Source organism: Colias eurytheme, chromosome 18, assembly GCF_061535395.1.
Source record: "Colias eurytheme isolate Ceu_HAF_F1 chromosome 18, ilColEury1 Martin Lab GWU primary, whole genome shotgun sequence".
In the NCBI taxonomy this organism is placed as follows: domain Eukaryota; kingdom Metazoa; phylum Arthropoda; class Insecta; order Lepidoptera; family Pieridae; genus Colias; species Colias eurytheme.
Genome location: NC_142997.1, coordinates 5,470,796 through 5,591,247, shown reverse-complemented (window position 1 = coordinate 5,591,247; position 120,452 = coordinate 5,470,796). Strand labels below are relative to the sequence as shown.

The window sequence follows — 120,452 nt, the reverse complement described above, 5'->3', positions numbered from 1 at the left end:
ATAATCTTTTTATTTGGTTCCCATATAATCGTATAACAGATAAACTATTGCCAGATTTTCATAATATTTTTATTTGATTTCCATACAATCGTGATTATACCTTTACTATCGACTGAAAATAAACATTGTCAGTAAATTGTTTTACTTGTCTATTACAGACCGGTTTTAGTGTCAAAGTCGACTCAGTAGGTTAGGTTTGAACTACGACCCCCGCGCTAGAACTGACTCGCTATTGTTTTACTTACCTATTACAGAAAGGTTTAAGTATCAAATTCGACTCAGTAGGTTAGGTTAGGTTTGAACTGTGACCCCCCATGCACGAGCCGAGCGAGCGAAGCGAGCGTGCCGCGGCAGCGGCCGGCGAGTGCCAGAACCGACTCGCTATTGTTTTACTTGCCCATTACAGAACGGTTTAAGTGTCAAATTCGACTTAGTAGGTTAGGTTAGGTTTGAACTGTGACCCCCTACGCACGAGCCGAGCGAGCGAAGCGAGCGTGCCGCGGCAGCGGCCGGCGATGCCAGAACCGACTCGCTATTGTTTTACTTGCCCATTACAGAAAGGTTAAAGTGTTAAAATCTATTCAGAAGGTTAGGTTAGGTTCGTGCTGCGTCTCCCTGGAAGGATTACGTTTTGCTGGATATCGTTTATTTGAATTTCAAAAATCTGGATATTGTTTGTCTGGATATCAATTAACTGTATTTCAAAAATTTGTGTTTTAAAAATCTAGCTTTCGTGCATATGGATTACGGTCATCTGGATTTTGTGCATTTAGATTTCGTATGTCTGGAACTCATTCGTCTGGATTATAAAACGTCGTACAAATAAAGAAATGGGCAAATGAAATTCGGAGTTGCGATTATATGGCAAACAAAACTTCGAAATTTTAAAATTCGGGGTTATGAAAAAATGTCCTAACGTTTTCTGGATTATGATATTCGGAATATTAAAATTCGAGATTAAGATAGGTAACCCTTTGGCGTTTATACAATTTTACATATTAGTGTATCATAGGCATTTTCAAAGTAATTTCATAAAATGAAATCAAAATTGTATATTACTAGTGGTCCGCCCCGGCTTCGGCCGTGGTACATATTTCGCAATAAAAGGTAGCCTATGTCCTTTCTCGGGTATCAAAATATCTCCATACCAAATTTCATGCAAATTGGTTCAGTAGTTTAGGCGTGATTGAGTAACAGACAGACAGACAGAGTTACTTTCGCATTTATAATATTAATAAATAGTATGGACTAGCTGCTCCCAGCGGTTTCACCCGCATGGCTCCGCTCCTGTCGGTCTTAGCGTGATGACATATAGCCTATAGCCTTCATCGATAAATGGGCTATCCAAAACCGAAAGAATTTTTCAAATCGGACCAGTAATTCTTGAGATTAGCGCGTTCAAACAAACAAACTCTTCAGCTTTATTATGATACTTATATGATTGTTGACTGTTGTATTGGGACATAAAGGCTTCCGAAATCTTTCGAATTTATAGAAAAGTTATTTATTTAATTAGATAACGACGATCGTGAATCTGATGATGACTTAAAATTAACAATTAAGCATATTGCTTAAGTAATGGTTTATAGAAAAATACTTTCAGGGAAAAATTAAAATAAAAAACCAATGAGAAATTCTACATCCATTATATTTCAACGTCATCAGTGGTGATAATTAAAACTAATACATTTTGATCAAATTGAAAACATCACGTTCGTTTATACACAAGGGAACCATAACCAAATAATTGAATGAATACTTAATTATTATTTAAGCTTCTCTCATCAATATCTCAAATAGCATTGTAGAAAAAAATACATATTATAATAATTATTATTATATTGTTACGCGCAAAATTCAGGTCTTTGAGATATATGGACTGACGCGAGACTAAATATGGTATAATTAAAAAAAATCAGTCTAAAAGAAGGAACTTGGTCTCTCATTTGATGTCAGATTACAACTTAGAATGATCCGTCTTAACCTTAAAACTAAAAAGGAACATAAATTTAGAACTTAAAATTAAAATAATACAAAAGAAAATACGAATAGTACCGTAGTTGTGAAAAATAGAGGAAAATTATTCACAGTCCATACGAGGCTCACACCCACTTCAATCTCGAGATTCTAAGCACACCTTGACTAGTTCAGTTTGGCAACTCCCACATACAATAAGTAAAATTCTTCAAAATTCGTCAATTCACCGTAAAACTTGGCCACTTGTGACTTTGTGTTTTACACACCCATATCATTATTAAACTCCGCATTAGAAATATGCCTGTCCCACTCAAATAGCTGAGGCAAACTAGCGCAACTCAAGGATTTAACTAAACTTCATTATCCTAATACCAATGACAAACCATCTCTTCCTCTGAAAGAAATACACTAACCATATATACAAATACCTATCTTACAAAATTGATATGATAAAACTTAGATACATTGCCGTATCGAAACGAAGGAACATCAATTGATTCGCACAAATAATTTTCAAGAGTATTGTTTACATGGAAGATTGTTTCCCGCACAAATAAGATCACTTGTCGTCCTCACCGCAACCGAATTCCGATTATACACAGCCCAATGTCGATCACTTATAAAAATACAGTCTTGTTTTCAATATCACATAGGAATTGTAATCTGACGCCAAAGAAAGGGGGCAAGTGATTTGGCAGTGTTACAAAATATTACCAAAATCCTGTCATAAATATATATACGATATCCAAGATCACAATACGGTTAATACTTACGAATTATTCTTATGTTAGTAAAATACGTAAAGCAGTGACATATCATGTACACTACCGGTAACTGAAGGGACAGCGTTCAAATTATTCTTAACACTTAATTAGTCTTATAAAGTACGCGGCTCATTACTTAGGACTTTATCATCGCATTGGCAGCTATCAACAATTTGACACAGAGATAAAAATTTTGCATATCTAATTCTAGGACTATAAATTTGCAATAAGAAAAATTATTATTACAAACCATCAAGAGATTCTTACCGAGATTTTCTTTCAGCCGAGTAGAAACTAATCAAACTGTGCGTAAACGACGCTTAATAGTTAAAAATACTCGCTTATAATTTAATTAAAATGTACGCCTATTCGTATAACGATGTCTCTAAAAGGGGAATCGGTATTTTGCCTAAAACTAATTCTTAAAATATTTTTAAGAATAATATGGGATAGAATGAAAAAATTAATTGAAAACAACGCTTCTATGCTAGCCCATCAAAATGTGATTCGGTAATAAGTTTAAAAAACACACATGTAAAAATGTCAGAAGCATAGGCAGTTTGTTTTCAATTAGTTTTTATAAAGATGTTGGCCCGCGCGTATCGTAGCTGTAGTTTTATTACGTTTTTAAATTTTCAGCCGGCAATATACAAAATCGTCACCGCACAGTACACAATGGAGTTGTAATGATACAAATATAATTAGGGAGTGATGTTATTAGCAGCCTCAGTCTTGTCATTCGTGTGATGTGAGCCAACACTACGACGCACAACGATCCCAATCAATCTCGCTTCTGTAACACACGATTGAGATGTTAGTTATAGTAATAAATTAAAATTTCTATACACATACAATGAATATTATCATTATAAAAATGACAATATAAGTAAGCCTAGTCACATATTTGCATAAATATTTATATAAGTAACATTGCTCTTAAAAATTGTTAGGAAATATACGGATATTTTTATAATAAGGCAATCCTTTTTATAACAATAAATTCTTGAAATTACTTGTTTGTAAACAAAGTACTATAATGAACAACCGAATTTCTGAAAACTATGATCTATTTGCATTATTTGCGTTTTATTTTGGCTTTTATTTTAGAAAAAGTTATATAAATAATATATTAATTATTGTTCTGTCATTTAAATTATTATCAGATCTAAACATCCACTGTCATTCTACTTCTCTTCTCTACAGAAACAAATTTCCTAAATCGACGATTAGGTTTATTTAAGTAAGGGCCGATTTTTCAATGCTTGGATAACTTATTCGTCGAATAATGTATCTACCATTTTAAAAACGTATTCTAATGCTCGTATTAGACAGTTTACGTGACATTTTAATATTATCGTGTAATACTTTATTGGACGGATAAGTTTTATCCAAGCATTAAAAAATCGGCCCTAAAACTTACAAGTATTTTACGCCTCCGTCGCCTGCTCTATGGGGTCTGGGCGCTCCTCCGCCGCGAGGGTTTTCACTTTGATCTCCACATCTTCCACCTTACTGTCTCCTTGTCCCTTCTCCGAATCATTCGCGTCACCGTTGGAACCGTTCACCGCTTTACCATTTTCCGCTGATAATCTAACACTAATTTCAGCTTCTTTATTTTCTACTCCATTCTGATTAACTGCTTCTGGTTTGCCGTTTTTTGCATCCCCGTTCAGTTGTTTTTCTTCAGCCGATTCAGTTTTGTTTTCGACGCTCGTTTCCTTCGATTCCGTTTTCTTGTCCGTATTATTCGTTTCCGATACTTTTTCATTCTCACAGGTGGTAACTTCATTCGTTTTTGTCGTATCTACAGAGTTTTCAGCGCTTTCTTTATTATTTTCTACTTCTAATTGTTTCGTTTCCGATTTGTCCTCCTCTTTAGCTTCGTCTTGCTTTGTTTCCATAGGGCTGTCTAATTTTTCCGCATCAGAATTTGTTTCTTGCGAACTAGTCTCGGTTGTGGCATCACTTATAGGTGTACTTGGCATTTCCTTTAGTTCTGCTTTTGTTTCACACTTACTATTCACATATGGCACAGCTTTGGTTTCCTCGCCATTTGTAGCCTCGGACGGTTTAACATCTTCAGTTGTTTTTGATTCAGTTACCGCTTCTGCATCCAGTAACTTATCAACATCCTTTGAAACTTCATTTTCAACCTCCATCGGATCTTCTGCAATAGTATTTAATAAAGGTTTGACATTAATGTTATCCAGATTAGTTACATCCTGCACTTTGGACAATATTTCATCGCATTCCTTTTCTAATTCGTCTCCAACATTTTGTAGATCTTCCAAATCAGTGGCCATTGCGGGTTCTTCAACAACTGGTTCTAAGTCATCTATTATTTCGGCAACTTCAGACAGGTCTTCCTTATCATTTGTTATTTCCTCTATTTCTGTGATAACAGTAGGCGGAGTTTCTTCGGCAACAGGTCCACTGTCTTTTTTTACTTCAGATTGATCCTTTGGCACATCAGCTGTCTCCATTGGCACTTTTTCCTCTTTTAGATCTTTAGTTTCAACTTTCTCTTTGTCCACCTCATCTACATTTGCCTTTACAGATTCATTATTACCATTAACATTTTCTGTTTCCATTTTATCAGCATCTTTATTTTCTTCAGGTTTATCGGCATTAGCTTCTGTTACGATTGGTTCGATGTCACACACTGGGGCATCAAGATCTTTTGAATCTGTAACTTCTTCGATTGTGGTTTCAATGGTGGGTTCTTCAGTCTTTTTGCTTTTAGCATCTTCAATAGGTGCATCATCTACTTCCATTTTTTCTGCCTCTTTATCAACCTTTTCTTCTTTCGTTTCCGACGTCTCAGGAATGTCAGTTTTAGGTACTTTTGCGGGTTGTTCATCCTGAAAAATATAAAATATCTATATAATCCATACTAATATTATAAATGCGAAAGTAACTCTGTCTGTCTGTCTGTTACTCAATCACGCCTAAACTACTGAACCAATTTGCATGAAATTTGGTATGGTGATATTTTGATACCCGAGAAAGGACATAGGCTACTTTTTATTGCGAAATATGTACCACGGGCGAAGCCGGGGCGGACCGCTAGTATAAAATAAATACTAAAATACTTTATTGGTAAAAATTGAACGCAATAAAAATATGGCAATTTATTTTAGACAAGGAAATCAATTAAAGTAGTTTTTTTATTAATAGTACAATTTTTCAATTAATTATATACACAATTGTCTGGTTTTAGATAAGCGCGAGAAACCGTTAGTATTTTTCTGTGATTTTTTAGAAATTATAAGCTCAGTATTTTCTTGTATTTGCGTTTACACGAATAATACTCGCATGTATACTAATATTATAGCTGAAGAGTTTGTTTCTTTGAACGCGCTAATCTCAGAAACTACAAGTCCGATTTGAAAAATTCTTTCGGACTATCGGCTATATAGTCCAGTCTGTGGGGAAATGTAAAAGCCTCTGCTCTACAAAAGGTGGCGTAGAAAATGTTTTGAAACAATATTGTTTAGGTATGAAAGGTTAATAAAAATCCAAGTTTTCGACCTTGACGGACCCAGGCGCTAGCCGCCATCTTGAATTAAAGGTGCTAAAATTAGGTATATTTTAAATAACTTCTCAATTGTTTACTAAATCACAAAAGTGTCTATGAGGGGTTCAAAGAAGACAAAATTACCTACATTTTTATCATACATGATTATTCTGTAAGTCTTAAAGGTAAAAAGTTACAAGCGACGGAAATAATAATATTTACAGAAATCATATAATTTTAACTTTGTTTAAAAATTGTACAGCTATCATTTTTTAATTCTCTTTGATGGCCCGGGCTGGTTAATGGTGGCTTCTTCATTATCGTCGCTGAAATTTTCTGTTTCATTGTCTTTATTTTTAGTTTCCAACCATGAAATTTCGTCATCATGACCAGAAGAAATCGAAGACGCTGGAGCACGCTTTCTAGTAACTTTTTACGGAGGGGACATGGATAAGGAATCCTTAGAAGATATCCGATATGAACGATTCATAAAGTTATCAATAAAAAGTAAATTGAATCGACGAAATTTCATGGTTGGAAACTAAAAATACAGACAATGAAACAGAAAATTTCAGCGACGATAATGAAGAAGCCACCATTAACCAGCCCGGGCCATCAAAAAAAATAAAAAAAGATTGCTGCACAATTTTTAAACAAAATTAAAATTATATGATTTCTGTAAATATTATTATTTCCGTCGCTTGTAACTTTTTACCTTTAAGACTTACAGAATAATCATGTATGATAAAAATGTAGGTAATTTTGTCTTCTTTGAACCCCTCATAGACACTTTTGTGATTTAGTAAACAATTGAGAAGTTATTTAAAATATACCTAATTTTAGCACCTTTAATTCAAGATGGCGGCTAGCGCCTGGGTCCGTCAAGGTCGAAAACTTGGATTTTGATTAACCTTTCATATCTAAACAATATCGTTTCAAAACATTTTCTACGCCACCTTTTGTAGAGCATAAATACCTACAGACTGGATTAATAGGGCATAGGCTATATTATATCATTACGCTAAGACCAACAGGAGCGGAGCCACTCGGGTGAAACCGCGAAGCACAGCTAGTAATGTATAAAGCACATATGGAAATAAAGGACTTTATAATGGAGTTTAAACACAATTACGGCAACTCGATGTTTCGAACAGTTCACAGTTAACATAGTCACAGGCAGACTGATATCTTGCAGGAATACAAACAATTATTGTTGGAGGACTCTTATTCTCTACATTTGGTATTTCTTGGTTGGTATGGTTTGGTTTTGCTGATATTTTCTAGTCTTTAAGTATGTTTACTTGCCTCGCGCTCGTTTCGTGGAATAAAAGTCTTGGCAATGATTTGTTAATTCATCAAAACTTTGGTGATACTAAAATCTTATCATGAGTTTTAGTCCAAAATTTTTGCTAATAAGAAAGTGTATACTTTTATTTTGAAATTATTTCTTCGAAGAAAATTACCGAAGTAAATCAGAACCCATAATAATTTGATATTTGATAAATGGTTTAAAATCATAATGCAAATATACTATTATTCTCAGGCATTAACAGACCAGGCGGACTTCTAGTTGAGTAGCAATTATCCAATTTACATCTATTCTTTCATCGTTTTATTTTGTTGTAAAGTATGATCAAAACAAAGAAATATCAATAATATTTTGAAAAACAGTTTATTTATACATCATATATGTATTAAATACAAATTTCAACAGCACTGTATTCAATAACAAACAATAACATAAACGCAACAGATAACAATATCTACAACAAAGTATCTACAATATCTACAAGTATTAGACTGTAATATAAGGATAGGTAACAATTTATGAACCACCACCCATAATATACACAAGTGAATAAATATGGACTAAAATCAATATGAAACTATATAAACATTAAAACAAAATCTAGAAGTATTCATTGACCATTTGAAAACATATACTAGTATACTAGTATAGTACTCCAAAATTAATAATGCGCATGCAGATCTTCTAGTCCGGGATACATCGCCCATTTTTGCAAGTGATTACTATCAAGCTAATTTTTCGTGAGTAGCTTTATTTTGATGAGATGCCCAATAATTTCATGTATGAAACTCTCGATTGTGGTAGCTACCAGAGGAAACAAGGATAAAATATTTTGATTTGATGGTTCTCAAATATTAATTACTAACTGAACGTTTTTTTTTTTTGTTCAATCTCAAGATAATTATCTAAATTATTCGAAAAAATATTTGTCCTACAAAATCTATGGTTTGATCAAAGAGTCCCCCTTTCCAATGTGTATCGATAACGAAGTCATCATAAATGATTAGTAACCAGCTGATTTTTTTATTTTCACTTATTTAATACTTATATAATTCAACAGACATATTGTCCTACAAATTGCGTAATAAATATTTGAGAACCGTCAAATCAAAAAAATTTATCCTTGATACCTCTGTAAGCTACCACAATCGAGAGTTTCGTTCATGAAATTATTGGGCATCTCATCAAAATAAAGCTACTCACGAAAAATTAGCTTGATAGTAATCACTTGCAAAAATGGGCGATGTATCCCGGACTATTCGCTAATTGTCGTATTTCCAGAAACACCCGAATCATTGAATCAAAAGAGCCCTAAACAATGCACTTGCATTGAGATTTCAATGATTACATTTCTACGATTTAAATGTAAACCTGTGTTTGAAAACAATTTTAACCTTTTCATCCATCATTACACCAGCTTCACACTTTTATAGTTCGAAGTATAGAATTTTCCAAGTAAATCAATCCAACAAATACATATTCGCAATCGTGTGTCTTATACTCGCTTTTAATTTACATGGAATTATCGAAACATGTTACTTATCTCTTTTTGCACAAAACTCATAATTCTACTAAACTATGCATGAAGAAAATACATTTAACCACTCTATATACATATCGTCTTCGGACGCTCGAGGAATATGACAGTTGCCGAACAGTGACGAATATTTCTATGCGCATTATCAGTTTGGGAGTACTGTATAGATGCTACTAGTAATCAATTGATCATTTAGACACAGCATATACGACAACCATTTTTTTTTTGCCTTGGCGTCTTAATAAATGCAATACGGCAAGAGCCAAATCAACATCAACTTATTTTTCATTAGAAAAAAATCATTAATCAAGTTTATTTAGTATTGCGTCCATATATATTCACAACACACAATCTACAGCATACTAACCTCAATCAACCAATACAATAAATAGATAGTGCATGCAAAGCTGGCTACTGTGTATGATCATCGGGAAGGCACCTGTGGGTCCGTCTTGCGTTTGTTAGAGACGGTAAGTTGAGCGAACGTCTGGATTACTGGGAAGCTGGTGATTGCTTCCTCGGGTAGAGAGGCATTGCCCTCTCGGCTCACGAGGGCCACGTGGAGACCTGCTTCGCGGGCTGCTTCCGCTTCTGTGTACATTATTGGTGAGATTGTTAAACTATATGTCATGATGACTAGATGTTAGACTAGTTTGAGGTTTCTGGATGCCCGCAAGATACTATCACACATAGAGATCTAGAGAGATGCCAATCGTTTGCGCTGAGTACGAAACCGTGTCTCATTACAAATTTACGCACACTACTGCAGTAAACAAAATCAAAACAATACTTCGCGTATTGCGTGTCATCACACAAAATTAATATGAGAGCGACTATTCGTTCGCACACTAGATTGTAAGTGACGTACATATACAGCACCACTACAGCTTGTTCTTTTTTTGGGCATATTGCTGCGACACCGGCCCCGCCCCCTAACCATATCTCCCTTTAGTTTCTGCGATCTGTGCTATCCACACAAGAAACCTGTTTAACACATTCATCTACTTATTTTAGTAGTGCTAATATGAAATATCATTCAAATTGATCTTAAAATTTTAAGTTTAGTAAGTCATTTAATTAAATCGTTCCTGGTGATGCTTAAATAATATGGACATGAATGTTGTGACAAAAGTGAAATTATTCAAATGTAAAGTTTAAATAATTTGGAAAATCCAAAAGTGCACGCCTCATAATTTTTTTTAATAAATATTTATTAATTATTATTTTTGTTTATTTAATAACAATTAAACCACATCGAATCAGACCCTGAAAAATGAAAGGGTTCTATTCCTGAGCATACTCAAGCGTAAGAGAAAAAAAAAGACTCGATTAGTAAAGTATTTCGGTCGCTATCGTGTTAACAAGAAAAAGGATCCGCACATACAGACACACGGACGTCCAAGACAGAACTTTTTTAAACTGTTTTTTAACTAGTTTAAATAACAAAAATGACATCAAAAATATCATGATCGTTAAAAATAGTGTTTTTTCTTAATATGTGTGTGTATGTATTATCTTACAAGTGCAATGTATGATACATAAAGACATTTTAAGTTTGAAAAATCAGATGTTTTGCGCGAAGTGACAGTAGTACCCACCTCAACGCTTCGCTTATGAGGCGTGCAATTAGTAAAGTAAGTATATTTGCAAGACACTGAGTTTAAATAAATGTACAATTCAATTCACGCATGTTATAAATTCATTTTTTTTAAGTAATAGACTATTTCATACCTTTAACAATGTCAGTGAGGAATAAAATATCATCAGCACTGCAACCAATTTTCTCGATGATTGCCTTATAACTTGTAGCTTCCTGTTTAGCACCGACAGCTGTGTCAAAGTGACCATCAATGAATTTCAGCAAGTCACCAGACAGTGATTGTCCAAATAAGAGCTTTTGAGCTTGCACCGAGCCTGAGGAATAAATGTACACCTTCTGGCCATCGACCGAGTGCCACTGGTCGAGCGCTGGCATGACGTCATCGTAGACACTGAAATGGAAAGGAAATCTCATTATTTCCACAAAAAATTGGTTGTTTGTAAAGTAGGATTACGATCGAGATGTTTACGTGATAACGTCATATTGGTGGCAGCGCTCGAGATGAGACGGGAGATCGGTCTGTCTCTCTCTCGTTATACCTGCGATCGCGCTCGTGAGGTTTTGGTGTGACACAAGTTTCTGAACATGTCACCCGACTAAAACGATTTTAAAAACGTTATCACGTTAAAATATAATTTGAAGCGTAATGTGCGATGTTATGCCACTGATATGGTACATGGAAATTATTAGTTATGTTTGGGAAACTACATTGTAAATCTAAAATAAATATTAATTACTCTCTCTCCATTGGCAAGCTTTGTCAAGATAACAAAAAAAACTCAAAGTATTCAAATAGCTCATTGCCTATATTCTTTGGAACTTAGAATTGGTGTTACTGTGCACAGGGAAAAACATAAATTAAAAATACAAAATGTACATACATTAATAGCATATGAGACTTCTTTGTGTACCTTCTGACATTTTTATGTTTATTTATATAATTCAGATTTGTACAATGTGTGCTTCTGTGATTTGTGCACAGCAGCTTTAAGAGGAAAATTGTCGTATTGCGACCACAAATACATCACTTACAAAATTAATATATAAAATGTTTAATACAGTAGATTATGATGTACTCCTGAGTCTATTACGTTCTCTTAACTTATCGCCTCCGGTAATCGACTGGTTCTCCAGTTACTTACATGGGCGGCGTCAGCGTATACGAATAGATGAGGTTGTATCATCATGGTGTGAAGTCGGCGCTGGTGTTCCGCAAGGCGGGGTCCTATCTCCATTATTGTTTTCCATATTCATCAACTCCATTTCGAACAACTTAACATGCGACTACCACATGTATGCCGACGATCTCCAAATCTATACCCAATCAACCCTTGACGATTTACACCAGGCTATCAATTTAACCAACAAGGATTTGCAAAGCATAGTTTCATGGAGTTCGGCTTATGGTTTGCAAGTAAATCCTTTAAAGACTCAAGCTATAATCATTGGCAGTCCTTCTTTAATTGCAAGGGTGAATTGGGTGAATCTCCCTCCTATTGTTGTTGACGGCACGTTGATCCCTTATAGCGAAACTGTTAAGAATCTTGGTGTGTACTTCGACAATACTTTATCTTGGAGGCATCATATCAAGGAGGTTAGCAAGAAAATGTACGCAACTGTGGCGTCTTTGCGTCGTCTACAAAATTTCCTTCCTCTCCCAACCAAAATCCTGTTAGCACAATCCCTCCTTTTGCCCATACTTGACTACGCCGATGTGAGTTATGTCAATCTCTCCGTAGATCAAATAAACAAACTCGAACGTCTACAAAATCTCTGTATACGATTCATATTTGGTCTACGGAAATATGACCATGTATCTGAGTTCCGGTCTAAACTCAAATGGCTACCGATCCGATTTCGCCGGGATGCTCATGTGCTGCATCTTCTCTATCAGGTTATGTTTAACCCAAAGATGCCGAAATACCTAAAAGAAAAATTTGTCTTCAGGGGAAACAATGATGAACCAGTTCGCTCCACTGAAATGTATCGATTACGAATGCCTCAACATCTTACTCGTTTCTACGATACTTCATTCACTGTTCAGGCTATTAAATTGTGGAACGCTTTACCTGAGCCAATAAAAAAGGCACAGTCATTGAATAAGTTTAAAATAATGGTAAGCGATAACTATCACTCTTCTTGTCGTACTTAATAATCTATATATTGTATTATATCTTTGTCGCTTTATATATTTATTATCATGTTTTTATGGCTTTAATTATTCTTTCCTATACTTTTGTGAATATATATATTATATTTATACATATCTTTATATTATATTCTTACATATTATATTTATGCTCTGCCCTATCCCTCTCCTCTAACTAATTTCCTTCCGTACTCCGGTTGTCTGGAAGAAATCGCTATTCAGCGATAAGACCGCCATTTGTTTTAATTTATAATTAGATTAAGTTCATATTTTAGTTATCTAAGAGCAATAAAGGATAAATAAATAAAATAAATAAATGTTTACTCACTGTCCTTTAATATCGCCCTTGTCATACCCTTGCTTCCAGATCAAACCTTGCAATTGTTTGAGCGCGCCAACTTTGCGGTCCGATGACATTTGCCATTTTACGTTGTTCACAAGACCTTCAATTTGGTCTTCCTTGGAGGCATCCTGTAAAAATGATTGATTGTAAAACTTGAAATCGCAGAATTAATTATACTTATTTTAATAGGCTTATAAAAAATTATTTCAATACAACAATAATTTAATCTATACTAATATTATAAAGAGGAAAGGTTTATATGTATGTATGTATGTATGGTTTTCACGCATAAACTACTGGACCGATTTTGATGAAATTTGGCACAGATAATCTTTAGACCCTGAGAAAGAACATAGGCTAACTTTTATTGCGAAATATGTACCACGGGCGAAGCCGGGGCGGACCGCTTGTCTAGCATAAAATCAATCCTTTAACATACTACAAGTTCATTTGTGTGTAAAAAAAATGATTTAGATGCTATTAAATATGAGAACAGCCTTAGAAAAAAAATCTCATTTAATGCAGCATTTTTATAATAAACAGACTTGTATTATTATGTATAATATTGTTTAAGATTAAGAATAACATTTCGTGGGTGTAAAAGCAAAATGGATCAATACCTCTCCAGGGATGGCAACCACGCCTTCCACGCTCTTCTCCTGATCTTCAAGTGCGAGTTTCCGCAGAGCGACGACGGCTTCCTTAACATCCTCAGTCTCCCACTGACTGTCAAGGAACTGCTTCACGTTCTCTTCGGCGTAGGGGAATAATTTGTCCTGGAAAAGAAACAAGTTTTAAAAAATCGATATTCTCAGTCTTTTCGTGATGCATTTTTAGAAATTTCTCTTAGAATGCATGATAGACATGAAGTTGATAACGTATTTAGACACAAAAATTGTTGTTGAAAAGTTTTTTTTTATTAATGTCTTTTTGTCTGTAAGGCAGGTTGTAGGCCACAACGGAGAAGGATAGCGTTTACGCTACCACTCTCTCCTTTTTTACCGGCAACCGGAAAATTCCTACAATAATTTTTGTGGAATAATTCGTTTAATTTTCAGTTTAAATATTAGTTTCATAGCAGGTAAATGTTTTATATATGCGAAATTTTTAAAGAGTAAAAGAAATTCGATCACGAGACGGAATTCGTAGGCCGTACCGCGGTAACGCCTAGCCTCAGCCGTGATCCCGTCTCAGCAACCGAATTTCTTCTACTCTTTCGGTTTCATGTGCCTTATGAGGCACAATATTGTAACTCAATCAAGTCAATGATTACAATATTGTAACGATGGAACGCGGCCTCTATTGAATTTAATTTTTATTTAGTTTTATTAGGAAATATTTTGAAGTGAAACATAACCTTTCCGTCCACTAAATACGAATTTAAGATCATGGCAAACCGATAAATTAGATACGAAATTAAGCGCTGTCATGATGGCCAGACAGCACATTTTATGTCAATTTTGACTTTTCGGTTATGACTTCTATGTCTATTGAAGGATACCCTCATTTTTTTAACAAAGGTGTCCAAAAAAAGACCCAGAATCAACGATATAATATAGGTAATAGGGCGTAGATGCGTAATGGCTGGCGTCCACTAGGCGGATCGGGCCGGGCCGCATCGCAACGCAAAAATACGCCGGCCTATGTTTTGTATGAAACATCGTCCATTAGCGACGGATCGGGCCGGGGCGGGCCGCAACGCATTGGCGGATATCGCTTCGCAGGCGGATTTCTGCCGGCGGTGCGCTGCGGCCCGGCCCGCCCCGACCCGTCTAGTGGACGCAGGCTGGCGGATGTGAGCGGCGAGCGTCTGTTAGATAAAATCCGCCTAGGCGATCCGCCGCGCCCCGTACAGGTGGACGCAGGAGCAAACAGCGCGTCCATTAGAGACGGCCCGTTGCGATGCGGCCCGGCCCGATCCGCCTGTAATGGACGCCTAGCATTATACCGTATACGCGCTCACGAATTGGCACCTTAAATTCGGGCCAAATGGCCCGACTTTAGTCAGTCGTTCCGGAAGCGTCGTTGTATTCGGTTGCGTCTTGTCAACCTCCGTCTCGTGTGCGCAAGCAAAAACAATCAAAAATGCCTACTTGTGTGATGAGATTCTGCACAAACTATTCGACAAATATTTCTAAAACTCAAGGAATCACTTATCACCTGTAAGCTCGTAGCTTAATATGACATAACGTAAACTTATTTATATAATTTTTTTAAACGAATTTCTTACTTATTTTATTTTGCTCCTAGCTTCTATACTATATAACGATTTCAGAGTTGCCCCCTTGGCCTTGGTAACATTATATTATACATACTAAAATACTTCAATGTCAATCCATTGCATTGTGCATTGGTACACATTAATTCATTCCTGTCGATTCTGGGTTTTTTGTTCATATAATTTTGGACATGTCCTTTCTTTGAACATTATTCAAACTTCTACAATTTGTATGTTTCTTACTCCTCTTTCGATGTCCAATCGGCCCTTTGGTTAAATGTAGGTATTATTAATTAATTCCAAAGTTTAACAGAAATTAACACTTATATAATATTGTCTTCGTCTTACCCACAGAACATAATCTTACTTGTATACGTAGTATATTATTATTAATCTGTGGTCTTACCTATCTACTACTCAGTCCATAATATAGGTAGAAGATCATTATCCATCCATACCATCGAAGATCTTAAACATCGCGAATCCGAATAAAAAGAGTTTCGAAAACCATAAGGGCGACTTCAACATTTTTTATCAGTTAGAACTTGAGACATAAGTAATCTTAAGATAAATCGATTTCCGATTCATTCTGTATATAATTCTACAACATAAGAAAAATCTAGTTTCATCATTGTTTTCATCTTGTTAAATCAAGAGATAATAACATTTTCACATATCGTCACTAAAGTGAAACTGCATTTACGATGAGACAACGTTGGGTGAACGAACTGCGTCGAAGGCGCTACCCAAACCGGCTAGGCTGCCTAGCCAGACAATGTAGATCAATGGAATGCTCTGAATATTTAGATTACTTCTCTTGGTAAAAACTAAAAATTAAACACTTGATGACTTGGGTCAGCATTTAATACGAATAAGGGCAGAAGATCGAAAATCTAATCTAAACAATTGAAATTCAAAAATTGTCCATCTCATTTTTGATTAAATTTTTAATTATACATAAGGTACTAACTAGTTACAAAACATAAAAAAGGAAAAAAAGTAGTCTATTTCTGAATTTAAAATTTTACAAACTTTAAAAAAGCCATCGTTCAGAAACTTTTGCGAAATAGATTTAGGATCAGCAAAACGTTCACCAAAATAAATTCACAATGGCTGGCTTGCAGCATTCCTTTGTTGTTGACTTAACTAAAAGAGATAAGTTCAGTTCGGTCACCTACAGATTCAGTCTAAAATAACAAGGGGTTCTTTCACGATTCTATTCGTAATTTTTACGTGAAGTGGAAATATCTTTTTCAAGAATAACAGTAACAACTTCATTTACATATTAGATAATAAAACATAAAATAGCTCCCCTATTCCAGCCACCCCTCTCGCAAATTCGAAGCACTATTCAGCCATTGTACTTAGCTCGTAACGAGAAATTGGTTAAGAACTTTAACGAAAGGCCTTAACTTTAAACAAAGAACATTTTCCCATGAAAAATTTTATAATTTTATTATCACCATAACTTGTGTCTGTTAAATTTAAAAGACGAAACAACTTTAATAATTTGTTAATCTGATGCAAAGCGCGGCAATGCAGTAGGTATACTTGTATGGTCGCGTATGAATTCTAAATACCCGCTTCCACTACCAAGCCCGTCACTGAAAACCGGAACACATTGGATCCACTGTTTAATATTCTATAATCTATACAGGGTGTAATCGTTAAGTGTGCACAGGCGATTTTTCCGTAAGTATTACAGATAACAAAAAACTTTAAACTGATATCGAAAGTACTTAACCTAATGAGTAAAATGGCCGTAATAAATTTTTTAAAATAAATCGAGAAATATCAAAAAAATTATCTTTAAACCCATACATTAAGTATGAAATATGAATATCCCGTATATAGTACGACATAAAAGAGATGAAATTAATTATTTTGGAACTAATTCGTTTTTCATTACCTGGCAACCCTGAATTGGCAATGTAGCTGTCAAGTTGAATAAAAATTTGTTGTTTTTTTCGTGAAGTGGAGAATTATTGAGATAAAATTGTTATTTAGAACAAGAAATTTAAATAAAAAAGGAGACATCATGAAAAAGGTTAAACGTAGCGGTGTCCGTGATGTGGTGTATAAAGTTTTTATTCGGTGTTTGTCCGAATTTCAAGCTGGAAATTTATTGACTGATTTGGAAAACGTTTACAAACGTACAGCAGAATATACCGGTGAGATTCCATTTATTTTTGCTCAGTACTACGTAAAATAGAATATTCCATTAGTAACGAGTGTTTAATGTATGTATGTATGGCGATTATTACGTTTTCGCAAATTAATTTGAGGTTATTTGTATGTAAACAAAAACTAGTTTTTATAGTGCGACCAGCACAATTTGAGTCAAGAAGTTATATCCAATCCAACCAGCCTCAAATAAAGTACCTAGTTTAGATTTTACTACATAGTATAGTGATAACTGTTTTCATACAGCTATCTATTAATCAATCAAACCATAAGAAAAAAAATCATATTTACTGTATCATATTTACAGATACTGAAGATGCCCCGTACCCTCTTGCCAGTACTTCGAAACAGAGTGATGATCAGTCCTTTGAAGGAGTAGAATATTTAGATTTTGATGAATTATATTAATGTACAAAATTTATCTACAAAAAAAATAAAAATATGTGGTTTTCAAATCGCCTTGTTTTTTTCTACCCGACGGACCCAGAAAGAGGGTAATGTGTTTGAGCTGCATGTATGCTTGTTTGTTTGTATGTTTGATTCTATGTGCGCTTCTGCAGTCTAAACACTTGACCGATTTTTATAAAATAACTAATTCCAAATACATTTAAGTAAAATTTGACCTAGGTAGGTCAATTAAAATACTAATGTATTTTTGTCTTAAATTACACTATTGCTACACTGAAACAATTATAACGGTTTAAATCGCGGTATTTATTTTAGATTATATTATATACATTTTTGGATTTTTATTCTATAGTATCAAGATCGCTTGCGTCGCAGTATCAGTGTTGCTATATGAGCGACGGTGGCGCCCTCATTTATTTTCATCTCTTTTGTGTCGCACTGTACATTTAATATGAAAGATTTTAGCTTTCTTTTTCTTTTTTGGTTTTCTGCTTTAATTACTTCGCAAATTTGAAGTGGCATTTTCCACGCTTTTTCCGGACATTTTCACGCATTTTCTGGATATTTTCCGGGGATTTTCCGAGCATTTTCCGGACATTTTCCAGGCTTTTTCCGGACATATCCACGCATTTTCCGGATATTTTCCAGACATTTCCCTGGCATTTTCCGGGATTTTCCAGACATTTTCCGAGAATTTCCCAGGCATTTTCCGGGGATTTTCCGAGCATTTCCCGGGGATTTTCCGGATGTTTCCCCAGACATTTTCCGGATATTTCCCTAGCATTTTCCGGGGATTTTACACGCATTTCCCAGGCATTTTCCGGACATTTCTCAGGCATTTTCCGAGCATTTTTCAGGCATTATCCGGTTATTTTCCGGGAATTTCACAGGCTTTTTCCGGGGATTTTCCGAGCATTTCCCGGGGATTTTCCGGATGTTTTCCAGACATTTTTTGGACATTTCCAAACATTTACAGGCTATGTCAGGGAAATGTCCGGAAAATGCGTGGAAAATTCCCGGAACAATATCCGGAAAATGCCTGGAAGATCCCCGGAAAATAAATGAGAAATTTCCGGAAAATTCCCGGAAAATGCCAGGGAAAAGTCCGGAAAATGTCTGGGCAACATCCGGAAAATCCCCGGGAAATGCTCGGAAAATCCCCGGAAAATGCCTGGGAAATTCCCGGAAAATGTCTGGAAAATCCCGGAAAATAACTGGAAAATGCCAGGGAAATGTCTGGAAAATATCCGGAAAATGCGTGGAAATGTCCGGAAAAAGCGTGGAAAATGCCTGGAAAATCCCCGGAAAATATCCGGAAAATGCGTGAAAATGTCCGGAAAAAGCGTGGAAAATGCCACTTCAAATTTGCCAAGTAATTAAAGCAGAAAACCAAAAAAGAAAAAGAAAGCTAAAAATCTTTCATATTAAACGTAAATGGGATATTCATATTTCATACTTAATGTATGGGAGGGTTTAAAGATAATTTTTTTGACATTTCTCGATTTATTTTTAAAAATTTATTACGGCCATTTTACTCATTAGGTTAAGTATTTTCGATATCAGTTTAAAGTTTTTTGTTAAAGTCCGGTCGCGGAGCAGAAAGAATTTCGTACAATGACCTCTTTACCTACTGACAGTGGTCACAAACATTTTTGAATGAAGTGCAGTTTACATGAAATATTTGGAGGAGAAAATGTTTTTTACTAATTTATTAAATAAATGTCCTTTATTCATTTACAATACTTATTAGTTAGTTACATTTTAACTTTTTCAATAACAACGATATATTAGATACTTATATAAAAAAAAGTGTGCGTGTACACACATAAGAAGTAAAACTTCTTTAGGACCTTATTTTTCAAAAAATAATTTACTATGTACAATATTACAGAAATACGTTAGTATAACACGCGATTTCGACTTAGGCGGATTTTGATTGGACATAAAGAGTTTGAGGCTTATTCTTATAAATTTTGAATTCACAAAATCATAATTGTACACCTGACACCAATCAAGCAAACACAAACTTTACGCTCTCAGGTTAAAGGTTTACAATCCCTAAGGACGGCGGTCATTGCACCTGTGCGAGCAAGACACATTATTTTTACAAGGGAGTGACAGTGACAGGTAATAACAGGTTAATGTACGAAATTCTTCCTGCTCCGCGACCGGACTTTATCTGTAATACTTACGGAAAAATCGCCTGTGCACACTTAACGATTACACCCTGTATAATCCAATCCCCTTTCCACAAGTACTTTGAATTAGTGTACTTAAATGAAAAAAAAAACTGGTAGGTCATGCGTAAGCTGGCAGGAATTGTACTTTGATACTAACAGTTTAGAATAAAAAATATATTTATTAGAAAAACTCATTGCATATTTGATTATTTCTATAGTGCACACAAAAAAGAAATGGAGATAACTACGTAAAGAACAGATAAGAGGAAAATATGTACAAACGGTGGCCTCATCGCTAGGTAGCAATCAATAGTGGTTTAGACCAGAGAAAAGATCTGAGAAATGTCAAATCGCCAGTGGAAACTGATGAAAAAAAATTGTTTGTTTAGCCATGTCCAGAGACCAGAAGGCTGGTCACCGTAATCGGATCTTTACGGATCGGCGTATCTGATACTTGTCCGTAAAGAAAAGTCTTAAATCAACTTAAAAATTTCTCAAGAAAAACTGAAACATGTGAAATGAATATACCCCGGTCATGGTGAATAATAAATAAAAAGTAACTATTTTAAAAAAATAGAGCAATAACTTTTCAACTTTCAAATGCTTGCTGAGTAAGACAAAATCCTGCAACATTCATAGTCATTGGTCTTGCATTATAGGATAAAATTATCTATACAATATGTACCTATCTTGGCTATCTTGATTCATCAAAACTCCTATACTATAATAATATTATGATTTATTTAAATTTTATTAATGTGCAACCTTAACTTTATCACCTGAAACTTTAAAGTTTAAGTACGAGTATATAAAAAATTACCGCATTTCTAAAATAATTTGAGCATATCAAAAATTATGTGATGATAATTTCTATTGTGATGGAAAAAATCAAGGTACCTACATACAAAGTAATGGACAATGGACAAGTATAACTGAGTGGTGGTTAAGCAATCAATATCTAACTTAAATTTGGTGATATAAAATGATTACATTTCCTTGAAAACATTTATACTTGAAAAGCTTTCTGCTTATAACTTCTAATATATTATAAAATTAACCTTTACATCAATTCAATTGTTACACAAAACCAGACATTTGATTTTTACATTATCACATATATCATTGTACTATGAACTTTCAAGATAAGATGTATATTACACAACTATGTTTGACTTTAACTTTTTACATTACTTTACTTTTAACAGCAACAGAAAAATTTCATTTTCTCTAAATAAATAGATACCCAATAAATACATATATCCTGTATGCCTATGCCCTGAATATAATATGTACATATAACAGTTAATAGCGCCTGGCAAACTTCTTGGTCAAAATAAAAAAGTAGCATGGTGGGGTAAGTTTGGGCATATAAAAATGAACTAAAACTTGATATTGCTTTGGGGACACAACTTGTCATATATATCGGTTGTTTTCTGTAAAAACTGTTTTTTCAACTGGTAGAAAACGGTAAAGAACTGGTTCTATAAGAAGTTTGCATAAGTAATTGTTTGAGTTTTCATTTATAGTTTCAATTACTATAGAAAATAATTTCAGTTTAAAATTCTTACTTATTTCATAGGATAAAATAATTATGAAATTATCTGAACTGAAAAGATTAACTATAATTAATGGTTTTCTGTTCACTCTTCCCTGAAAAATCTAAAATAAGTAATCTACTATATAAAAATAAGTCGGGTTTTCCTTCCTGACATATGACGCTATAACTCCAGAATGCACGAACCAATTTCCACAGTTTTTTCATTCGTTGGAAAGGTCTCGGGCTCCGTGAGGTTTATAGCAAAGAAAAGGTGTCTCTGGTGGTGATACGGAGTTCGCCCGGTTTGCTAGTATTGTATAAAAATTACAAAAGAAAATTTTAATACTAGATACAATCTGAGTAAATATAAAGATTTTGAATATGATTTTAAAAGATATTTTTTGCAAAAAATTGAGACACAATAGCATTTATAGGAAAATAAGGGTAACGCTTGACCACCATCTCAGCTGCTGGCAAGCAAAGAGGAATATATTGTATCAAAAATCTTGAATACTACTTTATCAAGTATTATATAAATTATATATTTATCAATAAAATATTTGTCCTAGTTACTAAAATCATTATTATTAAATTAGTAGCAAAATATAAGAAACACTTTATACAAAATATAATACCCAATAATAAATGCAGTTAGCATTCGTATTTTTATAATAAACGGAAGAACGGCGAAATTGAAAGTAAAAGTTACAGTCACTCAACGTAAAAAAAATTAAGAATGATTGTCTTGACAACAGCTTTGCGAGTATCAAACGCACTGACGAAACACGTTTTATGAATATAGACGTCTCTCTTATTTTCATTCAAACAACACGGGCGAAAAAAGGAGAGCATATACGACCACAGCGCCTATTCAAACAGGACAGTTAACTGTTCCACATTTTTTTAACAGCCAGCTGCATCGAACAGCTGTTTATGCCGGTAGGCGTAGACATAATTATAATGTTACTTCTTTTATTATTATTACTAATATGATTTAAGCCTTTATAATAAATAAATTAAATAAAAAAATATCGATAATACCACGAAATATAAAAATTACGCCGTAATTATCACGTATTTTTATTATATTGTGTAAAACAATCCCCTTTTCTAACCTCAACTTTTAATTTGAATTGGAAGTAATGTAGATATAAGATGAGAACATTGAATTAGGAACAAAATTATAGATTAGGGTACCATTTTGATTTTGTCCTCCATGTTGCGAATCTGGAAACGCGCCCATTTTGCAGAGTATTCCTATATTGAGTACTTAGATAATCGGTGCAAAACTTATAGAAAACATATGTTTTTTCATCGTAAATCAAAAATTGTCAACAGCAGAAAAAATCACATGTTTCAACAAAACACCGGCCGGCCAATTATAAAGACCTACCTTAACAAAGCTGATCGACGTTGTAGTCCCTTCGACGTCTAGGAGTAAAATTTTGCATTTCTTTACTATCTCCCCGATTTCTTTCTTGTTATTAGCCATTTTTAAGAAGTACTACCTTTATCAGGCGCACTTTTGCAATTTTTAGAATTTTTTCAAGACTAGAAACTCTTCCACACCGCACTACAACCCCACAGAAAAGGGCATTGATTGAACGAGACACGAGAAAACGGAGGACTGAAGGACGCGCGGGTGCAGGTTTGCGAGAGAGCAGGATGCATCTATTTATCAAATGTAGAACAGAGATAAAAAACGGAAGGATACACCTCTGGCCAATTCAGCCAACATTACGGCGTAACATGAAAATTGCCATGTAGTGTGTTCGTACTTTATAAATAAATTTAAATTAAGCGTTGAATATTCAAAAATAAAAATCTATTGTGCTTAATGACTTAAAAGTATTACAAGAAATAACAATGTTATAATTTTGTCTTAAAGTTTCCCTGTTAACTATTATACCAAAATTAAAAGAAATAAAATAATCGAATGGGTTTTCAGCTTGTTTTCAGGACTTGTCTTTATTTTTATGTTTATAAATTATTGCATTTTCAACAGCTTATAATTATTGATATTTACTCTAAACTTTTTTTAAGAAGTTTAAAAAAAGTTTATATTTGAAAATATAATTGGTCTGAAATCTAGTGCCTTGAAATCTAGAGTGGTAATACCTATATAAATCTTAGACAGTGGAGCAGTTGGTTTCTTATATTCAAGAAGCTTATATTATATTAAAAATTGTATGACAACTGGGGTTAGGTCTACACACAGTGTGTGGATGTAAGTCACAGATTGGTCTGTAAGATCAGTAGCGCGGAACGAGCCATGTTTTAAAAGTATCGCAAACAAAATGAGTATTTGGTATTAAATTATTCATATGGTTACCCATTATAACCCAATATTTAGATACCAATAATTTGGTATTTAGATAAAATAATGTCTATACTAAAAATATATCTGTCTCTAATACTGCATTAAAATATGTTAAGTTTTTTAAGCAATTGTAATTTATTAATTTTAACTTTCTTATTTCATGTTGTTTTCTAGATATCTTGACTTTACTATTTTCATTTTTTTAAGGGTACACATTTATTTATATTATTATTCATAGTAACATGCTTAGGAATTAGGGTTAGGGAAGAGTAAAAATAAAACACAAATTTCCTTATACATATTATATTTATTATTCAAAAGTAAACTCTAAAATATGAAACTTTATATTTCTACATTTCCTTGTCAGAGTTAAAATTAAATTATATTTACAACAATGTTCTACATTAGTGTTTTAATCGATCAAATAAACTCGATTTTTTCGCGGCTTCAGTCTTCATTTTCTTTATTAATTTCGGTGTGTGGACAGGACCTTCAGCTTTTCGTTTTTGTGGCTGCAATAAATATAAAATAACATTTTTTTATAAACTTTATATAAAAATTACCTAAAATTATACTATATTAATAAACATAAGAAAAAAAATAACAAGTAGTAGTTGTAGTAGTAGTACTGTGATGATATGTCTGCGTATTCTAAATAACATGGAAAATGTATTAAAAATGTCAACAAACATGTTTAATTTTTGTTAGGTTTCGTTTCTGCTCATTTCTACTATATTTCTTGCTAATACTCTAAAATATTATATTTTGTTTTACCATTAGAAGCATCTTAACCAAGTAAACATCCATACTAATATTATAAATGCGAAAGTAACTCTGTCTATCTGTCTGCTACTCAATCACACCTAAACTACTGAACCAATTTGCATGAAATTTGGTATGGAGATATTTTGATACCCGAAAAAGGACATAGGCTAGTAGACTATATATTTTTAACCAGAACAACCAGGAGTAGTTTTAACGTGATTTTGTAACAAGAATACCATGATACTAAGTATCAAATTACTAGTAGTAGTGATCAGTGACTATAATTTATATTCTATACTACGTAGTATGTGTATGTCAATAAATGATTTTTATTAAAGTGAAACTTTTATTACATCGTCTCAAACTTTTTGGTCTGTGTAGCGCATGTCGCGTGACGGTCGGCTGCCGAGTAGGTATAAAGCAGTGTTCGGAACCGTTCGAACAGTTTCACTTTTACCGTGGTTTCATAAAACCACACAACCTTTTTTTTATTATTTTTTTTATGTAGTGTTACCTTCTGCTCATCATCCCCAAGAGCTGCGAACACGAAGTTGCCCCTCGCGGATGCCAACACTTTCGGCTGATCGTCATCCCCCGCGAGTGGTGTTGCCAACGCAGCTAGACGGGCTAGCGCACCGCGGCCACGGGTTAATAGCGAGCCGTGGTAGTTTTGCTGGCAAATATATTAAAAAATATATTATGATATACACATTATTTATAGATATTTATAACATTTTTGTAAACTTGTATCTTGTGTGGAATAAGTTTTCTAGTTGTGACGCGCGGGCAAAAGCAAATGTTTTATTGTGATACATATAAGGTTAAGGTTATATCAGTGCTAATATCATTAAAATCCGTTCAGTGGTTTTCGCGTGAAAGAGACACAAACATACATACATATTCCATCCATCCACATCCATCACAAACTTTCAAGCTCATAATATATAATATAATTAATAAGATCAAATCCCTCATGCCATCATATTATTTTCAGAAATGTATATCTAATTAAAATTCTACTATTACATGAATGAAAGAATGAATTTTTAATTTTTTTTTGTAAAAAAGTTGTTTTCAATAAATTGGTTTAATTTATCTTGACTATTATTTTTGTTACCACCAAAACTTTAATATAAACATTTTTTAAATAAAATCAAAATTACTAGCAAGCTTACCTTAAAAATGGCAAATGGCTTTTTCGGACTAGGAATATCCTTTGTAGTTTTCTTTTCAGGCACAACAATATTTTCCTTTTCCACTGGTTTCTGTTCAACCTCAGCAATGAGGTTAGACATCGTTCTTGATGTTAGATTAGCCTTTATGATTGTAGTTCTGTTTATACTGGTATTCAAATCTTCAGTACCACTTTCTTGCTGTAATGTAAAAATATCAAATATTTATTTCATAATTTACATAACACCAGAACAAACATTAAAATAGCAACGCTATCAGATAAGATTATATTCATGTAAAGTTAAAATTACTTATAAATATAATATAATTTGATCTGTCATTGGCCGACTGCAAATAACATTATCATTATCAACACATTTGGTAGGTAACAAATTATTTTGTCTTTTTTGGTAACAAGTCTTTTTTACTAATTTTTGAGTGATTTTTAGACCTAATTGAATAGTTATGAGCATATCTCTGTATTACATATTTCTAACGTTAAATAGGTACTTATAATACGAACTAACCATTTTTCTCAAAAACATCTCACGTTCATGTCTCTGCTTTCGCCATTGCTCCTCAGACTCAAATTCGTCCTCTTGAGTTTCCCCAAATTCATCCACTATTGTACCTGTTTCTTCCTCGCCATCTATAATTTTAACAACCCAATGTTAATTATATTATCTTTAGCACTTTAAAAGAACCAATATGTCTATAATTATTACCAACTTCTTTAAAATATTGCGGTTATATCTTTAATAACTCAGGCCCCGGAACCACAGACACAATAGGAAATCTATTGTGTCTGGGACTGATCGGGCCGCTTGGGGCTCAATGGGTTAAAAAAGGACATAAAGGAATATGAATATGAAGAATATTCAACTTATTTTTAATACTTGTAATTTTAGTATACCGTATTGTCTAAATAATAATATTATTATACTATACCATTGTTTCTCCATCTAAATTTGCGTTGTCTATGTCCATCGCCCAGGTCGGCATCCTCAAACATCAACTCTTGAATTAATCGCACTTCACGTTTGTCTTGGTCTAATACTTCGCGCCTGGAAATATGAATGTGATGTTTTTAAATGTTATAAAGTACATATAAAGTAAGCTCAGTTTCCTTCAGGTAAAAGCAAGATTAGCTAATGTGTTATTCACATGTATCACTGCCAAGTATCATTATTTAGTGGTTTATGCGTGAAAGTAACATACATTCTTACAAACTTTCGCGTTTATAATATTAATAGGATTAATAAATAAGACAAGCCACCTGAAACTTTTATCTATTCTATTGATTTAATATACTTTTAGAAATTATACACGGGGCCGGGTTCGATATTAGTTTGAATGTAATAAGAATGTACTGCGATTCTACACAACTGCCTAATTGATGTAGGCAGTTGATGACAAATCGCAGCAAGTCAACGACTATTAACAAAGTGAGGGTAGTTGGGTCGAAAGTCGTATAAACAACGTCCGAGCCCCTAGGCACGATTCGTACGAATGCGCCAGGAGACAAAGGAAAGCGGCATTTTATAGTATTCGACAGCTACCATGTTCTGACAGGAAACAGTGACAACTATTCATCCACAAAAATATTTAAATCAAAAGTTACGTCTAACAATACATACATATGTATCTGCCCCAATTCCCTCTGCAGTTTCCCCTGGTGGAACACCTCATCGTCTCCCTCCTCCCGCTCCATTCTATCGAGACCAGCCTCGTCTTCATCACCAGAACCAGCCCACTCGTCTTCTGACGTTAACTCCGCTTCATTCTCGAAGAACTCACCAACTCTCTTCTTTTTCTGTGGCTTGTGCACCTCAACCTTGAAATAAGAATTAATTAAATTTAGGTGACTTAAAATTATGTAGGCGAAGAGACCAGCGTGCGTCTCGTCTGCCTTCTAGAATACATCCTTCCTTTTCAGCCTTCTGGCCGTAGCGGAAGGGTTTACGAGGTCATGGGCCAGGGGATTGGGGTGACACGACAGAATTTTAAGTCACCTCATCTGATAAAAGTCTTGCGACTGATTGCAGATCACAATAGGAAAAAAAAAATTAAATTTAGGAAAAGAGTTGATATTGGCAGGATTCAGGATGCTAAAATGTTGGATTGGAAACAGTTGGATATGAACAGATACACATAATCTTATTAAAAAAGGGGACTTTTAATCATCACAATATACACAGGCATAATGCTAATATGCTACCAAACCAAAGAATTTTGTTAAAAAAAATAGCTAGCCTTTTATTAGCCATACCTCATTTTCCTCTGAATCATATTCATAAACTTTTTCAACAGCATCATCTTCAATATCAGATTCATCATTTGAAGCTACTTCGTCTTCTTCTTCATCATCTATAAACAGAAATTATACATAATTATAATAATTTACTAGATAACGATAGGTTTACATCAACCATGTATAAGACATAGTTATAGCATGTAACTTCGGTAAGAGCGTATACGCACTATGCGGGTAGCCGCATTGCGGGTAGCCGTCCGGCTGACCGCAAGCACAATTATGTACGTAACCGCAGACCGCACAGTGCGCATAGAAATGAATATTACGTACATAATTGTGCTTGCGGTCAGCCGGACGGCTACCCGCAATGCGGTTACCCGCATAATGCGTATACGCTCTAAGATTACTAACTTTTACGCAAACTATTATCAAGATATTTATAAATATAATAATATTATGTATGTGTTAAATTGTTTTGCTTAACACTACATAGTATAAAACAAAGTCGCTTTCTCTGACCCTATGTATGCTTAAATCTTTAAAACTACACAACGGATTTACATGCGGTTTTTTTTAAAGATAGAGTTATTCAAGAGGAAGGTTTTAGTATTGTATAGAGTAATTTTTTAGGTTTCAGAGAAAGCGGGCGAAGCCGCGGGCGGAAAGCTAGTGTGTAATAAATATAAATTACCAGATATTTGCAAAGCCCGATCTTCTAATTTCCGTTTCTTAAGCTTTTTCTTTCTTTTAATATCTTCTGTAGGCGGCACTTCACTTGTTTCATCATCGGAATCTATTATAAATCTCTTTTTCACATTCTCTCTATCAGGATTTTTACTAGGGAAGAATTTATTCTGCTTCGGTTTATCATATTCAGGATCATCTAATTCGTCAATAATCGATTTTAATATATTATCGTTATTTGTTTTATTTTCATTTTCTACAGGTACTAAACTTGGTGTAAGAGGTGACACGTCTTTTTCATTTAATGTTACTGTATCTTGTACATTTGTGAGCGTTGTTTGTGTTGGTCCATTAACTTGTGAGACAAAGGGGTTATCGTAGAATTTTCCGGTACATAATGCAACTATGTCATCCCCAATTTCTGGTGATGGTGATAGTTGGGACTTATCTAACTGGGTTGGTATTAAATTTTGCGAGAAGCCTCCAGAACACATGCCCGCTATTTCGTCAAAGTTTGCCTGGAAATTATGGATACAATATCAAAATTAAATTGTAAAATTCTAAGATAAACTCATAAAGATTGTTGTAAATTCATTCAAAGTGTTATTTAAGAAGACTGAGGCACATAATACATATTATAGGCACATAATTATATATATGAAATTTTTATAAATTTTTTTTTTTTTTTAATTTTTAAATAAAAATCTTACCTGGCTAGGTTGGGTCTCACAAATAATGCTCAATTTATCAGGAATATCTTCATTCATACTAATTTCTTGATTCTTAGACGTGCTGAGGATTGAAAACGTGCCCAATTCTCCGCTTGTCATTTCATCACTATTTTTATTTAAATTAACAACTGTATTGGATGATTCTTGACTAGGGAATAAGTCTTCAGATATAGATTTATTAGCTTGAGCAAGCTGTATTTCATCATCTGTGAACATAGAATCATAAGAGTTTTAATCGAGTTTTAATGTTATGAAGATTAAAATTTGTTCATTGTTTTACTTTTGAAATATAATAATTAAATAATACCTTGAGATTCCTTATGATCACTAAATAATTCTTCTACATTTTCTTTCACTTTGTCTATTTGCACTTCATTAACTTTCTCTACCCCACTATCGTCTTCATCAGAATCTTCAAATGCTTTAAGTATCCTTCCTTTTTTGGGTTTAGGCTCATCCATTTCATCTTCAGAACTTTCATCACTTGAATCTTCATTATCATCACCTTCAATAGCTTCACTTGGCTGTTCTATTTCATCATCGTCTTTATCATCTTGAGTTGTTTCATCATCACCATCTTCTGATTCTTCTGCTTCATCTTGAAGCATGGGATTGCGTTTTTGTGGTTTATCCGACATATCAACATCATCTTCTACTAAATCCTCATCATCTGTACCACTTTCCTCCTCACTCTTATGTTCTTCTTCCGTTTCTTCTAACTTCTTTTCAATTTTCTCAATATCTTCTATTGACTCATCACCCAGTATAGCATTTTGTTCTGATTTTAATAGCCTCTCTTCTTCGAGCCGTTTTTCCCATTCTAGTGATCTTTGTTCAGCTATTTCTTCCTCTAACTGTTGCTTTAATTTTATATGTTGGGTACCTGGTTTGTATCTGTAATATTCATCATTGAATTTTTTTTAATAAGGGTTTTCGTACACTTTTTTGGTTTTATATAATGTTCTGTTTACAATGTACTATATTTATTACTTCTTGTGCCACACAGTTTTAAAATTTGCACAAAACTAAATTAAAAAAGTATTGATTACATAATACATATAATATAATGTATTAATTTAATTAAGTGACTTACTTCTTTTCTCTATCCTTTTCCATGTCTTCTTCCTTTTTAAGATTCACAAAGAACGAGAATCTTTCTTTCAGTAATTCTACCCCACTTGGTTTAGGCGTAGGATCATCTCCATCCAAACTGATAATCATTCCTGGAGCACCAGTCAACTTTGGTTTGGTATTTATTATATCTCTTGATTTTGAATTGCTTGTTTCTTTTTTATCATGATCTGAAATTTAATCAATATTATATTTATACTAGCGGTCCGCCCCGGCTTCGCCCGTGGTACATATGAAAAATAGATGTTAGCCGATTCTCAGACTTACCCGATATGCACAGAAAATTTCTTGAGAATCGGTCCACCCGTTTCGGAGGAGTATGCAGACTAACATTGTGACACAAGAATTTTATATATAAGATAATATACTGACATTTAGACATAGTTCATATTAAACATTTTTAATTAAATGTTATATCCATACCTTTTAAAATTTCTGCACTTTCAATTAAAGCATCAATGTCATCATAATTAACTTCATCATCAGAAAATTCAGAATTTTCAGTACTTTTAGTAACAACATCTGTATTTTTATTTATTTCAGTAGAATCTAATGTTTCATTTGGCTTTTCAGAGTCAAAATGCAAATGTATGATTTGACTTTCTTCAGTATTATTTTGATATTGATTTTCACTGTTCGTATTATTTGGTTCTGATAACATTTCAATATCCTCTTTTGAATTATCATTATCAATTGTGTTAGTTGGATCAGTTACATTAGTTTCATCTTGATTCATATCATTTATAGAACATTCTAGATTAATTTTATTAGCATCTGGAGTTTCTAAATTTTCATTAGCAATTTGGTCAAAACTAATATCATTTGCACCCGCTACATCCTCTTGGTTTTGGTTATCCTGGTCAACAGGAACCATTTCAACATCCTCAGGTTTTGTGTTACTGGATTGATTTTCAGCATTTGATTCAATTTGTTCAACATTAGCCTCATTTTCCTCATTAGCTTCTTCTTCTTCACTTTCACTTTTGCATAGTTCCATCATTTCCTTTTGTCTTTCTTCCAATTGCATACTTGAAAATAATATAATACAATTATATATTATATACATATATATATTATACATATACATATATATATATATATATATATATATATTATTGTATATATATTGTATATATATATATATATTATTTTATAAATGATGTCAAATATAATACTTCAAATCTAAATGTTATCTATACTAATATTATAAAGAGGAAAGGTTTGTAATTATGTATGTATGTATGTATGGTTTTCACGCATAAACTACTGGACCGATTTCAAAAATTCTTTCACCATTAGAAAGCTGCATCTTCACTGAGCAACATAGGCTATAAAACATGTAGGTACCACAGGCGAAGCGAGGGCGGACCGCTCGTTAATTATAAGTTCAATTTATAAGTTGAATATAAGAAATTAAAGTAAGTAAATCATAAGAATGTTCACGAATTTGAATTGTAAGCATGTCTTCAACTTACGCATAATGCCTCAACTGTTCCTCATTCATTTTGATAGGTAATGATTTCCCGTCACTACTGACTGCTGGTCTCCTTCTACTCATTATATCTTTGAGTGATAATGCTTTTGGTCTATGATAAGGGAGAGACACCTCTTTTTCTCTCAACATGCGATTAGATTCACTTTTGATTTTTTGCATATTTTCCATTGCTTCTTTTGCTGACATCTAATATGATTTTTAATGTGTTTATTAGTAGAATATACAAATTCAAATATTAAATTAATATTAAATAAATTCAAATGTTCAACACTAAGGAAGAAAACTAGTTCCTTAAAGGGTTGTTTGAAAGAAACTCCATCAGAATTGCAGCTATGTAGCTAAATCTATGAATTATTGTTTGTCACCAAAGAATGGTGGGATTATGTTATATATTATAAAATAAAAAAAATTACATAAAAAATTAAATATTATATTAATCGGTATATGTGACCAAGCCAACTAGACCCTTTTCAACTGTGACATCACCCGCCCATATCTCGGGTACAGATAGCAAAAAAAAAATATATTAATAATATCACTGTTCGCTCTCCGCTATGAATAGTCTTATTTTTCCCCAATTCGAGGGCTGTCTATGAATGAAAGGAAAGGGTAAAAACTTAAACAAATAACAACAAAAAACTTAACAGTCAACAACAAGATTTAACGATTTAACAATAAAAAGTACAGAAATAACTAGCAATGCGAAACGTAGATGCGTCGATGCTGCAAACCGTACTAAGGTGAACGCGGTACCTGAGGCGGTAAGCGGGCGGGGAGGCCGCATTCCACCCGAGCGTCTAGTTGGCTTGGTCGAATAATATAAATACTTACTCTGATTTGTTTTGGTTGTTGAGATTTAGTTTTAGCTTTCGACTTCAACTTTATTTGACCTATTACTATTTCCACTTTATTTTCATTTTCTTCATCATCAGAATCATCAGGATCACAAACAGATAAACTAATGTGTGATGATTTATCAATTACTTTCTAGAAAAAAATATTTTTAAATATAGTATAAACAGTTTATAAGACATACTTATACAGCAATTCAGTAACATACCTGTTTAATATTAAGGCATGACATCTCATTGTCTGAATTCTCACTATCATTCTCAGATACATTTTCTTCAAGTTTACTGGAGCGTTTCTGTCTTGGTGACTTCATATTCTTGAACTTTTCACGTAATTTCTTTTTCCGATCGCGTTTAGGAAAATATTCTTTAGTCTGTACCTGTTCAGTAACATTGGAAGCTTCTTCAGTATCAGAAATATTATCGTCGCTGTTTATACGGATCCTGGATTTTCTTTCACTATTTTTTTGGTCTGGCTCTTCACTATCAGAGCTACTTTTATTATTAACTTCAATGGAGATATTATAATTTTTAATATTAGTCTCTTCATCACTTGAACTATCTGAAAATCGTCGCGTAATACGTTTTTTTCGTCTAGAAGCCGGAGCCTCGTCGTCACTTGTAAACTCACTGTCTTTGTTAGAACTCATATTTTCTTCTTGATTTTCTGTCACATGCGATTGACGTGGGTCATTTATGAGTGTCGTGGTCGTGGCCATATCTCCAACATTCACATAAAAATATTGTCCACTAAGCAAAACCAACCGTATTGAACCACATTTATACAATAATATATAACTTCACAATTATACTCATTTCTTCTGTTATGTCAAAACAACCTCAATATACTTAGAATACCTCAGGTATTCAATTACAAACTCAGAAACTACGAAGAACGTGAAATCTCTATCACAGTATTTATTTGTCTTCGTACTCTTTACTGCGTATAGTTCATTAGTCTCACAGAGCAAGTAATAATTAGTCTCTTCTCATTTTCGCGCCGTTATTTCCTTCAAATAAGCTGTCTACTGAGTAGCCGAGTAGGTACTGGCACAGAGCAAGTACCTAATATAGGGTACTGGCATTGACAAATGTCAAGACACGCTGTCAAATAGTGACTTAACCGTAGACAGGGATTCTCTGTCTACGCTTTGGTAAAAATGATATTTAAAATGAATTCTGAACGAATTTTTAAGCAGCGCGTCCACTGGATCAGAATTTGACTGAAATATAGTTATCTGTGATCAGAATCGTGGCATATGGAGCCACAGAACAGTATGGAGCGGACGGAGCGTCGGCATTTACGAAATGCCGATGGGGTGCATAGAAAACAATAAATCCGCCCGTTCTGTGTTCCATACGCTCCGATTCCTTATGTGGACGCGCAGTTTAAAAGTCACACGAATTATCCCTAGCACCCCATCAATGAAATATCAAATTTAAATTTTTTGTAAGTTTGATTACCGGTCATTCCCGGTCGAGGTAAGTGAATTTTCGAAACGTTCTGTGTTTCTGTGTATTTTTAAAATTAAAGTAATGTTTCCTTTCAGCAACACAAACAACTTTTTTAAAATATACATTCACATAATTAAAAATTGCAAATTAAACAATAAAACGGCAATTAAATGTTCGAATAAACGATACTTATTGAAGAAAAACGATAATAAACGTTTTTAAACTAATAATGGATTTTTTTAATAATTTTGAATGGGCCCGCAACCAAACAGTATATTTTTATTTTATTTATTAATGTTATATTATGTATATTTTTATTTTTAACGAACAAACAATTATCTATAGCAAACAATTATGAAACCATGAACTAACCACAGGAACTAACGCATATAGGTAAACCCTTGGGTAAACCAGAATCTGATGGCAATTAGGGAAATCAAAATTTAGAGTGTGCAACCCTAGGGAAAATGGACTGAACGATCTTGATACTGCGTATTTTTTATTTTGTCCTCAATATCATTAGTCACAATACACATGTGGATAATACTGTATTTAATAATGAGATATCCACGTATTATTATGTAGGTACTTATTACATGTATAATATACATATTACTTTTCTAAAATACATATAATAATATTATGTATTTACACATAGTTACCTATATTTGAATATATGTATATAATTATGGCATGTGAAAATATGGATGTAATGATAATGCAGATCAAAACTTATTTACTAGGTATATTTAACGATTGTTTATAATTTTTTATAAAATAAAACAATAATAAAATTAAATCATGTTTATTTTCGTAAACTGTATTAACACATTATAAAATTGACTTGTACACCTTGGACTTGACAAATAGCCGAATTGGAAACTCCTGCAATAAGATTTCATAAAATTATATTTAAATCAACAAACAATATTATAGTTACCTATTTATAACATTTTTAAATTAAAGTATCAAAACCGGGTAAGTCCAACCTAGCAATAAAATCTTTCACACGCTTTAAAATTGAAAATTGTGATGTGTTTGACCCTTCTTCATCGAATATTTTTCTATACACATTGTAAACAACACCTCTTGCTTGTGATCGCAGCGGTTTTATCGACATTTTGAAGATTTTGAAGACAAAATCCTAAAAATTAATCATCAACACAAATAATTTGACAACCAATTTGATAGTTGTCAAATAAAGTTGCCACATGAAAATCTCGTATTTTTGAAATATAAATATGCCATATTCTGGTAGACCTATGGGTGTATTCAGAAAGAAAGCTTGAAACTAGACATGCGCAAAACAGTACGTCAAATAGTAATGCAACATCACGCATCTCTTCCACGGAAGTGATATTACTCCGTAACATCACACATTACCCGATCAATTTTTAATGAAATGATGACCGAGTAATGTTTAAGGGAGTATTCAGAGAGAAAGCTTGAAACTTATAAGCGCTTATCGGCGCTTGTCATGTTCATATATTTTCCTGCGCGGGTTGACAGCACTGACAGGAAAATATATGAACATGACAAGCGCCGATAAGCGCTTATAAGTTTCAAGCTTTCTTTCTGAATACGCCCTAAGGTGATATGTGAAGTATTATAGATCATATTGAAAAATAGCAATAATAACTGCAATACTTATTACATATCGTAAAATTACAATTTAAGTAAATATTTAAAAAATGTAGTTGATTTTCCTTCATACTTGGCCACTAAAACGACGCTGACCGAACGTTGCCGAAGTGATGAGTGATGTTTGTAACTGATGCGTAATGCGTGATGTTGCATTACGTGTCAAAGTGATGTTACTTTTGTACTATTACACACATTACCTACCCATGTCTACTTGAAACTTATAAGCGCTTGTCGGCGCTTGTCATGTTCATATATATTTTCCTTTGTCTTGCTTGTCAGCGCAGGAAAATATATGAACATGACAAGCGCCGATAAGCGCTTATAAGTTTCAAGCTTTCTTTCTGAATACGCCCTATAGAAATCTAAATAACAAGAACTAACGATATGGCAATTCCGTAAATTCAGTTATTTGAAATTGATAACAGCGCCATCTATTAGAATATAGCAGTAATTCGTGTGCAATTAGTTATTCCTAGTCATCACTAGATGTCGCATTAATAAAATATAATACATCTGATATTTATGTAGATGGCGCTAGTAGTTTGTATATTATTGTGATATTTTAAATTTGCAGCTAAATCAATATTAAAATAGCAATCAAAAAATTTAATTTTACTTGTATACGTAGTATATTATTATTAGTCTGTGATTTTACATTTTTCTGTGCTAGCATTATATATAAATTTCATGAATCGTGTAATAATGAAATAAAATACAGCGCCATCTATTGGAAGTAGGCTGTAGTCATTATTAATTTCGATTCTTCTAGTCACCACTAGATGTCACTGATATAAAATAAATGATATAGGATATTAATGTAGATGGCGCTACTAGTTTCAATTGTATAAATATATATATGAGCGTTTTCAAAAAAAAGTGTACCCCTCACTTTCGGCCTGTCCCCTGTGTTTCAAGTCGAATAACAAGTAAAATTTATATGATGGCTAATTATATAATGCTTGAAAAGTATTAAATACATCATAATTTGATAAATGCAAACAATTAATTCACGGAAACATTGCGTACTATTTTTTAAATAATCATTTTTAAAACTAAAGTGTCAGTTTTTGGCGTGTCCCCATCCAAGTTCTTCGATGTTAGAGAAGCGATTCTAAAAAGTTTTATACCAAGGTACCATAAGTTTTAGTGTCATCTAAAAGTACATTTATTTGCGAATCGTCGCATGTAGTTCATAATTAAGGCCTTATAATCGTTTAAAAGCAATTTGATTTCCAAAAATATCTTAAAAAGTGGTACCGACCGGACATGTCGGGTTTATCACGGCTAATAATGCCACTTACAAATTTTAGATTACTATTTGAATTTTATAAATGGCAAAATTATCGTTTACTTTCACCGTCCGCTAATTTAAAAAAGCTTATTTTCAAATACAGTTCGAGTAAAACAGAAGTGTTTTGTGAGTGCAACGGCCGTTGCAATTTCTACTGTCTGGTTTGAGACATATTATTACTTGATACAGGGAAGTAAACATCGTTTAAATACTTTCAGAAGATGAGCAATATATTCATTAACCGTTATTTACATTTGATAATCAGTGTAGGCACATTTTTTCGTCAGAATATAATTTTGACTAAAAACTGAAAAGAAAACGTCACGTCAGTTTTGCAACATTTTGCTTCGTGACCTATAGGCTGACAAGAAAAGTCGCAAAACTGCAGCATAAAGCCAAGTCTAGATTGTCATTGTAATATTCTTCATAATTTTTATAATTTTTTCATATTTTTAGGTTTCACTGATCTCGGGACCAAAAAGGACATGTATAATTTGCAAAAAATGGTATTGCAATGAATGCGTTGGTCAGCAGGTATACCCTGAATACATAATAAGTGATACATGTATGGAAAGTTAAAAGGTGTAGGTAGTGTAACTCTGAGTTTTACCCTAAAATTGATACTGTGTCAAACTATGTGTTGGTGTATTTTTTTTATGAGACTTAAATAAAATTTTTGTAAACATATTCTCGGTTTTATTTTAACCATGTTAATTGGATTCAATATAAACCTAGCCTTATGAAAAATGGTCTATCGGTTTTGCGACAGTCCCCCGTTTTGCGACAAGAAAAATTTTAGTTTTTACATTTTTTTATTATACGAGACACAAATAATTTGATTTCAATATTTAAAATGGTTTTACTGTTCCGAAATAAAATAACCACTTTGCCGATTTTAATCGAAATGTATTAAGTATCGTAAAAGTAACGGCTACTTTGGCATCAGCTGTGGCAAAACAGAACTTAAAGCTCGTTTAATAGGAATTTTATTAATTTGTCGACTTCAATTTTCTATTTTTTAAATAATGTATGTTATAATCTTCGTAACACAATCAAAATATTTTGCGTCTTTCTTCGTAGTTAATAGTTACATGAGCATTAATGACTGTCGCAAAACTGACACTTTTTTTCACAGTCCCAATTTATTTTGATGATTTCTCGTAAAACAAATTAATCTGCAAGAAATTAAATACAATTTCACTTACTATGATGTATATTTAAAATTTCTAAATCAAAATTTCATTAAAAATGCAACATTTAAAATTTATCCATAAATTCAGGCATGGTACACTTTTTTTTGAAAACGCTCATAAATTGATAGAGATACAAACTTCTAGCGCCATCTACATCAAATATCAGATAAATTATATTTTATTACTGTGACATCTAGCGATCACTAGAAATAACTAATTACACAAAAATTACTGCCAAATTCTAATAGATGGCGCTGTTCTCAATTACATAATTACTCAATTTACGGAATAAAATGTAAACGAGCGTTTTCAAAAAAAAGTGTACCATGCCTGAATTTATGGATAAATTTTAAATGTTGCATTTTTAATGAAATTTTGATTTAGAAATTTTAAATATACATCATAGTAAGTGAAATTGTATTTAATTTCTTGCAGATTAATTTGTTTTACGAGAAATCATCAAAATAAATTGGGACTGTGAAAAAAAGTGTCAGTTTTGCGACAGTCATTAATGCTCATGTAACTATTAACTACGAAGAAAGACGCAAAATATTTTGATTGTGTTACGAAGATTATAACATACATTATTTAAAAAATAGAAAATTGAAGTCGACAAATTAATAAAATTCCTATTAAACGAGCTTTAAGTTCTGTTTTGCCACAGCTGATGCCAAAGTAGCCGTTACTTTTACGATACTTAATACATTTCGATTAAAATCGGCAAAGTGGTTATTTTATTTCGGAACAGTAAAACCATTTTAAATATTGAAATCAAATTATTTGTGTCTCGTATAATAAAAAAATGTAAAAACTAAAATTTTTCTTGTCGCAAAACGGGGGACTGTCGCAAAACCGATAGACCATTTTTCATAAGGCTAGGTTTATATTGAATCCAATTAACATGGTTAAAATAAAACCGAGAATATGTTTACAAAAATTTTATTTAAGTCTCATAAAAAAAATACACCAACACATAGTTTGACACAGTATCAATTTTAGGGTAAAACTCAGAGTTACACTACCTACACCTTTTAACTTTCCATACATGTATCACTTATTATGTATTCAGGGTATACCTGCTGACCAACGCATTCATTGCAATACCATTTTTTGCAAATTATACATGTCCTTTTTGGTCCCGAGATCAGTGAAACCTAAAAATATGAAAAAATTATAAAAATTATGAAGAATATTACAATGACAATCTAGACTTGGCTTTATGCTGCAGTTTTGCGACTTTTCTTGTCAGCCTATAGGTCACGAAGCAAAATGTTGCAAAACTGACGTGACGTTTTCTTTTCAGTTTTTAGTCAAAATTATATTCTGACGAAAAAATGTGCCTACACTGATTATCAAATGTAAATAACGGTTAATGAATATATTGCTCATCTTCTGAAAGTATTTAAACGATGTTTACTTCCCTGTATCAAGTAATAATATGTCTCAAACCAGACAGTAGAAATTGCAACGGCCGTTGCACTCACAAAACACTTCTGTTTTACTCGAACTGTATTTGAAAATAAGCTTTTTTAAATTAGCGGACGGTGAAAGTAAACGATAATTTTGCCATTTATAAAATTCAAATAGTAATCTAAAATTTGTAAGTGGCATTATTAGCCGTGATAAACCCGACATGTCCGGTCGGTACCACTTTTTAAGATATTTTTGGAAATCAAATTGCTTTTAAACGATTATAAGGCCTTAATTATGAACTACATGCGACGATTCGCAAATAAATGTACTTTTAGATGACACTAAAACTTATGGTACCTTGGTATAAAACTTTTTAGAATCGCTTCTCTAACATCGAAGAACTTGGATGGGGACACGCCAAAAACTGACACTTTAGTTTTAAAAATGATTATTTAAAAAATAGTACGCAATGTTTCCGTGAATTAATTGTTTGCATTTATCAAATTATGATGTATTTAATACTTTTCAAGCATTATATAATTAGCCATCATATAAATTTTACTTGTTATTCGACTTGAAACACAGGGGACAGGCCGAAAGTGAGGGGTACACTTTTTTTTGAAAACGCTCTTGTACTAATAAATATTAAATATTGATGATAAATACCATCACAGATACCATATAATAAATAGGCTATACCATACCATTGCATAGGCAACAACTAAATCTGGCACTTTAATATTAATGTCACTGTAAAATTATCCATTAGATTACGATCTCGCGGTGTTAAAAAATAAAAAGTAAATGTTAAATTGATTCATACATCCCGAATGTTCCCTTTCAGCAAAATTTGCTATCTCCACTATTTCAAGTAGGTACTTTTCCTCGAAAATTTCCACATTGTTTACATATAAATGCTTGTATTATATATTATATTGACCCTATATACAAGGTAATTTTAATTCTGTACTGAAAAGTAGGTTTTTAATAAACAAGCATTATCTTTATGATGTGCGTTATGCCTAATTGATGTGTGCGAGACATGCGCAGGTTTTAATTATTTTATAATTGAGAGAATATTATAAAATAAATAATTTAACAAATAAACTGATGAATCTATAGGTACTTAGGCAAAATAAAATAATATATATTTATGAAATACTAGATTTCCGCCCGCGGCTTCGCCCGCGTTTTCAAAGGAAACCCCGCATAGTTCCATACAAACTTTTGCCTTTATAATATGTAGTATTAAGATATTAAGATTAAGATCTAAAGGGGACCTACCAAAAAATTTTGGGACTTTAAAAAGGGCCTAACGAAGACGTTCATCGATGAAGGTCATTTTCGACACAAAATTTTTGGGGTGCTAAATTTGCACAGGTCGGGTATTATCTGGTATTATAGAGAGTTAAAAAATCCAAAGCAAACAAAAAAAAAAAACCGGCCAAGTGCGAGTCGGACTCGCGCACCGAGGGTTCCGTACAAACCTGCAAGGTTTACAAAGTACAATTTATGGTTTTCGTAATTTTTACTTTATCTATGCTATAAGACGTTGCTTCGTACCAAATTTCAAGATTCTGAGTTCACGGGAAGCACCCTGTAGGTTTTGATTCCCTTGCAAGTGTCGAAAATTTGCGGCATAAACGGCTGTATCTTTTGATTGCGTTGGCTTAGAAGTTTGATTTTTTCAGAGCTTCAAGGAACAGTAGACCTGAGTAATTAATATAAATTTCAGCTTCATACCTCTACGCGTTCCTGAGAAAAAGGGTCTTGACAGACGGACGGACGGACGGACGGACAGACGGACAACAAAGTGATCCTATAAGGGTTCCGTTTTTTCCTTTTGAGGTACGGAACCCTAAAAAGATCATTACAAAATATAAATAAGACATAACATATTTTATTAAGATAAAACACAATAATTTTGCCACAATGTATTCAATTTTTACCACAGTCAAATCAACTAATAAATAGTTACACCTGGTGTATCCGGTCCAAGTCTTTTTGGCATAATTTCTTTTGGTACAGGCAATTCGCAAATTACAGCCTCAGCCGTCGTCAATAAAGATGCGACTCCACTTGCATCAGTTAATGCCCTTCTAACCACCTTAGTGGGATCAATTATACCCTCTTCTATCATATTTACGTATGTATTATTTAAAGCATCGTAACCATAATTTACATCGTCTATGCTTTCCAGTTTCGAGACAACTACTGAACCATCATATCCCGCATTACTTGCAATAGTAATACAAGGAGTTCGTAATGCTTTTTTTACAATCTCGACCCCTTTTTGTTGATCTAAATTGGCTGTTTTTAAATTTGATAGCATTGGGATACACCTCAAAAGTGCCGCACCACCTCCAGGAACAATCCCTTCAGAGACTGCTGCTCGCGTTGCATTAAGTGCATCGTTGACTCTTTCTTTTTTTTCATTTACTTCTACTTCACTACAACCGCCAATTTTAAGAACCGCTATACCTGACTTTAGTCGAGATAAACGTTTCTGTAGCTTGTCCTTTTCTTGGGCATTTTTGCATTCTTCATACTCTGCTTGTACCAGTTCAATTCTTTGTTTTATTTCAGCTTTATCTCCGTGACCTTTGAGTAATAAAGTAGTGTCTTTAGTTATAATTACTTCTTCGACTTTTCCAAGACTTTCTAATGTGCAGTCTTCGAGTCGAAGTAAATTTGCGTCATCTTCAAAAATTACACCACCCGTGGCAACAGCCATATCTATTAAAGCATTTTTTCGATATTCACCATATCCAGGGGCTTTCACAGCTGCAATTTGAAGTCCAATTTTCAGTTTATTCACTACTAGAACTGACAATGGCTCTCCGTCAAAATCCTCTGCTATAATAATAAGAGGCTTCTTCTGCGCATTAGCTATCTCAAGCGCCGGTACAAGTTGATTAGCACTAAATATTTTCTTCTCTGAATACAAAACCAAGGCATTATTATATTCAACTCTAGGGCCTTTGGTAGAATTTATAAAATAGGGCGATATATATCCCTTTTCAATTTGCATCCCTTCAATAATTTCTAATTCATCATACAATGTTTTGCCATCTTTTACAGTAATAACTCCATCTTTACCAACTTTGTTCATAGCTTCAGCGATTAATTTTCCAATTGATCTATCACCATTTGCAGAAATTGTTGCTACTTGTTCTATTTCATCGGTAGTATTAACCGGTTTCGATAAAGTTTTTAAATGATTGGTTACAGCTTCAACGGCAATAATAACGCCTTTTCGTATCTCTATAGGATTAGCACCTTTTGAAATACTTTCAAACCCCTCACGAGCAATAGCTCTTGCTAAAACAGTTGCTGTAGTTGTCCCATCCCCAGCTTCTTCGTTTGTTTTACTTGCCACATTTTGTACTAATTTGGCACCAATGTTTTGAAATTTATCTTTAAGTTCAATACCTTTAGCTACAGTGACACCATCTTTTGTGATTTTAGGAGGTCCAAAGGTCTGTTCCAATATAACATTTCGACCTTTAGGGCCCATCGTAATAGCCACAGCATCTGCAAGTATGTCAACTCCCTGCAACATTAATGATCTTACATCAGGACCGAATCGAACTTCTTTTGCATAAAATCTATGACTGATAAATGATCTTTTGAAATTGTAAAACGTTTTTAGAAAGCGGTACATAATTTAAATAGTTTAAATATAATACAAAATTATTAAAACGTTGATGTCAATAAAATTCTGCTCAAAAGTTCATTTAGATTTATATCAATCAGATTTTAAGTTTAGAAGATTCACCAAAGAGTAAGTATAATTCTTGATGTGTTCTTGATTGATAAACTCTGTGGATAAACTTCAAGTGCAATACGAACGCGTTCCGAATATTTTTCTAGAAATTCATTTCTAATCCACTCGTATCCAGGCAACGTTAAGACAGTGCGCGCACGAGCAACTTTGTCTCCGCAACTATTTTGTCTCCGCAACTATTTTGTCTCTTCACCCATGGGCTAGTACGAAAGTGCGCGCACGTAGCGACGCAACTCCCCATACAAATTGATGGGAGAGACAAAATAGTTGCGGAGACAAAGTTGCTCGTGCGCGCTCGCTCTTACTTTTCGTTTTGAATAAGCTTTTAGACAGTGCGCGCACGAGCAACTTTGTCTCCGCAACTATTTTGTCTCCGCAACTATTTTGTCTCCGCAACTATTTTGTCTCTCCCACCTATGGGCTATCTAAGAGCTATTACGCACTGTCGACCAGTCGCTGGCGACTCGGTCGCCGGCGACTGTGACTTACTATGGTTTAAATAGGGGCTTGCGCACTTAGTCGTCAGTCGTCCAGGAGTAATCACAGTCGCCGGCGACTGAGTCGCCGGCGACTGTGACTTACTATAGTTTAAATAGGGGCTTGCGCACTTAGTCGTCAGTCGTCCCGGCGACTCGGCGACTCGCCGCGTTGTGGCGACGCACAGGCGACTGGCGGTCGCCGGCGACCAATAGAAGCACGGCTTCAAATGGGAGCATTCGCACTGCAAGCAACTGTCGTAGCGACTCTTGTAGGGACCGGATTCTGCACGAATGTACTTAGAATACTGTCGCTCGGCTTGGTTTCCTGCCCCTAGTTTCTCTGTTTTGGTCGCCGAGAGACTGAGTCGCCGGCGACTGGTCGACAGTGCGTAATAGCTCAAAGTAAGTCACAGTCGCCGGCGACTGAGTCTCCAGCGACTGGTCGACAGTGCGTAATAGCTCTTAATGATCTAAGGCTAGTATGAAAGTGCGCGCACGTAGCGACGCAACTCCCCATACAAATTGATGGGAGAGACAAAATAGTTGCGGAGACAAAGTTGCTGGTGCGCGCTAGCTCTTAATATATTCATTTCTTGGCAATTTATTGTTAAAAATAATAATTGAATAATTTAGTTGATACAATTTTTCACTTAACTATATTATTTCTTTTTTTTTCCAAACTGAACTGTCGTAATTCGTATCATACATAAAATATTAATTTTTGTTCTAATAAGATTCTAATTTGGACTACTCTTAGTTGGGAGATGATTAGCTTGGATTCACTTATTTATTTATTCTTTATTGTACATAATATACCAAACATAAATAAGCTATTCTATAATTACAATTAAGATACAATGAAAACACACGGCACATACGTACTAAAAGGCGGCCTTATTGCTTAAAAGCAATCTCTTCCAGGCAACCCTGATTGGTAAGGAATATATGCTAGAACGCGACTTGGCGCAAATTCAATTAATAAATTAAGCATTAAAATATAATTATTAATAAAAACAATAGTTATATACAATAATAACAATAAAAATAAAATAAAATAAGTATATAAATTAATATACTTACGTAAATATAATAAAATACTTACATATTTTATAAATATACATACACATAATAGTACATAACCTACTAAATACACTACATACAATACGAAAAAATAAACACTATAATATAATCTAAAATAAATATAAGCAACACATTATAGAGATAGGAAATGATTTTTGACAAGAGCTTTAAAACTTGTATATAAATTAATATACTTACGTAAATATAATAAAATACTTACATATTTTATAAATATACATACACATAATAGTACATAACCTACTAAATACACTACATACAATACGAAAAAATAAACACTATAATATAATCTAAAATAAATATAAGCAACACATTATAGAGATAGGAAATGATTTTTGACAAGAGCTTTAAAACTTTTAACATTTTCAAACTTAATAGGTATTTAAAATATAACGAAGCTTTGTGCCTTTTTTTTATCTTGTACATCTGACAAGTGACAGCTATATTACTTGCTCTGTGCTGAGTGCTGACAGCTAGAGACGTTACAAAGTTTTAGTTCAAACTTCAATATTATTATAACCATTATAACTAATTAAATGAATTTACATATTATTTTTATATTAAAGATTAAAGATGAGTCTCAAATTATCAGAAAAGAAAACAATATCAATTGACATAAATATAGGCGATCAACTAACAACAATTTCATGTGGACATATACTTGTTGAATTGATTAAGTTTATAGCTTATCAAAGACTTCAAATTCCTTACACATACCAATGGTTAAAACAACTTATAACAAAAAAGAAGGGAATGGAGGATAAAAAGGAGAGTTACAAGTCAGAAAGACATTTCCACATAGCTTCTACTGCATTAGATAATTTAGATTTCGTGTTGAAGGTAGTATTTTAAATCTCATTATGTTTTTTTATAATTGACTATTTTGAGGAACTTCTAGTTATACATTTTATGTACTATTTAAATGATTATATGTAGAAATCGTGAGTAGATCTTATTTATGATACATTTTTCAGAGCCTGTTAAAAGAACTCGGAGGAGCATCAATACCAGATGAAGTTTGTGTAGCGTTTGGTGCCACGCCAGTGTCATGCAAGGAGATATACCGTGTTCTATTACCTTCTGTGTGCCATAAACCCCAGTGCCATTCTACCCATATTGCTTCAGATCAAAAAATTCAAGGAAATGTTTTTAGGTAATAATTTTAGTAATTGTCATGTCATGAGTTTAGATAAATTTTTTGTACACTAATTGTATGCCTTCAAATTGATTATTGATGATTCAGTTTCTTACAAAATTAGTAGAATTATTTCTACCTACAATTTAAATGACTTTGTATGTAATTCTACCTGACTTTGTTTTATATACCTAATTATGTACACTAAAACCAGAACATTCAACAATTTCAGAAACTTAGCAACATCAGATAAACTCAATGAAGTGTTCTATGACAGTCTTCCACCTACAAACATGTATGTGTTCTTGAAGAAGATGAAATATAAAGATCAAAATGTTGTCTGCAATGATAGCTTTGTGCTAGTCAATGGGTACAGGATACCCAGGAGCTGTAAAGTTGTTGTTTTAAACTTAAAAAAAATAAATTATGAGAATATTGCTTGTTGCAATGACTTTTCCATATTTGGAGACACAATCAGTGAAGATTTGGATAGAGTTAAAATTGAGGATGATGAAGAATTTTGTGAAATTGAAACAACAAATGATGTGAAATGGTTTCAGTCCACTTATGTTATGAAAGGGTTTAAGGACTGTTTCATAAATGGTAGTTCAATTACCAATACTTGGCTTCAGCCTTGACAAAAAATAATAAGGTTGACCTCATTTAATGATAAGTGTAAGGCAGTAATTAGCTAATAAAAATTTAAACAATATACTACTATATTATACTATGTTAAAAAAGTATAAGTTTAAGATAAAATGATACAGATTATTATCAATACAATAACCTAATATATTATTATTTATTATCACATGGTTGGCCTTATAAAATAAAAATATTCTTAGTTAATTTTTCCTTGTTGAATTAATTAGAAATAATGTAGCTAAGGAATAAATCAAGTTGTAAATGAAAAATCATTATATGCATCATAACTTTTATTGCTCAATGTTAAATGGTCTGATTGTTTGTAGTTTAAAAATAATTGTTTGTTAAGAATTATTATTTTTTCTTAATCCTAAGCATAAAGATTCCAACATTGTTAAGTTTAAGTGGACATATGATTTAACATTATGTTATATATGTTGCAGTCAAATTGTATTATTTCACTGTTTACAAACGCTTGGTATTTTGTAATATGTCTAGAATTCGTAATCAGAAGTTTTTGGTTTGGATAAGGGGGTGGGTTAAGTTAGGTTTGTGTTTTTTTAACTACAAAGAAATAGGAGCCCCCCGAAGTGGGGATCCATTGGCTCGCGACGGTCTTTTTGTAGAATTTTGGAAAAAGTACAATTTGCCTGCAACATATGCATAAGTAGCAAATATTTTTTTATAATTAAATATGACTTGTGCCATTAACTAAAGCTGTATTTTTATTAATATTTTAAATTGTAACAAAATTATGATTTGTTTTTATGGTCATCAATCTAATGTAATAATTTTTAATGACCGCCTCCTTGGTACAGTGGTTGACGCGTGAGCGTAGAACCGAGGGATTCTGGGTTCGATTCCCGGTGGAGACGAAGAAAAAAAAATGTCTCGGTCTGGCAGGACACAGAAGGCTGATCACCTACTTGTCCCTAAAGAAAATCGATCAGTGAAACAGATGTATGAATAACGCATCTGCCCCTTACCCCACTAGGGGACACGGGACTTCACTTTTTTTTTCAGACTTCAGCATATTATTATTACTTAAATAATTACATTGTTATTTGTAACTAAATCTCTATCCATGATTGTATAAAAATATAGAACATTTGTCCAGTTTCTAAAACAATTTCTTAACCTAATATCACAGATTAGTATGAGTAGATTGTTGTTTATAGATCACTCCATTCAAACTCAAAGTTTAATATGATGCACTTCAGCTTTTCCATCACTAAATATAGTCCTATCTCTGAACATAACACATGTTTCATTCAATTTTTGTGTAATAGATCTTGGTGCACAATTTGTACAAGATGTATATGCATCATTAAATTCCACTATAAGATTATGTCTTCCCCCATTTGGTCCAACAACATAGTTACATTTTATTTTCTTTTTGACCATATCCCTTAGACAGCATTCTAAGAGCTCATAATGTTCCAACCAATAATCTCTTGGCAGTTGTTGAATTCTTATATTAAGATACTCGGTCAGTATTCCAGTTATTAAGATGTCATCTATCCAAAAGTAAGGGTGATAAGGAGCTTCATCACAAATCATAGCTGCCGTTTTCGGATTTGTTATATAGTACCATCCAGATAAATATGATGGGTATTTCTGTAATGGATATTCTTCATATGTAACGTACCATTTATTTTGCTTCAATCTTATAGGTAAAGTGTTGTTCAACATATAGCCCAGCATGAATGGATTTTGACTGTTGTCAGGGAGTTTGGATAAAAAGTTGTGTGTTAACTCAAAATTAAATACAGTATCATCATCTACTTTGAGAATGTAAGAGGCTCCATTACATTCTGATGATGCATATTGTAAACCCATTAGATTTTTGTATGTCAAGTTTCTATAGTTTTCATAGAAGGAGCCTTGAAGTATATCACCAAAGGTGTTACTCTCATCCAGTATTGCTTCTTGTGTTATGTATCTACAAAAAGAAGATAACATTAAGCTTTATGAGTTATTGCAAATTAATCTCTTATGTATAAATGAAATTTATGGTTACTAAAATTCAGTTTATTAGTAAAATTTAATATTTACCTTTCAGTTTTAGGAATTCTGGCTAATAAAAAGAATCTTGTTACATTCCTTGCTCTCAGGTAATCTATGGGCATTGATCTTCGATGTGCACTTCTCAGTTCAACATGGCCCACATATGAAGTTACAATAATGACAAACTTATATGGTTCTGAAAATAATATTATTATTATAAAAAGGTTTGTTAATATACAATATTTTTAACCATTTAAGTACTTACTTAAACATGCATTCCAAGGTGTGATCATATTATTTTTTACATAAATTTGATTTTGTTGTAGAATATGTACTGTGTTTTTGAACTCTAAGTTTGAAGTTCGGTATATCCAGTATAGGATTAATAAGATAATCAAGATTTTTAAATAATGATACTTCTTTATCCATCTTAATGATGTCATTTAAGTAAACTAATTTATAAAACTTAAGTAACTTTATAAACTGAATGGATTTTGTTTTTGAAGGCTGTATCAATATGATGCCATTCATTTGATGACTAGTGTGTTTAGTTATTTTCCTTCTGATTACTTGAATAATATATAATTTATTCAAGTAATCTTAATATTCCAAACTTATGAAATTTTAATTCAAATAATAATTTAATTTGTCTAGAGGAAAAATTGACAGGTGTGTGGCTGGATTGTTGTTGTTACTCTTAGATTAAACACCTAGTTGTTACTTGTTGATGTTGATGCTCAAGGTGGCAGTTGACATAACAATGTCAGTTTTTCCTTTTTTTTCTTCTACAAATTTGATGTTTTAGACGGGAGGGTTTTCCATTTAAATCTGGTTGGGAAGGGCTGGTTCTTCTACATACACCCGAATGAAAATGAAGCCTCTCTATTGGGTGATGCCGTTAACAAAGAGAAGAAAATAAAGAAGTTTGTGTGAAAAACAAGCTGATGAGTATTTGGTAAGTAATTGTATCTATTTTGAAAATTCTTGTCAAAAGATGCTGGAGACCTGAGGATACAGAGTTGCAAATATAAAAAAAGAGCGTGTGTTCCGAGCACACGTGTCAGAAGTGAAACTTTTTTTGGCAAGATTCAAAGATACCAAAATCGCCGCCTTAGTCCATGCGGTATTGCCATGACGCGACATTTAAATTTTACTCTGAAGTCTGAACGCGCATATAGAAGTTTCACTTCAAAAAACTATATTTCTTGTACTGTCGCTTTTATTATTTTTATACTTATTTTATAATTCTGATTCTCTATCATTTTTCTATATCATTATATATAAAGTTATCAGGGTATGCACTTGTTTAAATATATACGGTAAAATTGAGGAACCTCCTTTTTTTGAAGTCGGCTAAAATAACAAACTACGTGGGATTTCAGCTTATGTTGTTTATCATCATATCAAAGTGGATAGCGATGAATAATTCTCGTTGTTTATTAGCAACAAATATTTGTGCATGTATTTGTGCAGGTATTATGTATAAGTTAAGGCTTATACATGCGCTAATAACCTTGACCATACTTGACGGATCTCAAACCTCTCCCGCTGCACCTTCTTTTTTCCTCGCATTTTGTATTTAAAAAGATACCAATCAGTGAAACAAAAAATCCTCGTCAGGGACTGTTGTGTAACTGATAATTTATTAAACATAAAATTTTCAGAACTCTAAGTCAGCAGGTTACGAAGTTTATAGAGTATTTGCGGAAAAATCGATGACCACGGCACATTTTTTTTCTAGAAATCTATTAACTTTGGAAAAAAGTCCTCGCGAGCAATTAAAGATCAAAGACCATCCTATTTTATATATTTTTTTCGGTATTGTGCTTTATGTTGTACCAGACTTTATAGAGGTTGAACATAGTCGAAATTGCCGGGTAACGCCTTAACGACTCGACGCAAGCGCGTGGCTAATTTAGATTTACTAGAACTATTGCACGCCTCATAAGCGAAGCGTTGAGGTGGGTACTACTGTCACTTCGCGCAAAACATCTGATTTTTCAAACTTAAAATGTCTTGGTTAGGGAGCCAGGTGCAAATTTGGTTCATTATTTCCTCTCAAGAGATAATTCGTCAGACGCATGAGAGTATAGTATTATAAAGCCTCGTGAACGTCAGCTGGCGCTCGGTTGGGGGGGGTGAGCGGTTGTAGCCTCCCACGCACATAGGAAAAAAAATACATTCATTCATTCATTTCCTCTCAGCTAAAAATTTGTCAAATTGTAGCTAACCCAATATCTCAACGAAAAAAAATAGTCAGCTGGTTACAACATGGTGTATTATACGTCAGCTGGTGTCTCGAACATGAAAGTTAAATTTAAAGAAAAATTTATTTTCCGTTATTTCCTCTCAAACAAAAATTTACCTGATGATAGCTTATATGTAACTGTGGATAAATATATATGTCAGCCGGCTGTATCTTGGTGGAAAAACCGTCAGCTGATACGGGAGGCTACAACCGCTCTTCCCCCCAACCGAGCTCCAGCTGACGTTCACGAGGCTTCATAATACTATACTTTGATGCATTTTACTAATTACCGCTTGAGAGGAACTTGGTCATAAAATCTGCTGCTGGCTCCCGGACCATATCATACATTGCACTTGTAAGATAATACATACACACACATATTAAGAAAAAACACTATTTTTAACGTTCATGATATTTTTGATGTCATTTTTGTTATTTAAACTAGTTAAAAAACAGTTTAAAAAAGTTCTGTCTTGGACGTCCGTGTGTCTGTATGTGCGGATCCTTTTTCTTGTTAACACGATAGCGACCGAAATACTTTACTAATCGAGTCTTTTTTTTTTCTCTTACGCTTGAGTATGCTCAGGAATAGAACCCTTTCATTTTTCAGGGTCTGATTCGATGTGGTTTAATTGTTATTAAATAAACAAAAATAATAATTAATAAATATTTATTAAAAAAAAATTATGAGGCGTGCAATTTTTTTATCTTCTATTAACAGTGTAAGTCGTAATTGATAGCAATTTTGGTCATAGTTTGCATACAATTTTAAAGTTTTGCAAGGCTGCTCTACCCACGTTTTCACCGTCCCTTACACACGTATATAATATATCACAGCATAATGGCGGTCGGCTGGAACCGGCACGTGACGGAGTTCGAGGAGGGTGGCACTACACGCACGGGCAAGGCATGGGAGACGCGGCACACGGACGACGTGCTCGCCGCCGCCGCACGGCACCCCATCACGCTCGCCACGTCGTCCTATAATTCCGAGCTGATATTCTGGAAGCTGGAGACTGGGCAGCCGTATCGGTGAGTGGTTAAGTGTTATGTAGGATTGTGATGATGGCACATTGTGCTAACTGAAGAAATTCCACCTAAAATGAATTTATAGCGTTCGGAAGCTTTAGTCTTTAATTTCTTATTGGATAAAACGATCGTTAAATAAAACACAATTACACACAAACAATTACAACACAACATGACACAATACAATACAACGCCACGCAATGCAACGCAACGCATTACAACACAACACAGACCCATATAACATTTATTAATAATTTTTTGCTTGATTCCGCAGACGATTCTCGTGTACAGAGCCGATGCTTCGCATAAAGATGCAATACAACAAACGAGCCGCGTCACCGCACGCCACCACTGCCGGAAGTAGCGCGCACCGCGGCTCCTCCATACTGCGCCGCCTTAGGTAAACATTACCTATCAATGTTTTGCGTAATAAAAAAGAAGTTTTTTTTTTACTTCTAATTAGTTAATGTCATTTTGTCCACTTATATTGCACAGTATATTTACCTGTACTTTTACAGAGTAAATACGTAATCAAGTTTCTGTAAAATTATGTACGCAGTAATTGTTAAATGAAAAAAAAAACAACAACAGCAGACACGTTTTTTTTGAGATGTGGAAACATCAACAAGATGACTTATAAAAGAAATTCAAAAACAATTTCTTATTTCTGAATTTACGGATTTAATTCAATTACAACATGGCAGGCTTCAATAGCTTGTTCTATACTATTGTATGTACAGCATGGGTGGTGCGCGCGAGTCTCTAATCGACGCAGCGTCCGCGATGGAGAAGGCGCGCGCGCGGCGCGTGTCCACGGTGAGCCTGCCCGCGCGCGCTCAGCGCATGCGCCAGCTCGCAGTGCACGCCATGATCTTCCTGCAGACGCGACCATGCCATATGCGTGTTGGTAAGCCTACATAACATTTATGAAAATTCTAATACAATTGACTTTGACACATCTTCTATAAATTCTACATGATTCAAAGATATTTCTGATTTTATAGGCTGAATGGCTTAATTTTTTTGCCATCCATTCTTGTGTGATTTTAGGAAAGGATCGTAGGGAAATCATTAAATGAATAAAACCATTGGATAACTTATTAGCTTCATATTCACATTTAATTATTTTTTCCAGCATCGCTAATGGTGTCCCTGGAAAATGGACAAATCCAGTGCTGGTCAGACCACCCAGCTGGCGGTATCCAGAGCGCGTTCCAGGGCATCCACACCGCCGGGGACTACGTGTCGGCCTTCGCCACCGACGTTGATAATAATTACCTGTTCACTGGGACCACCGTGGGATACATAAAAATTTGGCTCATGACGAACTATCTAACGCTCGAAAAGGTAGGTTATTCAAATTCAAATATTCTTTATTTGCATCAATACATATTATATAGAACTGTTTATCTTTTATCTATATATTCCACTTTTGATTTCATTAAAGAAATAATAGACGTACTGCTCATTTTTTTAAATTGCCATACACAAATGTGCATAAGTTTTCATAAAGTTTTTCAACCAAGACATTCTTTATTCCTATACCAAGAGAATATTATAATTTCATATCTTATTTTCGTTGGTCGTTGCGCAGGAGCACGTGAGCATGCCACAGCTGCGGCTCAAGTTCCCGTTCCTGTGGCGCGACCGCGTGGAGGGGCGCGCCAAGCGCAGCGTGCGCGACCAGTCGCTGCCGCTGCTGCTGAGCTCCGCGCGCGCGCACCTGCGCTGCGTCACCGCGCTCGCTTATGTCGACCACCTCGAGCTGCTGTTTAGGTAACCTGTGTCATATTATAAGGACAATTTTGTATTTCAGTCGGTAAAGTAAGAAGTTACAAATAAATACGTAAAATACAAAAAACTAGTTTTGTATTTCAGACGATAAAGTGTATGTTGCTGTAAGTTGAATAAAAACGATTTGTTCATAGTTTACCTTTATATCACGATTACTTCATTTACTCTTTTCAGGATTCACGGTAATTTTTTTACTCATGAGTCTGACTCGTGCAGCAGCAGCTCCAGCCAATAACTTTTAATAATCGCTGTACATTGAATTAATTGCTAATACATATAATGTGTGTGTGTATCAGCGGCTCATCAGACTACAGCGTGCGTGCGTGGCGTCTGTCGGGCGAGTACGTGGGCACGCTGGGCAGCTTCGTGCCGTGGTCACTCGACGTGCCACGCTTCCCACCTGATGTGCGCAAAGTCGCCAGCTTCACCACTTTCAAGGTCTGTACATAAGTACATAATTGAATAACCTAACCTATAGCTCCGTATAGAACCAAACGCAACACACAAGACCACTTATTTGATGACATCCATATTCTGCTACTATTCAGTTAGATTTTTATGCGATATATGGCTATATGGCTTTCCTTTTATACACATATTATATTACATATTAAGTTTTCATTCATTACATACATTATATTTTTGTTATGAATATTTCGATTATTATGTCGCTTAACACCAATGTAATAAACATCATTTAGGTGTGGCGCAGTGGCTACGTGTCCCGTTACGTGCCTGGGCAGGTGGAGGTGGACAAGCTACGTGACATCACCGAGACGGAGCTGCGCACGCGCACGTTCGGCGCACCGCCGCCACAACCGCTGCTCGGCCGATATTTCAACTTGCCGCCAAGACCAGAACAACCTACTGCTATTGTGCTTGATGACTCGCTGCCTACCGTAAGGATAAAACTCATTTAGTACTTAATTAAAGATTAATTTTCTTTCAAGTTCTGACACTACACCACACGCATGCCTATAGGCTATAACTGTGAGAGAACTATTTCATGCGGGTATGATCCTCAAATTGATTAATTACTTAATATGAAAGAAAATTTAAAACTTAAATGTTTATCCAGATTTTTTTTCCATTTATTACATTTTAATAACTTTATTTGTATACGCTTAGATACCGCTATACACGCACCTACGCATGGCGTCAACGCAGCCAGTGCGGCGGCCCGCTACGCCCGAGCTAGTTCGTGCCACGCGCCTGCGCCGCACCAACACGCGCCGACCGCACTTCGAGTCACACACGTCCTCTTAACGCAAATGTTGAAAACGCACGTGCTATTTAATTAACGCAGCCGGTGCGGCGGCTCGTACGTATTTCAATCAAGGCTTCTAATGAAATAACTGAATTATCCTTAGAGCATTAAACCATGCTTTAAGGAATTATCCATTTGACTTCCACATGTCATCCAGCTTATGTATAGAATCGCTTCAATAATTATAGGGCTCTGTGTACGTCACGCTTAGTTTATGTATTTTTACTAGTTAAAGTGGCTTTAAAATACTATGCTTGCTTTGGATCTTATTGCTAACATGCAGCTTAATCATTGTGTTGTCATATGCAGCAAAACTATCCCTCTAAGGGTGCTTATTTCAAAGCTGATGTTATAATATTACTGTTAAAATAAAAGTTCCAATTTAAATCTTGTTTCATTTACTTTATATATTTTTCTAAAACTACATTATTTTATTGCTAATAATTATATCTAAAACTTAGGTAAACTAACTTATGAAATTCTTAAAACGTATCATAAATCTAAATTATTACATTAAAATGCCTATAAAAGCTATCTCAACTTCCCCCTGAATTTCTCACTTTTGTTGATTCCCCCGAGTCGGTTGGCGCCCGCTGCATCCGCCAGGTCCTGCAGAGCGTCTAGTTCGCGGCTGCTCAGCGGCAGTGGGTTTCCTTCTATCACAACACGCACCAAACCCGGCTGCGGCTTCCTCGCTAGATTGGACTGATACCGCATCACCTCCACCAATTTCTTTATGCTCGGCTGCTCTAGATAGTTATGGGACAAATTCAGATACGAAAGGCTCATGTTACCGATCGAGTATAGGTACTCATTCTTATGTACGGTATCCCTATCACAAAACGGATCGTTATATGCGCCGATCAGGTCGAGAGTCATCATCTCGGCTTTTAAGGCGACGTTATCCGCCTGGCTCGGTCGGGAGCTAACGAGCGCAGTGCGTGGCGCTTTGGCGGGGGCTGGCATGATTTTCTTTCGTCCCGTACTGCGCTCATCGATCGACTTGCGGTTATGGAACGTAGTGATCAATTCATTGTAACATTTCGTTTAAACTTCCTTCTGTAGCTTTATATACTGTATGTTTCGCATTCGTTTCGATATAATCTCTTCGTATGTCATTGAGAATTCCATAAGACTATGAAAGATGGCTAACGCTCCCGTATTCGTTATGTGATTTCCAGATAGATTGAGGAAACGTAGCTGCCGATTACTTCGAAGCATCGTTGCTAATGCTGTGGCGCCCCCGTCCGATATAGAATTAGAAACTAGAGATAAAACGCACAGAGTTCTCGACGCTGGAAGGGGATACACCCAACTTAGCAGCAATTGCAGCACAATCGTCATCCTCTAGTTCACACCGATCGAGACTCAAACATTTCAATTGGGTTTGATATTCGAGTAGCAAATAGTAGTTGCGTTGCAGTACTGGAGAATCATTGAGGCATAGTTCTGTGATGTGCGATTGTGAAAGACAATTGGTGATCTCATGTAGGGCGTAACCGTTGATCGTGCTCAACCGCGCGTATTGATATTTTATTAAGATATTAGGGTTGATATGGTATGCACAGAGTAACAACTTTGAGGAGGAGTCTAGGAATAGTTGTTCGTTGGAAGAGCATCTCTATGAGGCGGCCAGCAGTGTCACACACGGCGCAGATGCACACGATTTCCAGCACTCAGGAATACCACGGGAGATTCTATTTTTTCTGGTGACATTGGCGTCGGAGATGTGTTTTGCATTATGGATTTCTCTCGGATTGGTTTTTTACTCTTTTCTTGTGCACTTACATATTCCTCTAAAAACATTGAAATAAATATTAAAACCTAGATTTTGAAAAATTACAAATAAATAAATTAATCAAACGCATATTCACGTAAATAAAAATAGAAAACACAGACTAAACGCAGGTATTAACGACCCCTCTAAGGCAATTTCAAAATCAACCATATTTTTTAAGTATACTGGTTCTGCTAAAGATTTATAGTTTCATTTTATATGCTAGTGTTATGTATAAAAAATGTTTTTATTGAAGCAAATACATTCTAATAAAGGATTATCTTGTAAAAAATAATTTACAATGTGACTTAGTCGATTGTTGCAATTACCGACCCATAAAAACGGCTGTGAAGCTATTAACGATTTTTATGCAGCTATTCCCGATCGTATGTGAGAGGAGGCCTTTTTCCAGCAATGGAATGTATAGAAGCTAGTGATGATGATGATTGCCGATCTTAATAAAATGAAATAAAAATACAAATATATTCGTATTTTTTTATTATAGTTATTTTTAATAAAACAAATGAGTACTTCTTAGTAATGAACTAAATAATTATAAACTTTTAAATTAATCAACATAATACTATTAATATATGTACATATTATATTAAATTAAGGATTTCAAACTCTAGGATATTTATTTCCTTATGCTATTTGATTGATTGCTTCGGCGAGTTGTGTTTTACTGTATACTTTTCGCCGCTTTTGTGGCTCCATATTTCTGGAAAAAAATATAATTATATGTTTTATGTTAATTTAACCATGAAGAAGCATTTTTTAATAGGCACCTATTATGTCATAAAAGTAGTAAAAATATATTTGCACGCTCAACTACGAGCAGAATGTTTAAGGATCAATATTATCTATATCTACAAACATCCTTATTCTACATTCTGCAAATAAAGCAATTCGAATTTGTAGATGAGAAACTAAACAATCTATATTCGATCGGTAATAGCTTCTTATAGTTGCTATTGCCGACCCACATGGGTCGGTAATAAAGTATGTAAGTATAAACTTAAATTGTATTACCGACCCATAAAAAAAATGGTTATTTTAATTCATTTGACCATCAGACTATAAAATAGATTATAATAATTGATTAATGTCATACAAAATATGAACAAATGCATATTGTTTAAACAAAAAAACCATGATTTACTACTGTAACTATTCGATACCGATCCTCGAAATATATCATAACTTTGTATAAATTGACAACGCTAAAAAATAAACACTAGACAAAAAAGTATAGTCGTTAATAGATTTTTATGAAGACTCATATCTTAGATTTAAACTGGTCCATAAAACCACTTGTGTGAGTGCGATACAATAACATAAAAGAAATTTAAAACAAAAAGTTACGTTGCTGCCATTGCCGACTTATGGGTCGTTGATACTAGGGTTGTAACGGAGGCCTACTTAGCGGAGGCGGAGGCGGATGCGGAGGTGAAGAGGTTCGCCTCCGCGGATGCGGAGGTTAACGGAGGCGGAGGCGGAGGTGAAATTTGTTGGGAAAATTTATAATTATCGTCTAAGTACTTCTACAAAGTACTGCCAAATTTCACTAGCTTTCGGCTTCATCACGTTATTTAAATAACAATAACTAATAGTTACGCACAAAATTACTTAAAACAATCACGGCTCAATTGCAACTACGCGGTACCGAACGCTTTGACAAGTTGATTCCTGTTTTTCATTCACTCACACTCCCACCACCCGCTTGGCCGTGTTCCCGCGGCTTTAGCAAACTCTCGACCATTTCACTTGAAAACACGCAGCCGAGCGGCCGCGTCGCCTAGCGTCGCTCCTTGCGCGTTGTTTGTGATCGTAAATGAACTTCCGATATGACTCCGCATAAATTTTGCGGAGGCGGATGCGGAGGCGGAGGTTAAATTCTTTGCGGAAGTTCCGCAGTAACGGAGGCGGAGGCGGAGTTCCGTTACAACCCTAGTTGATACCTGCCACGACTTAAACTGGTGAAGCTAACACCGTCCCATTTTTATTTAAAGTTTTATCGTTTCAAATTACTTTTTATTAATAAAATGTTGTAAGAAATGAAAAGTTGACACTTAAATGCATTGACATTTAGTAATATAAATTAAAGTATAGATGTCATTAGTTTGTAAATGTCTTAAAAAGATAAATCACAGTACTTACCCGAAGGAACAACGGAACAGTACGAAACGTCCTGCGTCCACGCTACCCCGCAGCAACTTACGTATTTTAACTCTTTTTTGCACAGTAATTCACACTAACGTAAAAGTATACGATGCTCAAGTAATACATTCGTGTATAACTTTGCCTACCTATAGCTAGAATAGTTCTGGAAACGTTTAAATTTCGAATTACTTTTATAGGTCGGTAATACCTTCAGATTTTCGATGGGTCGTTGATAGCTGCGTTTACCCTACCCACATTTTCAGTTAACATTATAAGCGATTTGAGTAGTTCTGTAGCGCTGAATAGAATGTGGAGAAATCTCCTCTAGGCTCTAGATCTAACGTCTGGACCAATGTCAAAAATTACTTCACCAATGGAAAATACGGTGCCTTAGCTTATTTTATTTGTACCACGGGCGAAGCCGGGTGAATTGGTAGGAACTGAAATAGGTATTATGAGAAAAAACTAAACTAACCCAGAATTCGAGTTTCTATTTTCACATCAAAAGAAGCTTGTAATTGTTTGCAAGCATAGGGCAGGAAGGTTATAAGATCGAAAGGTGTGGGTCTTGTTTCTTCTACCATGTTATTGAATATTCAATGAATCTAAAAATATATAATATTTCATAAAAATTAATATGCTTGTATGTTTTTACAAAGAAGAGTTAGTTATGAACTTAGATCATTAATTAATGGATGGAGTACGCTGGCAAATGTTCTAACTAAACTTTCTGCTGATTTTGGTGCGGGGAGGGTAACTCACACTGATGAAACACAATGAAACATAATCACACATTCACAAAAATAATTTGTGTCACGAAAGTCGTAAAAATTTACGACCTTTTAAGCGACGAGTTTTTAAATTCAACTCTATTAAAAAGTTTATAAAGATTAAATTTGTATTTCTTTACAAGATAGTCTCGAAAGGAATGCGGTTCATTAACGCGTTTTAAATTCAACTTTATCTCCTAGTTCATAAAGATTAAATTTGTATATTTTCTTTCCATGATAGTCGTGGGGCCGCAGCAATGATCGAGTAAACATGACTCGATTATTTGTCTTGATCATATCGCTAAACGATACATCGACGATTATTAGAAATTGCATTTAATTAGAAATGTACGTTAAAAAAATAAAAATATATATACAAATGAAAGGTTATTCCATCTTTTTTAATATTCGACATGTTTGAATTGCTTCTGCAAGACTTGACAGTACAAAACGGCATTTTTAGCGGAGCACTCGCAGACGTCCTTTCGATGACTTACGAATACGCAGAGTGCTTGTAATCGATTACGCAAGTAGTTTTTATGAAAGCATAAGATTTTTCGATGCGAATAATCTTATACCTCGGCAAAAGGGGAAACGCCTGCGAGTGTTATCCATTACTTAATGATCTAAGGTTATGAAAGATGACAAAAGTGATAATTTATTTTTTAAGCCAGTTCAAAATATTATATCCTCGGTGAAATTTAATTTTTGTTATAGAATGAAAATAAAACTTTCTTAAAAGTTATAAATGCAAAGCTCAAGGTGCTTAAGGTATGCGCTACCGACTCAGCGATATTCTAGGGTTAACAGTTGGTGTAAATCGTCGAACCAAATTTTTTAATCTATCCTGTATTACAATGTCTGTAGTCTTAACGTCAAATGTCAGATTGACGTTCAACTGTCAATCTGGATGTGTTTTCAAAAATTGGCAGAATTGTATTGTACTCAAACAAAATTGCCACCCTTCGAAAAAATTTAATTGAATTGAATTGAACTTGCGTGGTTATCGATACGTTTTATTGATTGATAGTAAAAACAGTTGTACGTGAATCTTTGTTCATATACATAAATTTATTATCAACAATCGCATATATACAGTAGTAAGGTTAAAACACAATATGGGATCCAAAAAACACAAGAAAGAATCTAAAAAGAAGAAGCACAGGAGTAGGTCACGCTCGCCATTAGATGGCGAGGAGCGGGAACGAAAACGCCATAGAAAACACAAAGATCGCAAGAAGGATCGCTCGCCCGATGGTTAGTATTCTCATTTCTTAATTTTTACAAAGCGCTAATCTCCGAGAATGATATTCGTATAATAACCTCTACATGAAACAAATTTATAGTTTAACTTGGGAATTGGTTTGAAATCAACTCGAATATGATTGCTGGAGATAGCGTCTTATATAATTGACAAAATAATGGCAAATTTTGCTCGTTTTCAGACTGGTGGCATTCGAGATAGAGCTCATCCCGAGTGCTTCTACATTAAGGTAGGTATTTAATAGAAACGGCATTCAAAAGAAAATACCAAAAAGAGATACTTAATCATTACAGTCTTAAATCCTCTGTAAGTAAAACTACCTACAACTCGTAAACACTTTTTTTCTGGTGATAGATAGAAATCTGTGATTTTTATCGTTTTTGTTTATTTACTAGTGAATTGGCTTATACATTTTATAGAATTGATTGCAATCTGTCTGTCTAAAGAAGAACAACACATCTCCTTTTAACATCATAATTATTTAAATCTCCATGGATATTATTTTGATAAATTAACTCAAATGCACATAACAATGAAGACTACAATTGAGCATAAATATACTGTATCCAATATGTTAGCACAAATGTGCTAACATATTGGATACAGTAAAACAGAATTATTTAATAAAATAAATATTTATTGAATATAAACACATCCACAGAAAATTTGTAAAAATATCGGCTAAGTTTCACTTTGATCTGAATACTTTTAAATCATACTTTAATAAACTTATTTTTTAAATTTACTCCTTGCTAAAAAGTTGCTTACTTAAATCAATACATATAATAAAATTCTAGAACAGTGGTGTCTGTACAATGAAAATATATAAAAAAAAATTAGCAGGGGTTATTACTAAATCGATCCCAAACCCAAAACTATCGTTAAAATTTTTTTTGTCTGTTTGTCTGTTTGTCCGTTTGTCTGTATGTTTGAACACGCTAATCTCAGAAACGGCTTATCCGATTTAAATGCGGTTTTCACTTATATGTTGTGGTAATCTTCATTTAACATTTAGTGTTTATTTCATGTCAATCGGTTTATAAATAAAAAAGTTATGACCATTTAAGTATTTACGGCGAACATTTGCTACTATTATACAGTGTACGATAAAACGTAAGTTATCTTTTATACGCTACAGTTATTTCTATAAAATGTCCAGGTGATCACATCGAAAGTCCCCAAGAGTGGGGTGGGGGTGGGGGGGTAAGCTGAGGTAGTAGGGGGGAGGGGTCAAATTAAAATTATGCTTATTTTTAGGTAAATTTTATACATAAAATGTCCTTTAAGTTATGTCGTATTATAATATTTTTAACCCCCGACGCAAAAAGATGGGTGATAAGTGTTTGACCGCTATGTGTGTCTGTGTGTGTATCTGTTTGTGCCACCGTAGCTCGCTAGCAGGTAATTAGATGCGGTTTTTTTGTTAGGCAGCATATTTTCCGACGCTGGTTCTTAGATAAACTGTATCAAAATAGGTTAATCCATTTATTATACCTAGGTATTAGGGATGTAACGATACCGATACAGATACCGATATATCGGCCGATATATCGGCAAGCCGATATATCGGTATCGCCGATAATAAATCAACCGATACCGATATTTTTTTATTAAATTATTTCTTTTCTTTTATGTTTTTGCATTGTATTCATTCATATTGTTTTATTTCTGTTTCTGTAATAGTGTTAAGGAAGAGCGGAACCTCCTGACACCAGCATTTTATTTGCTTACTAGGAGTGTTCCAATCACAAATTTGTTTATGTAAAGGAAAGAAATAAATAATTTTGAATTTTTTTAATTTTTAACGCGATTACGTTTTTAAAATCGTTTTAGTCGGGTGACATGTTCATAAACTTGTGTCACACCAAAACCTCACGAGCGCGATCGCAGGTATAACGAGAGAGAGACGGACCGATCTCCCGTTTCATCTCGAGCGCTGCCACTGCATTATGTTATCACGTAAACATCTCGATCGTAAACCTACTTTACAAACAACCAATTTTTTTGATATCAAATAATTCAAAAATCCGCGCCCAATGAACGATGCGGGAGGCCGCCCGCGCGTGCGCACTTTGTTTTCTGAAAAAACTCTACCAATACTGCCGTCCTTTAACTAAAAAGCCGTTAACCCTCAAATGGTCAATTTTCAGTTTTAAATGTAGGGTGATAGAGTTCAGAATTCTCTATCTTTCTGTCTAAGAATCATTTCTCTAGCATTAATAGTTATAAATATATGAAAATATTGTAAGCCGTTAAGTGTCACAATTTTCAGCGATTCCATAACTTGAAAGCGTCTAACCAACACTACTTCGCTAAATTTCCTTAAAAGTACCTTAACCGCCAGATTTAATTATTATTTTTTAGCTTTTTACTTGACTAAAAGTACGTTATCAGATTATACTTGACTATAGGGACGCAAAAGGACTATAACTGCTTTATGATATGCTTTCATATAACGATTCCAATGGAAATCCTTACCTTATTTGCAGTTACTCGCCCTTAACGCTTTTTTAGTTAAGTAATTTTATTTAGGAAAAATTCTAATAACACTTTTTTGCTTAGCTACAAAGCAGCTAACCCTCATTTTTAAGCTAAAAGGCAGTTATCCGATTCTGGTGATGCATCAGTTTTGGGGATGAGAGTGATGATGAAATAATGTCGCTCCCAAGCAGAGTACCGATTGTTTTTGATTTTCTTTTACAAGACGTATTGTTTCTGATCAGGTTTACTAAGTTTTAAACAATCTAGCAGCTAAATTACGGAAAATATAACAAGTCAAAGTTACGAAAATTTGGTAGGTAATGGTTACGACAGTGCGAACTTTTATTCGTACTTCTCTGTTTAGACTCTGATTTGTCTCTGTAACCGAGAAAGAGAAGAAAGACAGTCTGTACTATTTAATTTTTAAAACTATTTATTAATTATGTAATTTACCCCTTGGGTGGAATTAGTAATCGACTGTCAAGCAATGTACTAGAGATGGTGATACAAAAATTGTTAGGAGTACACTACCTTTGACCCGCTGACGGGGAGTCCATTTTGCAACTATTGCTATTTTTTCTTATCTTTATATGTATTAGATTATTAAGATTTGTATTTTATTTTTTACATAGTAGCAAATAAAAAGTTTTCTACCTCCTGCTATTTTCCACATATTCTGATTTCTGGTATATTATATTTTCTGAATGTGGATGAAAGAGTCTTCTAATCATTTGATAAGCGGTTCTACATTATTTATTAAGAGCATCCCACATGTAAGAGCTTGAAGCCCTATTGAAACCAGGGTTTTATTTTTTCAAAAACCTTGTGCACAAGTCTTAATTTTTTTTTCAGGAAACGATTTATGTTTATATGTTTGTGGTTCTATATGTACTCACATATCCGTGACTCGTATGATGGCTTCGCAGAAGAATATTTATAAAATAACGTTAAAATTGCAATTCTAAATGAATATACGGTTCCAAAAAAGAAAAGCGAGAAGATTTATCTCAATCTTAACCCCTTAATGAGCCACTGTAATGAAATAAACGTGAACATGACGAGAAATAAAGGTTAATTTTATCGAAAACTTAAAAGAGTCATTTAGTAAAAGAGTTTAAAATACTTGTTACTCACAATAAGACGCTAAATTTAGATAGTGTTTAAATCCTTAATACTTAAACCTAAAAGCTTTTGATCCTTTTCCTTTCCATTGGTTGATGGTTGACCTAGAGGATGTAATTCCCGAGAGCAAAGCCTCAGACAGCAGCAAATTTTTAACATTAGTAAGATTAATATTTAGTACAACTATATAGAATCATAGTACAAAAGCATCCAAAAACCCTTAAACGCTGATTATAAAGTTTTTGAAATTTAACTTAAAACGAAAGTCATAGCTTAAAAGTAGTTATAGTAGCTTAACGACGGTTTAGGTAAGCATTTTATTACTAAATAAAAAAAAATCACAAAATGAAAATAAAAATACTAAATTACTTAGCTAAAAAGTCGCTATGGTATGTGAACGGCCGTCTTGTCCAGTAAATAGTTAAAATTTTCAGATTATTATGCTGAACTAAACGAGAAAAAGTGAATTTAAAAATAAATTATAACAGTTTCTGGGTAAAAACTAATATTTATATATAATTAAATGTCGATCGATGTATCTCACAATAATTATTGTAAGTGTCATAATTTTTAAGAAATAACGATTTCCGTGTTTTTTGCCATTTACTCGAAACTCACTTCGTGGGCTTAACGGCTTTCTAGTTAAAGGACGGCAGAATAGTAAACTTTTATTAGGTACTGATTGTATGTGTATTACTTAAAGTTTAACTGACTTCGTAAAATAATAATACTAAAATTAATGGTTTTGTTGTTTTTTGATTTGGCATTTTTATTTAAAAGAATACGATTAACAGTTGTCTCTGTTAAATGTTGGTAACTTTTTATGCATAATTCAATATTTATTTTTCTACCAAGCCATCGATATCGGTATCGGTATCGGTATCGCCGATACATTACTACAAATATCGGTATCGGTATCGTATCGGCAAAATCATGTATCGTTACATCCCTACTAGGTATACATATAGAGGTAAAAGTAGGAATGAAAATAACTAAAGTTATCGAATATACTTTGATATATTAAATGAAAAGTAAACGACCTATCAGTAACAATAATATTACGATTATAAATTTCGTGGCCAGAAATAATTTAGTTTTAAAAAGCTAACCTAACCTAACCTAACCTAACCTAACCTAACCTAACCTATCCTTTTCCACCTTATAGAAATTTTTCCTGACGTATAGAAATTTTCCTGGCTTATATAAATTTTCCTGACGTATAGAAATTTTCCTGGCGTATGGAAATTTTCCAGACTTAGAAAAATTTTCCTAACCTAACCTAACCTAAACTATCCTTTTCCACCTTATAGAAATTTTTCCTGACGTATAGAAATTTTCCTGGCTTATACAAATTTTCCAGACGTATAGAAATTTTCCTGGCGTATGGAAATTTTCCGGACTTAGAAAAATTTTCCTAACCTAACCTAACCTAACCTATCCTTTTCCACCTTATAGAAATTTTTCCTGACGTATAGAAATTTTCCTGACTTATATAAATTTTCCTGACGTATAGAAATTTTCCTGACGTATAGAAATTTTCCTGGCGTATGGAAATTTTCCGGACTTAGAAAAATTTTCCTGACTTATACGAATTTTCCTCATCTGTATAAATTTTCCCGACGTATAGAATTTTTCCTGGCGTATGGAAATTTTCCGGACTTATACGAATTTTCCTCAGATAAAATTCATTCATTTATTCCTACTTTTACCCCTATATCAAATAAATGGATGAACCGATTTTGATAAAATTTGACCATTTGTTTCTGACAGGTCGTCTATGCCTGGAAAATATCCGGAAAATGCGTGAAAATGTCCGAAAAAAGCGTGGGAAAATGCCCGGAAAACGAAAAATAGGTCGACTTAACCTGTAACCCTGTATATAAAACCTGGGTAAAAGTGGGAATGAAAAAAACGAATGTTGTCGGTTATACCCAAGTGATATATCAAATGTAAATAGACGACCTGTCAGAAACAAATGGTCAAATTTTATCAAAATCGGTTCATCCATTTATTTGATATAGGGGTAAAAGTAGGAATAAATAAATAAATGAATTTTATCAAATATACTCAAGTGAAGTATCTAATGAAAGACATGACGTGTGACATGAAGTACAATAAGAAATATTTTATCGAAATTGGTTCATCCATTTATTGGATATAGGTATAAAAGTGGTAATAAAAAAATGAATTTTGTTAAATATACCCAAGTGGCTTATCAAATGAAAGGGCATGACATGACGTGAGAAGTATAATGAGGCATATTTAATCAAAATCGGTTCATCCATTTATTGGATTATAGCGGTAAAAGTGGGAATGAATAATCGAATGTGGTCAAACAATATACTCAAGCGGCATATCAATTGACGTGTGAATTACAATTAGTCATGTTTTATCAAAATCGGTTCATCTGTTTATTGCATATAATATTGGCACCTTAGGGTTGATATAGTGGGGATAAATAATCCAAATGGAGCACCAAACGTGATATGTCGTGTACATATAAGTACAATTAGACATGGTTTACATCAAAATCGGTTCTGCCATTTACTAGGGGTGAAAGGGAAAAGTTGAAAGTCTGTGAAAGTAGAAGGATATGGGAGCGGGAGGATAGCCACATCCTGGAGATTTTGAACTCTTCTGTAACAAAGTTTTATAGCTCAGTTTAGTTTTAATTTTACTAACAGTTACTTTATGTTATTATTTATTTTATTTCTTAACTGTAAAATAATCTGTAAGTACTTATAATTTAGTTGTTTATGGTAGTACGTGTTTCAAGACGTGTTTACTCAATAATTGTGTGTTAAGTAGTAACTACTATGCAGTCACTATTCCACGCGGACGAAGTCGCGGGCACAGCGAGTACATAATAATTTTGCATTGAAATAATGAATTCACTTTGAAAGTATTTTTAAAAAATCAGAACTGATTTACACTGAGTAAATATATAATATTCTTTATATTTATCACACTTCTATGCAATTGTTTTATCTTCTTAGATGAATGAAGATATTGGACTTATTCTGTTTGATTTATTTTAGCTTTTCCCCACAATATCAAGTAGGAACAAAGCTAATATTTAATTATTGAATTTTTAATTATGAATTATTGTAACACGCTTTAAATAACATTGTTGTAGTAATTGTACACATTTTGTTGGGTTGCGATCTGCTCCCGAAATTGATATGTCGCCTATTGGTCCGGCAAGATCGTGACCTGTTGTGTGTATTTAATTTAAATAAATCCATACTAATATTATAAATGCGAAAGTAACTCTGTCTGTCTGTCTGTTACTCAATCACGCCTTAACTACTGAACCAATTTGCATGAAATTTGGTATAGAGATATTTTGATACCCGAGAAAGGACATAGGATAGATTTTATCCCGGAAATCCTACGGGAACGGGTTTTTCTTTGTAAACGTGGGCGAAGCCGCGGGCGGAAAGCTAGTAAATAAATAAAGCCATTTATATGTTACTAGCTGCGTCCCTCACTTTCACCAGTGTGGCTCTGCTTCTGATGGCCTTAGCATGATGATATATAGCCTTTAGGGTGTTCAAACAAACTCTTCAGCTTTATAATATTAGCATAGATTTTAATGGTTGATTGCTGAAAATCCAAATTTAAAAATCAAATCTATTTCATGTTGAGATGGTAAATTTCTTGTGAAGTGTGTAGGAAATTGAAAAATAGGATTATGTCCTGTATACATAATACTACTAAAATACATAATATTATATGATTTCATAGTTGGTTCTTCCTAGAAAACTGAAGTTATGAGATTTTTATTCATTCACTAGCGGTCTGCCCCGGCTTCGCCCGTGGTACATATTTACGTTTTCTCTACATAAAAACCATCCTGGTACTTCAAGGAATATAATAAAAAAAGAATTATCGAAATCGGTTCAGCCGTTCTCGAGTTATGCGCTTACCAACACATTTTGCGATTCATTTTTATATCATTCATATATAAAATAAAAACAATATTCCATACTATAAAAATCATGCTGAAAGAAAATTACAATTTGTTCAGACTGCAAGATATCCTTTTCAATGTACAATTTATTTTTCCCGTTATTTATTGTCTAAAATTTGTTAAATATATAAATGATAATTGATTCCCGATTATACAGTCTAATTCTAATGTATTCAAAGTATTGAGCAAATTTTTGTCTTTAATTGAATGACATGTATATTTTGTAGTTAATCGTTTACATAATTTTGTTATAGTTGAGGAAGTACCGGTGAACTCGCACCTGCAGTCGAAGGAAGATCGATCTCGTTCCCGTAGCACGAGCGCCGCGCCCAGCCAGAAGGATGATAGAAACAGGTGATATATTGTTTAGATACTTGTTGTGATATTTTAATTAAATGAATAATTGTCCGTATTTATGCAAAATGGAACCACTCGACAAATTTCGTTTTTTGCTTTTATTGAAGAATACTCATCCAAAAGTGGTCTAAATTCTTATACAAACAAGAACCACATGATTTTTACGTTGGAAACAAGGTATACTAAAAGCAGAAAGGAACCACCAGCAACAACGAATAATACCATATTAAGCAAAACCGAACCACAGCACCACGGGACTGCTTTGTTCAAACAAATAAACGATATTACTATCATGTCATTTTATACAAAACAGATCCACACCTACTTGGTACCATTATACATTACACATATTTCTATTAATAACAATTATTTTTAATACACAAAATGGAACCAGGTTTCTGTGGTATGGTTATGCGTAAAATAAATACATAATTTAATTATAATTTTTTATTGCAAAATAAAACCACAAGCATTCGGTTCTATTATGGCATAAATAAATATTGTAAAACATTCTGAAACCCATCATCGCTATATGGAACCAAATGCCTTGACTTGTTACAATGCTTCTCATCTTTAAACAACGTATTTCATTACTTAAATAGCTCAAAGTGCAAAACTCCAATTTTTAAAGTAAAACGTCTAACATCTGTCAATATAGGTGACATTCAGCGAAGTAGTTCGAATACGTGACGGTGTTTTTTTCCTCCGCGAAGTAAGTTCTATTGTTTTTGTTAATTACCTTTAAAATTAAATGTGAAAATGTTTAGTAATATTTATTTATTATGTATTAAATTGTCATGTGTTTGGTGTTTTTTATTTGTATTTTTTCTATGTTAAGTATTGTGATTGTCAGTTGTAATAATGTGTTATTTTTGTGAATAAATGTTTGTCTATTGTTTATTGTCTATAATAAATAAATAAGCAAGCAATGGGAAGAAAAGCATTGGAGACGAACACCGAAGATAATAATGAAGATACAACGGGTAAGTAGTTTTATTTAATGCATTTAAGTACTTATTGAATCTGAGATGCAGGTACGCTTTATCCACTTTTGATTCATTCCCGATTGTGGTGTGATTTTAAGAAGATAGTTCATTAAGTAAGTACAAGAGGAATCCTCTGTGGATTTACGTATTTTAACGACAATGTCGTTGTTCACGAAGGCGCGGCGAGTCGAATTAAGAGATCATTTTGTTACGATTCATCTGTCATTGTGAGATGAAACTACTAAAGTCTAAACCTTGTTTTAAAAATAACTGTCGATGATCTAGGTACCTACCTACTATTTTGGTAAAATACGTTTAGATGTATTTCTGATGCCGCTGTAACAACAAATACTAAAAAAAAGAATAAAAAAAGACGTGTGGCACTCGGGGACTGCCGCGGTAAAGCTATTGCATAGCATGCCTTCAAGCCACACCTCCGAGCCCGTCGGAGTGAGGTTTTTTCGTTACGGAATTTCTCGATTCAGTCCCCGCGCTCAAGGCCCGCGATAGAAGCTATGCAATAGCTTAATAAATATTTAAGAAACTCCCATACAATAAGCCGTGATTTTTTTGCCGTTTTTATAGATAATGGTACGGAACTCTTCGTTGCGCGAGTCCGACTTAGCCAGTTTTTTGTACATGGCGCATGTACATACAACATACTTAGTCGTCTAGTAGGGACACGGCTTTATAAGAACTAATAATATTTTGCTGTCGCCATATACCTACGTATAAAAGCCACGCGGCTTTATTGTTTTGATTTAAAGCTTTTTTTCTTTTTATTACTGAAGATAACGAAGAACCTTATACGTCGCTGCCTCTGGAGAAGCTTTCTTCACCTTCTAGCGATATTCAGTCCATATTACATCTCATTCCACAAGATGCACAGTTTTTATAACGGTCTCATTAGTGATGATGCAATAGAAGACCACATAGATGGACTAGACACGGTGGATTTCGAAATCCAATTTGATGATAACGTCGAATAAACGTCCTATATAAGTATTATTTTATATATTTTATTAATTAAAGCTTTAATTACGATATTATAAATACATAGTTTCATTTATATCATTAAATCCCTGGGATGTGGTTCCTTTTTGTATAAGAGAAAACCTATCAATTGATAAATGTTAAAAGGAACCACATGCACATTTTCTTAATTATCTAGAAAGTTTAAGAATATTCAGAGCAAATTTATATACACATACTTAAATAAGTAATTTATCAATGAATTTAAATAAAATAAATTTTAATTTTACTTCATCTGACAGAGCTGCAAATGTTTTTGTAAATCCTTTAATATCTCAGAAGTGCGTTTTTGCTGGGTGGTTCCTTTTTGCTTAAATACGGACAATTATTGTTTCAGTTAGAAATCTTGAGAATATTGCCTTTCATCAGACTTTGAAAATTGCTAAGGCAAATCGTCTATGATTAAAAATGCTTGCGGCCAAATTTTGACTGGCAACCTAGTCGATATATCATCATGTTTCATCAAAAAAACTATGAACACACTAATTCTGCGGTGGGATCTTTTAAACTATTACAATACACATGTGCGGACTTAAAGTACTGCTGGTTTTAAAAATTGACTGATTGAATGTTTTTCTGAAACAAGTGCAGCTGTCTCACATACCGCATTAACCGCTTAAAATTATTTAATATTTACTATAATCACAAAAAACACTATTGCAGTGAGAAAAGCGCGGAGGCGGAGAGGTCCCAATCTCCCGTGAGCGCTCCGGCCAACGCACAAGAGAGGCACGAGAGAGGCTCTCTCTATAGAGGAGACAAATAAGCTAAGAGCCAAACTTGGTCTTAAGCCTTTAGAGGTCGCTGAAAAACCAGGTGAGTCTATTTAAACATTTGTTTGTACAGAATGTTGAATATTATAGTGATGCACAACTTATTTTATGATATGATTTTTGCGTCGTAATTTACAAATTGCAAATAATTATAGATTTTATTGCAAACTAGCTTCCGCCCGCGACTCCGTCCGCGCGGAAAAATTAAGATTTATTTATTTCTACGTATATTTCCGGGATAAAAAGTATCCTATTTTATGCCCAGGATAATAAGGTATAATTATACCAAGTTTCATCGAAATCGAACCGTTAGTTTTTACGTGATGCCTTCACATACAGACAGACAGACAGACAGACAAAAATTTTTTTAATCACATATTTGTGTTTGGTATCGATCCAGTAACACAGTATCCCCTGCTATTTATTTTTTCAATATTTTCAATGTACAGAATTGACCCTTCTACAGATTTATTATGTTTCGCAGCTTCATTCTTTGCGATTTATATTGACGTGGTGTAGTAGCGTTCCTAGCCTGAGCCTTGCACGGGTTTTTTAAAGTTATAAGTATTATTAATTTAAATTTATATTCTTATAATTTTTAAATTATACTTTTTTTTTTTTTTTTTTTTGTGGCAACACTATTTACCCCTACCATTTACCCCCATCATTTCTCAAACGGTTCGTTACGATGTGTACCTGAGTCATTTCTGCGTTTCCGTGCTCAAGCCTTCGCACGTCTCCGATAAAATAATTTTTGAATTTTAAAATTAAAAAATTAATATAATTAGTGCTCAAGATGGGGAAGAAAAGGAAACATGAAAAAACGGACGAAGAAATTAGACGAAAGATTAAAAAACTAGAAAATCGGCTTGCCAAAAGAGCAAATCAATCTACAAGCGATGCATCGGAAGAAAATATGTTATGTAAGTTGGTAATTTTTAAAAATTCAACGGTTTTTTATATTGATTGATTAGTGATGCGTACTGCTAAAATTGGGCTGTTACTATCACCAAGATCAATCAATGCTTAGTGATCCGAGGATACCGTAACTGGGTTTCTTCTATCACAAATAAAGAGACGCGTACTGCTATACTTGGGCTGATACTGTCACTGTTTTTAAAAAACATTTGCTAAATAGAAATGTTTTTGCAGGTGAACCGTTGGATGTACCATCTCCTGGGTCCTTATACTGCCAGTCGCCACTGAGAGACCACCAAACTGATGAGGCACCTCGGCCCCTATCGCCATGTCCGCCTTTGTCACCACAAGAAATCGCGCCACGTCCTGACTCGCCACGACCTGATGAGGTTGTTGAACCGCAACCGGGAACATCGGCGGACAATGATAAACAAAATGAAGAGCTGGAGCTGGGTGAAGACGTCCTCCAATTGTTAGGAGACGCTCCAAAAACCGACACTTCGCTCGGCCCTGCGATCCATAAGGATGTCGCCAGCAGGTGGCAGGACATCCTTTCCAAAGGACTTCCTAAGGAAATAAAAGATATCCTTTACAAAGAATATCTAGTTCCCAATAATTGCGATTTGTTGCTGGCCCCTGCTCTCAACCCGGAGGTAAAGGCTGCATTGCCTGAAGCTTTAATTAAAAGAGACACGTCGCTCAGCTACAGGCAAAAACAACTTGGGGTTGCACTGTCTGCTCTTGCAACAGTCACCCAAATGGTCATAGCGAATGAGACATCAAAACAAAAAATTTTAAAGCCTTTAAGTGATGCGTGCCGTATACTGTGTGACAGCCATCATGCTGAAACGAGGACACGAAGAAAATTCGTAATATCCTCGATTAACACCAAATTAAAAGACGCCCTAATAGAATCCAAACGAGATGCGTTACTGTTCGGTGAGAATATCTCGGAAAAACTTAAAGCGGCCAAGTCTATCCAACAGTCAGGTGAATCTTTGAAGAATATACAAAAACCTAAAAATAGACCTAATGTATCTGTGGCGACTAATCAAGTTAATAAGGGCCGTTTGAACTATGTTCCTCAGCAGCGCCAGGCGGACACCAAACGCCACGACAATCGTTTCGCTCGTGTGCCCAACATGGCGTCGCGTCCACCTCCGAGCAACAGTGCACGACGACCCCACGACCGGACGTACCCGCCTTCGAAGACACCAGCTCCGCAACGGAGGCAATAATCGACCAGGTGCGATATGCTGGAAGACTCCAGCATTATGTTAATAACTGGCGTAAAATAACTAGTGATAAGATCATTTTATCGTGGGTTAAAGGTTATTCTATACCTTTTAAGTCTAATCCATTTAGAACCGATAAGCCTAGTGTTTGTCCTAAAACAGAACAAGAACGACAAGATTTTGATATGTGTTTGTCGAAATTATTATCTATAAATGCGATATCGCATTGTAACCATGAACCGGGCGAGTTTTTATCCTCTATTTTCTTAGTGTCTAAACCAAATGGTGACAAGAGATTTATTCTTAATTTAAAATGCCTTAACAAGTTCATTGAAACTAAACATTTTAAAATGGAGGATTATCGTACTGCGTCAAAGTTGATAACTCCAAACTGTTTTATGGCAACTATCGATTTAAAAGATGCTTATTTTTTAGTGCCAGTAAATAAAATGCACAGAAAGTACTTACGGTTTGAGTATGATGGAGTCCTTTACGAATTTAATTGCTTGCCATTTGGTTTATGCACCGCACCATTCGTGTTTACAAAACTTCTAAAACCTATATTTGAATTTTTAAGAAAAACTCATCGTATGATATCAGTAGTTTATCTTGATGATGTCTTTTGTATTGGTAGAACACTATTAGAATGCCAAGAAAACATAACTTTGACCAAAACACTTTTTGAAAGACTAGGTTTTTTGATTAACTTAGAGAAAAGTTCGTTAGTACCAAAGATGCAATGCAAATTTTTAGGTTTTGTATTCGACTCTAAAAATATGTTATTAAAACTACCCGATGATAAGAAGTTAAAAATTAAAGAAAAAGTTTCTACCGTCTTAAATACTAAAAAATGCAAATTACGAGAATTTGCTCAATTTATCGGTTTATTAATTTCAGCTTGTCCCGCAATTCAATATGCTTGGTTATATACTAAGCTTTTCGAAAAGTATAAATACATGTGTTTGCTTAAAAACTCTAGCTACGAACAGATAATTAAAATTCCGGATAATTTAAAATCGGATATGTTTTGGTGGATCCGTAATATAGATATAGGTAATTGTCCTCTCGGGATTGAAGATTTTAATTTAGAGATTTATTCAGATGCATCCAACACCGGTTGGGGCGCCTATTGTAATAACAATAAATGTTTCGGCTACTGGAAAGAATGTGAAAAAACATTGCATATTAATGAGTTAGAATTAAAAGCAGCTTTTCTTGCCCTTAAATCCTTCGCGAAGAATTTATGTTTATCTCGAATCTTGTTAAGAATTGATAATGTCACCGCAATTTCTTGTATAAATAGAATGGGTAGTATTCAATATAATCACCTTAATGTGGTTTCCAGAGAAATCTGGCAGTGGTGTGAAATGCGTAAAATAACTATTTTTGCATCCTATATAAATACAAAGGATAATTGTGAAGCAGACCAATTATCGCGGAAGAAATTTCATGATACAGAATGGGAACTAAACCAAAATGCATATGATGAGATAACCATTAATTTTGGTGTTCCTGAAATAGATTTGTTTGCAAGTAGATGTAATGCAAAGTGTCACACATATGTAACTTGGAAAAACGACCCTGATGCATGGGCGGTAGATGCATTTACGGTTTCATGGAAAAATAAGTTATTTTACGCATTTCCCCCGTTTTGTTTAATTACAAAGGTAATGCAAAAAATTATAAAAGATAAGGCAGAGGGTATAGTTGTGGTACCATATTGGCCTACGCGACCCTGGTTCCCAATTTTTCAAAAATTAATGACAACCAAGCCCATATATTTTGCACCTGATATTAATTTATTAACTTCTCCCTTCAGGTTCAACCACAACCTACACAAAACTCTGAAGTTGGTTGCCGCGAAGCTTTCAGGCAAGCTTTACTAAGGAAAGGCTTGTCACCAAATACAGTACAGATTATGTTATCATCTTTATCTGATTCGACTTATAAACAATACGATGGCTGCATAAAAACATGGATAAAATACTGCAGTACCCACAACTATAGCTACATCTCGGCATCTGTCCCTGTAGTTTTACATTTTCTTACCGATTTATTTAATAAAGGTGCTAAATACGGTACCATTAACTCGTATAAGTCTGCCTTATCATTAATTTTATCTAATTTAGAAGATGATAGGGTAAAACGCTTTATGAAAGGAGTTTTCAAATCGAGGCCAACAAATCCTAAATATCTTATAACCTGGGATCCGAGCATAGTTCTCGAATATTTAGCCCAACAGTGGCCAAATAATGAACTCAGTTTGGAAACTCTTTCCAAAAAGACTGCAACTCTATTGGCTTTGGTAACAGCTCATCGAGTACAAACACTTGCTCTTATTAAATTAAAAGACCTTGATATAAGAGGGACAAGTGAAATAATCATAATGATTTCAGATTTAATTAAAACTTCTAAGCCGTACTCGTTACAGCCTCTTTTAAGAATTCCTTACTTCAACAGTCGTTCGGAAATCTGTCCAGCCAAATGTCTAGAATCGTACGTAAATAAAACATCAACACTTCGACATAATGATCATTTATTTATTAGTTTTAAAAAACCATACTCAAAAGTTACCTCCCAGACGCTCAGTAAATGGATAAAGGACACGCTTCATAACAGCGGAGTAGATACTTCTATATTTAGTGCTCATAGTACTCGCCATGCGTCCACATCCACTGCCAATAGACTTGGGGTCAACATTGATGTTATACGCAAAACTGCGGGATGGTCCGATTCTTCTGCAGTATTTGCTAAGTTTTACAATAGACATGTAATTACTGATCCTACCAGCTTTGCTAAAACATTGTTATCTAATAATGATTGTAACCTGTAAAAGAAATAATTAATGGTTAAATTATGAAAATTAAGTGTAATTAATAATATTTATTTATTGATTATTGCAAATAAAAATATAAAACTTACCATAAGTTTTTCATTTTTTATCACCATTTCACATTTTATTTACTCTAAACATCTACACCACGTCAATATAAATCGCAAAGAATGAAGCTGCGAAACATAATTGAAAATCAAACGAACTTACCAAGTGAAGTTCGATGACAATTATGTGAGCAGCTTCATTCGAAGCGATTTATAGTTACCCACCCTAAGATTATGGTTAATTCCACAACAAACGTATTGCATAACATTTTAATATATTCCCTGCCCTATATAAATATAAAATGTGAAATATCTCTCAACAAATGACTCAGGTACACATCGTAACGAACCGTTTGAGAAATGATGGGGGTAAATGGTAGGGGTAAATAGTGTTGCCACAAAAAAAAAAAAAAAAAGTATAATTTAAAAATTATAAGAATATAAATTTAAATTAATAATACTTATAACTTTAAAAAACCCGTGCAAGGCTCAGGCTAGGAACGCTACTACACCACGTCAATATAAATCGCTTCGAATGAAGCTGCTCACATAATTGTCATCGAACTTCACTTGGTAAGTTCGTTTGATTTTCAATTATATGTATATGTTATAGTCAAAGTCCGATACACAGTCCCTTCGCGGAAGGACTGGTTTATCCTAGGTTTGGCCAAACCCATCAGGCAATCCCCGAAATACATTTCAATTTCGCCCTTTGCCTGAAGTATTTTTAGTCAAACCCAGGAGCTCCTAACTTTTCAGTCAAACGTCGAAAGTAAATTATTCTGTTTCGGTTTTGGCCTAGTCAATCCTAGAAGCGACTGCAATTCTCGGTCAAACGTTGATCTAAACATGTTTGAAATTATTAAAACAATTAACATTAATGCCTCACCATGTCAGAAAAATGATTAATTTGTCACTTTAATTACCTAAGAAATTATCAAAACAAATTAACATTAAAGTTAATGCCTCACCATGTCAGAAAAATGATTAATTTTTCATTTTAATTACTTAAGAAATTATTAAAACAATAAACATCAAAATTTTAAAAATGTTATTTTTTTATACTTAATCTTATACAAACTAACCTCCGTATATTCCAAAGCATTTATTTATTTATTTTATACTTTATTGCACATCGTACAAAAGGCGGGCCTAATGCCACACGGCATTCTCTCAAAGCATCTCAAATATAAAAGTCAAAATAACGTAAGCTGACTGAATCAGGTGTCAGAACTGGCAGAGTTAAGCGGTTCTTAAGACTTGAAAGCTGCTTAAATGATAAAATGCTTCCAAATATACGAAGATAAGACACTTCATACCTATATCGGAGTTTGACTCGTCAAACCCCGATTTAATAAAATTGTGTTTTGACGTTTGCCTGACCAAATTAGTCTCTCCCAGGTTTGACGAAAATTGTTAAGTCAAAGGCCGAAAATTTACATTTGTTTGGGCTTTGACTAAGTCATTCAGTCTGACCTGAGGATTGACCAGTCCAACCTAGGAGCGCCGGAGCTTCGGAGTTTGCCTATAACATATAGATGATACAATTTGGTTCTTTTAAATTTAATCATTATCCTATCTTACTTTTAAAATAAACTGGAAAGTTTGTCATATTGTTAGTGCAACAAAATTAGCTTATCCAATTTGTATGGGTACAGACATTATAGTCTAGCTTAGCACATGGTTTGCACAGGTACCAAGCGAGTAAAACTGCATGCTCCAGAGTTATTACTACAATACTCAATAGTAGTATTTATTACTTATTACTAACCACCCTACTCAGTAATTACTAAGGTAAGAATCATTTGACGACGCGGTTGGCGCAGTGGTAAAGTAACTGCCTACTGAGCCGACGGTCCCGGGTTCGATCCCCGGTCAGGGCAAATATTTGTGTGATGAACTCAATTATTTGTTCTTGGGTCTGGGTGTTATCTATATATATGTATTTATAAAAATATTATATTTATCGTCGCCTAGTACCCACAACACAAGCCTTAATTAAGCTTACTGTGGGACTAGGTCGATTTGTGTAATAATGTCCTAGAATATTTATTTATTTATTTATTTGTAACAGCGGAAGATGGCAAGATCAAGGACGACCTGGGCGAGTTCTACCACAAGCCGGCGCCGAACATCGCGGCGCAGAAGAAGTCGGACAAGATGCGAGAGAAGCTGGAGGAGAGAAGGGAGAAGAGAAAGATGGAGACCAAGTGAGATTATATACACACTACATGCATACATACATACTATCAATACTATTTTCTGCATATAATATGTTGGGATTTTTATGCTATACATTTTTTACTAACATTAAATTTTTTTTCATGATGGGAACATGCTCTGTAGAGCGGGACAGTATTTCACACCCGGCCAACGCCTTCAACTCTATAAGGCACAGGTCAGGCCGCACATGGAATACTGTTCCCATCTCTGGGCCGGTGCACCCAAGTACCAGCTCCTTCCTTTTGACCGAATCCAGCGACGTGCAACACGGTTTGTGGATGATCCTTGTATTACTGATCGGCTGGACTCTTTGGCTCTCCGTAGAGATGTCGCATCTCTCTGCGTTTTTTACCGCATTTTCCACGGTGAATGCTCTGAAGAGCTGTTCGGTACAATACCAGCCGCCGAATTTCACCACCGAAGCGCACGCCACAAGCTCAAATTTCACCCACATCATCTCGATACTTGGCGTTCTTCCACCGTGCGTTTTAGGAGGAACTTCCTACCGCGCACTACTCCTCTGTGGAACGACCTTCCAAATTCGGCATTTCCCAAGGACTATAATTTAGAATACTTTAAGAAGAGAGCGTATTCCTCCCTCAAAGGCCGGCAACGCAACCACAATACTCCAGAGTCTGTGGTTGTTCATGGGCGGCGCCAATCATCTGCATCGCTTTCTGTACGGTGACGCGCAAGCTCGTTTGCCGACTTATACATAAATAAAAAAAAAAAAAAAAAAAAAAAAAAAATATTATTATTTATTTGTTACTTGTAAACACTTGTAAAAGATTACATGGCAATTCGAACGAACTTCGATGTCGATGATTTTCGAATCTTTGAATCTTGCCAAAGAACGTTTCACTTCTGACACGTGTGCTCGGCACACACGCTATTATTTTTAAATCTTTTATTAAAGCCTATAAACGGTGCTTTTTTTTTCATAAAAAAAAATTGGTTGTCTGTAAAGTCGGTTTACTGATGATAGTTGAACGTGACAACGTCCGATAGTGCTTCTTTGTCGCTCACCTCAAGCCTTACATGGAACGCCTCAGAGCGAGGTAACGCTGCATGAGTCATGTTTTTTCGTGCGTGCAGCCGGCTCCATCGAATTATAAGACGTTGTCACGTCAAAAAGCACTCGAATGCTATAAAACATAATACATATTAACATATTTATGTGTTATCAGGCGGCAATGCTGGACGAGCTGGACGCGGAGTTCGGTGTTGGCGCGTTAGTGGCTGAAGAGCAGCAGGAGCACCGCAGCCGCAGCTACGCGCAGAAGCACCTGGGGGGCCTGCGGGTAGCACATGACGTCACTGCGGTACGTGGGAGAAGAGACTTTATGTTGTTAGCAATAAGGGCGAGAATAGTCTGGCAGTAGAAATGTATTGGGTTTCGTTAAAGAGTGTCGACCGTATTGTGATAGATGTAAGGGTCAGGATTGAGCAGCATAGCCGCAGCTATGCGCAGAAGCACCTGCGGGGGCTGCGCGTGGCACATGACGTCACTGCGGTACGTGACACTCGTCTGTATTGCTATAGATATAGGGACTAGAATTGTTTGGTAGAATTCTAGTACAAAGTCCGCGCGTCGGGCATGACGTCACAGTGGTGAGTTGGAGAAGAGACTGTATTGCTATAGATATATAAGGGCTAGAATTCACTGGCAAAAATTTGGTATTGAGTCCGTATAATTTACATCTGCATCGCGCATGACGTCACTGTGGTACGTGCGAGTGTAGTCTGTATTGTGAAAGCAATAAAGGCGAGAATTTTGTGGCATAATTCTAGTATTGGGTTGAGGGCGCGTTTACCTTAACCCCACAATTTACCATAAATTGAACTTGACTAAACTTTCGATTTAACTGTAGATTGAACATATTAATGTAGTTCTATCTATTATTTAAAATAATTTAAAAACTATTTATACCAACAGCTACCAGAAGAGCGCGAAACGATACTAACTCTAGCTGACAAGGACGTGCTAGCGGAGGACAGTGAGGATGTGCTTGTCAATGTTAACATGGTAGATGAGGAGCGGTATAAGAAGGTATGTGATCTAAGTGTGGTTAAAATGTAGTTTTTATAGTGTTTTCTGCCATTTTTACGAGTCGAGTTACAAATATACATATTGATTTGATTTGTTAAATATTTTTAACGTAATTAAAAAAAAATACAAGACTGCTTGTTAATAAATATATAAATGAAAGTTATGTTGATTAATGTATTTATGACTCAAGAACGGCTGAACCAAATTTTACGATGTTTGATTCGCTAGAATCGTCTGCGAAGCGATAAAGAAATAGAACTAATAATAATTTTTTTTTTTAATAAAATATAACTACCCATAAATTGTGCGAACAATTTATAAAAGCTAAATCGTATAGTAGAGATATTTCACAACAATAAATAATCAATACTAAGCTGTAAATCAATTTTATTCTAAATGTAGTTTCGATTACTACTTCTACATACACAGTAATCAACGCAACTTTTATCGTAAAGGTTTTATAAACAACATAAACCCATTGAGCCCCGAACGGCCCGATCGGGCCACAACACAGTAAGATTTTCCTTTTGTGTCTGTGATCCCGGGGCCTGATGGATTAAACTTATATTCGCAGAACATAGAAGAGCGTCGCAAAGCGGCCGCCGGCTACCAGGCGTACGACGAAGAGAGTGAACTAGCCGCGTCACTCGGTTTCGCTCGCCCGCTTCTCTCTAAATACGATGAAACTATAGACCCTGAGAAGAAGAAGGCGGATAAAGGCTTCGTGCTGGGAGACGAAGCCGCGCTGCAAGCTAGTCGGTTTAGAGAGATGATGGTGAGTGTGTGTGTGAGTGTGCGTGCATGTGTGCGTGCATGTGTGCGTCCATGTGTGCGTGTGAGGGAGATATATAGTGTGTTGTAATATGTGTTCAGATAGGTTATTGTTCTGTATCGTGTGCTGAAAAAAAAGAGCGTGTGTGCCAAACACACGTGTCAGAAGAGAAACTTATTAAGCAAGATTAAAAAAAATACAAAACGACGGTATTGCCGTGACGTGACCTTGAACTTTTACTCTAAAAGATGTTCACTTCAAAAATTCCTTTGTAGTCCATTGAAAAGTTACATTTGGGGTTGCAATTTTTTAGAGGACGCAATTTTGTTTTTTTGATGTGTAGGGGGGGGGGGGAGTCAGTGTGAAGCTATCACCAAATTTGTGGGGTCGCCACCCTTGTCCCACGGCCACCATCTTGAAAATAGCGGTTGAAATGGTTTTTACGATATATGTATCTCTTAAACTATTTACTTATCTGATAAAAAAAATTGTTTTAACATTATTTGTTGCAAATTAAATTCTGTACAAATTTGGTCCAGTAACTTTTTGTCGTAGAACTATAAATAAAAAAGTAATAAGCGAAAATGTTCAGAAATTAGAGCTATTTATATTTTTCAATAAAACTTTTTTTAATCATTTTACGAAGAAATGATATCAGACCATTTTTGTAGATTGTTTTTCGAGGAACAACTTTTATTCTACAACATTTTTCATTAAGTAAATAGCTAATGTTTTACAGCGCTCCGAAGTGAGTACTATTTTTCTAATTAATTGTTTAAATAAAGAGTAATTAATTGTTTGAATTATTTAGTCGAGTATGTTTTATATTTATTTGTATAATCAAAGTATCAATAATATAATTATTGTATTAACTTGTGTGTAGCGTCAAGAGCGTCTAGCGGGAGGTCCGGACAAGAGACTTGAGTCCCTGTCAATACCGGCGCCGCAACTTGCATCTGATTATATGGATGAACATGAGATATCCGCCAAGTTCAAGAAGTTCAAGAAGAAGGTAATTATTATTATTTTTTCTAGTGTTCGATTTTACGCTAGTATTATACATTTAGAAATTAAAGATTTTAAACGCGATTTTTTTTATTATATTATTTTCGAACACTTTACAGCGAGTGTGGTCACAGTCTTCTAATTATTAGTTGTTTTTTCTGGCATATACGCTTCGTGTAATGTATAATATACATAACCTAATAACATATCATATACATTATATATTATATAATGTATATGATATGGTAGATAGGCTTGTGCTATATATGGACCTCTCTGACAATAAAATAATATAATGAGATAGTAGAGATGATGTGAAGTAACAACGATGAAGGGACATTTCTCGTTGAGTAGAAGTACATATTTTCATATATAATATCAAACTATGTCATGTTTACATATATGTAGACACCTCCAACATTAGCAGTTAATATACATACCCTTAGGGATTTTAAATTCAACCTAGAGGCTAGAAAGGTTTTATTCCTTACAAAATGATTTAATATGTCTACCTTCATCAACAATAAAATAATAATCGACACAACCAAAACGACCGTTACGTCCGAGAGCCAAACGGAAAGTGTCAAATCCGTTGTTCAACTCATTTTATAAGCACCCCCTTGGTTTGGGTTGCCAGTTGGGGATTTGTTTCTAACAATACATTAAAAATGTGACATGTCTTTAAAAATAATTTATATTTTAAAAATTAATCCATACTTCCATACTATAATATTATAAACGCGAAAGTTACTCTGTCTGTCTGTCTGTTACTCAATCACGCCTAAACTACTGAACCAATTTTCATGAAATTTGGTATGGAATATTTTGATACCCGAGAAAGGACATAGGCTACTTTTTATCCCGGGAAAATGACGCAATCCCGGAAATCCCACGGGAACGGGAACCATGCGGGTATATCTTTGACTGCGCGGACGAAGCCGCGGGCGGAATCTTAGTTAACTATATAATAATGTGTACAGGGCAAGTTCCGCAAGAAGCCGAAGCAGGAGCCGATCGACGTGGACGACTACGCCGCGGGCAACGCGCCGCTGCACACAGACGATACAGGTATTTTATATTTATTATCATGTTGTTACATCATGCTTTTCTCAATTTACCTTAATTGTCTTTTAAATAAATAATTTTTAATAATTTTTGATTGTATTGTGTGTGAAAAGTAATTAAATTATTAACTTATCTGTGTGCCATTTTATTCAATGTTCACTTGATTTATTATTGACTGGCTGTGCTCCGCGGTTTTACCCGCAGTGCTCCGCTCCTGTCGGTCTTAGCGAGATGATATATAACCTATAGCTTTCCTCGATAAATGGGCTATCTAACACCGAAAGAATTTTTCAAATCGAACCAGTAGTTCCCGAGATTAGCGCGGTCAAACAAACAAACTCTTCAGCTTTATAATATTAGTATAAATAATTATGCTTCATGTATGTAAAGAATCGGTTTCACTGATACTTTTTGATGTTAATTTTTGTATTTTATCTATCATTTTAACTGACAGACAAGTGAAATAGAAATATACTAGGAAGCTGTGAAACTGGTTCTAAATGTACCAAACAATCCTTCCAACATAAAAATTTGACTAAATTTTTGAAGTGAAACTTCTTTATCGGGGTTGGAAAAAAATTTAGTGTAACATTTTTTCGTTACGCGTGACATTTTTCCGTTACGCGCCATCTTTTTCTTATCCCTACCACGCGTGATTCGACGTATTTCTGTAAAGTTGCTTATAGTAAATTATTTTTTGAAAAATAAAGTCATAAAGAAGTTTCACTTCTTACGTGTGTACACTAGTACACGCACACATTTTTTTTGCAGTTGTTTTTTTCTGTGTTTTAAATATATGTACAGGTATTTTAATGTCGAACAAACATTCAAATTATGTCCATATCCTATCACCAGGTGGAAGAAATCCTCGAGAAGGTGAAGAAGGAAGAACACATGTCTGATGAGGAAGACGCTGGACCTGGTATGGTGTTAGATGCTACTGCGGAGTTCTGTCGTACCCTGGGGGATATTCCCACGTACGGGCTCGCTGGGAACAGAGATACTACTACTGAGATTATGGTATGTTTAACTTTATGTTTTTAATGGTGGTATAGCGCGGAAAAATATTTTATATTACAGAATTTGGCAAATGTTTTGGTGGGTGGCCCTTTTGAGGTACTATGCCACTTATATCGCCACTATACTACCCATTGATAAAAAATATATATTTAGAGCAGTGGTTGATGTCAGATTGGTTATGGGAGTTCATGAATAAATTCTACTGGGATCATTATTTTTCTGTACATATCTTCTCTGATGTTTTGTTCAACATTGATGAGCCTGAACATGAACCGCCCAAGATAAGCACTTCGTTCTACGAGATTTTTTTTGTTCATAATTTGCAAATAACACTAATATTATAAAGCTAAAGAGTCTGCTTGTTTAAATGCGCTAATTTCAAGAACTGTAGTTTCAATTGAAAGTTTATTTCGGTACTAGATAGCCCATTTATCGAGGCAAGCTTATTTCTACTATATAAAAATAAGTCGGGTTTTCCTGACGCTATAACTCCAGAACGCGCGAACCGATTTCCACGGTTTTGCATTCGTTGGAAAGGTCTCTGGCTCCGTGAGGTTTTGTAGCAAAGAAATTTCAGGAAACATTTCAACAGAAAAGCGGGAAAACCGGGAAAATAATTTTTCACATACAGCGCCTTACGTAACATTTCGTTTGGTGTTTAAACTATGAAGGTGGTATTTAAACATAAGGTGGCGAAACGGAGTTCGCCGGGTTTGTTAGTAGGTTATATAATATAGATAGCATCACGCTAAGGCCAGGATCGGTGCACTGCGGGTAAAACTGCGGGCAAAGCTAGTTAATTAATGAAATATATAACAATTCATGTAATAATATATGAGTGTAGGACTTCGAGAAGACAGAAGTGGAGGGGGAGCCCGAGGTGGAGCAGAGTTCGGGCGCGTGGAGCAGAGTCGACATCGGCAGTGAGAAACCCGCTGACCTTGTAGATGGTATGTACTTAAATAAATATTGCTATTTAGAAATAATTTTTTTTTAATTAAACGCGATATTTGACCATTGATTGATTAAATAAATAAATATTTTCATAAATATTTCAGGACAATTTTCACACAGGGCACGATCTGATCCCATACTAAGCTTTAGCCTGTGTTATGGATACTGATGGCTGATAAACATACATATATAATTTTAAATAAATACTTATATAGATTTTTTTCCGTTTCCGGCACTAAAACTGTCAACAACATATTCACGAGCTCCAGAATAAATTAAAGATATAAAATAGTTACAGCACTCCATGGTTAACAACTTCGTTTCCAAAGTTCAACATAAACAGTGTGAAGTGTTATCAATAATAAATATCGCGTGATTACTCGATCTTACTGAAAATACGAAGCGCAACATAATCTTACAGGTTAGAATAACAATTATTTATATCAAACGACATTTACCACTGACAATTGACATTTGACATCAAACGTCATTTGAAGTGACAAGTATCAGTGTTGCCAACCAGGAAATATTTGCTACGTTCCTTTTACGCAAAAATGGAAGGCCAATTTCAAATGTTGTTTGACAAAATGAAAACTGAGATGCAGAACCAAAATGCTGAACTCAAAGAATCTATTACAAAAAGTATTATGGACAGAATGGATGAAAAATTAATTCCTATTGTGGCTGAAAACAAAAATCTGAAAATCAAAGTGGAAAAACTGGAAAAAGAGATTGAACATTTAAAAAGAGGAGAGAGATATAATAATATTGTAGTTTTTGGATTAGAAGAAAAGGAAACATCATCGGTACAACTATTAAAAAATTTACAAGAAATTTTTAAAAGTGAACTGCAAATTAACATAGAAGAAAATGAAATTAAAAAAATTCACCGAATAGGAAGTAAAAAGGTAGACAGCGATAAACCAAGGCCAACACTTTGTTCGTTCACTAGCAATTGGAAAAAGGTAGAAATTATGAAAAATAAAAGAAACTTAAAGAAAATCTATGTCACTGAGGATTATTCAAAAGAAGTGTTAGAAAAGAGAAAGGCATTGCAAGCAGATTTAATTGAAGAAAGGAAGAAGGGAAATATAGCATATTTGAAACACGATAAACTAATAGTAAAAGAGAACACCAACATCCAGGAGAAAAGGAAAAGAGAAACTTCTGCTTCACCGTCTTATAAGAATCAACCAAAAAAGCAACAGACTCTGTCCTCAATCAAGTCAAACAGATCCAATGCATTTGATACTATGCGATCCAGGTCAAACTCTCTTTCTAACTTATCTACAACGAAAAAGCAATAGCAATTAAGAACTGGCAAACGGAAAAACAAACTAACTGAAGCAACTACTTACGAAAAAACGACAAACAACTTTTCTCCCCCAAGCCGACTGGTCCTCGTGGGGGAAAGAGACCAACACCCTCCAACAATAAATCTCACAAACTTAGAACCACATTTCGATACAAAAATATATATTGCAGCCCTCAATGTACTCACTTTGAAAAATGATGAAAATCTCACCGAATTAATGTACGCGCTAGAACGAATCAAATGGGACATTGTTGGCCTGAGCGAAGTAAGAAGATTGGGTGAAAACATTGTTGATCATCGGGACTACATGTTCTACCATATAGGGGAAACCCCAGGTCAGTATGGGGTTGGATTTATTCTAAAAAAACACATAACCAAGTACGTAGAAGGGTTTATAGGTATTACGGAACGCATTGCAGTGATGAATCTAAAACTTCCAGGCTACAGAGATCCCTGGTCTATTTTTCAAATATATTCGCCTACCGAACAATCTAATCTAGACACTATAAATACATTTTACCAAGATCTAAATAAAGCTATTCAAGAACACGCCCATAAAAACTTAATAGTTATGGGAGATTACAATGGCCAAATCGGTGAAAGACGAATAGGAGAAAATATGGTGCTAGGACCATTTACTTACAGCAGTAAACCCAGAAGCAGGAATGGAGAGAAAATAATAAATTTTGCATTCGAAAACAACCTCACTATATTAAATACTATATATAAAAAACATAAGAAAAAGATGTGGACGTGGATTTCGCCTGACGGTAACACAAAAAACGAAATAGATTTTATATTAACCAACAAGAAAAACAACTTCACCAACTTCAACGTTATTAATAAACTAAATTTTAATACTAACCATAGACTAATCAGAGCTGAATTAGAAATAGTGCAACCCAAAAGGCCGAGACCAAAACTAAACCTATTAAAAGTAAAACTTGGATTACAGCAAGTGGAACAAATAACAGCCGCTCTAAATAATAAATTCGGAAACTATACACGCGACACAATAGAATTGGGAACACAAGAAAAGTATAACTTCATAGAAAGTATTATTACAAACCAGTTACAATCAATTACAAAAACTAAACAAGAACCTAAAAAGTGGCTATCAACAAATACTATGAAACTGTTACAAGAAAGAAACCATCTAATCAGCACAAGAAATATACAGGACAGAAGAAAACATATCACAAAAATTAGCAAAGAAATTAGAACCAACATAAGGAAGGATAGAAGGAAAATAAGAATGGAAGCATTTGAAAAGTATATAGCGAAAACAGGTGGAGTAAAAAAGGCCTATAAAGAATTATCCAATTCTCTGGACTGGATCGTTAAAGTAAAAAGCAAAAGGGATAAGTGGAATCATCGTAGAACAGACATATTAGGAGAAGCAACATCTTATTATAAGCAACTTTATGAATGCAATGATACACAAGGTGAAGTTAAATTAGAAGAACCTTCAGATGTTCCTGCTATCTTGCAATCCGAAGTTAATGCAGCAATTGATACGCAAAAGGAAGATAAAGCACCGGGACCTGATGGAATACAGAACGAAATTCTAAGAAAGAGCAAGGTAATTTTAATACCCATTTTGACAGACATGTTTAACAACATCATACAAACCGAAATTATTCCGCATCAGTGGACAACTACTAATATCACCCTGCTATATAAGAAAGGAGATAAACACGACATAGGGAACTATCGTCCAATTAGTCTTATGTCCAACATCTACAAGATTTTTGCTAAGATAATTCTAAAACGAATCGAAAAAAGGTTAGATGAACAGCAACCTATCGAGCAGGCAGGATTTCGAAAGAACTTTTCAGTTATAGATCATATTCACGTAGTGCGTCAAGTTTTGGAAAAGTACAACGAATATCAACTCACTTATTATATTGCGTTCATAGACTATAGCAAAGCATTTGACTCTCTCCTGCATGTGAAAATATGGGAAGCTCTAGTGGAACAAGGAATTGATCACAAATACATTCGGCTCCTACAAAACGTTTATAGTAAAGGCACAGCGAGGATTCAACTTGAAAAGAAAGGTATTCCATTCAAAATTGAAAAAGGTGTAAGACAAGGAGACCCCCTATCCCCAAAACTCTTTTCTGCCGTATTAGAATCAATCTTCAGAAAGCTTAACTGGGAACATCACGGGATCATGGTGGATGGAGCATCGCTGACGCACTTGAGATTCGCCGACGACATTGTGCTATTCGCCAAAACGTCAGGGAGCCTAAGCATAATGTTAAAAGAACTTGCAATAGAAAGCGAAAAAGTAGGGTTGAAATTGAATCCGGCGAAGACTAGACTGATGACAAACGGAAACAAGAATATGATACAATTAGAGAACACCGAAATAAACTACACCGACGACTTCATCTATCTAGGACAGATCATAACTCAAAAGAACCTATGTACAAAGAAGTCCAGAGAAGAATCACAAGCGGCTGGAAAAGATACTGGGCCTTAAAAGAAATAATGAAAGATAAAAACTTTCCCATAAGCACTAAAGGTAAATTATTCAACACCTGCATATTACCAATCCTTATGTATGGCTGTCAATCATGGGCTCTCACTCAGGAGACAACAAGCAAGCTCGCTATCTGTCAACACGACATGGAAAGAAGTATGTTGAATGCTAGGAAATCCGACAGAATGAAGAACCATGACATCAGGAATAAAACTAAGAGCATAGACGTAGTTACTAAAATCAAAAGACTCAAATGGAGGTGGGCGGGACATATGATAAGAGACCAGGACAAGTGGAGTAAAAGAGTGACAAGATGGTATCCTAGAGATGGAAAAAGGAAGAGGGGCAGACCGCTGAAAAGATGGGATGATGATATCAGACAAGTGGCAGGGGTTATGTGGAATAGAGTAGCTCAGGACAGATCGGAATGGAAACGGTTGGAGGAGGCCTTTGCCGACTGGCAAACAGATCTTCAGAAAATAAAGAAACACCAAATATTAAAATAATTAAAATAGTGAATAGTTTGTTAGTTTTTGCAATTGTTTCATTTTCATTATATGTATGTATTAGACTTAAGTTTGATCTGAAATAAAAGGCTATCTTATCTTATCTTATCTACTTATATAGATAATTAACACCCAGATATAGAGCAAACATCTATGTTCAACACACAAATTTTTGCTCCGCGTGGGAATCCAACTCACGGCCTCCGGCTTGGAAGGCAGGGTCACAACCAACTAAGACCGGTCAGTCAAATATTGGAATTAAAGACTATTTTAAACGTGATGTTAACGATTTGTTATTGTCCATATCAGGTTCAACAGTAGACATATTATAATAGACATTTATCTATTACTAGCGCTCCGTCCCAGCTTCGTCCGTGGTACAAATTTACGTTTTCTCACCATAACAAGCATCCTCGTACTTCAAGTAATATCATTTAAAAAAAAGACTCACTCCGGGAGTGCCGGCAGAAGTGAAAACTTGATTATTAACGTTGAGCATGTTTGATATCTATCCGTCTTACGCTTTTTCGATCAGGTCACGTGTCCTGACGCGAGTTTAAGATTTTATATCGGTCAATTAAGGAAAGCTGGCATGTTCACAGTACTCACACTTATGCAATTTCACTTACAGTATGTTCAAAAATAAATGCGACTCTAGTTTCATTTTAGACTTGAATTGTAAAATGGTGCATTGTAGATAAATATATGCAAATATAATTATGAAAGCTCTCATAATTTACCTGTAAAATTATAATTTAAAAGTAAATCAATTGATGAACTTAATTATTTATTCTAATAATAATCAATTGGATAAAAGTATTAATAATCATTCAATTATCAAATAATAATTAAATTTCAGGTCATAAAAACAATGCAAATAACACGTGTACGCTCACTCCCAACATACGGATGGTTGTTTTGATAATGATTTAAATAACGGACGTCTTCTGCAGTTGCGGAGCAGTCTTGTCCTGACTTTGGTCGAGTAAAGATATATAAGAAATATTATATTTGTAGGAAGTACGTAATACCTACCAATACGCGCTAACAAATATGTGTTACATGTTTATTGTATAATTTTCACACTATTGGTTTTCTCAAACTCAAACATTTATACAATTAGACTTCTTCTAGAAGCACTTTTGAATCGTCAGAATTGAAATGCCATTTTTCCGATTAGCTAAAGTTAAAAATTCATTTATGGGTCAAGGTATACGCTTTTACAATAGAATTCCTCATAATATTAAAGAGTTTAGTAGTTCTAAATTTAAAACTTATATAAAAAATGTACTAGTTCAGAGAGCGTACTACAGTATTCAGGAATATATGGACGATAAAAACCCATGGAGGGTTGTCGCGTAAAAACCACAGGACAGTTCTTTGGCATGTTATTACAATACTTATATGTTGTTACATATGTATTTTGTAAAATTGTAAAACTGACATGATTTAAAAGAGCAACTATGGAGTTTCTTGCCGGTTCTTCTCCGTAGATACTGCTTTCCGAATCGGTGGTAAATTTTAAAATATGTAATGACGTTTCAAAAGTGCTTCTTTAAGAAGTCTAATTGAATAAATAAATGTTTGAGTTTGAGTTTGAGTTTGAGTCATAACAGTTTAACAGTTTTAACATTTACCACCAATTCAGAAAGCAGTATCTATAGAGAAGAAGAAGAATCTATTTAATCATAATCGTAATCTTATACTTCACTGAAACTTTCATCGCTCGAAGAACTCGATGTTTCGTCGTCGGAATTTCTTAATGTTATTATAAATGAGTCAGTGTAATTATCTACTTTTGGTTCTAATTGAATATATTTTTCCTCATGTTCTCGCGTCTTTCTCCAAACGTCACTAAACATATCCAGACTAATAGCATTTGCTTCCTTTCTAAATAATTCTTCCACAGTTTTCAAGTTAAAGTTCACATTTTGTGATGCTACTTTCCCTTTAATTATGCCCCATAGTAACTCTATTGGGTTGAGTTCTGGATGGTGGAAGGCGCAATACACTATGTCCATGATCTTTGAGGATTGCATCAAGTAAAAATTGTGTATAGTTTGGCTTATTTTTTTTAATAATGTCATAAAGAATAGGTATTGTGTTTCTTTCTGGATATGGTATATTATGTTTGTCCAACCAAGCTAACATGTCACTTTTTCTTGAATGCGATGTGGGCACTGGATCCGATGCGACGTTGTGGTATGATGCATTATCGAGTACTAAAACTGACTGAGGTGGTAAATTTGGAAGAAGTTTTTCTATGAAATAAAATATTATCTATGCTTAGGAATGCTTTTCCCTTATGCCCGAGATCCAAAAAGCTAGTTTTAGATCAACAACTTTACGAACACTTCCAAAGAACACATACCGCAATAAGACATTGGTATTCAATTTTAAGTAAGTAAGAACAACCGATATCGTTTGTAAATTAATGTAAATGGTGATAACTCTGATAATTAATTAGTAATTTGATTTTTGAAAAAAAAAATGCCGATTTTAGTCAAAATTTATATTTTTCTAACAAGATCCTTATCATCCAAATTTCCACATTGGTGAGAAAAATTGACATTTCTAATGAAAATGAACAAAAAATTAAATGATTTTATTAAATACTGTAAAATAGTCTATAATTCTTCCATTTACTGTATCACAAAATTCTTCATAGATTTTTAGATATTCGTACTACACCAATTACATCACCCTGTATTTATAAACAATTGCAAAATAAAAGCTACACATAGGCCGGGAGATACTGACACAAAATTTCGGGTCATTTGTAACAGAATGGTGGTTCTACAGGGGTCTTATTACGCAATGACAAAAAGAAAAATGATGGTCAGAACGCTGGTACCGGCGGACTAGTCGCGTGGGCGTTAGTCGAACTCGTCGGATAAATAGCGAAAGTCAAACGATTTGTAACACAAAAATTTTAGAATTTACCGATAGCCCATAAAAAAGATATAGGCGGTAGTGTCATGCCATACTTTTCCGGTGTAACTACGAATAAAATCTTACAATAAGAAAAAAATCTTATACACATTCGCCACCTCCCACAGGTATGGCATTATCACACTTCTATTTATAATCATTCAGGAGTTGTTGAAAAAAAAATGTAGGGCATCACACATGACACATCGTTTGGCGAGAAAAAAAAATTCAAAAATTTGCAGATTTTCCGCGGTATGGCGACTATTTGGAATCGTCCGAAAAGTATGGCATGGCGATTTTAGTAAATGGCTGCACGACGATGGTTAACTGTGCAAAAGTTAGCCCGGTACAAATGGTTGAATTGTTTTTTTAAATCAACGCATTCACGTCGGTAAGGCGGACTGTAAGTCACATCGTAAAAGTATGGCATGACACTACCGCCTACCTACATCTTTTTTAAGGGCTATCGGTAAATTCTAAAATTTTTGTGTTACAAATCGTTGGACTTTCGCTATTTATCCGACGAGTGTGACTAACGCCCACGCGACTAGTCCACCGGTACCAGCGTTCTGACCATCATTTTTCTTTTTGTCATTGCGTACTAAGACCCCTCTAGACCGCCATCCTGTTACAAATGACCCGAAATTTTGTGTCAGTATCTCCCGGCCTAACATGTGCAATGTGTAAATGTGTTGACGTTCCAGCTCTTCTTAATAAAGGTATACACATTACAGAAAAAGTGCTCAACGCCGCTAAAGAAGTTTTCACTTCAAAAAATTCGAAATCGGTTCAGCCGTTCTCGAGTTATGCGCTTACCAACACATTTGTGATTCATATCTATATATTTTGTTAATATGTATTCCAGGTTCGTCAGTAGGTCTGGCAGCTGAACCAGCACTCGGTGCAGGTGTAGCGGGAGCCCTGCAGCTGGCGCTCAGCAAGGGATACTTGGAGAAGAACGTAGCACCTGCAGCTGCTCCCCGCGCTGCGCATGCGCTGCTGCATGCTAAACATTACTCGATTGAGGATAAGACTTATGGGTGAGAGGGGTAGTATGAGTGTTGAGTTTGAAGGGGGGCAGGGAGGACTGTACTAACTTTGAGCCCGAGTGTTATGCGCGAAGAAAATTTGCACGAATATAAGATGTTGTCCCGTGATAAAATGTTGTATTTGTCACACTTTAACCTTCTAATTATGTACTTCAAAAAAAAAAAGTATATCATAAATTGTTGGGATGTATTGTGATGGTAACGCATTTTCACAGTTGAAAATATTTATAAAGAATACAAAAAAAAAAAACATGTATAGGCAATACAAAAAAATATTACAAAAAGAAAAAATTGTTACCAAGATTGGTTTTTTCATTTAATTTCACTGACCGTGCCTCCCATAGTCTATAGTGCTAAAAAAAATGATCACTTACATTTTCAGCGAGGACGACAAGGCGGGTCGCCGCGAGCGGCACCACCACTCGCACGGCGGCAGCGAGTTCCGCGAGAAGACCAACTTCAGACCCAACGTGAAGCTCGAGTACGCGGACGACGACGGGCGGCCGCTCTGCCCCAAGGAGGCCTTCCGCTACCTCTCGCACAAGTTCCACGGCAAGGGGCCCGGCAAGAACAAGCAGGAGAAGCGCATCAAGAAGCAGCAGCAGGAGGGGGTCAGTGCGCACTAGACATACACACATATGCACAACACATACATCCCTAACCTATTAAAGCACCTGTTACAGCTTCTGGACCTGTAAAAGCACCTGTTACAGCTCCCTGACCTGTTAAAACACTTGTAATAGGTCCCTGGCCTATAAAAGCATCTGTTGTAGCTCCCTGACCTGATAAAACACCTGTTACAGCTTCCGGACCTGTAAAAGCACCTGTTACAGCTTCCGGACCTGTAAAAGCACCTGTAACAGCTCCCTGACCTGTTAAAACACCTGTAATAGCTCCCTGGCCTATAAAAGCATCTGTTGTAGCTCCCTGACCTGATAAAACACCTGTTACAGCTTCCGGACCTGTAAAAGCATCTGTTACAGCTTCCGGACCTGTAAAAGCACCTGTTACAGCTCCCTGACCTGTAAAAGCACCTGTTACAGCTTCCGGACCTGTAAAAGCACCTGTTACAGCTTCCGGACCTGTAAAAGCAACTGTTACAGCTTCCGGACCTGTAAACGAACCTGTAACAGCTCCCTGACCTGTTAAAACACCTGTAATAGCTTCCGGACCTGTAAAAGCACCTGTTACAGCTCCCTGACCTGTTAAAGCACCTGTAACAGCTTCCGGACCTGTAAAAGCAACTGTTACAGCTTCCGGACCTGTAAACGAACCTGTAACAGCTCCCTGACCTGTTAAAACACCTGTAATAGCTTTCGACCTGTAAAAGCACCTGTTACAGCTCCCTGACCTGTTAAAGCACCTGTAACAGCTTCCGGACCTGTAAAAGCACCTGTTACAGCTCCCTGACCTGTTAAAACACCTGTAATAGCTCCCTGGCCTATAAAAGCATCTGTTGTAGCTCCCTGACCTGATAAAACACCTGTTGCAGCTTCCGGGCCTGTAAAGGCACCTGTTACAGCTCCCTGACCTGTAAAAGCACCTGTTACAGCTCCCTGACCTGTTAAAACACCTGTAATAGCTCCCTAGCCTATAAAAGCATCTGTTGTAGCTCCCTGACCTGATAAAACACCTGTTACAGCTTCCGGACCTGTAAAAGCACCTGTTACAGCTTCCGGACCTGTAAAAGCACCTGTTACAGCTCCCTGACCTGTTAAAGCACCTGTTACAGCTTCCGGACCTGTAAAAGCACCTGTTACAGCTTCCGGACCTGTAAAAGCAACTGTGACAGCTTCCGGACCTGTAAACGAACCTGTAACAGCTCCCTGACCTGTTAAAACACCTGTTATAGCTTCCGGACCTGTAAAAGCACCTGTTACAGCTCCCTGACCTGTAAAAGCATCTGTTGAAGCTCCCTGACCTGATTAAACACCTGTTACAGCTTCCGGACCTGTAAAAGCGCCTGTTACAGCTTCTGGACCTGTAAAAGCACCTGTTACAGCTTCCGGACCTGTAAAAGCACCTGTTACAGCTTCCGGACCTGTAAAAGCAACTGTTACAGCTTCCGGACCTGTAAACGAACCTGTAACAGCTCCCTGACCTGATAAAACACCTGTTATAGCTTCCGGACCTGTAAAAGCACCTGTTACAGCTCCCTGACCTGTAAAAGCATCTGTTGAAGCTCCCTGACCTGATTAAACACCTGTTACAGCTTCCGGACCTGTAAAAGCGCCTGTTACAGCTTCTGGACCTGTAAAAGCACCTGTTACAGCTTCCGAACCTGTAAAAGCAACTGTTACAGCTTCCTGACCTGTTAAAACACCTGTAATAGCTCCCTGGCCTATAAAAGCATCTGTTGTAGCTCCCTGACCTGATAAAACACCTGTTACAGCTTCCGGACCTGTAAAAGCACCTGTTACAGCTCCCTGACCTGTAAAAGCACCTGTTACAGCTCCCTGACCTGTTAAAACACCTGTTATAGCTCCCTGGCCTATAAAAGCATCTGTTGTAGCTCCCTGACCTGATAAAACACCCGTTACAGCTTCCGGACCTGTAAAAGCACCTGTTACAGCTTCCGGACCTGTAAAAGCACCTGTAACAGCTCCCTGACCTGTTAAAACACCTGTAATAGCTCCCTGGCCTATAAAAGCATCTGTTGTAGCTCCCTGACCTGATAAAACACCTGTTACAGCTTCCGGACCTGTAAAAGCACCTGTTACAGCTTCCGGACCTGTAAAAGCACCTGTTACAGCTCCCTGACCTGTAAAAGCACCTGTTACAGCTTCCGGACCTGTAAAAGCACCTGTTACAGCTTCCGGACCTGTAAAAGCAACTGTTACAGCTTCCGGACCTGTAAACGAACCTGTAACAGCTCCCTGACCTGTTAAAACACCTGTAATAGCTTTCGGACCTGTAAAAGCACCTGTTACAGCTCCCTGACCTGTTAAAGCACCTGTAACAGCTTCCGGACCTGTAAAAGCACCTGTTACAGCTTCCGGACCTGTAAAAGCAACTGTTACAGCTTCCGGACCTGTAAACGAACCTGTAACAGCTCCCTGACCTGTTAAAACACCTGTAATAGCTTTCGGACCTGTAAAAGCATCTGTTGTAGCTCCCTGACCTGTTAAAACACCTGTTATAGCTTCCGGACCTGTAAAAGCACCTGTTACAGCTCCCTGACCTGTAAAAGCATCTGTTGAAGCTCCCTGACCTGATTAAACACCTGTTACAGCTTCCGGACCTGTAAAAGCGCCTGTTACAGCTTCTGGACCTGTAAAAGCACCTGTTACAGCTTCCGGACCTGTAAAAGCACCTGTTACAGCTCCCGGACCTGCAAAAGCACCTGTTACAGCAACCTGACCTGTTAAAACACCTGTAATAGCTCCCTGTCCTGTTAAAGCATCTGTTGTAGCTCCCTGACCTGGTAAAACACCTGTTATAGCTCACTGACCTGTTAAAGCAACTGTTACAGCTTCCGGACCTGTACAAGCACCTGCTACAGCTTTCTGACCTGATATAACACCTGTTACAGCTCCCTGACCTGATAAAACACCTGTTATAGCTTCCAGACCTGTAAAAGCACCTGTTACAGCTCCCTGACCTGTTAAAGCATCTGTTGTAGCTCCCTGACCTGTTAAAACACCTGTTACAGCTTCCGGACCTGTAAAAGCACCTGTTACAGCTTCCGGACCTGTAAAAGCACCTGTTACAGCTCCCTGACCTGTAAAAGCACCTGTTACAGCTTCCGGACCTGTAAAAGCACCTGTTACAGCTTCCGGACCTGTAAAAGCAACTGTTACAGCTTCCGGACCTGTAAACGAACCTGTAACAGCTCCCTGACCTGTTTAAACACCTGTAATAGCTTTCGGACCTGTAAAAGCACCTGTTACAGCTCCCTGACCTGTTAAAGCACCTGTAACAGCTTCCGGACCTGTAAAAGCACCTGTTACAGCTCCCTGACCTGTTAAAACACCTGTAATAGCTCCCTGGCCTATAAAAGCATCTGTTGTAGCTCCCTGACCTGATAAAACACCCGTTACAGTTTCCGGACCTGTAAAAGCACCTGTTACAGCTTCCGGACCTGTAAAAGCACCTGTAACAGCTCCCTGACCTGTTAATACACCTGTAATAGCTCCCTGGCCTATAAAAGCATCTGTTGTAGCTCCCTGACCTGATAAAACACCTGTTACAGCTTCCGGACCTGTAGAAGCACCTGTTACAGCTCCCTGACCTGTAAAAGCACCTGTTACAGCTCCCTGACCTGTTAAAACACCTGTAATAGCTCCCTGGCCTATAAAAGCATCTGTTGTAGCTCCTTGACCTGATAAAACACCCGTTACAGCTTCCGGACCTGTAAAAGCACCTGTTACAGCTTCCGGACCTGTAAAAGCACCTGTTACAGCTTCTGGACCTGTAAAAGCACCTGTAACAGCTCCCTGACCTGTTAAAACACCTGTAATAGCTCCCTGGCCTATAAAAGCATCTGTTGTAGCTCCCTGACCTGATAAAACACCTGTTACAGCTTCCAGACCTGTAAAAGCACCTGTTACAGCTTCCGGACCTGTAAAAGCACCTGTTACAGCTCCCTGACCTGTAAAAGCACCTGTTACTGCTTCCGGACCTGTAAAAGCACCTGTTACAGCTTCCGGACCTGTAAAAGCAACTGTTACAGCTTCCGGACCTGTAAAAGCACCTGTTACAGCTTTCTGACCTGATATAACACCTGTTACAGCTCACTGACCTGTTAAAGCAACTGTTACAGCTTCCGGACCTGTACAAGGACCTGCTACAGCTTTCTGACCTGATATAACACCTGTTACAGCTCCCTGACCTGATAAAACACCTGTTATAGCTTCCGGACCTGTAAAAGCACCTGTTACAGCTCCCTGACCTGTTAAAGCATCTGTTGTAGCTCCCTGACCTGTTAAAACACCTGTTACAGCTTCCGGACCTGTAAAAGCACCTGTTACAGCTTCCGGACCTGTAAAAGCACCTGTTACAGCTCCCTGACCTGTAAAAGCACCTGTTACAGCTTCCGGACCTGTAAAAGCAACTGTTACAGCTTCCGGACCTGTAAACGAACCTGTAACAGCTCCCTGACCTGTTAAAACACCTGTAATAGCTTTCGGACCTGTAAAAGCACCTGTTACAGCTCCCTGACCTGTTAAAGCACCTGTAACAGCTTCCGGACCTGTAAAAGCACCTGTTACAGCTCCCTGACCTGTTAAAGCATCTGTTGAAGCTCCCTGACCTGATTAAACACCTGTTACAGCTTCCGGACTTGTAAAAGCGCCTGTTACAGCTTCTGGACCTGTAAAAGCACCTGTTACGGCTTCCGGACCTGTAAAAGCACCTGTTACAGCTCCCGGACCTGTAAAAGCACCTGTTACAGCACCCTGACCTGTTAAAACACCTGTAATAGCTCCCTGGCCTATAAAAGCATCTGTTGTAGCTCCCTGACCTGATAAAACACCTGTTACAGCTTCCGGACCTGTAAAAGCACCTGTTACAGCTTCCGGACCTGTAAAAGCACCTGTTACAGCTCCCTGACCTGTAAAACCACCTGTTACAGCTTCCGGACCTGTAAAAGCACCTGTTACAGCTTCCGGACCTGTAAAAGCAACTGTTACAGCTTCCGGACCTGTAAACGAACCTGTAACAGCTCCCTGATTGTTAAAACACCTGTAATAGCTTTCGGACCTGTAAAAGCACCTGTTACAGCTCCCTGACCTGTTAAAGCACCTGTAACAGCTTCCGGACCTGTAAAAGCACCTGTTACAGCTCCCTGACCTGTTAAAACACCTGTAATAGCTCCCTGGCCTATAAAAGCATCTGTTGTAGCTCCCTGACCTGATAAAACACCTGTTACAGCTTCCGGACCTGTAAAAGCACCTGTTTCAGCTCCCTGACCTGTAAAAGCACCTGTTACAGCTCCCTGACCTGTTAAAACACCTGTAATAGCTCCCTGGCCTATAAAAGCATCTGTTGTAGCTCCCTGACCTGATAAAACACCTGTTACAGCTTCCGGACCTGTAAAAGCACCTGTTACAGCTTCCGGACCTGTAAAAGCACCTGTTACAGCTCCTTGACCTGTAAAAGCACCTGTTACAGCTTCCGGACCTGTAAAAGCACCTGTTACAGCTTCCGGACCTGTAAAAGCAACTGTTACAGCTTCCGGACCTGTAAACGAACCTGTAACAGCTCCCTGACCTGTTAAAACACCTGTAATAGCTTCCGGACCTGTAAAAGCACCTGTTACAGCTCCCTGACCTGTTAAAGCACCTGTAACAGCTTCCGGACCTGTAAAAGCACCTGCTACAGCTCCCTGACCTGTAAAAGCACCTGTTACAGCTCCCTGACCTGATAAAACACCTGTTACATCTGCCTGACCTGTTAAAACACCTGTGTGACTAACGCCCACGCGACTAGTCCACCGGTACCAGCGTTCTGACCATCATTTTTCTTTTTGTCATTGCGTACTAAGACCCCTCTAGACCGCCATCCTGTTACAAATGACCCGAAATTTTGTGTCAGTATCTCCCGGCCTAACATGTGCAATGTGTAAATGTGTTGACGTTCCAGCTCTTCTTAATAAAGGTATACACATTACAGAAAAAGTGCTCAACGCCGCTAAAGAAGTTTTCACTTCAAAAAATTCGAAATCGGTTCAGCCGTTCTCGAGTTATGCGCTTACCAACACATTTGTGATTCATATCTATATTTTGTTAATATGTATTCCAGGTTCGTCAGTAGGTCTGGCAGCTGAACCAGCACTCGGTGCAGGTGTAGCGGGAGCCCTGCAGCTGGCGCTCAGCAAGGGATACTTGGAGAAGAACGTAGCACCTGCAGCTGCTCCCCGCGCTGCGCATGCGCTGCTGCATGCTAAACATTACTCGATTGAGGATAAGACTTATGGGTGAGAGAGGTAGTATGAGTGTTGAGTTTGAAGGGGGGCAGGGAGGACTGTACTAACTTTGAGCCCGAGTGTTATGCGCGAAGAAAATTTGCACGAATATAAGATGTTGTCCCGTGATAAAATGTTGTATTTGTCACACTTTAACCTTCTAATTATGTACTTCAAAAAAAAAAAGTATATCATAAATTGTTGGGATGTATTGTGATGGTAACGCATTTTCACAGTTGAAAATATTTATAAAGAATACAAAAAAAAAAAACATGTATAGGCAATACAAAAAAATATTACAAAAAGAAAAAATTGTTACCAAGATTGGTTTTTTCATTTAATTTCACTGACCGTGCCTCCCATAGTCTATAGTGCTAAAAAAAATGATCACTTACATTTTCAGCGAGGACGACAAGGCGGGTCGCCGCGAGCGGCACCACCACTCGCACGGCGGCAGCGAGTTCCGCGAGAAGACCAACTTCAGACCCAACGTGAAGCTCGAGTACGCGGACGACGACGGGCGGCCGCTCTGCCCCAAGGAGGCCTTCCGCTACCTCTCGCACAAGTTCCACGGCAAGGGGCCCGGCAAGAACAAGCAGGAGAAGCGCATCAAGAAGCAGCAGCAGGAGGGGGTCAGTGCGCACTAGACATACACACATATGCACAACACATACATCCCTAACCTATTAAAGCACCTGTTACAGCTTCTGGACCTGTAAAAGCACCTGTTACAGCTCCCTGACCTGTTAAAACACTTGTAATAGGTCCCTGGCCTATAAAAGCATCTGTTGTAGCTCCCTGACCTGATAAAACACCTGTTACAGCTTCCGGACCTGTAAAAGCACCTGTTACAGCTTCCGGACCTGTAAAAGCACCTGTAACAGCTCCCTGACCTGTTAAAACACCTGTAATAGCTCCCTGGCCTATAAAAGCATCTGTTGTAGCTCCCTGACCTGATAAAACACCTGTTACAGCTTCCGGACCTGTAAAAGCATCTGTTACAGCTTCCGGACCTGTAAAAGCACCTGTTACAGCTCCCTGACCTGTAAAAGCACCTGTTACAGCTTCCGGACCTGTAAAAGCACCTGTTACAGCTTCCGGACCTGTAAAAGCAACTGTTACAGCTTCCGGACCTGTAAACGAACCTGTAACAGCTCCCTGACCTGTTAAAACACCTGTAATAGCTTCCGGACCTGTAAAAGCACCTGTTACAGCTCCCTGACCTGTTAAAGCACCTGTAACAGCTTCCGGACCTGTAAAAGCAACTGTTACAGCTTCCGGACCTGTAAACGAACCTGTAACAGCTCCCTGACCTGTTAAAACACCTGTAATAGCTTTCGACCTGTAAAAGCACCTGTTACAGCTCCCTGACCTGTTAAAGCACCTGTAACAGCTTCCGGACCTGTAAAAGCACCTGTTACAGCTCCCTGACCTGTTAAAACACCTGTAATAGCTCCCTGGCCTATAAAAGCATCTGTTGTAGCTCCCTGACCTGATAAAACACCTGTTGCAGCTTCCGGGCCTGTAAAGGCACCTGTTACAGCTCCCTGACCTGTAAAAGCACCTGTTACAGCTCCCTGACCTGTTAAAACACCTGTAATAGCTCCCTAGCCTATAAAAGCATCTGTTGTAGCTCCCTGACCTGATAAAACACCTGTTACAGCTTCCGGACCTGTAAAAGCACCTGTTACAGCTTCCGGACCTGTAAAAGCACCTGTTACAGCTCCCTGACCTGTTAAAGCACCTGTTACAGCTTCCGGACCTGTAAAAGCACCTGTTACAGCTTCCGGACCTGTAAAAGCAACTGTGACAGCTTCCGGACCTGTAAACGAACCTGTAACAGCTCCCTGACCTGTTAAAACACCTGTTATAGCTTCCGGACCTGTAAAAGCACCTGTTACAGCTCCCTGACCTGTAAAAGCATCTGTTGAAGCTCCCTGACCTGATTAAACACCTGTTACAGCTTCCGGACCTGTAAAAGCGCCTGTTACAGCTTCTGGACCTGTAAAAGCACCTGTTATAGCTTCCGGACCTGTAAAAGCACCTGTTACAGCTTCCGGACCTGTAAAAGCAACTGTTACAGCTTCCGGACCTGTAAACGAACCTGTAACAGCTCCCTGACCTGATAAAACACCTGTTATAGCTTCCGGACCTGTAAAAGCACCTGTTACAGCTCCCTGACCTGTAAAAGCATCTGTTGAAGCTCCCTGACCTGATTAAACACCTGTTACAGCTTCCGGACCTGTAAAAGCACCTGTTACAGCTCCCTGACCTGTAAAAGCACCTGTTACAGCTCCCTGACCTGTTAAAACACCTGTAATAGCTCCCTGGCCTATAAAAGCATCTGTTGTAGCTCCCTGACCTGATAAAACACCTGTTGCAGCTTCCGGGCCTGTAAAGGCACCTGTTACAGCTCCCTGACCTGTAAAAGCACCTGTTACAGCTCCCTGACCTGTTAAAACACCTGTAATAGCTCCCTAGCCTATAAAAGCATCTGTTGTAGCTCCCTGACCTGATAAAACACCTGTTACAGCTTCCGGACCTGTAAAAGCACCTGTTACAGCTTCCGGACCTGTAAAAGCACCTGTTACAGCTCCCTGACCTGTTAAAGCACCTGTTACAGCTTCCGGACCTGTAAAAGCACCTGTTACAGCTTCCGGACCTGTAAAAGCAACTGTGACAGCTTCCGGACCTGTAAACGAACCTGTAACAGCTCCCTGACCTGTTAAAACACCTGTTATAGCTTCCGGACCTGTAAAAGCACCTGTTACAGCTCCCTGACCTGTAAAAGCATCTGTTGAAGCTCCCTGACCTGATTAAACACCTGTTACAGCTTCCGGACCTGTAAAAGCGCCTGTTACAGCTTCTGGACCTGTAAAAGCACCTGTTACAGCTTCCGGACCTGTAAAAGCACCTGTTACAGCTTCCGGACCTGTAAAAGCAACTGTTACAGCTTCCGGACCTGTAAACGAACCTGTAACAGCTCCCTGACCTGATAAAACACCTGTTATAGCTTCCGGACCTGTAAAAGCACCTGTTACAGCTCCCTGACCTGTAAAAGCATCTGTTGAAGCTCCCTGACCTGATTAAACACCTGTTACAGCTTCCGGACCTGTAAAAGCACCTGTTACAGCTCCCTGACCTGTAAAAGCACCTGTTACAGCTCCCTGACCTGTTAAAACACCTGTAATAGCTCCCTGGCCTATAAAAGCATCTGTTGTAGCTCCCTGACCTGATAAAACACCCGTTACAGCTTCCGGACCTGTAAAAGCACCTGTTACAGCTTCCGGACCTGTAAAAGCACCTGTAACAGCTCCCTGACCTGTTAAAACACCTGTAATAGCTCCCTGGCCTATAAAAGCATCTGTTGTAGCTCCCTGACCTGATAAAACACCTGTTACAGCTTCCGGACCTGTAAAAGCACCTGTTACAGCTTCCGGACCTGTAAAAGCACCTGTTACAGCTCCCTGACCTGTAAAAGCACCTGTTACAGCTTCCGGACCTGTAAAAGCACCTGTTACAGCTTCCGGACCTGTAAAAGCAACTGTTACAGCTTCCGGACCTGTAAACGAACCTGTAACAGCTCCCTGACCTGTTAAAACACCTGTAATAGCTTTCGGACCTGTAAAAGCACCTGTTACAGCTCCCTGACCTGTTAAAGCACCTGTAACAGCTTCCGGACCTGTAAAAGCACCTGTTACAGCTTCCGGACCTGTAAAAGCAACTGTTACAGCTTCCGGACCTGTAAACGAACCTGTAACAGCTCCCTGACCTGTTAAAACACCTGTAATAGCTTTCGGACCTGTAAAAGCATCTGTTGTAGCTCCCCGACCTGTTAAAACACCTGTTATAGCTTCCGGACCTGTAAAAGCACCTGTTACAGCTCCCTGACCTGTAAAAGCATCTGTTGAAGCTCCCTGACCTGATTAAACACCTGTTACAGCTTCCGGACCTGTAAAAGCGCCTGTTACAGCTTCTGGACCTGTAAAAGCACCTGTTACAGCTTCCGGACCTGTAAAAGCATCTGTTACAGCTCCCGGACCTGCAAAAGCACCTGTTACAGCAACCTGACCTGTTAAAACACCTGTAATAGCTCCCTGTCCTGTTAAAGCATCTGTTGTAGCTCCCTGACCTGGTAAAACACCTGTTATAGCTCACTGACCTGTTAAAGCAACTGTTACAGCTTCCGGACCTGTACAAGCACCTGCTACAGCTTTCTGACCTGATATAACACCTGTTACAGCTCCCTGACCTGATAAAACACCTGTTATAGCTTCCAGACCTGTAAAAGCACCTGTTACAGCTCCCTGACCTGTTAAAGCATCTGTTGTAGCTCCCTGACCTGTTAAAACACCTGTTACAGCTTCCGGACCTGTAAAAGCACCTGTTACAGCTTCCGGACCTATAAAAGCACCTGTTACAGCTTCCGGACCTGTAAAAGAAACTGTTACAGCTTCCGGACCTGTAAACGAACCTGTAACAGCTCCCTGACCTGTTAAAACACCTGTAATAGCTTTCGGACCTGTAAAAGCACCTGTTACAGCTCCCTGACCTGTTAAAGCACCTGTAACAGCTTCCGGACCTGTAAAAGCACCTGTAACAGCTCCCTGACCTGATTAAACACCTGTTACAGCTTCCGGACCTGTAAAAGCACCTGTTACAGCTCCCTGACCTGTAAAAGCACCTGTTACAGCTCCCTGACCTTTTAAAACACCTGTAATAGCTCCCTGGCCTATAAAAGCATCTGTTGTAGCTCCCTGACCTGATAAAACACCCGTTACAGCTTCCGGACCTGTAAAAGCACCTGTTACAGCTTCCGGACCTGTAAAAGCACCTGTAACAGCTCCCTGACCTGTTAAAACACCTGTAATAGCTCCCTGGCCTATAAAAGCATCTGTTGTAGCTCCCTGACCTGATAAAACACCTGTTACAGCTTCCGGACCTGTAAAAGCACCTGTTACAGCTTCCGGACCTGTAAAAGCACCTGTTACAGCTCCCTGACCTGTAAAAGCACCTGTTCCAGCTTCCGGACCTGTAAAAGCACCTGTTACAGCTTCCGGACCTGTAAAAGCAACTGTTACAGCTTCCGGACCTGTAAACGAACCTGTAACAGCCCCCTGACCTGTTAAAACACCTGTAATAGCTTTCGGACCTGTAAAAGCACCTGTTACAGCTCCCTGACCTGTTAAAGCACCTGTAACAGCTTCCGGACCTGTAAAAGCACCTGTTACAGCTTCCGGACCTGTAAAAGCAACTGTTACAGCTTCCGGACCTGTAAACGAACCTGTAACAGCTCCCTGACCTGTTAAAACACCTGTAATAGCTTTCGGACCTGTAAAAGCATCTGTTGTAGCTCCCCGACCTGTTAAAACACCTGTTATAGCTTCCGGACCTGTAAAAGCACCTGTTACAGCTCCCTGACCTGTAAAAGCATCTGTTGAAGCTCCCTGACCTGATTAAACACCTGTTACAGCTTCCGGACCTGTAAAAGCGCCTGTTACAGCTTCTGGACCTGTAAAAGCACCTGTTACAGCTTCCGGACCTGTAAAAGCACCTGTTACAGCTCCCGGACCTGCAAAAGCACCTGTTACAGCAACCTGACCTGTTAAAACACCTGTAATAGCTCCCTGTCCTGTTAAAGCATCTGTTGTAGCTCCCTGACCTGGTAAAACACCTGTTATAGCTCACTGACCTGTTAAAGCAACTGTTACAGCTTCCGGACCTGTACAAGCACCTGCTACAGCTTTCTGACCTGATATAACACCTGTTACAGCTCCCTGACCTGATAAAACACCTGTTATAGCTTCCAGACCTGTAAAAGCACCTGTTACAGCTCCCTGACCTGTTAAAGCATCTGTTGTAGCTCCCTGACCTGTTAAAACACCTGTTACAGCTTCCGGACCTGTAAAAGCACCTGTTACAGCTTCCGGACCTATAAAAGCACCTGTTACAGCTTCCGGACCTGTAAAAGAAACTGTTACAGCTTCCGGACCTGTAAACGAACCTGTAACAGCTCCCTGACCTGTTAAAACACCTGTAATAGCTTTCGGACCTGTAAAAGCACCTGTTACAGCTCCCTGACCTGTTAAAGCACCTGTAACAGCTTCCGGACCTGTAAAAGCACCTGTAACAGCTCCCTGACCTGTAAAAGCACCTGTTACAGCTCCCTGACCTGTTAAAACACCTGTAATAGCTCCCTGGCCTATAAAAGCATCTGTTGTAGCTCCCTGACCTGATAAAACACCTGTTACAGCTTCCGGACCTGTAAAAGCACCTGTTACAGCTTCCGGACCTGTAAAAGCAACTGTTACAGCTCCCTGACCTGTAAAAGCACCTGTTACAGCTTCCGGACCTGTAAAAGCACCTGTTACAGCTTCCGGACCTGTAATGGCAACTGTTACAGCTTCCGGACCTGTAAAAGCACCTGTTACAGCTCCCTGACCTGTAAACGAACCTGTTACAGCTCCCTGACCTGTAAAAGCACCTGTTACAGCTCCCTGACCTGTTAAAGCACCTGTAACAGCTCCCTGACCTGTTAAAACACATGTAATAGCTTCCGGACCTGTAAAAGCACCTGTTACAGCTCCCTGACCTGTAAAAGTACCTGTTACAGCTTCCGGACCCGTAAAAGCACCTGTTACAGCTCCCTGACCTGTAAAATTACCTGCTACAGCTTCAGGACCTGTAAAAGCACCTGTTACAGCTTCCGGACCTGTAAAAGCAACTGTTACAGCTTCCGGACCTGTAAACGAACCTGTAACAGCTCCCTGACCTGTTAAAGCACCTGTAATAGCTTCCGGACCTGTAAAAGCATCTGTTGTAGCTCCCTGACCTGATAAAACACCTGTTACATCTGCCTGACCTGTTAAAACACCTGTTACAGCTTCCGGACCTGTAAAAGCACCTGTTACAGCTCCCTGACCTGTTAAAACACATGTAATAGCTTCCAGACCTGTAAAAGCACCTGTTACAGCTCCCTGACCTGTAAAAGCACCTGTTACAGCTTCCGGACCCGTAAAAGCACCTGTTACAGCTCCCTGACCTGTAAAAGCACCTGTTACAGCTTCCGGACCTGTAAAAGCACCTGTTACAGCTTCCGGACCTGTAAAAGCAACTGTTACAGCTTCCGGACCTGTAAACGAACCTGTTACAGCTCCCTGACCTGTAAAAGCACCTGTTACAGCTCCCTGACCTGTTAAAGCACCTGTAACAGCTTCCGGACCTGTAAAAGCACCTGTTACAGCTCCCTGACCTGATAAAACACCTGTTACATCTGCCTGACCTGTTAAAACACCTGTTACAGCTTCCGGACCTGTAAAAGCACCTGTTACATCTCCCTGACCTGTTAAAACACATGTAATAGCTTCCAGACCTGTAAAAGCACCTGTCACAGCTCCCTGACCTGTAAAAGCACCTGTTACAGCTTCCGGACCCGTAAAAGCACCTGTTACAGCTCCCTGACCTGTAAAAGCACCTGTTACAGCTTCCGGACCTGTAAAAGCACCTGTTACAGCTGCCGGACCTGTAAAAGCAACTGTTACAGCTTCCGGACCTGTAAACGAACCTGTAACAGCTCCCTGACCTGTTAAAACACCTGTAATAGCTTCCGGACCTGTAAAAGCACCTGTTACAGCTTCCGGACCTGTAAAAGCACCTGTTACAGCTCCCTGACCTGTAAAAGCACCTGTTACAGCTTCCGGACCTGTAAAAGCACCTGTTACAGCTTCCGGACCTGTAAAAGCAACTGTTTCAGCTTCCGGACCTGTAAACGAACCTGTAACAGCTCCCTGACCTGTTAAAACACCTGTTATAGCTTCCGGACCTGTAAAATCACTTGCTACAGCTCCCTGACCTGTAAAAGCATCTGTTGTAGCTCCCTGACCTGATAAAACACCTGATACATCTGCCTGTCCTGTTAAAACACCTGCTACAGCTCCCTGGCCTATAAAAGCATCCGTTGTAGCTCCCTGACCTGATAAAACACCTGTAATAGCTTCCGGACCTGTAAAAGCGCCTGTTACAGCTCCCTGACCTGTTAAAGCACCTGTAACAGCTTCCAAACCTGTAAAAGCACCTGCTACAGCTCCCTGACCTGTAAAAGCACCTGTTACAGCTCCCTGATCTGATAAAACACCTGTTACATCTGCCTGACCTGTTAAAACACCTGTTACAGCTTCCGGACCTGTAAAAGCACCTGTTACAGCTCCCTGACCTGTTAAAACACATGTTATGGCTTCCGGACCTGTAAAAGCACCTGTTACAGCTCCCTGACCTGTAAAAGCACCTGTAACAGCTTCCGGACCTGTAAAATCACCTGTTACAGCTCCCTGACCTGTTAAAACACATGTTATGGCTTCCGGACCTGTAAAAGCACCTGTTACAGCTCCCTGACCTGTAAAAGCACCTGTAACAGCTTCCGGACCTGTAAAATCACCTGCTTCAGCTCCCTGACCTGTAAAAGCATCTGTTGTAGCTCCCTGACCTGATAAAACACCTGATACATCTGCCTGTCTTGTTAAAACACCTGTTACAGCTTCTGGACCTGTAAAAGCACCTGTTACAGCTCCCTGACCTGTTAAAGCACCTGTAACAGCTTCCGGACCTGTAAAAGCACCTGTTACAGCTCCTTGACCTGTAAAAGCATCTGTTGAAGCTCCCTGACCTGATTAAACACCTGTTACAGCTTCCGGACCTGTAAAAGCGCCTGTTACAGCTCCCGGACCTGTAAAAGCGCCTGTTACAGCTTCCGGACCTGTAAAAGCGCCTGTTACAGCTTCCGGACCTGTAAAAGTACCTTTTACATTTTTTGGACCTGTAAAAGCACCTGTTACAGCTTCCGGACCTGTAAAAGCACCTGTTACAGCTCCTGGACCTGTAAAAGCACCTGTAACAGCTGCCTGACCTGTTAAAGGACCTGTTTCAGCTCCCTGACCTGATATAACACCTGTAACAGCTTCTGGACCTGTAAAAGCACTTCTGGACCTGTAAAAGCACCTGTTACAGCTACCTGACCTGTTAAAAGCATCTGTTACAGTTTCCGGACCTGTAAAAGCACCTGTTACAGCTCCTGGACCTGTAAAAGCACCTGTAACAGCTGCCTGACCTGTTAAAGGACCTGTTTCAGCTCCCTGACCTGATATAACACCTGTAACAGCTTCTGGACCTGTAAAAGCACTTCTGGACCTGTAAAAGTACCTGTTACAGCTCCCTGACCTGATATAACACCTGTAACAGCTTCTGGACCTGTAAAAGCACTTCTGGACCTGTAAAAGCACCTGTTACAGCTACCTGACCTGTTAAAAGCATCTGTTACAGTTTCCGGACCTGTAAAAGCACCTGTTACAGTTTCCGGACCTGTAAAAGCACCTGTTACAGCTTCTGGACCTGTAAAAGCACTTCTGGACCTGTAAAAGCACCTGTTACAGCTCCGTGACCTATTAAAGCATCTGTCAGCTCTCTTACCTGAAAAATCACCTGCTATAAAATGAAATAATTTCTAACATTTAAATGTCAACTTGCAGCTGATGAAGAAGATGAGCTCCACGGACACGCCGCTGGGCACACTGCACATGCTGCAGCAGAAACAGAAAGAAACACACTCGCCGTATATTGTGCTGAGCGGCACCAAGAGGGATACTAACAACTAAACCATTATAATATATATCCTAAAATACATAATAATAACAACCATAAGCCCATTACAAAATAGTTCAGATGCATGGAAAAATTGACATAGTATAATGAAATTGTAGATGTAAAAAGTATTTTTGTGTAACAAATGTGTAAAAACGGTGTTGGTATCAATTGTATTCAATATTCGTGTAATTCATTTGTTTGATTTTATGAATTGCATCGTTAATAAAAACCATTTCAGTGTCTAGCTATGTATGGTTTCATTAAATTTTTGTATACTTACCTGTCTTTTTTAATTAATTAAAGTAAAGTTTTATTCCATTCTCTTCATCAAAATGTATCCTATTTTAATATGAATAAAATTATTAAATGAAGATGAAATGAAAATGTGTGTTTTATTTATAATTGCAAACCTTAGTAGTGTAGATCCTACCTACAGAGGAAATGTAGGTACCATTTAAGGGAATATTAAAAATGACATCTATCTTCCTACAGATAAACAAATTTGAATAATAAATACAAAATTTATTTTATTTAGCTGCATTTTTATACTGAGGTTTCTCACAAAATTGCATTTGTCATAAATATAAAGTTATCTGGGTCGTTTTCAAAATAATTGTACATTACGACAAAATGTTTGTCCCCCTAAAAAATCTTGGAAAAAAATATGGTTACGACTGAAATAAATCATTGTTAACGTTTTACAGACTAAACTTAAGCATACTGCATATCATTTCTGATGAAAAGCAATGAATTGCGATTCAAATTCTTACATAAATTTAATGTGAAAATCAAGTAACAAAAAAAGCTCCATACATTTTTTTATTGTCCCCTATGTGGACGACAATGAAAACCAATATTTTTATCAGAATTTTTGTATGAAACTTCCTATTTTTTTGTATCATAATTAAAAAGCAATGTTTGAAGTGTTATATCTGATAGATTAAACTATTAGTCCGGGATACATCGCCCATTTTTGCAAGTGATTACTATCAAGCTAATTTTTCGTGAGTAGCTTTATTTTGATGAGATGCCCAATAATTTCATGTATGAAACTCTCGATTGTGGTAGGTACCAGAGGAAACAAGGATAAAATATTTTGATTTGATGGTTCTCAAATATTAATTACTATCTGAATGTTTTTTTTTATTCAATCTCAAGATAATTATCTAAATTATTCGAAAAAATATTTGTCCTACAAAATCTATAGTTTGATCAAAGAGTCCCCCTTTCCAATGTGTATCGATAACGAAGTCATCATAAATGATTAATAACAAGCTGATTTTTTTATTTTCACTTATTTAATACTTATATAATTCAACAGACATATTGTCCTACAAATTGCGTAATAAATATTTGAGAACCGTCTAATCAAAAATTTTTAGCCTTGTTACCTCTGTAAGCTACCACAATCGAGAGTTTCGTTCATGAAATTATTGGGCATCTCATCAAAATAAAGCTACTCACGAAAAATTAGCTTGATAGTAATCACTTGCAAAAATGGGCGATGTATCCCGGACTATATTTAAATTACCTTAAATAAACGAAGAATGACATATTATAAAATGTCCCTATCAATCGTTACAATTTCGTGACACTGATTTATTGACATAATTAACCAACTTCTTGTATCACAAAGAAGAGGAATCTAACTCTAATCATTGGCAAAACTGGTCATATCATGAAAAGTAAGGTCACATTAACGCGCCGCCATTTTGTTCGTCGTCCAGACATGGAAGAAGTCCTGTAGTGTGCTGTGCAAAAAATTTAGTTACATTTTCCTAACGACGTATTTTCAACAAAAGTAAGTACATTTTGAAGAATTCACCTACCGCAATTGTAATATACTTAAATTATGACTAGAGTAATAGATTACACTTTCAATCTAATGGTAAATGTGATTATGTTTTGTGTAAAAGTATTTCTTAGGTTATTTTTTACATGTTACTGACGAACAATTTCTTGACATTTACTGACGTCAGTAAATTGTAGACGGTAAAGCTGTGGTCTCATGTGTAAAGTATGAAAATAAGATATTAAAATGTGTGTTAATTTAATGTAACGAATAAAAATAAAGGAGAAAAACAATAAATCTCTCAAGATTATTTTTTTGTAACTACAGGCCATACTTTTTTAAACCATGATGTAGGGTTAGTAAAGTCGGGCTTAGGGACTTGACTTTTCCTGGGATCTGATAACTTTTTTATAGTGAAAGCGGATCAGTGAGTCTTGGCCTCCAATTTTACAAGTGGTTTCTGATGGGATAACGCTTGCCTTATTGCATTTAGTGTTGATCGCTTTTCCACCCACACGAGTGATGCTTACTTTTGTTTTTATTTTTATTCAAAATACATATATCCAACAGCTTTTTTTAGTTTCAGAATGCCGCTAACCGGTGCCGAACGGCAAAAAAATACATTGAAAAACTAAAAAAAGCAAAACCCTGAAAAATATGAAAAGAAAAGGAAAAAACACCTCGAGAAAGTGAAACAAAGACAAAGAAAAATATCAGATCTTAATGACAGTGAAAAAGTAGCTCGAAGACAAAAATGGAAAGAAGCTAATGATAGAAGAAAATAAAAGGAAAACCAAACAGAGAATTATAAAAATTGATTGTTTCTTGATTATTTTGTAACTAAAAATATATTTTTTTTTAACTAGTGACTTCTTACTTTTTTATATGTAATATTACCTTATTCTGAATACAGCCTTACTTTTACAACTTCCTGACATTTCCTAACGAAACAGTTTACTGACAATTTCGTGATGTACAAATATTTTGAAAATGACCCATCTGTCTAAAATCTAAATAAACATAGTTCAACAAAGAACCAAAAAATTATGATTTTCCTGAATATGCATTAAATGTATATATATCCGTGTTGTGCTCTATAATGCTTATTTGTATAACATGAGCTGGCTCCACACGCTTGGTGTTTACAAACAATCACACATACTATTCACCCACAGACACCGTAAACGAACAGGCAGGCATTCGGCAGGCTCTTGATAACGTGCTGTCGAAATGTAACTTCTTTTGTAACTTTTTGTTTCAAATAAAATTCTATAAATTACTGGCAGAAAATATTAAGCAATGATAAAAGGAGTCAAAAGAACAAGAAATACTGTCATAACACAGTTTAACAGATTTAATAAACACAAATATAAAAGTCAACTTATTAATTTTAAGAAGATTATTTTCATTAAGTAATGGCGGATAATGAGACCCGTTTAAGTTTGACTCGACCGACGCCTCTTGATATTATTGCATTCATTCCATACGCATGTTACCAAATGGAGGCCCAATTCGAAGTCAGAGTGTTAACACGAGTTAAGAGTAAGTTTATTTTATTTGTAACTAATTACAGCAACTTATATTTTAAGAATTAAAATGTATAAATATATTAGATGCAAATAAAAGAGGAATATCAAAATAAATACATATTTTTCAGAGGAGTATGTGAGTGTATCTGAGAAGAATAAAAAAACAAAACGTGAAAGATCTATCATGCAGTACACGTCGACCGCGCGCATGTCTCAAGAAAAGGAAAAAACGGAGTCACAGTTGGCGTTCGGCGTCACCGACCACAGCCAGATGGTGCTGATCATCGCGATCTGCGACAGCGCCGGCCACCTCGTCGAACTGCTGTTCCAGCGCACCTCAGTGCCTCAGCTGCGCCTGGAAGTCATAGGCTTTTGTCTTCCATATCAGCCATATTTGAACAGAATCACGATACGCTGGGGAGCTATCGATGGTTACAGCATCTATGAGATAACGAAACATTTGCGACAGTCCCACATAACAGAAATATGCCTGGACGATTCTCCGGTTGCGCACTACAATCAATATTTGCTCCTCGAGTATCAAACTAACTTAAAGTACTTGAGTCTTGAAAGGTGCGGTTTGGTCGATAGAGATTGTATTCGTATCGCTGCTCAATTAGTTTACCCACAGCCCGCATCTCGTACCCTGCGCGTTTTGTCGCTGGCTTCAAACACTATAACCAACGATGGCGCCATTGCTTTAGGTTCAATGCTGCGCAGCAACCGACAATTGCGATTTCTTAACTTATCTGGAAACCAAATTTCAGACAGTGGAGCGGCAGCCATCTTCAGTAGTTTGATGGAATTTCCTATGACTTATGATGAAATTGTATCAAAACGAGCACGTAGTATAGAATATTTAAACAGACAAAAAGAAGTTTATATTAAATGCTATAAGGAACTGCTCAATACGCCCGTCGCAAAATCATTGGACGATCGTGGCAGTGGAAAGAAGAGGAGCGTTCGTCCTAAGCGGCAGAGCACTACGGCTCTCATCACTAATTCTGAGCCACTCTCTCCCACGGACAATATTGCATCTAAAGCAAAGAAAATGACATTTGATCTCATTGGACCGAACAACGAAACATTTTGTGCGAGAGACACTATACGCAAAGATTCTTACTTATATTCTATAGGCATTTTGAGTCTCTCTTACCTTAATCTGTCCTATAATAACCTGGGACATGAAAGTCTAGTAAAACTATTACGGGTGATCCGATACCAAGAGAGTTTAAAATGCAAAACAGCTGAAGTTGGATTGGTCCGAGTTATGGTGGAGGGAAATCCGATGCCAAGTAGGAGTTGTGAACTGGAAGCCATACAAGACTTCACTTACTGCATCGGTATGAGTGGAACACAATTTACACTAGTTAAATGTGAAAAGCTCAAACCTATGAAACTTGGTAAAAGATAGGTCAAGTTTTTAATTTCTTTAAATAGTTTTTATTTTATGGTACTTTTATAAGAATATCATGTGCTAATTATGCTATTTCTGTATTCCCTATAATAATTTATGAATAATTTCATGTTGTATTACTTTCTATTTCATAATTTATATTAAATAACGAAATGAGTGAATAATATGCGTTTTATTTAGCCTCTGCTTGTTTTGAGAGTCATGCACGTACATTCTGTACGTTTTTTTGTATTTGTGTGTACTGTGTATGATAGGATCTGGCATGAATATTTAAAATTTCTCATTTTCTACATGCGCTTTATACCAATAATAAAATTTAAGTGTCTCAAATAACCTTTTTTACCAAATGCATATGGATGTATGTACGGTACATAGTATAATAATATATTTTTGTCAATTTGGACCAATTTTTATGAAATTTTTTGAGTGATATACACAAATTTTCATAAAAATTGTAGTAGTGGTAGGTTTGAGAATCGGCCAACATCTATTTTTCACAACCCAGTAATAAGCGTGTCCTACCAGAACAATGTTTTTCGGGTCAACTAGAAAATTATATTGTTAATTAGGAAATTAAAGGATACAAATAAAACACCGTTTTATTTTCATGTTTTTATTTATCTTTAACAATCATTCCAACTGTAAACAACCTTAATGATATATATACATAGCACACTTATATTGCTGCCAGTTACAAAGTCTTTTAGACAATAATTTTACGAGTAATTATCATTTATGAAAGTATACAATATTATAATTTAAAATAAATTTGGAAAATCCAAAAGTGCACGCCTCATAATTTTTTTTTAATAAATATTTATTAATTATTATTTTTGTTTATTTAATAACAATTAAACCACATCGAATCAGACCCTGAAAAATGAAAGGGTTCTATTCCTGAGCATACTCAAGCGTAAGAGAAAAAAAAAGACTCGATTAGTAAAGTATTTCGGTCGCTATCGTGTTAACAAGAAAAAGGATCCGCACATACAGATACACGGACGTCCAAGACAGAACTTTTTTAAACTGTTTTTTAACTAGTTTAAATAACAAAAATGACATCAAAAATATCATGAACGTTAAAAATAGTGTTTTTTCTTAATATGTGTGTGTATGTATTATCTTACAAGTGCAATGTATGATACATAAAGACATTTTAAGTTTGAAAAATCAGATGTTTTGCGCGAAGTGACAGTAGTACCCACCTCAACGCTTCGCTTATGAGGCGTGCAAAAGGATGTAAATTACTACAAAACAATTCATTTCAATATACCGAACTTTTTTCTAAAAATAATCTATATTGTGTCTTGTAAATACTGAATTTTTCAAACATTATAATGATTGTATTGAGCAATAAAAATAGTGGAATGTTCTAAAATTACTTCATTTTACGTATATTAATGCCTCTGTATTAAAATATAAAATTTAATCTAAATTATGTACAGATTCACAATAAAACTTTAATCTATTATTCATTATAAATTATTATACATAAATATGTTTTCAGGAAGACTCCATACGCTTATTGCTTTTATACATAGGCAAGGAATTAGAGTATCTTATATCTAAACATCCATTCTAACTTACATACATCTGATGAGTCACAGTTCGACCGGTTTAATATCATTTGTTAAAATAATAAAATTTCTTCACATTTGGCATCTATAATGTACACATAATATTGCACGCCTCATAAGCGAAGCGTTGAGGTGGGTACTACTGTCACTTCGCGCAAAACATCTGATTTTTCAAACTTAAAATGTCTTTATGTACATACATTGCACTTGTAAGATAATACATACACACACATATTAAGAATAAACACTATTTTTAACATTCATGATATTTTTGATGTCATTTTTGTTATTTAAACTAGTTAAAAAACAGTTTAAAAAAGTTCTGTCTTGGACGTCCGTGTGTCTGTATGTGCGGAGGATTTTCTTGTTAACACGATAGCGACCGAAATACTTTACTAATCGAGTCTTTTTTTTTTCTCTTACGCTTGAGTATGCTCAGGAATAGAACCCTTTCATTTTTCAGGGTCTGATTCGATGTGGTTTAATTGTTATTAAATAAACAAAAATAATAATTAATAAATAATTATTAAAAAAAAATTATGAGGCGTGCACTTTTGGATTTTCCAAATTATTTGCATATTACTTAGTGTTCAATTAATTATATAATATGTATTATGTATTATGCTCGTGAGTTCATGAATACCTGTATGAATTATTATTGTGAATTTATTTTTGGAAGAAAAATCTTAACATCAGGAAAGTTTTGAAGCAGTGACTGGTATTTAAACTAAAACAATGTCATGTACTTTTAAAAATCTAAGTTCTTTCAGAGTTAGATAATAACATTCAGTAAGGATCTCAACAGAAGAGAGAAAAGACGGATTGATTTACATACTGCATAGTGTATTATGTAAGAAATATGTCTCAAAGAGAAATAATTGAAATCACTTCAGTACTTAGGTAGTTTGATCTGGGCCTACATTTGGCATTTTACGCACGCAAATTAGCATGGAGCAAAATAACATGTTAATAATGAAAATTTGCTTCATGTACCTATTAAAAACAACTAAAAACACTTATGGAGTGTAATTGAGCAATCAATTATTACGCTCCGTATCGAATGTGATTTATGTAGGTACCTACATTCCATTTCTTTACCAATTTTTATAGGGTAAGTGCACCAGTGAATGAAACCTTAAGGCAATTCTCAACTTTGATGCGGGTAATTAAAAACAATTTCAGTAATATAGCATCATGACCTCTACCATCGTGACTGCAAACTATTCAAGATTTATTAAAACGCATGTTTCGAGCTACAATTAGAACCGTTATCAAAATATTTGATAATTTAACCGAAAATGCCCTAAAACACCAGTGAATGAACGCCATTTTCTAGTAAATGAACCCAATAAAAACCAGTAAATGAACACAAATATTGTATTTATTAAAGTATGAAAAAACAACAACAGGCAATCAACAATAAGTACCTAGGTATTATTTATAACAATTTTTTAAAGTCTTATTTCAACCACTGTCTATGGACTATAAAACCAACTAAAATCTACCTCTCAGTCTTTAAAAATTAAACTTAAAAAGTGTTCTTCAACGTAATTATTAAATTTAATAAAGATATGCTTAATCTGACAATTCAGTCTCAAAATTAACGATTATATGTGAATTTTTGGAAAAAAAATATTCGCGGTCATGGTGACTTTGGACAGTAATTGAACTATTGGTGTCATTGGTTGTAATTGGTAATTGTAATTGGTGGTGTGGTAAAGTATCATACCACGGCAATGGTATAGGACTTCTAAGTTTTTCATAATTGTAATTGTTTGTTTCATTTTGGATAATAAAGTTTACTATGTCGCCTGTGGTCTCAAGCTGTGACTTATTACTAGTGTCGAATAGAATGTTGTCGTCAAGAAGAATGCTGCAAGTCTCATTCCGAACGGATGGATTAACTTCATTTTCCTCAGTGCATACATAAATTTGGGCTGATTCAGTAATAGTTAACACGACAGGACTGCTTGGATTAGGTGAGGAAAGATGAGGCTCTTGGTCAACGAAAGAATTAGTCTCTTGATTTTCAGCAGACGCATTAGATAAATCAATTGGAGTATGTGTGGCTGGTGGGGGTTTCATAGGTTGACGTCGGTTCTCAAGTTTTGCCTTACATTTTCTCCATAAAGCATGTACATTGTACACCACATGAGCTCGATTAGTAATATAAGACTGCATAAATTCGTTTTTGATAGTGTGTCCAACTTCGTATTCGATCACCTTCATTGTACTTCTTAAATCGTCCTTTTGATCATCAGTAATGCTCGCGTCCATATCTTTAGCTATTTGTTGTCTTCTTGTATTGATGCACTTAGAATAGTCAACTGCATTTGGGTCAATAGGAAATAGCCCACAAGTCTTGAAGGCCTTTTGTACAATTTCGACTTTGATTGATTTGTCATAAGCCTACACTTTTACCAGGTCTATTATTAGTTAATTTGGTATTTCTTTGATTTGTGTCCAAGAAATTTTTAACTGTATCATAAACCTCTTCTGGATGCATAGGAAAACCAATCTTGGCTTTATTTAAAATCCAGCGAGCAAGTTTTCGCTCTTCTTCAAACGTTAGCTGCGACACTGGACCCATTTTTCGTTGCCACGGAACTTTATTGTTGATTTTGTTGTGTAGAGTTGACTTTGGTATGTTATATGTTTTGCTCGCCTTATTTATACTAGTTTCACCTCTGATTATAGCATTCAGTGCTTTCTCCAGTGTCTCTTGGCTGTACCGAAATCTAGTATTATGACTTTTTGATGGGATCCATTGTATTTGCCTTAAACAATAAAACAATAATTTTGAAATATATAGTAACATTTATAGTGTCTTGCCATGGCCAGCTATCAGCCGAATACGACCTACCTACATAATAATT

At 36.0% G+C, this 120,452-nt stretch overlaps 11 protein-coding genes and 1 long non-coding RNA gene across 13 annotated transcripts; 8 read left to right on the top strand and 4 right to left on the bottom strand.

The window, feature by feature from the left end:
- Positions 1 to 1,627: 1,627 nt before the first annotated feature.
- LOC149900649 (uncharacterized) lies at positions 1,628 to 34,083 on the bottom strand. The gene is made up of 22 exons (XM_090112619.1): positions 33,337 to 34,083; positions 33,108 to 33,263; positions 32,257 to 32,462; positions 31,205 to 31,809; positions 30,744 to 30,951; positions 29,958 to 30,544; positions 29,630 to 29,856; positions 28,927 to 29,437; positions 28,251 to 28,348; positions 27,619 to 27,815; positions 26,930 to 27,045; positions 26,509 to 26,630; positions 25,984 to 26,181; positions 25,290 to 25,481; positions 24,490 to 24,555; positions 16,255 to 16,263; positions 13,817 to 13,972; positions 13,182 to 13,324; positions 10,836 to 11,095; positions 9,544 to 9,695; positions 4,162 to 5,602; positions 1,628 to 3,534 (listed from the first exon to the last, which is right to left on the bottom strand). The coding sequence occupies exons 1-21, from the start codon at positions 33,844 to 33,846 to the stop codon at positions 4,169 to 4,171; spliced, it is 6,153 nt and encodes a 2,050-aa protein (XP_089968745.1). The 5' UTR covers positions 33,847 to 34,083; the 3' UTR covers positions 1,628 to 3,534; positions 4,162 to 4,168.
- Positions 34,084 to 42,028: 7,945 nt separating this feature from the next.
- On the bottom strand, positions 42,029 to 43,787 carry LOC149900648 (63 kDa chaperonin, mitochondrial-like). Its single transcript, XM_090112165.1, has one exon. It carries the CDS (start codon positions 43,785 to 43,787, stop codon positions 42,087 to 42,089), a length of 1,701 nt encoding a protein of 566 aa, XP_089968291.1. The 3' UTR covers positions 42,029 to 42,086.
- A 2,227-nt stretch (positions 43,788 to 46,014) lies between these two features.
- On the top strand, positions 46,015 to 47,983 carry LOC149900647 (uncharacterized). Its single transcript, XM_090112169.1, has 3 exons — positions 46,015 to 46,327; positions 46,462 to 46,640; positions 46,855 to 47,983. Exons 1-3 carry the CDS (start codon positions 46,061 to 46,063, stop codon positions 47,258 to 47,260), a joined length of 852 nt encoding a protein of 283 aa, XP_089968295.1. The 5' UTR covers positions 46,015 to 46,060; the 3' UTR covers positions 47,261 to 47,983.
- Positions 47,984 to 48,138: 155 nt separating this feature from the next.
- On the bottom strand, positions 48,139 to 50,010 carry LOC149900646 (beta-1,3-galactosyltransferase 5-like). Its single transcript, XM_090112168.1, has 3 exons — positions 49,540 to 50,010; positions 49,323 to 49,470; positions 48,139 to 49,209 (listed from the first exon to the last, which is right to left on the bottom strand). The coding sequence occupies exons 1-3, from the start codon at positions 49,715 to 49,717 to the stop codon at positions 48,462 to 48,464; spliced, it is 1,074 nt and encodes a 357-aa protein (XP_089968294.1). The 5' UTR covers positions 49,718 to 50,010; the 3' UTR covers positions 48,139 to 48,461.
- LOC149900645 (WD repeat-containing protein on Y chromosome-like) lies at positions 49,432 to 55,953 on the top strand. Its single transcript, XM_090112166.1, has 10 exons — positions 49,432 to 49,498; positions 50,080 to 50,229; positions 52,360 to 52,554; positions 52,826 to 52,951; positions 53,292 to 53,458; positions 53,687 to 53,898; positions 54,146 to 54,327; positions 54,642 to 54,783; positions 55,047 to 55,244; positions 55,474 to 55,953. The coding sequence occupies exons 2-10, from the start codon at positions 50,219 to 50,221 to the stop codon at positions 55,609 to 55,611; spliced, it is 1,371 nt and encodes a 456-aa protein (XP_089968292.1). The 5' UTR covers positions 49,432 to 49,498; positions 50,080 to 50,218; the 3' UTR covers positions 55,612 to 55,953.
- A 158-nt stretch (positions 55,954 to 56,111) lies between these two features.
- LOC149900644 (uncharacterized) lies at positions 56,112 to 60,414 on the bottom strand. Its single transcript, XM_090112363.1, has 2 exons — positions 59,761 to 60,414; positions 56,112 to 57,408 (listed from the first exon to the last, which is right to left on the bottom strand). Exon 2 carries the CDS (start codon positions 56,576 to 56,578, stop codon positions 56,144 to 56,146), a length of 435 nt encoding a protein of 144 aa, XP_089968489.1. The 5' UTR covers positions 56,579 to 57,408; positions 59,761 to 60,414; the 3' UTR covers positions 56,112 to 56,143.
- A 1,023-nt stretch (positions 60,415 to 61,437) lies between these two features.
- On the top strand, positions 61,438 to 72,233 carry LOC149900643 (uncharacterized). The gene is made up of 4 exons (XR_016457726.1): positions 61,438 to 61,579; positions 61,768 to 61,815; positions 69,417 to 69,516; positions 72,201 to 72,233. It is a non-coding gene; the product is annotated as an uncharacterized LOC149900643 (long non-coding RNA).
- Positions 72,234 to 72,347: 114 nt separating this feature from the next.
- Positions 72,348 to 95,453, top strand: LOC149900640 (U4/U6.U5 tri-snRNP-associated protein 1-like). The gene is made up of 11 exons (XM_090112358.1): positions 72,348 to 72,353; positions 79,418 to 79,553; positions 80,754 to 80,888; positions 81,503 to 81,616; positions 82,191 to 82,391; positions 83,272 to 83,400; positions 84,374 to 84,461; positions 85,315 to 85,478; positions 86,323 to 86,428; positions 94,538 to 94,712; positions 95,104 to 95,453. Exons 3-11 carry the CDS (start codon positions 80,760 to 80,762, stop codon positions 95,345 to 95,347), a joined length of 1,350 nt encoding a protein of 449 aa, XP_089968484.1. The 5' UTR covers positions 72,348 to 72,353; positions 79,418 to 79,553; positions 80,754 to 80,759; the 3' UTR covers positions 95,348 to 95,453.
- LOC149900642 (uncharacterized) lies at positions 73,033 to 77,471 on the top strand. Of its 2 annotated transcripts, XM_090112360.1 has the most exons (3): positions 73,033 to 73,233; positions 73,463 to 74,474; positions 76,283 to 77,471. In XM_090112360.1, the coding sequence occupies exons 1-2, from the start codon at positions 73,107 to 73,109 to the stop codon at positions 74,464 to 74,466; spliced, it is 1,131 nt and encodes a 376-aa protein (XP_089968486.1). In that variant the 5' UTR covers positions 73,033 to 73,106; the 3' UTR covers positions 74,467 to 74,474; positions 76,283 to 77,471. The 2 variants fall into 2 exon arrangements, with proteins under 2 accessions (XP_089968486.1, XP_089968485.1); XM_090112359.1 differs by lacking the exon at positions 76,283 to 77,471 and having other exon boundaries at positions 73,463 to 74,740.
- LOC149900641 (uncharacterized) lies at positions 86,655 to 87,740 on the top strand. The gene has a single exon (XM_090112362.1). It carries the CDS (start codon positions 86,987 to 86,989, stop codon positions 87,737 to 87,739), a length of 753 nt encoding a protein of 250 aa, XP_089968488.1. The 5' UTR covers positions 86,655 to 86,986; the 3' UTR covers position 87,740.
- Positions 95,454 to 101,155: 5,702 nt separating the features above from the next.
- On the top strand, positions 101,156 to 111,624 carry LOC149900639 (U4/U6.U5 tri-snRNP-associated protein 1-like). The gene is made up of 3 exons (XM_090112361.1): positions 101,156 to 101,637; positions 102,029 to 102,257; positions 111,147 to 111,624. The coding sequence occupies exons 1-3, from the start codon at positions 101,234 to 101,236 to the stop codon at positions 111,270 to 111,272; spliced, it is 759 nt and encodes a 252-aa protein (XP_089968487.1). The 5' UTR covers positions 101,156 to 101,233; the 3' UTR covers positions 111,273 to 111,624.
- Positions 111,625 to 114,468: 2,844 nt separating this feature from the next.
- On the top strand, positions 114,469 to 115,996 carry LOC149900638 (uncharacterized). The gene is made up of 2 exons (XM_090112709.1): positions 114,469 to 114,595; positions 114,711 to 115,996. The coding sequence occupies exons 1-2, from the start codon at positions 114,469 to 114,471 to the stop codon at positions 115,994 to 115,996; spliced, it is 1,413 nt and encodes a 470-aa protein (XP_089968835.1).
- The last annotated feature ends 4,456 nt before the right edge of the window (positions 115,997 to 120,452 follow it).

Excerpts from the sequence above, each read along its gene's own strand:
- LOC149900645 (XM_090112166.1), top strand. Across the intron at positions 54,328-54,641 it reads CACCTCGAGCTGCTGTTTAG|CGGCTCATCAGACTACAGCG; the intron begins GTAACCTGTGTC and ends TGTGTGTATCAG. Across the intron at positions 55,245-55,473 it reads TTGATGACTCGCTGCCTACC|ATACCGCTATACACGCACCT; the intron begins GTAAGGATAAAA and ends GTATACGCTTAG.
- LOC149900646 (XM_090112168.1), bottom strand. The coding sequence starts at position 49,717 with ATGACATCATTAAGATGGATAAAGAAGTATCATTATTTAAAAATCTTG. Across the intron at positions 49,471-49,539 it reads ACCTTGGAATGCATGTTTAA|AACCATATAAGTTTGTCATT; the intron begins GTAAGTACTTAA and ends TATTATTTTCAG. Across the intron at positions 49,210-49,322 it reads AGAATTCCTAAAACTGAAAG|ATACATAACACAAGAAGCAA; the intron begins GTAAATATTAAA and ends TTCTTTTTGTAG.
- LOC149900640 (XM_090112358.1), top strand. The coding sequence starts at position 80,760 with ATGCTGGACGAGCTGGACGCGGAGTTCGGTGTTGGCGCGTTAGTGGCT. Across the intron at positions 80,889-81,502 it reads TAGCACATGACGTCACTGCG|CTACCAGAAGAGCGCGAAAC; the intron begins GTACGTGGGAGA and ends TTATACCAACAG. Across the intron at positions 86,429-94,537 it reads ACCCGCTGACCTTGTAGATG|GTTCGTCAGTAGGTCTGGCA; the intron begins GTATGTACTTAA and ends TATGTATTCCAG.
- LOC149900641 (XM_090112362.1), top strand. The coding sequence starts at position 86,987 with ATGGAAGGCCAATTTCAAATGTTGTTTGACAAAATGAAAACTGAGATG.
- LOC149900638 (XM_090112709.1), top strand. The coding sequence starts at position 114,469 with ATGGCGGATAATGAGACCCGTTTAAGTTTGACTCGACCGACGCCTCTT. Across the intron at positions 114,596-114,710 it reads AGTGTTAACACGAGTTAAGA|AGGAGTATGTGAGTGTATCT; the intron begins GTAAGTTTATTT and ends CATATTTTTCAG.
- LOC149900649 (XM_090112619.1), bottom strand. The coding sequence starts at position 33,846 with ATGGCCACGACCACGACACTCATAAATGACCCACGTCAATCGCATGTG. Across the intron at positions 31,810-32,256 it reads GAACAGTTGAGGCATTATGC|TATGCAATTGGAAGAAAGAC; the intron begins GTAAGTTGAAGA and ends ATTATTTTCAAG. Across the intron at positions 27,816-28,250 it reads ATGATTCAGAGGAAAATGAG|GTTGAGGTGCACAAGCCACA; the intron begins GTATGGCTAATA and ends TCTTATTTCAAG.
- LOC149900639 (XM_090112361.1), top strand. The coding sequence starts at position 101,234 with ATGACCCGAAATTTTGTGTCAGTATCTCCCGGCCTAACATGTGCAATG. Across the intron at positions 101,638-102,028 it reads ATTGAGGATAAGACTTATGG|CGAGGACGACAAGGCGGGTC; the intron begins GTGAGAGAGGTA and ends TTACATTTTCAG. Across the intron at positions 102,258-111,146 it reads AGAAGCAGCAGCAGGAGGGG|CTGATGAAGAAGATGAGCTC; the intron begins GTCAGTGCGCAC and ends GTCAACTTGCAG.
- LOC149900642 (XM_090112360.1), top strand. The coding sequence starts at position 73,107 with ATGGGGAAGAAAAGGAAACATGAAAAAACGGACGAAGAAATTAGACGA. Across the intron at positions 73,234-73,462 it reads ATCGGAAGAAAATATGTTAT|GTGAACCGTTGGATGTACCA; the intron begins GTAAGTTGGTAA and ends ATGTTTTTGCAG.
- LOC149900648 (XM_090112165.1), bottom strand. The coding sequence starts at position 43,787 with ATGTACCGCTTTCTAAAAACGTTTTACAATTTCAAAAGATCATTTATC.
- LOC149900644 (XM_090112363.1), bottom strand. The coding sequence starts at position 56,578 with ATGCCAGCCCCCGCCAAAGCGCCACGCACTGCGCTCGTTAGCTCCCGA.
- LOC149900647 (XM_090112169.1), top strand. The coding sequence starts at position 46,061 with ATGAGTCTCAAATTATCAGAAAAGAAAACAATATCAATTGACATAAAT. Across the intron at positions 46,328-46,461 it reads ATTTAGATTTCGTGTTGAAG|AGCCTGTTAAAAGAACTCGG; the intron begins GTAGTATTTTAA and ends TACATTTTTCAG. Across the intron at positions 46,641-46,854 it reads ATTCAAGGAAATGTTTTTAG|AAACTTAGCAACATCAGATA; the intron begins GTAATAATTTTA and ends CAACAATTTCAG.